General features: G+C 54.5%; 5 protein-coding genes across 6 annotated transcripts in view; 2 read left to right on the top strand and 3 right to left on the bottom strand.

Annotated features, from left to right (window-relative positions):
• Positions 1 to 24,966: 24,966 nt before the first annotated feature.
• CEBPB (CCAAT enhancer binding protein beta) lies at positions 24,967 to 26,824 on the bottom strand. The gene has a single exon (XM_033075337.1). The coding sequence runs from the start codon at positions 26,500 to 26,502 to the stop codon at positions 25,528 to 25,530; it is 975 nt and encodes a 324-aa protein (XP_032931228.1). The 5' UTR covers positions 26,503 to 26,824; the 3' UTR covers positions 24,967 to 25,527.
• A 6,500-nt stretch (positions 26,825 to 33,324) lies between these two features.
• Positions 33,325 to 47,673, top strand: LOC117004234 (plasmanylethanolamine desaturase-like). Its single transcript, XM_033074864.2, has 6 exons — positions 33,325 to 33,547; positions 36,591 to 36,710; positions 43,293 to 43,384; positions 44,754 to 44,898; positions 45,571 to 45,783; positions 46,515 to 47,673. The coding sequence occupies exons 1-6, from the start codon at positions 33,421 to 33,423 to the stop codon at positions 46,634 to 46,636; spliced, it is 819 nt and encodes a 272-aa protein (XP_032930755.1). The 5' UTR covers positions 33,325 to 33,420; the 3' UTR covers positions 46,637 to 47,673.
• Positions 47,674 to 51,170: 3,497 nt separating this feature from the next.
• On the top strand, positions 51,171 to 63,287 carry LOC117004235 (ubiquitin-conjugating enzyme E2 variant 1). 2 transcript variants are annotated; one of them, XM_033074866.1, is made up of 4 exons: positions 51,171 to 51,237; positions 58,927 to 59,075; positions 61,080 to 61,205; positions 61,494 to 63,287. In XM_033074866.1, exons 1-4 carry the CDS (start codon positions 51,216 to 51,218, stop codon positions 61,638 to 61,640), a joined length of 444 nt encoding a protein of 147 aa, XP_032930757.1. In that variant the 5' UTR covers positions 51,171 to 51,215; the 3' UTR covers positions 61,641 to 63,287. The 2 variants fall into 2 exon arrangements, with proteins under 2 accessions (XP_032930757.1, XP_032930756.1); XM_033074865.1 differs by lacking the exon at positions 51,171 to 51,237 and having other exon boundaries at positions 58,827 to 59,075.
• A 50,887-nt stretch (positions 63,288 to 114,174) lies between these two features.
• SNAI1 (snail family transcriptional repressor 1) lies at positions 114,175 to 117,713 on the bottom strand. The gene is made up of 3 exons (XM_033075022.1): positions 117,632 to 117,713; positions 116,675 to 117,178; positions 114,175 to 115,493 (listed from the first exon to the last, which is right to left on the bottom strand). The coding sequence occupies exons 1-3, from the start codon at positions 117,708 to 117,710 to the stop codon at positions 115,312 to 115,314; spliced, it is 765 nt and encodes a 254-aa protein (XP_032930913.1). The 5' UTR covers positions 117,711 to 117,713; the 3' UTR covers positions 114,175 to 115,311.
• A 3,442-nt stretch (positions 117,714 to 121,155) lies between these two features.
• RNF114 (ring finger protein 114) overlaps positions 121,156 to 121,896 on the bottom strand; it is a 5,281-nt gene continuing 4,540 nt past the window's right edge. Inside the window, exon 6 of the mRNA XM_033075253.1 lies at positions 121,156 to 121,896. This exon is cut by the window's right edge and continues 1,194 nt beyond it. The gene's annotated coding sequence lies outside the window, so the exon portion shown is untranslated.

Genomic DNA, 121,896 nt, shown 5'->3' with positions numbered 1-121,896 from the left:
TGTCACTGTCACTGTCTCTGGGGTGTACAGGTGTCACTGTCCCGATCACTGTCCCTGTCCCTGTCCCTGTCCCTGTCCCTGTCACTGTCACCGGGGTGAGCAGGTGGCACTGTTACAGTCACTGTCCCTGTCCCTGTCCCTGTCCCTGTCCCTGTCACTGTCTCTGGGGTGTGCAGGTGTCCCTGTCCCTGTCCCTGTCCCTGTCCCTGTCACTGTGAGGTGTGCAGGTGTCACTGTCCCTGTCCCTGTCCCTGTCCCTGTCCCTGTCCCTGTCCCTGCTGACCGGTGCTGCCGTGGCCGCCCTGCTCTCCGTTAATGACATGCACGCTTTGGGGAGACAGAGGCAGATCTGTACTTGCTGCTTCGTGCACCTGTTGGACTGAAAACACAGATGCTGATTTCCTCTTCTCTGTGCCCCTGGAAAATCTGGTATTTAACATTCACCTGACTAGGCAGAAAGCAGAGAAAAGGGATTTTTGATTAGGTTAATTGTTTTTAATGACAGCCTGCCACATTTGACAGATCCCTCTTGTGAAGCCTCGAGACAAGGAACGTTTTCTCTCAGATGCACTCTGTGTGTTCTGTACTTTGTAAGCTGAGCTGCAGTTTCATTTTCAGGTCTGGGCAGGGAGGTCACTTCTTTCCCAGTTGTCCCCGGGTTTCTCTGGGAATGCCAGACCCAAGCAAGGACGTGTGACCTGGGGCAGATGTCCAGGGGAACTAATGGCAGAACCTTGGTGACTGAAAATTGACAACTGATGACCAAATGTTGAACCAGATTCAAATGTTTCTATATGAGATTGAGGCAGAAACTGGACATTCTTCTGAGAGAGATGTGTAAAGTGCTTCAAAAACACATGTTAGTTATTAAATTATATACAGCACTAAAATTCATCATCTATATTGCTAGTTCTCTATGATCTAAAATTATACAGAAAAAGGACAGGTAAATAAACAGGCTGAGGCAGAGGGTGTCTGTCACTTCAGGAATTCTCACTGCTGGGCTGCTGAAGGGCTCCACAGCAGCAGGGGGATGTTCCAAGGGCAGGACACACATCAGACCTGCAGGGACAGCCAGTGGTTTACAGGCTCTGCAGTCTGAAGGGAGTTTTGTTTCACCTGGAAATAAAGATCCTGGAATGCCCCCTTGGTCTGTCCCTTATCATAAAGCCTGGCAGGTGGCTTGGGCAGGCTCTGGAACACCGGCCTCAGATCTTTGTGCCTCAGTTTGCCCATTGATGAGGATGATAGCCTTCCCAGAGTGTTGTGGGATTAATTATTGATGTTAGTACAGCGTTCTGAAGATGAGGAGTGCTACATGCTGGCTAAAGATCTTAATTACCTCAGCCTCATGATTAAATTTTTATATTTACATAATGAGCCAGTCACAGAAGAGGTGCAGAGATGGTCTCTCCTGGTGGACAGATCCTTATAGCTCAGTTATCTCTGCCATTATCACTGAGTCGAATCAAATCCCTTTTTTTCCAGGTGGAATCTGCTTTAGGAGTGAGCACAGCGCACACGCTCCATGTGAGACTCCCTGCATGGCAAAGAGCCACGGCACCTTGGCTAATTCCAGTCCCCTGCCCATGAAACTCACCTCACCCAGAACTTGTTTTCAACTTCTCCAGCTGTTCTTGGCATGTGTTGAGATTTCATAAAGTTGATGCCATCAACTCCCACACATATGGCAAGCCAGAGTGAGAGAGAAAACCCACACACAGTAACTAATATATAGGGAGAAGAGGTATTTGCATGGGAGAGCACAAACACGAGGCTCGCTGCTCCTGACTGCTCATGCCAGATGCAAAGGGATATGCAGATGGGCACGGTGACTCACACAGCCCTGCCGGTGCTCCTGGCACCTGATGCTCCCAGCAGGGCCCTGCCTTGGTTCTGGTGGCCAGCAGGGTCCTTGTCACTGCTGCCAGCCCGGGAGGGGAGCAGGGCACGGGGCACACACAGCAGCTGCTCAGACACTGCTGGGCAGTGCCCAGGGTGCCCAGGCCACTGCAGGAGCTCTGATTCACAGACCAATCCCCTTTTGGGGCATTTTGAGACATTCTGCCTGTGACACAGAAGTTTTGTTCTCCTTGTGTGTCCTTTTTCCTTTTCTTTTGGAGGCAAGTGCATAATTTCTCAAACTTTCAGTGAGACTCGTTTTCAACCCATAATTCATTATCAAGATGACACCTAATTATTGTCAATTTACAATCTCACCCTAGTTAGGAAAAATCTGGAAACTGCAGGCAAGGCAGAGTTTGGTTCCAAGCACAGAGTGCAGGCAATAACAGCCACTTCCATGTGCACTTCTACATCTGGGCAGATTTCCAGGGGAATCCGTGCTTGTCTCCTGGACACGACTTCAGGAGAGGCAGAGGGGGTTTTTCAGCACTGAGTTCTCACACCAAACTTTTTATTGGGGTTTTATCTGCCAGTTACAGGGCAGCAAATTGGGGTACTGGGATAGAGGTAGGCTGGGAATGATACCAGGGCTCAGTACAGCACGGTGGGATTGGCCCTGGGCTCGGTGGGATTAGCCCTGGGCTCGGTGGGATTGACCCTGGGCTGGGTGGGATTAGCCCTGGGCTCGGTGGGATTGATCTTGGGCTCGGTGGGATTGACCCTGGGCTCGGTGGGGATGGTCCTGGGCTCGGTGGGATTGACCCTGGCCCTCCCCTTCCAGTTCTCCCCCCGAGTTCAGAATCACTCCTGGCAGCTCCTCAGCCCTGTGCACCTGCACTGGGAGCTGGGCAGAGCAGGAACCAGCCCAGCACCTCAGTCACTTGGTTAGTCACTAATTCTGCACACTCAGAAAGCATTTAGATCTGTTTTATAGTGATTGGAAGGCTGCAAGGAGATTTTGCTGATTAGCTCATTGCAGACCCAGTGAGCCCTGCAAAAGCTCGGCCACATCGTGGGGTTCATTGGACACCAAGTATCAGACTTTCCATTTCCTCTTCTTATTTATATTTCTCTGTTTAAATGAAAACCACAAATCTTTCCAGGTGACCTGTTTATTAAGTGAATTTAGTGCACTTAACATTTGCATTTATTAATTTTCTAGAAAAACTGGTATTGCTAGTCACTGAGAGCTAACTGCTATCTCACATCTCACTGGATACAGCTGCAGATCCTGGTAATGGGACTTTGGTGATGATTAAGGCAATGAGGTGATTTTTCAGTGGTAGGACAATGAGGTGATTTTTCAGTGGCACCTGTGGCCAGCCCCAGCTTTGCAGTGACCTGGGAGGACTCAGCACCTCGGACAACACCTCCCCAGCCCTGGGCACAGCAGGGGAAATGCAGAGTCTGTGTGAGCAGGCTGCTCCAGCTGTGTGCACATCTGTCTGTGTGACCTGGCTGAGCATCAGCTCTGACCCCTGAGAGCTGAGGGAATGGCACCTTGGAATTATTTGGATGAACTGCATGTTCAAGCACAACCCCAGAGCCAAGTTCCTAAAGCTGCTCACGTTCCAGCACATGAACGTGATCTCATTGTGTTTTTTGTGAGATGTTTGGGTTTCTGAGCTCAGGCCCTGCATTCTGAGGTGCCCTTTCCTCCCAGGCCAGGGCTCACAGACCCCTCTGCACTCTGCAGTTTTCTCCTGCATTTCCTTGGCTGCACGATCAGAAATGCTCTTTCAGTAATTTCATCTCATTTCTCTCCAGTAATGACAGATCTTTTCTCTGGGCAAAACCACCTTTCTGTTCCTTTACTGGGTCACTGTTAACTCTTCTACGCTCTACATAATAGCACTGAGATTTTTTGTAGATAGGCTTCCTGCCAGTCTCCTTCATAAAAATGAATTACATCTGGAGCAGGTATGAACTTGGACCAATTCCTACCTCCCAGGTGAAATAACTCATCTGATGCACAGACACACCACGAATCCTGCACAGACTGAAGAGCCTGGGAAGGTGGAAGGAAATTTTTCTAATTCAGAGCTGAATTTCTTCTGATGAAGGACATGTACAACCAACTGGAAGAAAACAAATGATTGTTCTGATTATTTTTCACTGTAGGAATAATTGGTAACATTGTTCTTGTTGGCAAAGATGAATAGTTGGAACCAGACGATTTCAGAGAGACAAAATATCCACAGGGAGAGATTTTTGAGGCAGTCATAGGATGCACCCTACAGAGTGTGATTCTCATGACATTAAAGCTGTGCTCATGGTGAACTTCCAATGAAGGGAGAAATAACCTGATAAACACAGCCTAGATGTTCTATGGAAAGGACAATAAAAATATCACATTTTAGGCAAGGTCTGGCTCTCATTGGAGCCAAAAGGGTTGAATTCATTGAACTTATCCAAAACAGGAAAAAGAATTTATGAGTGTGGAGGACGAAGAAGCACTGCTGAGAGTCGGAGCCACTGAATAACTCCACACCACAGAAGAGATCCCCCAGAGTTTTGCAATAGTAACTGTTGTGTTACTTTGTGGAATTTTCTGATCCTTTGATAATGTTTCCTCCTTTTCACAGCAAAATCCACACTGCTTCTTGAAAGCTTTCAGAATATTTTTCCTTATGCTTTTATCCCAGGGAAGGCAGGACCACATTTGGTATTTAGGACAGGGAGCTGGCAATCTGGATTCTTTTCAGCTTTGTCACTAACCCGTGGTGTGGCTTTGATCTCCTCCTTGTGCAGCACCACTCGAGCAGCCCTGGGGAGTCTCCTGTGCCTCGGGAAGGCTCCACAGGCACCCCCTGAGCAACCTCAGCACTGCCGGCCCCTGGGCTAAGCCCAGTCCCAGCACAGAGGCTCAGGTTTATCCTTCCCAGCCTGGCTAAGCCCAGTCCCAGGGCAGAGCTCAGGTTTATCCTTTCCCAGCCTGGCTAAGCCCAGTCCCAGGCAGAGCTCAGGTTATCCTTTCCCCAGCCTGCTAAGCCCAGTCCCAGGGCAGAGCTCAGGTTTATCCTTTCCCCAGCCTGCCTAAGCCCAGTCCCAGGGCAGAGCTCAGGTTTATCCTTTCCCCAGCCTGGCTAAGCCCAGTCCCAGGGCAGAGCTCAGGTTTATCCTTTCCTAGCCTGGCTAAGCCCAGTCCCAGGGCAGAGCTCAGGTTTATCCTTCCCCAGCCTGGCTAAGCCCAGTCCCAGAGCAGAGCTCAGGGTGTTCCTTTCCCAGCCTGGCTAAGCCCAGTCCCAGGGCAGAGCTCAGGTTTATCCTTCCCCAGCCTGGCTAAGCCCAGTCCCAGGGCAGAGCTCAGGTTTATCCTTTCCCCAGCCTGGCTAAGCCCAGTCCCAGGGCAGAGCTCAGGGTTTTCCTTTCCCCAGCCTGGCTAAGCCCAGTCCCAGGGCAGAGCTCAGGGTTTTCCTTTTCTCCACGGGGCTGTAGCTCCTCAGCTTTGGCTTCGCTCACCTCTCCCCCAAGGCCAGGCAAAGCAAGTGTTTATTTAGAAACAATTAAAATTGAACATTTAGATACTAAACTGGGAGGAAGTAAACAAGCAAAATGTAAAGTAAACAAATATAAAATATTTCATTTCTGGCTTCAGTTTTGCAAGCAGAGGCTTTTAAACGCTGTCCCCTGGAATCTCAAAGAACACTCACATGCTCAGGACTGGCATCCATCGGTCCCAGGCTGAACAACACTCTGCTCCAGCCTTCTTTGGACAACCCTTTGAAGTTCTCCACTCTTTTATTTCCTAAAATTAGGCTTTATAATATAAATGGGTCTCTAATTGGCTTTTACCAAAGCCAGCAGCCATGGATATTTCAGCAGTGGTTCCTCTGGGTTCAGACCAGAAGGTGTGTGCCCTCCATAAACACACCTCTGGCCCTTCCTGGGAGCCAGGTGCTTTATTATTTCTGCCTTCCTCCCAGCCAGCCTGCTGGCTACTGCTTCCCACCCACTCTGAGCTGCTCCCTTTGCTTTTTATACGGTTATTAGTCTTATTCAAGACACTGCTTATACACAGATTCTAATACCTTATGGCTTGTGGTGTTGCCAGTTTCCTGCAGAGACCTGTATGTGCTGCTGTGTGATTATAGGTTATTGATTGGGAACAGTTCTGACAGGACTTGTCTATGAGTGCAGTAATTCCTCAGCTCCATCCTCTCTCCCAGTTTCAGATTAAAATTCCCAAAACACCCTCACTTTTACTGCCTGCCTTGGGAGGAGCCCTGAGCACCTCGAGGTTCTGCTGCCTGGGCTTGATTTTGGGAGCTTTGTTTGAAGTGGGGCAGCTGGCCCTGGGTACCCGAGATCCCCCTGAGTGCTGGGATGTGGGGTCTGCTCTGGGGGATGAACACGCTGGAAACAACAAGCTAAATAAAAACATGGGGTTTTGCAAATGCCTTTGACTTTAAAATGAGACTTTCAGTTTCTAAAGGCTGGCAGGGAGTTAGTTTTGAGTCAGTCTTTGTGTGGTCATTTTCATTCTGGAATGAGAGTGTTCTTGCACAGAATTACACTAAAATGTGTTGTCAAGAGACATTGTCTTTTGTTTCCATGAGTTTGCAAATATTCCCAAACAAGTTTGATGTAAGCCAGAATGCCCCAGCTTTTATCTTGCCGAATAAAAGCTTCTCCCTGAGCACCCCGAGCCCAGGGCTGGCTCGGCATGAGCACATTCCTGACCTGCAGTGCCGGCTCGGTGCCCCAGCCCTGCCGAGGTGTTCTGCCTGCTCCAGGGGCTCTCCCTGCAGTGCTGCAGCTCCGTGGTGTGATGAGGCTTTAATGAACTCTCCCAGCTGCCTGAATTCCTCTCGTGAAGGGCATTATATCTGTACAGTTTGTTTGTATTGTTGCCTAATTATGAACAGCAATTAAGACTTCACACCTACAATTTGTATTCACAATTTCTAAAATTCCCTCGCCCGGAGTTCTCCACCGCTGCTGCCAACGAGGCACGCAGCAAATTTCATTCTTCACCCCAGCCCATAGAACAAAGCTGCTCAGCAGCCTCCTGGCTCCAGCTGGCAGCACCAGGCCCAGAGCTGGAGCTGCTGACTCGGAGCCACCGTGGCTGACGTGTCCCTTAGCAGGGCTTGTCCTCACCTCGGCCAGGAGGATGGCAGTGACAGTGCCCAGGCTCCAGCACGCAGCACAGCCCCAGCCCTGCACATCCCAGCCCAGGAGAGGCTGTGCACAGGATGGACCAGCCTGGGCCCTGCCACTGCAGGAGAGATCTGCACAGGGTGATTGTTGGGGGAATTCTTGTGCTCGTTCCATCCTGCACTCCCAGGTACCAGCGGCTGTCAGTGACTTCCCCAGGAGCTGGCACTGCTCAGGGCTTCATCGTGCTCCAAGCACCAGCCCTAACCCACTTAACTGTGTCCGTGCATATCCTGAAATGATTTGTGGGATGGGGAACACACTGGGCACACGTGTACACATCCAGTCTGCAATTTAAAAACACACCTTTGGAAACAGCTCTCCCGAGGAAGGATACAGCCAATACTTTTTATTTTATTTTTTTTTTAAATTTTTTAAATTTTTTAAAATTTTTTTTAGCTTTTCTGCCGTGCTATTATTTTGGGTGGGGCTGGGCAGTGGTGAGCAGGAGGCAGCAGCAGGAAGGAGCAGTCAGTCCAGCTGTTAATGGCACTGCTTGGGCAGCTCAGAGCTCTGTGCCACAGCAGCCAGAGCACAAACCCTGCCCCAAGCTGGCACTGACTCGTGGCAGCGCTCACCCTGGAGCCACAGGCACCACCAGTGGCTCCCTGCTGTGTTATTAATTCTGTTGATGATTATTAGTTTTGTTGCTGATTCTGTACGTTGATCAGTCAGAGGCAAAGCAGAACATGGCAGCATTGTTTGGACAAACACAGCAGCACCAGTCCTTCCTTCAGGGATGGCTCTCCTGGAAAATGCTCATTTTCTGACTCTGCTGGGGAGTTTTGCAACAGAATCTAGGAAATATATTCCAATGGGAATGTGTCCAAATGGTGACTATAACACAAGTATAAAGTATTGCTAATAAATTAATTGACTTTGGGTTTTTTAGCTAGAAAAATAAACCCAGGCTCATGTTGTTTGAGTGAAACTCAATTCAGCACAGGCAACATCAAGAACACAGCTAGGAAAAAAACTACCAAGCAGTAAATCAAAACACAAGAAAAGTACAAGGCTATTAATGCTTTACTATAACATTCCTCACAGCCTCTCTGCACTGTGGATAACTGCAAGCCAACATTTTTCAACTGTCCTAAAGAATGTGAAATGTAAATGTTTAGAAGAATGTTTTGGTGCCAAGCTGAGAGTGATCATAAACATCAGCCTCTAACAGAAACATTTCCAGAAGATGCGCTCCGTGCTGCCAGCTTTTGAGAGCAACACCATGTAAATTAGGTCGGAGTCTCCTTGGATTCCTGACACTCCATTGCTGCCTTTTAATTGCCAAAAATTGTTGGATTGATGCTGTGTTTGAATTTAAAGTATGAACTGCAACTGTATTAAATATGCTGCTTAAATGTCGTGTGGCTGAACAATAAATCACCTGCCTGGGATTGTTCTGGGGACAGACCTCAAGAAAATCTTGAGGGAAAGGAAGCTCTGTTCTGATGATGACCCTTTATTTCTGTATTTATTTCTGTGGCATCACAGTGTGATGGTGTTCTGCTGCCAGGTTTATTGTTGGATGTAGCTCTGCCGTGCTGATGATGCACCAGGAGAGAAGAGTGACCTGTCCTGAGTGGAGCCACTCCACCCTGAGCTGGGACTGAAACCCTGAAACCCTGAAACCCTGCCCCTGACAGCACCCTGCTCCTTCACAGGAGCCTCCTCCACCAGCCAGCACCAGCCAATCTCAGTCAGAGTGTTCAAATCTTGGAATATTAAAAAGCCTTGGGAGCTACAACCAGCTGCAGTTGACTGGTTTGGTTATATCACCCTGAGATTCCAAACAAATTTACATTTTGTAAGTGAAACATTTTAGCTTTGGGATTTAGAGTTTCAATTCTAGTTTAGTGTTTAATTATATTTTAAAACCCCCTGAAGCAAAATTAAATATTTGGATCAAAGTATCAAATGTCTTTTTGTCACTGCTGCTAGTGAATCCAATTTGGTATGTTGTTGGAAAAGGAGCCATCTCTGATCACCACTCAGAGCATCTCCTGGTACAATCAGTGCTCAGATTCCCCCACTCCCATCATCCCTGACAGCAGATGGTCTTTGGTGACAGGTTAGACATGACATGGATGGTGCTTACAGATCTTTGCAGGGTTTGTTTTGATAAAAGCCTTGGAATAACTTCAGAAAAATCTGGCTTTAGATAAACTTTCCATGTTTTATGTACAGCCTGCCACTTGCCTGGAGCAATTTAAAAGGGAATTAGAGAGGGCACTGCAGGTACCAGCCCCAGGAGCTCAGAGCAGGGCTCCAAATCAGGGCTGCTTCAGACCCCACACTGCTGGGATAGCAGAGAAGTGCAGTCCTGGGATTTCCTCCTCAACAACAGCAACACACCTCTGGTTCATTCTTTCCCCAGTTTTGTATTTGTGCTCTGGGATGTTCACATGCTCCTTTTACAGAGTTTGTGAAGTGTGGCAGGCAGGACTGTGCAGGGCCCTGCTCTCCAAAACCCACCTGGGAGCAGCTGAGCCTGACTGCAAAGCTGCTGGGAAAGCCAGGAGAAAACACGAGTCACTGTGAGCAGGGGATGCCCTGGATGGGGGCAGAAGACACTGAATCAATTCCCCTTTTTACTGTTCTGATTGCTACAGAAACAAGTGTGATCTTTGGATGGAGTTAGCACTGTGGCAAAGAAACAGAGACCAGGAACAAGCAGGAGAGGGGAGGGCACCAGTCAAGCCTGGAAAGATGGGAAAGGGAATGAAGAGCAGAGAACAGGAGGATGTGAGCTGTGCTCACAATGAAGGCTCTGGGAATTCTGCCATGGGAGCAGAGCTGAGCTGTTCTCTCAGGTATGAGCAGCCCTGAGTGACAAACAGAACTCCCATGAAGAGGTTAGGACAGGAGGCTGCTTTCTTCCAGGATGAGCCAAGAAGCTGCAAGAGCTGAGTCCCTGAATTTGGGTGTTCCAGCCAAGCCTCGCTTCCAGCATCCCCTGAGGGTGGATTTTCATTCCCATTAGTATCTCCTGTAGTCCTTCCACCTCTGCCTTGGTTTCTACTGTTCTTCCTTCCCTTTCCATCTGATCAAGGACTGCACTGCAATCTAAAGCACACGGGAGCCTGAGGATGTCTTTGGATTGTCTTTAGTAGCCTCTGAATCAGAGGAGGGAGGTCACAGTTCTTAGGTTTATAATTTGTTTTGCACATAAATCAGGATGTTTTGCTATTGTTTTGATTTGAGTCTCAGAAAACCCTGGAAATAACAGAAGTAGCAAATAGATAAAACCAGGTTCTTGCCAATGGGACAACCAAAATTTATTATCCCAATACGAACAGGTCTTGGTGCAGAACTAGGAGTGAAGGCTAAGTCCTGACTTCCCTCCTTGTGCTTTTACCATTCCATCGTGCAAACTCCCCCAAATTGCCATAAGATTGTGCAGAGCAGCAGCCAGCAGAGACCAGCTCTGCCTGGCTCCTGTGAGCCTGCCAAGGCTGCTGGGATAGCAAGGGAAGGGACACACAATTCATTCTCTGAAGGTTTTTTTTCCCCCTTTTTGTCGTCTCCTTTGTGGTGGTTTGTGAAATGCTGGGAAGGAACAGCACAATGAAGAGAAAATGTTCCAAGGAGACCAGGCTGCTCCATGGCATTGCCCAACCAGCACCCAGTGTCCCAGCATGGGACACACATGGGGACTCTGCTGGCAGGAGTCCCTTCCCCTCTGCATGCACGGCAGGGGCAGAGCACAGAGCCTCTGCCAGCTGAGGCTCCACTCACCCCAGCACAAATGCAGGTGCAAAGTTAGCGAGTCCAGAATTTTTTTTTTTTTTGCACAATTTAGAGCCATAAAATGAGAGCTGCCTCTGAGCATTTGGCTCTTCCTCTCCTGCAAGTTTGGGCCAGATGCAAAAGAGGACTTAAGCACTTACAATTCCAGGGGTTACTCCCTGCTCAGGATAACATTTCTTCCAGTACCAGCAGCTTTGTGCCTGGACATGCCCAGCACCGCTGGGATCGGAGCAGCTCCGTGCAGAGCTCCCACCTGAACCCCACTGGGATGCTGGGAGGAGGAAAGGAGCGTCCCTTCCCTCCAGGACAGCAGCTCAGGAGCATTCCAGAGCTGATGCACGGCAGCAGGAGCAGCTGCTTCCCTCTGAAGCTGCAGGGGCAGGGGAGGCGTGCTGGGGCTGCAGGGTTTGGTTTGCAGGGGGAGCTCAGCAGAGGGACAGTGCTGGGCTCCTGCTGGGAGCTGGGATTGTCCAGCAGAACAAACATTCCCTCCAGGAGTGACACCTGAACGTGTCCAGCAGAACAAACATTCCCTCCAGGAGTGACACCTGAACGTGTCCAGCACAAAGAAGAACCCAAAACTCCAGGCCCTTTCAAGGAACACATAAATGTAGTGAATTAGAACAAAACCAAAACAAAACCAGAAAAACAACCAAGCAGAAAAACACACCACCAAAAAACTGAAGAAACCACAGCTATTCTGCTGGTTAATATCACGAAGACATGATGGTACTTGCAGCTTCCTGCTTGGATCTGGCTTGCTCCAAAGTTATTTTGTGTGTTAATCCTGTGGTTTAGATGATGAAGATTAGGTCTGAGTGAGCTGGTTCAGATAAAAGGGGAAAAAGCAGCAACTAAACCTTCACCCAAACTCCAACCTAAACTTTCCTAAGATTTGAATAAAATGAAAAAGTATTAACTTTTCTTTATTATTCCTTTGTTTTGCAATTAAGGTTTTATTTGTAGGTACTGTTATTCATCAGCTCCAGTTATTCATTCAAAGCTTTGGAAGTCACAGTGCTGTGAGGAGGAGAGCTCTCATCCCTGCAGACACAAAAACACACATCCCAGGTTCACAAAAATATCTTTCTGCTGCCTCTCCTGAACGGGGCTTTTTAATGGAACTGGGATTTTTAACCCCAGTTACTGCTTCCAGCAGAGCTGAAGCTGCCACCATACCCTGCAAGCTCCTGCCCAGTTTTGGTTTCTGTGCATCTTGGCCTGGAATGTTCAGTTACAGATTTCCTGATAAAGATCCCAGCTGACAGCCAGCAATTTGGCCAGGGCTCCTCAAAAAATAGGAATGTGAAATCATGTTCCAAAACCTAAGCAGAAATGTGTGAGTGACTGATTCTCAAAAAAAACCCAAACCCAAAACAAAACAAACAAGAGCTGCCTGCTGCTTGGCAATCTTGAAAATTAAATTAAAACAATGTTCTTTTACTTCACTGTGTAATACTGTTCAGTACCTATTTTTAAATGCTTACCTCAGCCAATAGCACACTTCAGTGCTTGATCAGCACATATTTGGCACGCAGACCACCAGGGAAAAGCACACCACTTGTATTTATTCTCAAGCTGGACCACTCTGCAGATGTCAAATACACACATGACAAAGGCAGTGCTTGCTCCTGTGCAAAGACCCTGGGCATCCTGGTCCATACTGGGCATCCTGGTCCATACTGGGCATACTGGTCCATACTGGGCATACTGGTCCAGCTCTTGTAGCTCCTGGCCTCCTCCTCGTGCTCGTGAGGCACAGGCAGAGCCTGGCAGCTGCTGGGTGCTCAGCATTCCCTGTCAGGGGTGGGTTTGACTGCCCTGTCAGGGATGTCCCCCATGGACCCCCCGGTTCAGAGAATCCACCTTCCCCTGCTCAGCCCACGGTGCCGAGTGCAGGAGCCCCACGGGTCCATCCCAAAGGGATGAGGGAGGAGCTCTGGGGGTCAGGTCACCAACATCAGCATCTCATCCCTGTGCCTCTGGGGAAGAACAAGGTGCTGCTGCCTCGGGAGGTGCTGGTGTGGTGACCTGGCCCCCAGAGCTCCCCTCATGGGACACAAATCCCTCTTGGGATGGACCCTGGGACCCACCTCCATCCTCCCAACTCCAGTGACATTTTCCATTGCAGTCTGGCTCCTTCCCTGTGCCCCTGGCAGGAGGCAAACACCTCCTAAAGGAGGCTGAGCTCCCCAGATGGTGAGGGGATGAGGACTCTGACAGGATTCGTGTGAGCCCCCTGCCCTGGAGCTGGGTGAAGTGCCACAGGAGGGTTCAGGAGTGCAGGGAGGGTTGGGGGACACTGTTGTCACACCTGCAGTCCCTGCTTCGGGCTGGGAGCTGCCCTCTGTTCGCTCAGGAAATATTAAAATGAGTGAGCCAGCTCCAGAGAGTGACTTCCATCACTGTAACCAAAGAGACTTCACTTAACATTTGAACTTTCTGAGTGCTCATTCTAATTCAACCACAGAACCTTCTGAGAGCTGAGCCATCACTAATTAAGACCTGCAAGGATTTATCTGTGGTTCATCCGTGCTCTTGGCAGCTTTTTCTTCAGAGGGACTGAGCCCTGCAGAGTGTCAGTGCTGGGGATGCCCTCAGAGGGACCAGCCAGCCCCACACCTCTGTGTTTCCTGCCCTGTCCCTTCCTTAGCTGGGAGTGCTTCTGTGTGGCCTCACATCCAGGGTGAAAACAAATAACCCACTTCAAAAATAAACTGCCCTAGGAAGTGTCTTTGAAGATTTTTAATGCCAAATTACAAAAACATAACATGCAAATGTAAATAATTTCCCCTGCAATGAATGCAGGAAATAAAGAAGTGGTATAAACAATAGGGAATTGGACAGGTCTGTTTTATTTCCCTTCCTTCTCCATCTCCCCCACGGTGTGATTTAATAAATATTAATGAAAAAGAGAAGGAATAACACTTATCTAATAATTTTTCTGCTTTTATTTTCTGATCATGCCTAATTTAAAAGTGTTTTGGGGTTACATTTAGTCATATATGTGGTTGTTGGAGCCTTATATTAGCCATGATTCATTCTGCATATCAGCACAGCGTGGAGCTCATGCCTGCAGTGTGTGTGTGCTCCCCAGGCTCAGTTATCTGCCTGCCCCAAGCCATCCAGAGCCGTGGATTTGCATGGACACTGCTCCCTGTGCAAGGGAATGCCAGGAATGACCGGTCTGGGACTACCTGGCCAGGTGAGCTTCCATTCAAATCATGCACATGCCACCAAAACAATTCAGATCAAAGGTCTGCCTTTCAACAGAATTCAAATGTAAGGACTTCTAAAGCAATTTTAGCAGTTGGCTTTACAAATGAACTTATGTCAGCTGCTCTGTATGATGAGTGACTAAATTACTTCTGTATCTAATCTTATCTCATATCTGTCTGTCTGTTTTTCAGCATTTCGGTGCCCATCACCACATTACCCAGGCGCCACCGTAAGATTAAGAAGCTCTGCAGTGACATTCTCAACATGGCCTGCCCAAAGGTCATTAGAGAGCCTTTGAGACTGGAAAAGCCTGGAGGAGAGCTCGGAAGTGAGCCACAGGAGGAGGAAAGGGGAGATGAGAAGGAGGCAGCAGCTGCTGGAGCCTTTCTGGCTGTTCACATCTGGAGCTGCTCGGGTGGTGCTGGAGCCCAGGGCCCCGTGGCCTTTGTGCTGCTGCAGGGACTGTCACACTCCTTTGTGCTCCTGTCACCTCGGACTTTGGCTCTGCTGTCCCTGTTCTCCCCAGATGCCATTCCCATGCTGGGTTTCTGGTTTCTGCATGCTCCAGCCTCAGAGCAGGATGTTTCTCTCAAGATCCCAGCAGAGAGCAGGCACTGCAGCTCAGGAACCGACTTCTCTGACAGTCTGTGTTCATCCTGAGAGTTAAATTTAATTTTCCTCCCAGGGGGCAAAGCCTCCCAATCCCTGTGTTTGAAGAAGCCAGGAAGGGTGGGTTCCAATGTACACAAAGGCACACAGGACCCACAGAACCAGGAGAGGACTTTGTGCTAGGAGTGCCAGCCCTGCTGCCACTGCAGCCGGGGTCTTTGGGGACAGCCGGGACCCCTGCCCACCCCGGGCTCTGCTCCAGGTAAGTGCAAATGTGCCAGAGCTGTTTTTTCCAGAGCTGCTGCTCAGAAGGCTGGCTCGGTGTGAGGGGCCAAGGGCCGTGAGCTGACATGGTGCTCAAACAAACCCTGCAGCCCTTGTGCCCCTCTCGGCAGCAGCACCGGGGATTTACGCTGGGGGATAAATAGGTGGTTCAGAGGGAGAGGGAAAGAGCCAAAGTTGGAAGCTAACCACAGAACGTGGGTGTAAACGATTACCAAAGGCTTCCAGTAACTCTGCTATCATCAGAGACTGGCTTTATGGGTATGGCCTCAAGAAGTTTCCCTCCACTTAATTAAAGAGGCAGATAAGTATCTAGGTGGAGTGTGCAGATAGGTTCTGAATGAGTTATCCACTAAGGCTGGTTCGCTGCACCTATTGTTAAAGCCAGAATATAATATCAGATTAATGCATTATATTTGCCTATTATAGCACTATGTCATCATTATATGACATGTTATAATTAAAGCCCTGCATTAGAAACAAAACTATTTGGCTTGGGATAAGTTGTCTTTATGACTTCTGTGGTTATGATTTCCTCCTTTTCTTAACCCCTTAAAACTGCATAATATAGCTATTTGTAGCTGTATAAAGAAAGTTTCTATTTTCAGATTCTAATCTCTGGTAATTCAATGTAAATAAAGTCAAAATCTGGCACATAGTCTTTTCCTGTGTCAGAATATTTGCTAGTAGAGGGAAATCCACGTTGTTTGGGTTGACAGAATCCCAAAGATGGGCAGATTAAAGAGGAGGGTGCCTGACTCTCCATCCTTCCCTGCCGTGCCTCAGCTGTCCCCAGCAGCTCCTGGGTCTGTCCCCATCAAGTTCCTGGGTCTGTCCCCATCATCTCTTGGGTCTGTCCCCATCATCTCCTGTCCCCATCATCTCCTGGGTCTGTCCCCATCATCTCCTGTCCCCATCATCTCCTGAGTCTGTCCCCATCATCTCCTGGGTCTGTCCCCATCAATCAGCTCCTGGGTCTGTCCCCAGCATCTCCTGGGTCTGTCCCCATCAATCAGCTCCTGGGTCTGTCCCCATCAATTCCTGGGTCTGTCCCCATCAATTCCTGTCCCCAGCAGCTCCTGGGTCTGTCCCCATCAAGTTCCTGGGTCTGTCCCCGTCATCTCTTGGGTCTGTCCCCATCATCTCTTGGGTCTGTCCCCAGCAGCTCCTGGGTCTGTTCCCATCAGTTCTTGGGTCTGTCCCCAACAATTCCTGTCCCCATCATCTCTTGGTTTTGTCCCCATCAATCAGCTCCTGGGTCTGTCCCCAGCATCTCCTGTCCCCAGCATCTCCTGGGTCTGTCCCCATCATCTCCTGAGTCTGTCCCCATCAAGTTCCTGGGTCTGTCCCCATCATCTCCTGGGTCTGTACCCATCATCTCCTGGGTCTGTACCATTCCCCAGCACTTTTCAGGAAGCCTCTTGGCAAACTCTCGCTCTTCCTTTTCCTTCCTGGAACTGCAGGAGGAAAGGTCTGTTCTGGGAGCATTTTGCGGCGGCCGCTGCCGGGAGCGCAGCGCTGGCGATGCAAACCTGGAGCAGGGGCGTGGGAGCGGCGGTGAGCGCAGCCTGGCTGGCTGCCCATGCTAATGCTTTAATCAGCATTTGCATATGCACGCTTTTCCATTTCGGGGCCGGTGACTCAGGCGGTGAGTGCCAGGCTGAGCCCGCTGCCAGGCTGAGCCCGGTGCCGGCACTGTCCCTGTCCCCAGCAGAGCAGGGGGCGAGTTGGCATGGCCAGAGCTCGCCAGGCTGGGGCTGCTGCCCTGGCAAAGCCGCCGGGGCACGGGCACTTCGGAGGCACCATTTATTATCCAATGTTTTGTAATGTGCTTATATAAATCTAATTGATGTATTTGGAGGTGACCACGTTAATGAGGGGACCCTGCCAGTGGCCAGGCTGACATCCCAGGAGCCCCACAATCCCACCCCCGAGAGTTTATTCTCTTGCTGCAGTGCTGGTAATTCAGTCATTTTCTTCCTGGTTCGTGATGACCTTTCCCCTGGACTTGCAGAGAGCTGGATTTGGCCTTGGAAATTGGCTCGTGCACCAGGAACTGTTTTGTCATTTCTGTTTCACGTGGAAATGTTCATTCTCCTCCCTGGGCAACTTGTCCCAAGCGGGAAGGTCCCCAGTGTGGGTGCCAGATGTGTCACATCGTCAGTCTGGGGCACACACAGCATGGAGCAACCTTCTGATGGAGCTGCTGGACACACGTTTTCAGCATTTCAGCTAGAATAATAAAATTCCTACACTGAGCAGTAGACAAGTAAAGATAAAACTATGCAAAAATTTGATTTTAACTTTTGCCTTGAACAGATATTTAGCTGGCTTTTGGCACCAGCCCCCTGTCTCAGCCACTCAGCCAGGCAGCACCGAGCCCATCCCACCGTGAGCAGGGGATGTGCTGGGCACGCTGGGGCATCCAGCAGAGCCCTGTCCAGTGCTTCTTCGTCTTCTGCCCTGCAGGATCCTAAACGCCTCCAAACGTTGCTCATTTCTTTGAACATTTCCATCAGCCTCTTAAAGGTGCTTTTAGAACCACCTTCAGTGCTCCCCCACCCTGACGGAGGGCTGGGTTGATTCATTGTCATTGTCATTGTCACTGTCATTGTCACTGTTATTGTCCCTGAGCCCCGTGTCGCTGCACACTCAGTGAGCTGGGACAGCGCCCAGCAGCACCAGGAGTCACAAATGGCTCAGAAAGGTCCTGGCAGGGCAGGGCTGAGGGCTCAGCCCCAGGAAGGCAGAGCTCGGTTTCAGGGCAGAAAAGGGAAGGTGCTCCCCAGTTCTGAGGGTGATCTCAAATACCTTGAGATGATGGGGCAGGATGAAAACACGGCCCCTGCAGAGGATTTCCTAATGAGGGACAGGCTGCTCAGTGGGGGAAAAAATTACTTTCTAATAGCATCTGCCTATTTTACATACATAATGAGCCAGACTCTGCGTGGTCAGATTATGTCTGGGAAGGGTTTGGAGCGAGGGACAGCTGAGCTTCTGGCCTTACAGTGACCTGCATCACCCTGACAGGGAGAGCAGAGTGGAAAAACAGAGCCATGGCTGCAGAAACCAAGCCACAAAGCCAAGAGGTCCATTTGCCTCTTCATCACAGGAATCTGTGATCAGGAGATGAGCAGGGCACTGACTGAGAGCACAGCCCTGATGAGCAGTTCCAGAGCCTTGTAAAAGAATCTTGTTTTGCTCTCCCAAGCAGGTGGCACTTTGTTGGAGCCCAGGAAAAGGTACCCGTGTGTTTCTTTCCCCACATCTGCTCTATGTTGAAGTAAGGTTTTGCCTCTTAAAAAAAAAAAAAAAAAAAAGAAAAAAAACCACACACAAAAAAAAGTAGAGAAATATTTTTGCTTTACTTGCCATAGTAAACTGGCTCTCATGCCAGTAAAGCATTCCTAATTGGCAGGATTTAGAGACTGATCATTTCAATTTATGCCCAGAACAGGTAGGGCAGCAATGAAAGCCTCTCCCACCCAACCCCACCCCTTCTCACCCGTGTGCCTCAACCCTGCCCTGGAGGGACCACCTGGAGGCTGAGCAGGGAGTTCCCTGCTGTGTGCAATAAAAAGGCCCCGGCCCGCAGTAAACACAGGATAAGCTCATTAATAGTCAGTGTCCCTCTGGTCATGAAGCTCCTGCAGAGGAGCAGGTGCTGCTGCAGTCCTGAGCCCTTTCCTAACTCTGCCTCTAAGCCTTGGCAGAAAACAGCGCAGTGAAACTTGCACTTCACGCTTCCCTGGGGTCAGTGGGAAAATCTTGGCTGCTGGAAATGGTTCCCATCAGTGCCACAGCTTGCAACAGCCTTCCCAGAACCGGGCTCGTGGGTGTCGCTTCCTCCTTGCCAGCCCCTTCACCACGTGCAGATTTGCCTCCTTGCCGTGTTTGCCAGTCCCTCTCGTGTCCCCCACAGCCAGGGACAGGTCTGGGTGAGGACTGAGTGCCTCATTCCACAGCCAGGGACAGTCTGGGTGAGGACTGAGTGCCTCATTCCACAGCCGGGGACAGGTCTGGATCAGGACTGAGTGCCTCATTCCACAGCCAGGGACAGTCTGGATCAGGACTGAGTGCCTCATTCCACAGCCAGGGACAGTCTGGGTGAGGACTGAGTGCCTCATTCCCATCTCTTGGGAGTGCCCATCCCTCACAAGCCAAGCTTGCAGGAGAGCTCCCCTCACTCTGGGGAAGGCACAATCAGCCCCTGCTTGTTACTGACAGAGGAAGAACTACCAAGGACTGTTAGATTCCCCCATGAAGTGGGACCATCTATTCCTCTAAATAAAATTCTTTGCAAAAATGAAAACCAAACCCAGGCACAGTACAAACTGGGAGCCATTAGCAAATCAGGCTTCTGCAATTGCAGAGCTAGAATCCAAATAACATTTTCCAGTAGCCATTAGTCTCACTGAGATTGCCCAATGCAGGCATCACTGCTTTTCTCAGCATCTGCTTTATCAGTTGTCTTCCAGCCCAGAGAAGTCCACGGCTCTTGGCAGCAGCTGCTGCTGATGTGCAGTGGGTTCTTGCTCAAGAGCCCTTTGATCAGCAGCCAGGCACTATCGCAGGCTCTGCAGCCCTGGCTGCCAGGCCTGGCCAGCACAAAAGCTGCATGGGCTCCCCAGTGCAGCAGGATTCCTCTGGGGCTGCTGGAGAGCATCTCATCCCCACCCCTGCACAGCCAGGTTTGCTGTGGTGCCTTCCATGGGGCCACAGCTGCACCCACAGGGTGACCCTGGGCTGGGCACTGCACAGAGCCCAGCACATCCCCACCCCAGAGCTCCTGGGCAGCTCTGCTGGCTGTGCTGGGGCTCAGCACTGCCTGGGAGTGGGGCTGGAACCCAGCAGCTGCCAGAGCCAGGCTGTGTCCCACTTGTCAGATGTTTTGGTGGTTGAGTTTTTTTCCCTGGGAAAGGCAGAAATGCCAAAGCCACTGTCATCTCCTGTTGCACAGCCAAACTGGAGAACTCGTGAAATGAAGGGCTCAGAATTTGCCGGGGCATGTGCTGCAAAACTGAGCAAGGCACAAAAATTTTCCCAGAGACACCGTGCTCTCAGATCCATGTATATACAGATCCATGTAAATACATCCCATGTAAATACAGATTTATGCATTTATCATTACTCATGCCAGTAATAATAGTTCCACTGAAATCACTACAGCTACATGTATAAAATAAAGCACATGTGTAAGATCAGGATCTAAATATGGAACAGGCAAATCCACCTGCAGCTATGGCAACTGCACCTGGAACTGCAGATGCACATACCTCTGTTAGTTTAGGGGCTAATTGATAATGTAAAGATATACTAAAAACTGGTGGGAAAGGCAGGACCAGAAACTGTCTCTTTTCTTCCAAAGCTCTGTATTTATCCCTTGTATCTCAATTTCTGTCAGTGTTCTGCAGATCTGTAATTTGCTTTAAAAGGGGTTGAGGACACTGTAGCTGCACTCAGACACCAAGGCCTTTTGCCATCTCTCCTACTGCTTCAGCTCTGGGGGCTCAGCCCAGCAATCAGCACTGTTCTTAACTTCAAGCCCAGAAATGTTTTGTGCCACCCTGAGTGGTCATCAATAACTCAGCAGCAGGAGAGCAGCCCTGTGCAGAGGTTGGGTTTCTTCAGAGCTGGCACCGAGGCTGGCTTGTGTGCTTAACTGAAGTGTTCTTGGCTGGGGTTCAGCTTGCATTCCTCTCAGCAACCAAACTCCTTGGTAATTACTCCTTTTTTTGTAATTCTCCTCATCTCGTTGTGCCAAGTTATCCCCCAGATATTCTGCTCCTTGTGCCCTGAAGTGTCAGACACGCTGAAGTGCCTCAGTAAGTCACATTCTTGGTTTGCTTTCTGGCCCTTTGCATTGCAAAAAGCAATAGAGACAGAGCTGGATTTCAGTGTTCCAGGACACCTGGGCTCAGAAACCCCCACCCCCGAGCTGTGTGGATGGCAGGGGCTGGGGAAAGGAGCAGAGCTCTGTTTGTGCCGGAGCCACCGCGCCCCTTGCGCTGCACAGCGACTCCAGGCACTTTCTCCACTTCTTGTGATTCCCTTCCTGAATTGCTGCAGCCAAGTAATTGTTTCATCATGTTGCTCTGAAATATTTTCCCATCGTGTCACCATCACGTACATTTCTCAAACCAAAGCTCCTCTGTTCACTCATAGAAAATCGATCCCAAAGCACCTGTGGGGAGGGAGCAGGGCAGGTGAGGCTCGGGGGGTTTGGTTGTTTGGAGGTTGTGATTCCTGTCTCTGCCTTTTCCAGGCACCACCAGCGAGCTGCTCACCGCTGCCTTAATGATCTGCTGTTGCAATACACTGGCAAAGGCTCGGTATTTATATTTATAGCAAACAAACAAGGCTGGGTCCGTGTGGGGCTGGGGACCGGAGCTCCCGCAGCCGCCCGGCCGAGCTCTGCTCCTGCAGAGGTGTCTGAGTGAGCCCAGCAAAGCCAGGGCTGAGCCAGGGCTGAGCCAGCCTCAGCTCAGGGGGGATTTATTCTGCAAATTGTGCAAAATTAGGAGACCTAACTAAAACCTCTGATTAAATACCCTGAACTCTGGGAAGGTGCTTTGATTGCTATGGGATGTGTGACACAGGAAGGGCCAACAGGACAGGGCAAGGTGAAAACCAGATGTAGATCACAGTCTTTCTTAATTTTTAATTAGCTAGAAATTATTTTTTAATTTATTGTGCATTATTATTATTATATTCTCAATTTCCATAGTAAATCTATTTTGGGGGAGAAATTTGTAATAAATGAGGGTTAAATTTGGCACTACTTTGTGAAATTGTGGGAGCCAGTTGCAAGGTGTGGAATTAAATATGTCCCTGTTGTAAATGCACATCAATTATCTTAAGCAAGAGTTAACCCACTTATCCTCATTTTGAATTCCAGCCCTATAGTTTCCCACATCCATCCACCAGCACTTCTAGGAGGGGAGAAAAGCCTTTTATTCAAAACCAAACATTTGAACCATTGAGCAGGTGGGGAAATGATCACAAAAGGCAAGTTGGCTTCCAGTGGAGTTTCCAATTTCCAGTAGATCAAATGCAGATTATTTAGGGAACGAGGGCCCTGCCAGCCCTGGGAGTGCAGTGCCCGAGCAGTGTGATTTTTATTTGACAGTGGAACAGGGTGATTTTTATTTGACAGAGGAACAACAATTAGTACAGGAAGATGCAGGAATTTTCCTGCATCTTCCAGGAGTCACCGAAGGAAGGCAGTGGGAAAAGTGGAAAAGCAACACTGCAGTGTCAGAACTGCACTGGGTTACACAGATAACAGAGTGATAATTGAAGAACTGCTTTCAAAACTATAATTGCATTTTTAAATGTATTTTTAAGTGCTACATATGATTCGTTTTGCAGAACTAAGCATTACTGAATTCAAACACCTTGTAAACCAGTGCTTTGGAAAGGGGAGGTCAGTGCCAAGGATTTACAGACTGACTTCTGCAGAGGAAAAACCTCTGGTATTTTAGCAGCAGTAAGAAAGACTTGTAGAAATTAACCAGTGTAATAGAGTATTTAAAAAGAAAGATAAAAGCAAAAAGCCCAAACGAAATGAATTTCCGTGGAACTGAGCACGGCTCTCCCAGTTCTCGGCGTGGTTTGCCCACCACGAGCTGTGCTGGGGGCTTTGCAAGAGCAGCTCGGGAAGCCCGAGGCCAGCTGAGACATTCCAAGTCCTGCCCTCAGCCAGCACAATCTTATTTGTCATGGGAAACTAAATCAATATTTGGAGCTGAGAGTGTTTGGACAGGGATTTTCCAATCCCCCCACTGCAATTAGAAAAGGTATTTGGAATCTTTTGTCTGCTTTAGTGCTTGGACTTTCCTCAGATTCATTTACAAGCTGTTTTTTCCAGACTATTATTTTCTAAGAAATGTTTTAATTACCGAGGCTTTTTCATACGCTGTTTTAGAGGGCAGAGTATTTGAAGACCTCCATGCATTTAATGGCACTACAAACCTCCTACAATGTAAGTTATGAGGGTAATACAAGATTAAGAAGGAAGGATTGGGGGACTCTCTTTCCAAGTCTTTCACTGCTTCCTTCTGAGACTACTGTAATATTGGTGCATTTATGGCTTAATTTTCCTGTCTGTACAAAAAATCATTGCTGGACAAGGTTCCTCCTGAGCTAGAAATCTGTCATCCTAATTAGGAGATACCTTGGAACACAGCAGTAATTTAAACATCATTCTTTAAATTGCAGCAAGGCTGCCCTGGCTCTCCTGCGCTGGGGCAGGCAGGGTTTAAGGATGGGGATTAGCTCCCTCATGCCTGCTAGGGCTCAATCTCCAAAACTGGACTATTATTTAAACAGATATAAATACCTCCAGTACATCTTATCTTTTAATCTCCCCTGCCTTCCAGCCCCCACAAACCGAACTCTTGTTGGAAACTTTGTTATTTGGAAAGAAAGAAACGTGTCTGAGGACATCTCCAGCATTCCACCTTGGGCAGCGCTGGGCTCTGCCTGGGACGCTGGGGTGGCACTGTGTGGCCTCCAGCACACAAAGAAAATAGGATCTAAGGATGTGGATGAGTTTCGTAATGATACCAATGGTAGAAGAAGCAGCCACGGGAGTTTGGAGTAATCACGGTCACGAGGGACAGCCAAGACAAGATCTAACGTCTGTCCTGCCTGCAACAACTTGAGTCATGCTGGAGCGAGCTCACCCAACAAATCTATTTTAGGGGCCCGTAAAAACAACCCAACTGCACTGTGCAAATGGAAAAGCAAAGGGGGGGATGTGTGTGGGGTAACCCTGCCCTGCTGCTGCTGCACAGCCCTGGGGCGGGCAGGGAACTCAGGGAATGCCAGGGAGGGCTCCAGCTGATGGACCTGCAGGAGGCTCTGATCTCCACAGTCAAGAAAAGCAAAGCAGCTCTTTCAGTAGAAAACATGTTTTGCTTAAAGGGACACCAGAAATAAGCAATAAATTTGGGATTTGTCCTGCAGCCCACGGCTGTTTGTGTGGAATCTATAGGAACAAATTCAAGGCCTTTGGACTGAAACCCCCTTTGTGCTCAGCTGTCGGAGCACAGGCAGTAAAGGAGTTTCTTTCCCCAGGCACTGGGAATCTGGATTTAAAAACTTCACACTTAAATTTGGCCTAGCAGGAAAGTGGAAAATGCTGACTAAGACCTGATCTTTTGCCCAGCTCCCTCCACGTAACCAGCCTGGGACTGTTCACTCCTCGCAGGGAATAACACAGCCAGGAGCAGAGCCAGCATCTCCCCAAAACAAACCCTGGCTGCTCCAAACCTCCTCCTCTCCCCCGCTTGTCTGACTGTGCCCCAGCAAACACCTCTCACCAGAGAATCTGCCTGCAGTTTTTAGGCAAATGTCCCAGGAGCAAAGGGAAGGGGGTGGTTCATGAGCCTCTCACCTGGTTGGGTCTCATGGGAGCTTCCTGAGCAAAGCCCGAAATGACCGAATCCAACAGAAATGCTACTTTCTCATGTTTATTCCTGTAAACTACAAACATAAGAAATGCTGAATCATAGAGAATAGAAACTCTGTGAAGTAGAAAAGAAAAAAAAACAGAAAAAGAAAATTAAAAAAACCCCAAACACAAACAAAACCTCATTTCAAGCTTCCTCCTTTACTTTTTGTTCTTCCCTCCCACTTCAGACTCGGCGTTATTTGCCAAGGATTGGTCATGGTTTGGATAGCACATCTTGCTCTACACGTTCAAAACAGCATGAAGTGCAGAAAAAAACCCAACACAAACACCTCCTCCCCAAACAACACCCAAGCAGCAGCTAAAGCAGGTGATTAGAGGAAATAAAATGAGGCAACACGAACTGGCTAAGGCTTCCAGCTCTGCTCTTTGCTGAGTTTCTCTTAGGGGTTTTGGGGTTTGGTTTTGGTTATCGGGTTGGTTTTTTTTTTTTCCCCTTTCTCTCAGAGAAAGCCAAAAGACTAACAAAAATCCCTATCCCTGATCACAGCATTGAGCCAGAGTCAGCTGAAATTTCAACCCTGTGTTTAATCTAACTTTAAACATGCCTTCAAAATAAAACAAACTACTTTTTTTTAACCTAGTCATAAAGTTTATTAAAATTGTTCATTAATGCTTCAAATGTAGCAAGAATGCATAGATCCCAAAATATACATATGTATTTTCTTATAGAAATAGATTATTCTTTATAATAAAAAAACTGTAGGAACATCTTTAACAGATTACTCAATCCATGACTGACAGTTACACGAGATTGCATCATGTACACAGCATTCCCAGCCATGCTTAAAGGATTGCATCACTTTGCCCTTGCTCTCCTCTCGCTCTTTTAAATAACCCAGCGCCCAGCAGAGCCCGCCCGGCCCGGGCCGGGGTCTCTCCGCGCCCCCTCCGCTCCGCCCCGGCCCCGCTCCGGCCCCGCGCGGCGGCGGAGCCTTCCGCCATCATGTCGGTAAAGACCAAAAAAAAAATTAAAAAAAAAAAAAAAATCCAACAACAACAACGACAACGCAAATTCAAACCAAACCCGCCCGCCCGCCGCGGGCTCTCGCCCCCCTCGCCCCGGCCCCAGGAGCGCGGAGCGGGGCCCGGAGCCCGCGGCTCCGCTCGCCCCGCAGCCCGGCCGGGGGTCAGCAGCGCGGCGAGGAGGCGAGCAGGGGCTCGGGCAGCTGTTTGAACAAGTTCCTGAGGGTGCTCAGCTCCCGGGAGAGCTGCTCCACCTTCTTCTGCAGCCGCTCGTTCTCGGCCGTCAGTTCCAAGACTTTGTGCTGCGTCTCCAGGTTGCGCATTTTGGCTTTGTCGCGGCTCTTGCGCACCGCGATGTTGTTCCTCTCCCGGCGGAGCTTGTACTCGTCGCTGTGCTTGTCCACGCACTTCTTGGGCTTGTTCTTGCCCGCCGGGGCGGTGGAGTAGCCCCCGCCGGCGGCGGCGGACTTGGAGGACTCGGAGGGGTTGGGGGTGCCGGGGGGGCTGGAGGAGGATGAGGTGGACAGGTTCCCGCTGCTGCCGCTCGGCACCGACTGGTAACCCAGGTAGGAGCGCACGGTGCTGCCGTAGGGCGAGGACATGCCCCCCGGTCCCGGCCCCGCGCCCCCTTCTTCCTTACGGGGCCCTTTGCAAGAGTCCAGGGTCTCGAAGACCGGCTCCACTTTGGTTTCCACGATCTGCGGCGGGAAGCAGCCCTGCAGCCCCCCCGGCTTGTGGCTCTGGCTGGCGCACGGGTGGCTGTGCCGGGCGAGGCTGATGTAGGTGTAGTCGGGCTTCTTGCTGCCGCCGCTGCCTTTATAGTCCTCGGCGAACAGATCGGAAAGGAAATCTTGGCCGGCGCCGCTGCTGCACGGAGGCTCAAAGTTGCCCCCTGCTGCTGCCGCGGGAGGCGGCGGCTGCGACGCCAAAGGCTCCAGGTACGGGCTGAAGTCGATGGCTCGCTCGTGGTCCCCGACGGTGAGCTCGGTCATGGAGCGGCCCCCGGCCGCCCGCGGGTGCAGCTTGTTGAGAGCAGCCAGACAGTCCGCCTCGTAATAGAAATTAGCCACTTCCATGGATTTAAAGGCGGGCGGCTGGATGGGGAGGCATGCTGCGTCCCAGGCCACCAGGCGTTGCATGAAAGCAAAGGGGGATGCGGGGAGGAGGAAACGGCGCAGGGGGCCCCCCCCGGCACAGGGTCAAGCTGCCGCCGTCGGGGTGGGGGGCTCCAGACCCTGCCGCAGTCTCTGGCCCGGGCACGGCCCCGCGGCGCTGCCCGGCCGGGCTGGCTCAGTCCCTGCGGCGCGCCGGGGCTTCACCGCTCCGGCAGCTGCGGCGGGGGCTGGCGCGTCTCCTCCGGACCATCTGGTTCTGGGTCCCGTGTCCTAAAGTCTCTGACTTAGGAAAGTTCCTTTCCTCAGTTATTTATAGGGGCGGTGGATCCCATAGCAACAGGCGCGTCACCGCCTGGCCGCCTGCCACTCCGCACGCTCGGCGGTGCCGGTCCCGGCCCCGGCCCCGGAGGAGGCTCCCGGGGCGGGTGCGCTGCGGTGCCCGCCGGGCCGCCCACAACAAACCCGGGCAGGGCCGAGGGAGGGGCCGGGCTGCGGGCCCGCAGGTGCGGGAGGCCGGGGCTGGCGGGGGCAGCGCTCGGGAGCCGCGGGTGCCCCGTGCCCGGCCGGGCTCCGCTCGGGCAGCGCCCGCGGCGGGGCACAGAGCCCCGGCCCGTTCCACCCCAGGGGAATCAGGGCAGGAGAGATGTTTCCAAGTTCTTTAGGCGAAGCAGGGGGGATGCTGCGAGCCAAAGACGGGTCCCGTTACTCTCCACGCCGGGCTCGCTTTGCACTGGCTGAAGGTGCCCGGGGCCGTGCCCGGGGCCGCGCTGCAGTGCCCAGCCCGGGATGGAGCAGGGCTCTGCCCCAGCCCCTCCTGCAGCCGAGTCCAGCCAGGCCAGCGCCGCCTCCCCAGCGCTCCCAGCGCCCGTGGGGGCCCGAAAGTTTGTCCTGGCTTATTTGCTTTGTGTGATATGGTGCAACTGTCAGGGCACACACGGGATAGGGAATTGGCGCTGGAGCCAAAGAGACAGAATGGGGGTCAGAGGAGAGGGAGGTTCGTGCATCAGAACACGGAATCCAAAAGGTTTTAGATTTGTGGGATAAGTTTGGGAAGGAAGACTGGATCCTGATGTCCGTTTTAATTAAAGACACCCACCTTGGGAATCAAACTTATATTTTCACTCTCTTACTCCCACATTTACCTGTCTACAAGCTGATGATTCATGCCCAGAATAAAGGACATTAATTTAAAACAAAACATATAATTAAAGGAAGTAGGAGTGTCCTCCCTCAGTAAAGAAGACCTAGCACTGCAGGGAAAATGACACTGCCTCTTAGAATAATGTGAAGCAATCCTGCGGTGTGGGAAATATTGTAACGTTAAGCCAGAGGAACAGGTATTGCATTATATGATTCAAACAGTCAACTGTTCTTAATGTTCAAACCTCAGAACTCTGAAAAGAGGAAGAATTCAAGAATCAGTCAGTGGATCATCAGACTTTTTCTTTCTTTATTTTTTAAATTTTATTTTTCTTTCTACGTTTTAATAGGATTTTTTTGTTTGTTTCCATAACAAAAGCTCCCCAACAGGTTTTCAGGCTTCAAATATTTCTAGTTCCATCTTTATCTACCAAGTTAATCTTTGGTGAATGCACTAAAGATTAAATTGGAGCTGGGCCTGGCCAGAGAGCTGGGTCTGGAGATTGTAGTTGGAGCCCATACCTTCATAAATACAAACATCTGTATTGGGTGCAAATACTGGCAAGTTGCAGTGAGCCAGGGCTTGTTCTTCTGGCTGTTTACTCCCTCATCCTGTGCCTTTATCCTGCATTCTGATCTGGCAGTTACATCCAGTGGCTGCCCTAACTGGCCCTTCCAACCGAACTCTTCAGAATCAGTCTCGTGTTTCCTACCCTGAACCGTCCGCGGGCCCCAGAGGCAGGAGCTCTCCTGGCTGCTGACCTGCTCCAGGCACAGCTGCTCTGCCTTGGCACTGCCCCAGCAGGTCTGCAGCTCGCCGTGGTCCTCGGCTCAAGTCAGTTGTTAAAGCTGCTCGGTGAAATTCCTGAACAGATTTCCGAGATGTTTTTGGAGATCCAAGTTCACCCACTTCAAATTTCTGCACTATTCTCTGCAGCAGAAAGTTGTATTCCTGCCTGGGGTTAATCTTCCCTAACAAAATAAAATGTCTGTGCAACTGTCATGTGAAGCAGATTCTATCAGGGCTGGCCCACACCTGCTCTGCCGGCCAGCGCTGAGTAATGCCGCAGTCACCCCGATCGCGTCAGCTGGGGTGGTAATTCAGGTTGGATGCCCAGCTTGTCCCCTCCTTCCCTTCTCCCCCTCACCTCCCTGCTCTACCTGGATCTCTTTCAACTTCCTCCAGCTCACCTCAAATCCCAGCATCCACTCTCATGGAGCCAACGTCCGTTCTCAGCTTCTCATGGGAACCTTGTTGGCGGGACTAACCACTTATCCAAAACCCCAGCGTTCGGCAAGCAGGTTTTCAGCTAACTCTGGTCTCTTTTCAATTATTTCTGCACTTGTCACAACAAATGCATGGCCAGAAGTGGGGGTTTTGAAATGGGAACAGGTGCAGAATGAGGCTCACACCACAGGATTGAGCAGAGGTCTGGGCACACAGAGCTCTGTCCCTGCGAGTGCCTGGCTTGGCCTTGCCAGACGTGCAGAGGCTGCTGAAAATTGGCCTGGAAAAGCTCCTCAGAGATGCAGACATTCCTGCTAAAGGGACCCAGACACTGGCAGCAGCTTGTCTTCTTCAGCTTGTCTCCCAACAGAGCAATTTTCATTAGAAAAGCAGCACTTCTGTGAAAAGCACCTTCCTCCTGGTGATTTCATAATTTCTTTTTTTCAGAACTCTTCAGCTGAGGGAGGAGACAGCAAAAGCCCCAAATTACTTAGTGAGAACATAACATTTTTGAGAAAAAATTTCTGGTGCAATAGCATCCAGGCTCCTCTACGTTCACGTGTGAAACAATCCAGGCACAGGGAGGGGAACAGGAGGAGACCAGCGTGGTGAAAAGGTGGAGGGCAGAATCTCATCCTCGCTGCTCATCTCTGTCATGAATTAAACTCTGCTTGCTCTTTGTACTGGAGAAGCCTCAGCTTTGCAGCTCTGGCCTCAGACCTACAGTAAAGCATTGTGGAGGAATTTTCTTCCTGGAAATTGTCTTCTTTTCCAGGATTTCTTGCAAGCTTTCCAGTTCACGCACTGCAGGTCTACAGCAGCTGTCTCTGGAATGATCCTGGCTTTGGGGAGATGCTGTTAGCCTAGTGGTGATGGCTCAGACACTGAAGTGCTTAACAGAAGGTCTCTGGACCAAGGGTCATACCCTAGAAGGAGCCTGGCTGACATTTCTGATGTTTCTTGATGCAGTTGTGTACCATTTGTGTCCCATTTGTTATTCCCCTGGCAGTTGTCAGTAAGATCAGAGCTGCATCGCTGCTTGCCCACAGCAGGGCAGAACAGGGGAGAGCAGGGGCAGAACAGGGCAGGGCAGGGGCAGAACAGGGGAGAACAGGGCAGAGCAGGGCAGAACAGGGCAGGGCAGGGCAGGGCAGAGCAGGGGCAGAACAGGGGAGAGCAGGGGAGAGCAGGGGAGAACAGGGCAGAACAGGGCAGAGCAGGGCAGAACAGGGCAGAGCAGGGCAGAGCAGGGCAGAACAGGGCAGAGGGGCAAGAGGCCGATGCCAGCAGCTGCAGCAGGGCCTGGGATGCTGTGGGCAGTGTGCTGGAGGTGAGCTGCAGGAGAATGTGAGGGATCCCAGAGCAGAGTCCTGCAAACAACACAGGAGGTCTCTGGGGGGTAGGAGGGGACCTTGCCTAAAAGGCCGATTTAAGTAGAGCAATGTTGCAATAAAGGCTGTAAAATAGAGAAGTAACATTGAAATTTATTTCTGAGCATGTTGAGCACTTTCTTTCCCTTCTCCCTAGCCCCAGGTCTCTTTATTCAGCCCCACACCACACGCCAGCAGCATCTCCCCAGCTGTACCTGGCAGAGCCCGGGTTTGAAACCATTGCTCTCCACTCGCTGTTCTCCGCTGTAAAACAACAGCACTTATAAATGTCAGACAGAGACAATGTCTCAACTCGGAGAGAGCTTGGCTCTCCTTCTGTCTGCCCCAGCTCTCAGACCAGGCTGGAGACTTGGCCTCATTTTAACGCCAGGGTGATTGCCACACGCTTTGCCCGTGCTGCCCCCGCAGCTGGCTGTGCTGGCAGTGCCGGGCTGGAGCTCCCCGGGCTGTGTCTCCTGGCCCCCTTGGCCTCTTTTGTCACAGAGCAGAGTCCTCCCCCCGGAGCGCTCCCTCACCCCGCTCCCGTGTGACACGGTGATGGGCTGTGACATGCTTTTTGTTGGTCTTGTGCTGATTTTCTGCTCACCTCTGACCCAGCAGGCTCGGCCTTTGCAGCGCCGCGTTGCTCAATCCCCCTTTATCTCCGCGCTGCTCTTTGCCCTACCGGGCGAGCGGAGACGACACCTGGAGACTGACACCGGTGGGACAACATCAGCCAAATTCCCTTCCTGACCAGACGGAAAATTTTCCAGAGCAAATCTGGGGTCAGAGCACCCACACTGTGGCTCTGAGAAACAAAGAAAGGAGGAAGAGCCCAAGCACACAAAGGCCCATGGAAGGGAACATGACAAAGAGTAAGACACAATCTCCATCGTGCCGGGCAGTCCCTGCTGGAGCTGCCTGGCTGGAAGGATGTGGGCTCTCAATCTGAGAGGTGACTCTGTATTTTACGAGTATCCATTTGCTTGTGCTCCGATAAAAACGGCAGAGAAGTTGCTGTCCGCTAACTTTCCAAAAGTTCTCTGTATTTGCCTGACATTTCCCGGGTAATTGCAGCCCCCTGCTTTGATGAATTTGTAACAGGTCATGTATTTATGACCTCTGGTGTATCCAAGCTTTCAAAAGATCCATCAAGGGAAGATGAATTCTATCCTTCCAGGGCACCCTGCAAAGTGTCAGAAGTTCCTAGTAACAGAACTTGGTAATTCATTTAGGAAATTTCTAAAAGAGGAGAACTCTTCCAAGGGTCTGAGGCTGTGGGACAGACAGCTTGAACTCCACGGGGTGTATGGCCAGGGGCAGCACAAAACAAGGGAAGTCTGAGAGGAGGTGACAGGAGAAGGGGCTCAAGCGAAGAAATAGATTTTTTTTCTTTATTAAAAGCATTGAAAGTCTGTGCTCTGGACTGTACAAATACTTGTTTTCCATCTGCTCTCATCCTGTCTCGAGCACCACGGGGAAAGCGGGGCTGCCAGGGAATCGGTTTGGACTTGTTCGTGAGCCCTGGCACTCGGAACGGCCCCGGGGCTGGTCCGTGTCACCTGGCAGTGAGGACGGGCTGCCAGGTGGGGTAACCACGCTGTTCTGTCCTGCACATGCCGCGCTCCTCGGTCCCTGTCAGCTCCCCACCTTCGCATTTACGGCTTTGGACGCGAGCCGTGGGAGTGGCAGCTCCGGCTCTGCCACCCACTGACACTTTCCCATGCCGGAGAAGTCCGGCGAGGAGCCGCAGCCGGTTCCTGCTGCCCCCGTGCCCCGGGGCTGGGGCGGACCGGGCGGCCCGGGGGAGCGGAGCGGGCCGTGCGGGGCCGAGCTCACCGGGGGGATGCGACAGGAGCGGGGACGGGGCCAGGTGGCACCGAGGGCACTGGGGCCAGCTCCCGCCGCTCCGGCGAGGGGTGAGGAGAGGAGCTCGGTGTGGAACGCGCTGAGCGCCGCTCTTCGGGGATGGCCTCGGGCAAACGCGCTCCGCCGCCGAGGTTCTCCCGTGCCCCGTCCGGGTCCGTCCGGTCGCGGCGGGGCTGAGGCGCAGCAGGGCCGTGTCGAGGGCGCGGGGACCGGGCCAGGCTGCCCCGGCAAAGAGACCCCTGAGCCCCGTCCCGGGCCAGATCCCGATCCCCATCCCCATCCCGGTCCCGATCCCGAGCCCGATCCCGGCCCGGCAGCAGGCTTGGAGCGCCACCTAGCGGGCGGGGCCGTGCCGTGCCGTGCCGTGCCGTGCCGGGCGCTCTCGGGGCCATACAGGGCGGGGCCAGGACCGTGCCCGTGCCCGTGCCCGTGCCGGTGTGTGCTCCTCCCGACAGCCCTTTGGCCCAGACAAACCAAAATCACCAACACAGCTTGGAGGTGACTTGGGAACCTCTCCCGGGATCGTGCCTCAACGAGAACCAGCTACATCTTCCTCTGACCTACACATTGTTACCGGGCACGTGTGGCCGCCTCTGGCAGAGCCGGGAGTGTCCCGGTACCCCCGTTAACAACGGCGGTGCGAGCAGCGCACTGCCATCATTCATACTTTCGGACTGCCATCATTCATCCTGCCCAGCACGGCGGGGACCGGGGCGGGCCGGGTCGCCAAAGGCACCGGCAGCGGCTCCACGGTCGCCGTTGTGGCGGGTCGCGGGCACGCGCCGGCAGAGGGCGCGCGAGGCACCGGGCGGAGGGGGCGGAGCGAACGGGAACACCCGGGACCGCCCGGCCCCGCTTCCGATCCCACCCCGGACCGGAGCGGATCGCGACCCCGCCCCACCCGGCCCCGCTCCACCCCGGAGCGGAGCGGATCGCGGCCCTGCCCCGCCCTGCCCCGCCCCGGCCGCGCTTCCGATCCCACCCTGGACCGGAGCGGATCGCGGCCCTGCCCCGCCCTGCCCCGCCCCGGCCCCGATTCCGCTCCCACCCCGGAGCGGAGCGGATCGCGGCTCTGCCCCGCCCGGCCCGGCCCTGCCCGGGACCGCCCGGCCCGGCCCCGCCCGCCCCGCGCTGCGCCGCCGGCCGTGCCGCCTCCCCATTGGCTGCTGCGCTCCGGCCGGCGCTGCCCATTGGCCCGGCGGGCGCGCGGCGGCGCCGGCGATTGGCGGGAGCGGCGGGGGCGGGGCCCGGCTGGCCCGCCCCCCGCCGCAGCGCGGCCCGTTCCCGTCGCTGCCGGGCGGGTCCGCGGGCCCTGCGCGCCCATCCCGGCCGGACATGGCCGAGAGCGGCCCGGGGGCGGCCGCGCCGCGGGACGGGGCCGCGGAGGAGCCCGAGGGCGGCGGGCGGCGCTGGGGCGCTCAGCACGCCGGGGCCCGCGAGCTGGCCGAGCTCTACTCGCCAGGTGAGGCGGCGCGGACGGGCGGGGCCCTCGGGCCGGGTGCTGGCGGTGGCTGCTCCGGGAGCCGTTCCCCTCGAGCCCGGTTCTCTCCGGGCCCGGTTCTGCTGTGGCCGGGTGCCCTCGGGCCCGGCTCTGCCCGGGCCGGCTCCTCGCGGCTGCGGGGCCCGGAAAGGCGGCAGGGGCTCGGAGCGGGGCCGGGGCCGGGGCTCGGAGCGGGGCCGGGGCCGGGGCTCGGAGCGGGGCCGGGGCCGGGGCTCGGAGCGGGGCCGGGGCTCGGAGCGGGGCCGGGGCCGGGGCTCGGAGCGGGGCCCGGCAGGGCGGGCAGGGGCCGGGGCTCGGAGCGGGGCCGGGGCTCGGAGCGGGGCCGGGGCCGGGGCTCGGAGCGGGGCCTTGTGCTCCCGAACGCCACCGGCACACAGCGAGCCCTCCCCTCCAGGTGGGCACAGGGCAGCAGCAGCAGCTTTGCCTGCAGAACATCTCCAGGCCCGGCACCTCCGAAGGGGGCACAGGGATGCTTGAATTCCTGACTCGTGATTCCTGAAGCTTGGAACTCGTCAAACGAGCTTCAGTTTGTCATTTGAGTGCGCAGTAAATGACTGTTTGTCTATGCTGTGGAAATAATTGCAAACTCCTTGTAAAAATAAAATAATTTGTTTTTAGCTCCCAGTGTGAGCAGTGCTGGGGATTCCTGCCATTCCCAGGGAATCCATTTTCTGGTGAGGAATTAGGGAAGATGTGTTTTCAGTATCTTGTGGTTTCCAGCAGGTCAGCTGAGCCCAGCTTGCACATCCAAGGCAGTTCCTTGGTGAGCCATGTGCTGATAAGAAATCCAAGGCCTTTGTTGGCTGGTTGGCCTTTGACTGGGGCAAGTCAGCCTGTTTCAGTTTCTTTTGCTCACCTTGAGGTCCTTTCAGCTGCTCTGGTCCATCCAGGACTCATTCCTGTGCTTTATGCAAAACCAATAACTGACTTTACCACTGCTCTGACTCATAAGGAAAAGATTTTCCTCCCCGAAGAGCGTGGTGCCCTTCTCCCTGGCTGTAGCACGTGTGCAGTGATATGTCAGGAGATGAGGGTGGATTAGATATGCAGGTTTCTTCTAGCATTACATAAATAATTTACATAAGCAATGCCAGAATATGTATTATGGTGGGAACGTATCATGTTCAAATTCTGAATTCATAAGAACGAGGATTACATTGAACTGTGCAGAGTGAACGTGACTGGAATATTTCCCTGATGTCTTTAAGCACGTACCTTGTGGCTGTGGCACTCCATTCCTTCACACAGGGCACACTCTGGGATCTCAGTGCCCTTTAAACACAAGTTATCAGCACTGACTCAGTTCCTTCACTGATTTGCCTCCCCAGTGAGGCTGCGTTTTTGAAGCTGGGTGTCTGGACAGTCCTCCTGATCCCGGTGTTCAGGGTGCACCACTGCACTCAGGGACTTGCCAGCCTCCTTTCCAGCACTCAGCTAATTGTTCCGTGAGGAACAATACCCAACAATACCCACTTAGCTCCTCTAATCGGGGTGTGGTTTTCTCATGCAGGAAGTGAGTGTTAATTAACTCTTACTTTCATTACTCCAGGGATCTCTTTATAGAATCACCCACGTTGTGACCTGATGCAGCTGTCAAATATGGCTCTTCTTGTGTCTTAATTTAATTTTACTGTTCTCTGCCACTGCAGAGGATGTTAATTTATATACCCATGGCCCTTCTAGAACTTCTGAAATGACCTGTCAAAGTCTTTCTTCACACTCTCCAATGCTGCCTTGTAGGCACATTGCAGCTGAGACTGATCCTCCATTTGTGTTCCTGCTTTGCCTGCTCATTGCACGGTGCAGTTGAGAAGGAGGACTTGATTTAACATTGAGGAGGGGAAATTTGATCAGACATTAGGTCAGCAGGCAGGAGGAGTAGGACAGAAGTTGAACAAGTGCCAGGCCTGAGTGTACCTCTGCTCCTGGCAGAGCCCATGCACCTCTGGAGCCTCCCTGAGCCTTCCTTGAGCTCTGCTTTGCCAGAGCAAGTGGGGAAGGGGCTGTGGGGGGCTCTGGGAGCCCTGGGCAAGAGGAGGCTGTGCTGGCTGACCCCTAAAGCAGGCAGGGACTGGCCTGGCAGCTCCTGAGGACACTAAGAGCTGCCTGCAGCCCTGGCCCTTCTGTGACAGCTCAGATCTTCTCGGCCTTGGGTATTAAAGGCCTGTTTCTGTGCCCTAATCCTGCAGGTCTCACCCTGAGTGTTCCCTGTGCTGTGCTTCATGGGGATCCAGCAGTGGAGATCAGGGAGCAGCTTTCTGTGCTAATCTGATACTCCAAGTGTTACCATACTCTGATGTGCCTGTTCCCTTTTTTTATAGAGGTACAAAGTGGTACAGCAAGGTGCAGGAGAGAATCTGTGCCAGTTCTTTCTGCTTGTTCTGTCCCTTGTCATCTCAGAGTGGCTGAGAGTTCCCAGCCTTTGCCTGGGAGCAGGAGGGCACAGACAAGACAACAGTGCAGGGAGAAGCTTCAGGGGAATACTTGTGATCTTAGACAAGCCAGTCCAGGGCCACCAAAATACAGAATGGTGCTTTCTCCTGTTAGTACAACAGCTTTATTTAAAATCTTAGAGCTTGTAAATATTACAGATCACAAGGTGATTTAAGTGTGTTTGAGGCCAGAAATTTGTTCCCAGATTCAGTCCTTCCAGCAGCACTGAATATTGGATGAAATGCAAATTGAGAAAAGATGTGACGTGGAGGAACTTTATGCCAGCAATCTCAGGCAGAGAGAAACTAGGACAGTGTGAGATGGTGTCTGATTTGGCCCTATTAGTTGGACAAGGGCAGAGGGAAGAGGTTAGTAGTGGCTTGGGGAAGAGGAATGTAATTTAACAAAATGTGTGCACCTCCCATGGATAAATAAGCTTCTGTTTCAGTTCCCTGTCAGACAAATGGAGCGAGTCATCCAGGCAGTAGAATGGTCTGTCTCTGTTATTTCAGGCTTCAAAATGTCCTCTCAGATAAAGTAAAACAGGCTTTTTCCCTTTTTCTTTCAACAGGAAAGAGACTACAAGAATGGATCTCTGTCATCTTATGCTTCTCTCTGATCTGCTTCAATTTTTACAATCTCCTCTTCTACTTGCGACTGGAGCACACGCCCTCGGTTCTCGTTGGGATTTGTAAGTAGGAGCTTTGCTGCCCTGCTCAAGGCAGGGCTCCTGTGATGTGGGAAGCAAACGTGGCATCCTTTAGGCTTGACTTATTGGAAAGGGAGGGGGACATTTGTGTGTGAGCCTCTGGAACTGAGATCATCTGCAAAATGTGTTACTGCTTTGTCTTTACATTTCAGTGGCTCCTCAGTGTCTCAGAGTTGTGGCTGTGTAAGTTTGGTGTTCTTGGGTAGACACTGCAAGTGTAAAGGCTATTGAGAAGGAAAAGAGCTTTAGAAAAAACAGCTTTCCTATGAACTGTGTGAGGTGTGTGATTTAGAAGAGAACGGTGCTTGTTCATAATCAGTGCTGTGCATTGCTAATGAGTTCAGACAAAACCCATCCAAAACACTGCACCAGGTTCAGGCAGTGGTACCCAACAGGAGCTCTGAACTGCTGGCACTGCCCAGGTTCAGGCAGTGGTACCCAACAGGAGCTCTGAACTGCTGGCACTGCCCAGGTTCAGGCAGTGGTACCTCACAGGAGCTCTGAACTTGTGTCACTGCACAGCTTCAAGCAGTGGTACCTCACAGGAGCTCTGAACTTCTGGCACTGCCCAGGTTCAAGCAGTGGTACCCAACAGGAGCTCTGAACTGCTGACACTGCCCAGGTTCAGGCAGTGGTACCTCACAGGAGCTCTGAACTGGTGGCACTGCCCAGGTTCAGGCAGTGGTACCTCACAGGAGCTCTGAACTTGTGGCACTGCCCAGGTTCAGGCAGTGGTACCTCACAGGAGCTCTGAACTGCTGGCACTGCACAGGTTCAGGCAGTGGTACCTCACAGGAGCTCTGAACTGCTGGCACTGCCCAGGTTCAGGCAGTGGTACGTCACAGGAGCTCTGAACTGCTGGCACTGCCCAGGTTCAGGCAGTGGTACCTCACAGGAGCTCTGAACTGCTGGCACTGCACAGGTTCAGGCAGTGGTACCCAACAGGAGCTCTGAACTTCTGTCACTGCCCAGGTTCAGGCAGTGGTACCTCACAGGAGCTCTGAACTTCTGTCACTGCCCAGGTTCAGGCAGTGGTACCTCACAGGAGCTCTGAACTTCTGTCACTGCCCAGGTTCAGGCAGTGGTACCCAACAGGAGCTCTGAACTTCTGTCACTGCCCAGGTTCAGGCAGTGGTACCCAACAGGAGCTCTGAACTGCTGGCACTGCCCAGGTTCAAGCAGTGGTACCCAACAGGAGCTCTGAACTTCTGTCACTGCCCAGGTTCAGGCAGTGGTACCTCACAGGAGCTCTGCATTGCTGCCCAGGCTGGGACGTGGTGATGGTGTCTGGGTAGGGGTTATTGGCTTTTTGGGGCCCCACTGTGAGTCACACCAGCTCTCTTGGCCTAAGTCAGTCCTGCCTGCTCTCAGCTGATGAGGTGGAGGTGTTGGGAGGAATGGAGAGAAGATGGCATGGGAGCTGCTCCTTAGGGATGAGGGCAGATCCAGACAAGAGAATCAGCAGTGATGGTTAACCTGTGGTGCAATCTGTTTGCAACTGGCTTTCATCTCAGAGTTAATATTGATAAAAGCTGGAGTTCTCTGATATTCTGGTTACCAGTTTAACTGATAAAGCAGCCAATTGACTGATAGTATTATTTAAGTAGTAGTGAATGATTAAAGTAGCAGAATCTGGATTCTGTGTAAATAAAGTGGTGTGGAAATAACTGATAGTGTGTACAAAAATTAGTGCCATAAAATAGTAAGTGCTTCAGGCTATCTTGTTTTGCTGTCTTCAATACATTATTTCTCCAGCTGAAGAGTGAAGATATCTGTAATTCACAGTGATTACTAGGTTTTATTGCATCTTGTGAAAGTCATATCCATAGAAGTCCTGATTCCTAAATACGTGAGCAGCTCCATGGCTCAGGATTTACTGCTGGGAACCCTGAGTCACCCACAGGGCGAGGTGTGTTCCACTGGCAGCTCCTCTCAGGCTTGGTTTGGAATATTGACCTTTGAGCTGAAGTCACAAAAGCAAACATTCTGCTAATAAAGATGGAGCTCTAGATCCAGTTCCTGCCAGATCTTGGGGAATCTGAGAGGGATCACTGTTCCAGTGGGCTGGGTCTGTTCTGCTGCACAGACCTGTTCAGTGCATGGCACTCTGTGTGCTCTTAGCTGAATACATATTCTCTTTTAGGAAATGAGGTAGTTTGGACATTTTGCATCATTCCACTGAGCCTAAACCCCGTGTCTGTGATGAAAGGCTGTGTCACAGCTTCTTTCTTTGTGCCTTTGAAGGCACAGGGGATTGTAACACAAGTAACACTGTAAATACCTTAACCTGGAGATTCCTGGGACAGAAAAGACCTGCTCTGTGTGCTGTGGCTGTGCTGACTCACTCAGTGTCTGCAGGGGAGCAGCACTGAGGGCACAGCTCCTTGGTTCAGGGCAGCTCTTGGGCTGGGTCCTGTCCTGCTGACTAGAGATGAGCTTGCTGGACAGGAAGAGCCACGGGACTCTCATGTCTTCCAGGCTGATTTAGCAGAGATGAGACAATTTCCTTCCCCTCCTCACCATAAAAACGAGTGGGCAGAGGATGGATTCCTGATTTCTGTTGTGGTTTGTGCTAACTCCAGTGCTGTTCTGGATCTCCTCAGCTGCTGGGCAGCCGTGGAGCTGTTCCTCTTTCAGCGTGCTGAGAGCTGTGCAGATCTGAGCTGGGTGTTTTATTTGATGCACACCAGCACCCAGCCAGCTGGGGCAGCCCTGGCTGGGATGGGGCTCTGAGGAGCCTGGACACCCCCATTCTTCCCACTGCAGCAGGACAAAATCCCAGCAGTGCCACAGAGCCAGGGCAGCCTCTGCCACTGTAATTGAAGGGTGGCAGTGCCAGGGACAAGGCTGGCAAAGGGATTATTGTGTGGGAAGCAGAAAAGCCTCACCAGATGTGTAATACCAGGTTTGAAAGCCCTCATACCTTCAGGTGAGCTTGTGGTGTCCAGCATATTCAACATGCTTGAGCTGACTATATGGTTCATATATTAATAACATCTAGATAAAAAGTTGGGCAAGTTACAGCATGAATCTTGGTTTTCACTTTCCTCTCCTTCCTCCAGTTTCTGTATAGAGTTTTAAATCCCTTCTTTCCAAGTTTCAGACATTTCAGACATTTCACTGTTATCTGCAGCCGTGTTTGTTTATGACAGACTCTTCATTGCAGTCTCACAAAAAAAGAAGGGTTAACTTTGTGTTGTAACCTGTTTATATTCCTAAGAACTGTCCCACATAGGGCAGATATCTTTAGGAACATCTTGTGACTTGATACAAGTTACAAGTAATTACTGCTCTCCTGAAAGATGGGCAACTGATTTTTTTAACCCATTTGAGGTACATGTTTCATTATAGCAGAGGTTGTGGGTTAGCCAGAGAGAGCACACAGGAAGAAATCACTTAGTGCAGTTTCAATATGGAAACTGGATCTCATCAAGGCCCAGACCCTCTTTGTTTCCAGCAGCTCTGCAGGGCTGCCCTTGCTCAGCTGCATTGCAGAGCCAGACACTGAGTGTGTAACACACAAAAGCTGTGGCACACATTGGAGAAAAAACACTCCAGAGGCTCAGTGCTGAGTGAGTGAGTGCTGGGCACGTGGCTCAGGTGTCCACATCCTGCTGCCTCACAGCTCCAGTGCATCTTGGATTTATTATGTGCATTAAAATGAGTTTCCACTCAAAATTTTGTTTTAAATCATTCCTGAAATTACACCAGAAACCTCAGGTAGCAAAGGAAAATGATCCTTTACTTCAGTGCTGGTCCAAGTCCGTGGGTTCTTTGTCCCCTGCAGTCTCCACCTGCAGCAGCATCAGTTCCTGTGGGGAATTTTGTGTTTCCCTTCTCAGCTGCATCATCTCTTAGAGGGAAACTCGGCAGGTTGTGATTAAAGAGAGGGAGCTTTGATTCTGTTCCCCTTTGCAGAGATCCCTTTGTGTGGTGTCTGTGTGGATCCCTTGGGCAGGACTGGGGTGGGTTCTGTGGAGCCTGGCTGCTCAGGGAGGAGGAGGTTGCTGTCCCAGCCTGTTTGTGCCCTCTCAGGTCCAGTTCTGACCTCAGTTTTATTAGCCAAAATTATGAACTCGTCTTTTTTTTTGCTTTCAAGCTGCTACAGCTTCATAGCTTGCCATAATATCAAACCCTTGCCTTCTCTGTACTGAAGGTCACTAAATGGGGACTGCAGGTGACTAAGGCATTTCATTTTCATTAGCATGTAAGTGACAAAGAAATGGTACTTTGGCATAATGATATTTAGACAACAAGATTTTTGTGTGTGTGGAGTCAGCCACACCAATCCTTTAGTGCTATTCAATCAGTTTATAGGGTCACTGATTAAACATGACTGTACTTCTCAGTGGTGTTACACAATAGCACCAAGTTATTTAATAACATCTTATCCTGGTTTCTTCCTCTCCAGAGACTCTATTTTCAGTGAGTGTGAAACTTTGTATACTATGATATAGGACTTCCAGGTTACAATTTGATCATTCTATCAATGCAAAGCCAAGCTTATGCTGGGCTCATAGAATTTTGGTGCAGTCCAGTTTTTAGTGGTAAATGTGCACAGCAGGCTTGTCTGTCAGAGCTCTGGTGCAGTCCAGTTTTTAGTGGTAAATGTGCACAGCAGGTTTGTCTGTCAGAGCCCTGGTGCAGTCCAGTTTTTAGTGGTAAATGTGCACAGCAGGTTTGTCTGTCAGAGCCCTGGTGCAGTCCAGTTTTTAGTGGTAAATGTGCACAGCAGGTTTGTCTGTCAGAGCCCTGGTGGGGCCTCCTCCTTCCGTGGAGCGTGGGAAGTGGTTTGAGATCACCCACAAGAGCTTCCAGGCTGTCTCAGTTTGACTGAAGCACTGAAGAGGGGGAGAGGGGCCTCTCCTGGGTCACAAAGCTCCCCAGTCCTGCTTTCTGAGCAGGATGCAGAGCTGCCCTGTGCCCGGGCTGTGTTTGGGGAGGTTCTTTGTCCAGCCCCATTCCTGCTCTGGGGAGAGGCCCCAGGGCCCTGCTGTGCCTGGGAGTGCCCACAGAGGATCCCCAGGGTGGGAAATGGGGCATTTCCAGCAGATGTGTGTGCCAGTTCCCTTGGGTGCTGCTGGCAGTCCATTGGTGCATCTTTGGGCTCCCTGTGTGCTGGGCTGCCTCCCTTCCTCCTGACAAAGCCAAACCCCAGTGTTCTGGGCAGCCTGCAGCTCGTGTCCTCCCTCCCCTGTGCTCTGAGCATCACCTGCTCCTCAGGATAACCCCTGGATGGGCTCATCCTCACCCCTCTCACTGAGCTGGAGGAGATGGGTGTGGATCAGGACTTCCCTGGTGCTGCACTGAGCTGGCTTCTGGTGAGTGTTGAGTCCACCTTTGACAATTCTGTGCCTGAGCTGGGGCTGTCTGGCTTTTTCTGGCTCTGGGTAACACCTCAGCCCTGCTCACTGGATCTCCTCTCGCCCTCCCAGCCTCGATGGCAGCATCAGGATCTTTTACCACCTGTGAGCAGCAGCTGAACTCCTGTGCCTGGTTCTTGCCATGTTCAGTGCTGGGTGTGAGGGTGCTGAGCCCAGCCCAGCAGTGGGATGTGCCCTCTGAGCCTGGGGACAGGACACACACCCCAATGTCACCGTGCTGGTCATGGGGAACCCCAGCTCAGCTCTTGCTCTTTTGTTGCAGCTCCTCCTCCCCGAGCACAGAGACAGCACACCCTGCTGCAGTACAGCTGGAACAAGATTGCTGGTACTTAGGTTTTCCCCCGATTGCTTTAGTATAATGCACTGCTCCAGGCACCCTCCATTCTTCCCTTTGCCAGCTGACATCAGAGCAGCAGAGGAGCATCCATTGAGTGTCAGTATTCTGCCTCAGTTCCTGCTGCTGCTCCTGCAGTTATTTCAGTGGGTGATGCTGGAGGCAGGCAGCCTAATGGGGGCATTACCTCAGTGACAATGGCATTTGAGTTGTTGCAAAGAGAAGTGTTGTTTGGATATCTTCCCCTGAACCCAGGCTGCTTGCCCTTTCAGCTGCTAGCAGCAGATCTAAACACTGTTGTGTGCCACCCTTGCTGCAGGCTGCATGTGTGGTCTGAAACAACAACAAATGTACAGAATTTACTGCTTATAAAATAAGCTGTCTTCACTGTAATGAGGGGGTAGATAAAGAATGAAGTGTCTCCTGCTGCATTTAAGGGTTTGGGCCAACTGGATAATGGATTCAACAGTGGAGGCTGATTTATAATATGAAAAGAGCTTTTTTATTTCTTCTCCCTTTTTGAAAATGAAAGGTGAGGGGAAGGACTGCAGAGGTGAAGGGTCAGCCAAGCAAGAGATATCTACTAGGGAGGTATTTCTGTTCTGTAGGAGATGGGCTAAACACAAATACAGATTTAATGAAGATTGCTGCTGTCCAAATGGTTTCTTGCTAACCTCTTTTCCCTAATGCCTGACCATATGAATATTCAGACTGGGTAGATCTCATGTGGTTGTAAATACCTAAGTTAGAGGCAGATAAAGAAGTAAATTTGTAAAACAAGGATGAGCTGTGACTGAGTCAGTAAAAATGCTGTTTGCCTGACTGTCTGTCTCTCTCTCATTCAAGTTGCAGGAGTTATTACAGCTGACTTCCTCTCAGGATTGTTCCACTGGGGAGCAGACACCTGGGGCTCTGTGGAGCTGCCCATCGTTGGAAAGGTTTGACATTGTCATTGCTAAGCTGGGAAAGGTCCTGGAGTCCCTTCCTGCAGCAGTGCCAGTGCTGCCAGCTGAGCTGGCTCTGTCCCTGCCAGCCCAGGGAGCAGCCTGGGCACTGCTGGGGCAGGGCAGTGTGTGCAGGGTGGCACTGCCCCACTTTGTCACTGCCTGCAGGTTGGCAGTGCTGCCATGCCAGTGTTTTCAGGCTCAGGCTCTGGGGGAACAGCCTGTGACACACTGGGGATGCTCAGCAGGTCAGAACTCAGATTTGGAGAGTTGTCCCTGCAGCTGAGCTCCTAAACATTTGTGAAACATGAGGCTGCTCCAGGAAGAATCTTCCCAGTTCCCTCTTCCATGGGCCCCTGTTGTAACCCAGTAATATTAGAATGGTGGTGACTGAAGATTTAATTTGAGATGTATTACACACCTGCAGCTACAAATGCCAGTTGCTTAATGGAAGGTGCACTGGCTTCTGTAGTAAGCAACAATCTGTTTTCCTAATTAAATTTCTTAATAGCTACCATTAATTACTACTCACAGTGCAATATTTGAGTTATTCCTTGTTATTATTCAGAGTTACACAAACTACACCAGCAGAATGAAAACTGCTGAGTTTGGTTTTCACCTTCAATAGACTTTGTAGTCTTGAACCCCTGAATCTCTATCACAGTTTAAATAATTTTTTAAAACCCTATGCTAGAGACTCTGCACTAAATAACCATGAGCTGAGGCTGCTCAGGAAAACTTTGCACAGGCTGGACATGCTGGGAGTGTTAAAGGCAAATCAGTGACTGCTTTAACTGTCCCACACAGTAAAACAATGGCTCTGTGTGTTCAGATGTGATTTCTGCTCCTGGAGGTGACTTCTGTACAGTCTGTTTGTCTGCCACTGCTTTGTCCAGTCACTAAATTTGCATTTGGTCTCTTGGTGCTGGCATATGTAGCCCATAAATATGGTAGGCTGAATCCTAATTTTTTTAGTGTTTTTTTTTCCTTGGTTGATTCTGCTTAGCAAGTGAATTTCACGGGCTTGTTTTGCCTGTGCTGATGCTCTGTTTTCAAGATTACAAACTGAAGGTCCTAAGTACAAATTTAGAAGACGAAAACAGAAAAGCAAAGAAAATCTGGATTTGGGTGTGGGAGCTGAGTTGCTTTGCAAATGTAAATCCAAATATCCAAAGTGTCCTAGTGACAAAAGTTTGAATCCTGCTTACATGCTTTGTACTGTGCAATTCTCTTCAACTCAATTAGCAGATTTGAGTGTACGAGAGGATTTTGGGGTTTGTTTGGGTTATTTTTTTTTGTAATATTTTTCTTTTCCAAGACCATTATTGAGTGTGGTATTGTGTTTTTTCAATTATTTTCCCAGGCCTTCATCAGACCCTTTAGGGAACACCACATTGACCCCACAGCAATCACCAGGCACGATTTCATAGAGACCAACGGAGACAACTGCTTCATGACTCTGGTCCCCTTGGCAAACATGGCATACAAATTTGTTTCTTTTTCCCCAGGTAAGCTGTAACTTGTGTCTGCTGTGGATTTAGTGTTCTTGTTGCTGCTGAATGAAGCTGTCTGTGTGAAGTTTGGAGAAATCCATGGGTGTGATATGACAAGGGGTAGCTGTGTGAAGTTTGGAGAAATCCATGGATGTGATATGACAAGGAGTAGCTGTTGGAAGCATGGGGCTCCTGGCAGGAGGGAGGGGAACTTTTTTTCCTTTGATGTGTGGTGGCAGAAGGTGGCACAGTGAGGTTGTCTAGCTCAGCAGAGGACCTGGGGCTGGAGTTGTGCAAGGAAGATTAGAAGTTATGCTAAACACTCTTTTTATAAGAGGGACCAAGCTGTGAACATCTGGGGAAGCTCATTGCTCCAAAGTGTGTAGCACAAAACAATTCTTCATCTCTGTGCACAGGTGCTTTATGTGCACACCAGAAGTCAAGAACTAAAGGATCAAATTAGTTTTTTTATGGTAAACTTAGTTTGACTTCCTGTTTCTGGTGTTTTGACAAACTGGCACTTCCCAGCCTGTCTTGTGACATTTGGGAATTGCTTCTGGCTGGCTCTTGTGACACTTGTGGCCAAGCAGCTTTGGTGAGTGCCTGCAGCTGAGGCTGGCCAGGAGGCTGTGCTGTGGGAATGTGCCTTTGCACAGCTGCCTCACAGCTGCCCGTGGTGTTTTGCAGAGGCACTGTGTGAGTCCTGTCCCTGGGACTGTTACGTCTTTGCCCTCATCATCTTCATCACCATGACCAACCAGATCCACAAGTGGTCCCACACCTACTTTGGCCTCCCTCGCTGGGTCGTCTTCCTGCAGGACTGGCACATCATCCTGCCCAGGAAGCACCACAGGATCCACCACGTGTCCCCCCACGAGACCTACTTCTGCATCACCACAGGTACTGCCCCAGCCTGCCCTGGGGCACTGCAGAGCCCTGGGCTGAGCTCCCACAGCCCCTTGGCACAGCTGCAGCTGGGGTTTGCATGTGGAGTGTGGGGGGAGGTTTGTGCTCAGCTGCAGGGAGCTCAGAGCTGAGGGAGCATCAGTGCTGCTCACATCCCATTGCCTGGGGTCTTGGTGAGCTCAGGCCACTAATGGGGTTTGTTCATAAAGCTGCTGTCCCTCAAAAGGGCAGAATGTCTGCAGCTGCTCTGGAATGCTCATTTCTAAAGCCACTCATTCTGACTCAGGACTGGACAGGTTTGCAGAAATCTTTAGCTTCCTTTTGTACCTGTATGGATGGGAATGCTCAGCCACCAGTGTTGCACGATCCTAAATAAGTTATCAAGTTAATTAGACAGCTGGAAATAAACCACTCTGGTTCTTCATTCTGTCATTGGCTTCCACAAACGGTTCATGTGGGTTTTGAAACCTCTGCCAAGAAAAAAATCTAATTCTCATTAGCAGAATGTCATGTAGAGACATGGTACAATTAAGAAGCCTGACTTGACAGATGGTGGCAAAATCTTGCCACCCAAAGAGCTATTTTTAAGTCCTGCTGTGTCCTGAGGGTTTAAGCCTGACCATTATTAGCAGTATTGGGCTGGTTGCTTTTTTTTTCTCATTAAAAAAACGTTGAACTTTGGATGCTATGACAAACTAATCCTCTTTTTCTTTGCAATCCCTTAGGTTGGCTGAATTATCCCTTAGAGAAGATAAGATTTTGGAGATGTTTGGAGAACATCATCCAAGGACTTACTGGGGAGAAGCCGAGAGCAGATGACATGAAATGGGCTCAGAAAATCAAATAACTTTTGCCAGCCTTCTGCAATCCTTAACTTGTTGCCAATGTTGTTTTTAAAAGAAAAAAAAAAAAATAAAGCCATCAGCCAAATTCAAGACCTGCAAAGAAATAACAGACTCTAAAGCACAAACTAAAAAGTGCTAACACAGACTGCAATGAAATGAACTAATTCTTAAAACAATACTTGAAATGAAGATGATTACTCTCACTGAGCACCTTTCTGTGTAGCCATGTCTGCTTACACCCTAGAACTCGCTTCGTCGCTGTGTCGTGAGGTACCGGGCACGCCAGAGCAGCACAGGCACTCCGGGGGGACGTGGGGCGTAGCAAACGTGTGTTGTATCAACATTACTGAACACTTCCTAAACAGCCTGTTGCCTGAGAGCTGCAGGGAGCAGGGTGACAGGTTTGTCACTCGGTGTTGAGTCGAGGGCACTGCGTGGAGCAGTGGGGGAGCGGTGGAAGCTGTAGAATCGTGACTGTCCAATGCTCTCGGGGACTGGCCGGCGCTCAGCTCTGTCTTCACTATCATGTTCAGCCTGATTGTGTCATTGTGTGGAACTGACTTGGAGAATCCTGCTCCTCCAGGGGCTACCAATCCTCAAGTGTCTTCAGTTTCCCTTAAAACAAAATTGTTCTACTCTCCACGTGGAATTGAGCAAAGAGTTTCTGCATTAGCCTTCAACTTCAGGAGCCTCTGAGGAGGGGAGGGCACCCTGCAACACATGTGTCTGATCGTGTGGAGTGCTCACTGCTGAGTCTTCTATTAAGTGTTTCCTACCCTGACAATAAATGTTTGAAATAGTTCTAGCATTGGGCACACTGCAAATAGCTGTATTCAAGAGCTCAAGGTATCAAACTCGTAATGTTAGAAGGGAAATGTCAATGACTGGTGTTTTGTTCTTTTTATTTTTTTTTAAGGTGCTTGCTTGTTTCTGTAAATAATATAAGGCCTTAATCTCTTCTGGTGTAATGGAATAATATTTTAATGTGATGTTTGAATGTATATAATATATTTATAACAAAGCAGTTGGATAATACTAATCATGTTCAAGTCTTGTTGCTGTTTTTCATTGCTGCCCTGGCAGCACTTAGTGCAGGAGCTGGATCAGTGCTTGCACAACTCCTCATGCAGTCCCACACCTGAGACACCTGGCAGCCTGTCACAGCTTGTTTGGCTTGGAGTGATCATTGCCAGAGTTCTAGGAGCCTGGCACTGTTATACCAGGCTTCTACACCTTTCCTGAAGTGTAATTCATTCATTCTGCTCTGGATGCAAAGGAGCAATCCCCTAAGCTGAATTGGGGTGAGGAAGTTTCTCTAAAAACATCCAACAGGCATTTTATTAAGTTAATGTGATTTGGACCTTGTTTAATTCTTGCCTGAAAGCTTTCTGATGGTATGTAAGGTATGTTCCCTCCTCTAGCTGTAAACTGTGCTAAATTCAATCTGCCCCTTCCTGAAGAGCAGGGTAAGATGGTTTTGAGTCTCAGGTTTAGACTGACCTTGATCTCCACGTGTTCAGCTGTGGTGGATGGATTCTGGCTGAGTTGGGACCTGGCAACTCTCCTTCAGTGGGAAGTGCTGAATGCAGCTCTGGGCTGGGTTCTGCAGATTAAAATCACAGCTGGTACCTTGGTCACCAAATATTTCATGTAAGTGCTCAGACCCTTGGAGAGCTTTATGCCATTACATGAAACTGCACAGTCAATACCAGGTCTGTGCAGCTTTGACATTAAAGAATTCTTCCTCTTCAGTAGGAGCCCCAGAACGGTTTCAGTTGTTGGTGGAGAGCTCTGGACAGAACTGGGTGGATGTTCAGGGCTCCTGTGTAAATCAGCCCGAAGCACTGGATGCTCTCAGAGCTCTATTCAGTGCAGGTTTAAAAAATGCCAAGTGAACAGCAGTGGTGCAGTGGATGGAACAAATGGATCTGGAGACAGAAATCACTGGAATTTGTCCTTCCAAAGGGCTGTTTAAGGCACTGCTGCTGCCCAAACCTCTCCTGGTCGTTGTTGCCTTGCTGGAAACAAATCTGAGCTACGCACACTGGTGGCTGCTGGGACTATTTATCTGTTAATCTTGCTTAATTATGAGAAACTGGGACAGAGTTAATCTCCAGATGCACTTTCCACGTGGATGCTGTGCCGGGCTCCAGGGCAGCCCTGGCTCTGGGACTCCCCACACCCGACGTGCCCGTGGCTCCGGGTCCCTGCACTCCCCATTCAAAGACATGGATGCTCCCACAAAATCAATGTGGCAATTCTGGAGCAAAAGGCTGCCTGGATCCTTCTTAACAGCTGTAAATCTGGCTTAAGAAAATTTATCTTAAGTCGATTAGGAGCAGATTAGAGCTGAAGCAGAATAAGGCACTCCTGTTAAACTCCTCAGGGATGGATGGCCTGCATTTCAGTTCAGTGCTTTAAAATGCTTTTAAAAGCTCTGTGATCTCAGTCTCACCTCCACAAAGAACTCTGGACCCTCAGAAGGACTCTCAGGCCTCCAACTTTTGCCAGGGCTGCAGCTGCCCTCTGTGAGTGGATCTTGTGGTCAGGAGGGCTTGGAGGAGCGGCTGTGACCCCTTGTGAGCATCCCAGGAGCGGGGGTGTTCCCTTATGAGCATCCCAAGAACAGGAGTGATCCCTTGTGAGCATCCCAGCAGCGATCTGACCCCTTGTGAGCATCCCAGGAGCAGGAGTGATCCCTTAATGAGCATCCCAGGAGCAGGAGTGATCCCTTATGAGCATCCCAGGAGCAGGAGTGATCCCTTAATGAGCATCCCAGGAGCAGGAGTGATCCCTTATGAGCATCCCAGGAGCAGGAGTGATCCCTTATGAGCATCCCAGGAGCAGGGGTGATCCCTTGTGAGCATCCCAGGAGTGATCTGATCCCTTATGAGCATCCCAGGAGCAGGGGTGATCCCTTGTGAGCATCCCAGGAGTGATCTGATCCCTTGTGAGCATCCCAGGAGCAGGGGTGATCCCTTGTGAGCATCCCAGGAGTGGTCTGACCCCTTGTGAGCATCCCAGGAGCAGGGGTGACCCCTTGTGAGCATCCCAGGAGTGATCTGGTCCCTTGTGAGCATCCCAGGAGTGGTCTGACCCCTTGTGAGCATCCCAGGAGCAGGGGTGACCCCTTGTGAGCATCCCAGGAGTGATCTGGTCCCTTGTGAGCATCCCAGGAGTGATCTGACCCCTTGTGAGCATCCCAGGAGCAGGGGTGATCCCTTATGAGCATCCCAGGAGCGATCTGACCCCTTGTGAGCATCCCAGGAGCAGGGGTGTTCCCTTGTGAGCATCCCAAGAACAGGAGTGATCCCTTGTGAGCATCCCAGGAGTGATCTGATCCCTTATGAGCATCCCAGGAGCGATCTGACCCCTTGTGAGCATCGCAGGAGCAGGGGTGATCCCTTGTGAGCATCCCAGGAGCAGGGGTGATCCCTTACGTGCAGCTGTAGCACTGCAGAAACCCCCAGAGCTGCACAGGGAAGCGTTGCACTGTAGTAAACTGAGGAAAATTACTGCAAAGTGCTTCAAAATCCCACTTGGACCATTTGGCTCGGGTGTGCTGCCTGTCTCTGTGATCCTCCCAGGACCTGACTGAGCAGCCAGAAAGGTAGAGGGGAATGCTGGATGGCAGAGACGGCAGGGTGTGCAGAGAGTCCCCGTGCACAGAACCATCCTGGGCACGGGGTGTGCACAGAACCATCCTGGGCAGGGGGTGTGCACAGAACCATCCTGGGCACGGGGGCTGCTCCTGCCGGGCACCAGCCCCGGCTCTGCTGCGGTGCTGCCCAGCTGGGCCCGGCCCAGCCGCCTGAGCTGGGCTCTCATGCCATCTAGCTGCCTGCTCCTGCTGCCTGCTCCTGCTGCCTTGTCCTCTCTCCTCCCTGCTGCCTTTCCCTGCCTGTTCCTGCTGCCTTTTTCTTTCCTCCCCGCTGCCTCCGGGCAGCCCGTGCCCGGCCGTGGCTGAGCCGAGCCGAGCTGAGCTGAGCTGAGCTGAGCTGAGCCGAGCCGAGCCGGGCTCACTAAAGCCCGGCTTTACCAGCAGCGCTGCTGTTCTAAAGCAGCTCCCCAGAACCAGGGCTGGCTCCGTCGCTGCTCAGAGCCCAGCCTGGGAGAGCTCGCTGTACAATGGGGCTTAAGCTGTCCTGGGTGTCCAAAACGCTTCGCTTCGTAATTGTTTCTGATATTTTCATAGGATGTTCCGGGGCTCGGTTTTTGCAGCGTGTGTTGTGAAGCGAAGCAAAACTCGTTTCCTTCCTATTTCTTTTAACTTTTTTTGGTATTACGCACGAAGCGGAGCGGGCTGGGGGAGGCAGTGCCGGAGTGGGAGGGGTGTCACCCGCCCGGCACGGCGCTGCTGTCCCGGTGTCCCGGTGCCCCGGGGCCGGGCCGGTGTCGGGGCTGCACCGAGCCGCGATCCCGCCCGCCCGCGCCGCGGAGCTGCGGGAGCGCCGCGCGTGAACCACAGAGCTCCCCGCTCGCTTAGCGCCGCTTAGCGCGCCCGCCCGCGCCGCGCCCCGGCCGCAGTTCCCGCGTTGCGGTGACGTCAGGCGGGGGCGGGGCCGGCGGCGGCGGCGCAAGATGGCGGCGACCACGGGCGCGGGTGAGCGGGGCCGGGCCGGGCCGGGCGGCGGGGCCGCGCCGGGGCCGCCTCGCCCCGGGGCACCCGCGGGGCCGCGCCCGGGCACGGCGGGGCGGGAGGCGCCCGGCGGAGGGGTGGCCGCGGCCGGGGGGACGGGGCGGCGGCGCGGCCCGAGCGGGGCCCGGTGGGGCGGGGGTGGAGCCGGAGCCGTCCCCGCTGCCGCCCGCGGGTCCCGGCGGGCCCGTCCGCGCCTCCCCGGGGCTGCCGAGGCCTCGCGCGGGGAGCGGCCCCGGAGCGGGGCCGGGGGCGAGCGGGGCCGCTCGGGTGCTGCGGGAGCGTGTCCCACCGGGACCGGGCCGGACCGGGCCAGGACCGGGCGGGCCCCCGAGCCCGGGCCGCCCTTGGGGCTCTTTGCTGCCCTGCTCCTCTCCTGGGCAGTGCCGTGTGCCTGGGCTGGCCCGTGCTCTCCTCTGGCAGTGCCCAGGCTGTGGCTGGAGCTCCGTGAGTGAACTCAGCCGCTTTAAAGCGTTCTAAGCAAATTGCCTCTCTCGGTTCCGTGAGACGTGTGTGCTCCAGGAAAGCACTGCATTTTTTATTCCCTTCTAACGTGCTTCACACCAGCTTTAAACAGTTACACATACTCTCCCTTTGCATTTATCACTACACATTAAACAAAAATACTGCAACTAGATTTGGAGTGAGGTTTTTTTCTGTTGACATCCTCTAATGAACTTCAGCAGATGGAGTAAATCAGAGTCACTTCTGTTGAGGCAGTTTCATTTTCCTGTTTTCCTCAGTCCATGGAGGGTTTCACACGTGCCCCTGTAGTGCTTGTTTCCAAATTGCACCCTCTGAAGTTTGTGTTCTCACTAGGACGTGACTGCTGGGGATAGAACAGATACAACTTTTTTTACATATAGTTCTCTGCCAATGACCACTCCGATTTTAAGGATAACCATCACAATGCACATAATTCATTATCCATTTAATACAAACACTTTTGAAGTGCAGGTTGCTGTGTCACAGGTGTGTGTTCGGACCTGTCGGGTGTTGACACAAAAGCTGTAGCCCGGGAGAGGGGACCCTTCTTGCCCTGTTGGGTCACGTCCTCCTGCCTGCTCTCGTTCTCAGCGATCCTTTCAGGCTGCTGACTTTGCGCTTTGTGTTTGGCAGGAAGAACGAGGCACATCCTTTCCTTTGCAAGCCAGGGCAGCTGTGAGAGTGAGCGCTGAGGTGTGGAAGGGCTGGGCTGCAGGGGCTGCCCCAGCACGGCCCTCGGGACAGGCTGCTGTTATCCCACAGCTGCTGGCCACCCTGTCATTGTCCCCTGGGTCTGTGACAGCTGCCTGGTGTCCCCAGGCTGGGAGCAGCCCTGTGTGCAGTGACAGCTGTGCTGCAGGAGCACTGTGTGTCTGCATTAACCCAGCATCCAGAGAGGCTCCGTGCTCAGCTGTCCCCCATGGCTGCCCTCCCAGCTCTCTGTAGCATTGTAAAGGACAGATTTTGTGTGCTGGGGGCGAGGGCAGCCCGGTGCCCAGGTGCAGTGCAGGCTGTGTGGGGCCCTGCTGCCCTGCACTGAGGGCAGGGGGCTGCAGGTGCCCCCTCCTCACTTTCCACTGCTGAGGAAAGTGCCTCAGGACTGCCTGCACTCACCTGGGAAGCACAGTTTGCTAAAACTTGTTTGGTGGGATCCTAATGTGCTCAAATTTGTCTGTAGCACAGTGGAGTGTGTGGATGTCTGAGTGTGTGGTGGTTTAGCAATGCAGCCTAAACACATATTGAAGATGAAAAATGCTCATCTGTCTTCAGCAGCAGCTACTGACCCAGAGGCAGAAGTGGTAACAAATATCCCTGTAACCTAAAAAAGTCATAGGGCTGGTCCTGGCAATTAGACAGGTAGATAGATTAGATATTTGTATCTATTAAGCAGGTAAAAATTATCAGCAAGGGGAAAAACCCAATCCTGGGCCTGGAAGGAATGTTATGAGTTACAGTTACTGTTGTGATACACTTCCATCTGTGCAGCTGAGAGGAGAATCCTGTGTTGCTGATGATGGGTTTCCCACACAGCCCATCACTATATGAATAAAAAGAAAGGGTTGACTTTAATGATTTTAATAAGGCTGTTCCTAGGAGGCTGCTCTGCGTGTGTCCATCCTTCAGACTCAGGTGTCCTGCAGGAGTGCTCAGCTGCCACAGGTGATCTAGCAGGAATCCAGGGGTTCCTCAGAGGCTCCTGCACTTGCTGGGCTGCAGATACACTACAGACCTTGCACCACGTGCTGTCCTGCACATTCAGCTTTAATAATGAATCAAAACCCAGCCATGCTGGCCTGGGGAATTGAGTTTCTCTAACTTTCACCCTGGGAAAGGTTTATGACCTCACTTCACCCACTTTTCTCTTACAGTTCAGTTTCCTGGGTCTGCAGGGCTGTGAGGCACTGTGTGTACCAGGAGCCTGCAAGTGCTGAGTAAATGATAAAATGATAAAATGGGTTGCCCAGATTTAAGTTTTTCCAATCTGAGGAAGGGGAAGAACTGGAGAAGAGGCAGTCATTGTGTGTGTGTTTGTGACAGTGCTGGGACATGTGGCTTAATGCTCACACATTGGGGTTGGTACAGTGTGTGTAACTTAAAAGTGTTGTTTCTAACTGCTGGGGCCCTGTAACATCCCTGCAGACTCCAGGGGAGCCTGTGAAAAGCACAGGAGAGCTGCAGTGTGTTGTACAACACAGGTGCACCTGCCTGGCAAGTGCCCCACGGTGGAGGGACAGCATCATTTTTATCTCAGAGGAAACATTGGGGCTCTCTGGGGCTGTAAGTGAAACCTCAGGGGTAGGGGAAAGTAATGGAAGAGAAATACGAGGTAAATTCTGCATTCTTAAATAAAATGGACTGTAAGAAATAGTGCCAGAGGAGCTGATTGCAGAGCTCTTCTCAGTGCCACTGCTCACTGCTGCATCAGAGTGGAAATTGTGACTGTAAAGGCACTGCAAGAAATCCAAAGTTCCTGTCTCCTGAAAGCTTTTGTGACAATTGCTGAAAGCCTTTTATTTGGTTTTAAGCATTCCACCACTTCAGAAACTTTATGTACCATTGTGACAAGGAATGGCTTGTGTATTTTTTACAGTCCCAGTGCTGCAAGGATAAGCTGTCCAATTAATTATCTGCAGTCAATGCAAAGACATGAAACACAGACTGGAAAGGATGTAATTAAGGCTGAGTATCAAATACACAGAAACAAGCAACAGAAAGCACTTTAATGTACTGAGCATCAGAGCTGTTTAAAGCTGTTGAGTTTCAGCTCATTTGAGTTCCTGTAAATCAGGAACTAGTATAGGAAGCAGGGTTTAAATTGTCCAGTTTGATAAGTTGCTTGTTGCCAGTGAAGATGTGGAAAAACCTCCAGTAAAAGACAGTTCCTCTCCTCAGAGCCCCATTCTCTGAGGGATTGCTGAGGTGTGCCCTGTGCCTGTGCTTCAGTCCTGAAGAGAAATGCTTGTAATTCTGCCTCACTTTGGAAAGGAGAGAGAAGCATGATGTTGAAGTTTTTGGGAGGTGTATTTTTTGTTCTACTGCCACTGATCAGAAGATTGGAGGAGAGGATCCATCCCCAAAGGCACTGCCTGCTTTCACAGTGCTGTTCTCAGCTTCACAAGGTGTCTGGATGTGAGATTGCTTTGGCTATGGAACTGAGGAAGATGGAGATGGAAAAGTGTAATCTGTGAATAAGATGAGAAAAATCTCAGCCTGATAAGATCTCTCAAAGTTGTTGCAAGACACATCCAGTTGTATATCTGTGTCTTTAGTAGTGCTGCATTAAGAGATAAATCTGAGAGTGCTTAAAGATCTTTAAAAGTCCAAGCTGGTGCCAGGGAAACTTCTGGCAAGGAAAAAAGAAGGTCCTGATTTGGTTGAAGGCTGCAGAAGGTGTCCTGAGATCACCCAGCTTTTTAACTGCAGCTCTGAGCTCCATCAAGTGCAGGTTCAGTTCTCTCTGGTTGCCATAAAATTATTTCCTTAACGTTTTGTAGCTTGTGAACTCGTGTGTGGGGTTGAGGCTGTGCACATGCACGTTGCTGAAAGGTGTTCTTTGGGAAGGATTGCTCAGATCTGTCACTGCAGAGCTTGTCTAGCCAGTACAGTCGTGATTTAGCTTTCACTGGTCTGCCTTTGTGATTAAAAGTGAGTATCTCCTTTTGCTCTGAAATGTGTTTTCAGTTCCATTTCTGGGAGTATCTCTGTGAGGTTAGGCAAGCTGCATGAAGCAGTTACTGAGATATTACTGCATTTATGTTTCAAATGAAGCTGCTGTTTGAGAGTCATCTTGAACCATAGTGAAGGCCAAATTAAAATGCATAACTGAAAGTACTTTAGACAGGCTGATTACTTTTTAATTGCCTCTCACTTTATTTAGGCTTTCTTGTGTTAAATGAAGGGCTCTTAGAAAAACAGGTTGGTTTGATGAGTGCCATGGAAGTCTCCATTGCTGCACTGAGAGGGTTCTGCAGGGCATTTATTGGGGGTGGCAGAGGAAACGCTGGGGACTCCTGGTGCTGTCAGGGGACATCTCCTGGCCCTGCAGCTGCCACCCTCTGCATGGGCATTATTGGGCAATACTGTGTGTGCCCAGGACAGATCTGGCTGCTTTCTAGGAATCCTGGCCAGCAAACAGGGCGGTGATGTGTTGTGTGTGATCACAAGTGATAAAGGTCCCAGCAGGATGTGGTAGCAGCCCAAGAGTGCTCCAGGCCCTTGCAGATGAGGAGCAGATGGGGTTGGCTTAATGGCCTTGAGCATCTTTCCAGACTGACCAGAAGGATGAACCTGGGCTCTGTTCTGCCTTGCTTACGGGAATTTTATTTATATAAAAATATTTATTTATATTCTTTTATATTAATAGGTGTGATTCTCTTTCTGTTGAATGAATTTCTTGAGAATGTGTCAGGGAGGGAGTTGGATTGCCAGTTGTGGTATCTGATCCTTCACATTACACCCTGAGCTTTAGAATAGGAGTAAAACATGTTTAGAAAGCACCAATGCTGTAGGACAGGCTCACCTCTTGTAAAATTAGCTGTTATCTCCCATGATCATTTTATTTTCTGTGAAGTGAATGAAACTCAGATCGGTGTCCTTGCCTTTGGGCAGCCCCTTGCCAGGCTGCCCTGCAGTGCTCACCAGGAGCAGTTCCTGTGAATGAACACTCATTCCTGTGAACGATTTCCATGTAAAGCAGTCAGTGCACACCATGACTCGCCAGCTCTCTGGAGCCCTCACACTTGCCAAGGAGCTCAGAAATCCTCTGTGACTCTTTTATGGCTCTGATTCATGCTGGATTCATGCTGAATCAGAGCAGCTGTATCTAGGGAGAGCTCAGCAATTAAGTTGCCTTCTCTTCCCCAGAGGTTGTAAAACCAAGCCCAGTTCTGGGTAACAGTGTCAGAACTAAGGCTGCCTTTCAGTCTGCGTTGTAGGAATATGTAGGTGGTGATGTCACTTTTAATTACACTCTCATTTAAAGATTCCTGCTTAGCTCAGTGGACAGGGTGTGATGCTCAGAGGGATCACTCAGAGTTGATGCTCACAGGAAGGGTGGATGGGCAATATTTTTGTCTGCCATAAAGCTGATTCCTCCTGGGCTATTTAGTTTGGTCTTAGTAAATACCAGTGAACTGTTTTTGCACCACTGGTAACTATGAGGTGATCTTATTAAGGAGCAAGGCACAGGCTCAGGGATGATGCTTGTTAAGCATTGTGATGTTGTGGTGTGGAAGTGAGAGCATTTTTTGGCATTCCTGTGACTCATTCCAGCAGCTGGTGCTGGGGCTGGGGTTCTGATAAGAGCCCCAGGGTTTGCTCTGTGACATCCCCTGCCCTGGGGAAGAGCTGCTGGGCCCCTCCAGAAGGACCTTGTGTTTGCCCTTGCACCCTGGCCCTTTCTGGAGTCTGGAGCCCAGACAGCATTTTGGCTGTGAGTCATCCCCCAGCAGCTCTGCTGTGCATCCACCGCAGCAAAAACAGGGAAATAGGTGGGGGGTGTGCAAGCAGAGGTTTGCACCTTTTCCTTCAGCTCGTGCTCCATGTCTCGTGTCCCCAGCTCTCTTGTCCCAGATGTTGGAGCTGGGCTGCTCTGCCTCCCCAAACCACAGCATGGAGAGGGAACAGGACTGAAAACAGGGGGGCTCGTCTGTCATGGCTCAGGTGTGACTTGCACACACCTGTCTGAGGCACACAGGATACACACTTCATCATTTAAAGATTCTGTGGGACAGTAAATGCTGGGGTCTGTCATGCAGGGGACATGACAGTGGTGCCCAGGAGGTCCCATTCACCCAGGCCTGGGGCTGTGCAGTCTCATGGCAATGGCTTTAGCAGCCCCAACTGACTCATTTCCTTTCACAGCCATGCTTTGTGTTGCTCAGCAGCCATGGAAACAGCACGGTGTGGCTGGGAGGGGATTTGGCAGGGAGCTGTGCTCAGCACCCCCACATGGGAGGTTTGGTTCTGCCAGGACAGCTCTGGTGTCTGCTGGCACCCCTCTGCTGGCCCTGGTTCCTGCAGCCATGGCTGGGTCCTGCTGCCCAGGATGTTCTTGGATGTGATCCTGTTAGATGTGTGTCCAGCTGGCAAACAAACCACTTTCTTTAGCCATTTAATGGTTTGGTTTCTTTGATGCATGCTTTGTAGTGAATGAAATTTGGACACCTCTGATTGTGCAGCAAAATCAGCTCTGCCATTTAGTTTCCTTGGGTCATTAATATATTTAAAGGAGAGTTTAGAACTCCCAGATCCTCTGTGTATTGCCCATGTCAAGGAGTGCTCCATGGGCTGCAGGTGGATCTCTGCCTCCACAGGGACATCTCTGCCCATCCTCTGGCACTGCTGTTCCTCTGGCACGTCCTCTGTGCTCTCTGCAGCTGCTGCTGTGCAGTGATTTGTCCCTCCCCAGCCCTGGATCCCAGCAGTGCTGCTCACTTGGCTCAGGGCAGTTCTGCTCTGGCTCCTGGGTGCAGGTTCCTGCAGAGCACTGGAACCCACTGAGGTCAGGACCCTCCTGGCTGTGTCACCTAAGCTCTCTGTGCCATTGTTTTCCATTCATGAGGTGGGAAGAGGGAATCTCCCTGTTCTGCTGTTTGTTTTGAGGAGAAATGTGCCAGCAGTTACAAAGTGCTGGAATTCCTTGGTGGTGAAGGTCACAAGTACAAAGGATGCTATTGCTGCTGACAAAGCCCACTTCAATTAACTTCAGATTAACCTACTAATGTTATGAAAGAGTTTTATTTGCTTTGAAAGGTATTTTTAAAGCTCTGAGTCAACTGCTGTCAAGCCTCTCATGGTGTCATTTTGTACAAACTCCTAAATTTTTATACTATAAATCATATAGACAAGTGCTAATTAGAGCTCCATAATACTATGTGTACCTTTGAGGGAACAGAGATTTCCTTTTATTTCACTGCCTGCCATAACATGGGGCCTGTCAGCCTTCTAGAATGGTTATTTGGGGATACCTTGATTTTGCTTGTAAAATCCAAGCTAAACATGGGAATAGCTTTTTTTTTAATGTTGAAATACTGTCATTCAAAAAGTGGTATTTTCATGCTTTTGCTCAAAAGATGATCTGTAGAATGACCAAAAGTATCAGGGAAATTATTCTAACTTTTTTTTCTTTACAAGATTTTTCAACTGAAAATATTTTTCTGACTGTTTCAGGAGTAAAAGTTCCTCGTAATTTTCGTCTTTTGGAAGAACTTGAAGAAGGTCAGAAGGGAGTAGGGGATGGAACAGTTAGCTGGGGCCTTGAAGATGATGAAGATATGACACTCACAAGATGGACAGGAATGATTATTGGGCCTCCAAGAGTAAGTATCCACTTAAACATTGAAATAGTACTGTTGCCTTTTTTTCCCCCTTCTCCTAACCTAACCACTGAAGCAGAAAATAAGCAAAACCCAAATGAGTGAAAAAACACTTTAGGGAGTGATTTATGTTGAACTTCTTTATAATAATGGGTTTCATGTATCTATATGGCTTTTTGCTTATAATTGGAAACATTTTGGTGCCTTTCTGTGGTTAGTTCTGTTACTTGTCTGCTTTATATTTGCAGATTCAGTCAGACATAACTCTGGAGACCCCAGAATTCCAACATCCTGTACCCTTGAATCCAGCAAGGTTTAAAACCCCTCAGCTGGTGGGGTACAAATGGAGCTGCTGCCAGGGGATGCCCTGTGCTGGATTTTCTGGGTCCTGCTCAGTTTATGGGCTGCTGTTATTGCAGCAGTGCTGACCAGCTCATGTAGAGCTTCAGCTGACTGAGGAAACTGAAATTTCAGTGATTTTGGTCTCCTCTGAATGTCCTCTCCCAAAGCAGCATCTTCCAATGAGCTGCTCTTTGTGGGAGCATTGCTGTGTTCTGTTTCCCCCCAGCCCTACTAAACTGTGGGTTTGCACTCTGGTAGTGAAGTTGGGGACTTAATTATGTGTTGAATGTGTGCATGTGTTCTAAAACCAGAACTTGTGTGCTGTCTCCAGTTTCACTGTTCTGTTTCCTTAATATCCTTTGATGGAGTGCAAGTAGCCAGTTCTCCTTCCTGCAACAGCAGATGTCTCCTACATCTGGCCTCAGTATGACTTCACAGCAATTCCAGGGGTCATTATATGAAACTTTTTACAGACCTTTAATCATGTTCCTGCTCTGTTCCCATTCTGTCAGCTGCCTTTTTGACAGGCACTGAGGCTGTACAAGGATGTGCATTATGAAGGCATTATAGATGCAGTGTTTTCTGTCTCACCCAGAAGTGTTGTTTACTTGTTGTCTGCCTTTGCTAATCTCTCCCCAGTCACGAGCATTTCATTTGTTTATGGTGTACCCAAATTGTTTTCCAGAACAGCATTTGATTTTAGAGCATTAGGGGAGTGCTAATGAGCCTGCATTAAGGCTGTGGAGAAAACTCACTGTGTGTATAGGCTTTATGGAAAATTTAAACAACCTTGAAATCTAATTTTGAAAATTAAATAGGAATTGAAATGTGCAAACAGGAGCATGCAGCCTTGCCAGCAGTGATGGAAGTTTGCAGTTCTTGCCTTGCTGCAAACCAGGGCTGTAGGAACACCACAGCAGAGGAGTCAGAGCCTCTCCTGTTTTTCTGACACACTCAGCAGTAGAGATCTTCTTGCCAGAAGTGTCCTGACTCCTTCTGAGCTCCCTGCCTGAAGGCAGCAGAGTATTGAGAGAGATCCTGGGGACTTGCAGCCATCCTTGTGTGCTCTCCTCCTCTGCCACTGCTCATGTTCAGTTATTGCCATTGTGGTTCTTAGCAGCATGTGGAAATGCTGGCTGGGGACAGAAAGTGCAGTTTGCCTCTGGGTGGGAAGCAGTCAGGGGGAGGATGTGCTGGACTGCAGTGGGGAAAACGAGCAGCTGTGCAGAGCTGGAGTTGCTGTGCTGCTGCCCCGAGCTGTGCTGCTGCCCTTCACGTTGTGTGATGTCCCAGAGCAGGGGCTCACCTTGACACAGGCTGCTGAAAATCAGAGAAACAGGGGCTGTGTGTGCAGCTGTGTGTGCAGCTGTGTGTGCAGCTCTGGACTGGCTGTGCCCCCCGTGTGGGTGCCTGTTCAGGGACCCCAGAGCCCTGCATGCAGCTCAGGGCTGCTCCCTGCACAAACACCAGCAGAATTCTTACCCTGCAGAAGCATTTGATACCATGAATGTTATAAAGTGAATTGAAAACAGGTAGCCAGCATGGTGTCTACATGACTGCCCACACTTTTGGTAGTTCCCATGTTGCTGAAGTAGCCACTGCTTTCTAAACAAATGCTTTTTGAACTGCCTGATGTAATTGTTTCCCCCTTTCTTTTCTCCTCAGACAATTTATGAAAACAGAATATACAGCCTTAAAATAGAATGTGGGCCTAAGTATCCAGAAGCACCTCCATTTGTAAGATTTGTAACAAAAATTAATATGAATGGAGTAAATAGTTCTAATGGAGTGGTAAGTTTTTTGCTTTTATTCATTTTAATGTTGTTTTTTTGTGCAGCTTCACTGCTTGTTTTACACTTGCAGCTTGCTTATGTACTCATTGCTTGGGATGCTGTTAGTTGGAGAAGAAAGGGGGCACAAGGGAAGTGGACCAGTGGAGATTTATTATGCTTTTAGTAAAACACTTGCTTTTGATTTCTCCCACTCAGATTTAATGTGAGATCTTTAGTTGGGGGTGGGGGGAGTTAAGTGTAACCAGTGCACCAATTCTGACAGGAATGGTCTTTTTGTCTGTTTTAGGTGGACCCCAGAGCCATATCAGTCCTAGCAAAATGGCAGAATTCTTATAGTATCAAAGTTGTTCTGCAAGAGCTTCGGCGTCTAATGATGTCTAAAGAAAATATGAAACTTCCTCAGCCACCTGAAGGACAATGTTACAGCAATTAATTAAAAAAAAAACAAACCAACATGTCCCCCTTATTCAATTTAAGCTGTCTTCATTTTCCACAGTAGTAAATTTTCTAGATGCATCTTGTAGACCTCAAAATACTGGAAAGGAAGTTCCCATTCAAAGGAAGTTTTTCTTGAGATACTGTAAATGATACTAATTTTTTTTTTTTTTTCATTTGAAATATAAGTTGTGCTATAACAAATAATCCTGTCGTGTAACCACTGTCCACATAGCTGAACTTCTGGTATCAGGAAAAGTCTATTTAAATTTATTACTGTCAAGACCAGTGTGGCACATCCAACTTAACTGTGAAAGGATCCATCCCACAATCACCTTGCTGTGTGTCTGGCCTGGGTTTTTTTTTTTTTTTTTCTTTTTCTGTCTTTTGCAATAGAGTCGAAGCTCAGGGCTATTTATTAGAGTAGACACAAAGGTTTTTGCTTCCAGTGCTACACTGGGCTGTATGGACTACTACTGGGGATGTGTGCTAACCTCAGTCATCCCTCCCTTTGTGCTCGCTCTAGTAAAGGCTGAATGTGACTGTGGTCGTTTTTGGGTTTTTATTATTTTTTTTTAATGCCCTGATAATCTGGGGCAAGCTTTCCTTCTTTCCTTTGGCCAAGGCATAGATTGTATTTCTCTTCCTGGTCCCCCTCACCAGTGCAGTGAGCTTTGGGTGAGGGGTTCAGGGTTCTTTTAATCTCTTCCCTCTTCCCCTCTTTTTAGTGGGGGTGCTGCTTTCTTTTTGCCCCTCTTGGTGACTCTTCTCACCCCTGCCCCAGGGGTGAGCCTCGGGGCAATGACTTGACCTGTTCCCTCCTGCTTATCAGTTTGGTTTTGCAACAGATTTAGTCTTCACCAGCCTGGGAAACAAGAGTCTCTGTTCTGCTGGCAAACGTGGGTTTTCCCTTCCCTGAGCACTGCTGCCACACGCCAGGCTGGCCAGGCCTGCTCCTAGATAGGCTTTGACTGGGGAAAAGAGCAGTCATTTTCCAGGATTGCCCAAACCTTCTGCTGCCAAAGTGGGGGAGACTCTGCAGGTGGAGATGGTGAGCACCCAGGTACCCTCCAATCGCTGTTTGGTGCTTTGGATTGACCCGAGAATGTTCAGTAACAAAATGTTACTCTTGCATTTGCCCCTCCTGAAGTGGTGACAGGCACAGACAAATCACATCCCGTGGTAGGTTTTACTGGGCTCTGTGGGTCTCAGAAATCTCTTCAGTGAAGGTTTGGGGAAGCAGTGGCACGGCAGATTAAGGACCTTGATTGGCTTTGCATCCTGGCAAATCACTGCCTTTTCTGGTTTACTGTTCTGGACCACTAACTGCTGCAATGTGGATGCAAGCTTACAGGAAACCAACCTAGTGTGTCCTAAGTTTTATGAAAAATTCAGTGTTTGTGTAAAAAAAAAAAAAAAAAAAAAGGAAAAAAAGAAAAGAGTGAAAATAAACACATTTTAAAGCAGCAGCTGTCAAGTCAATGAACAATTGATGTTTCCATTAACTTCTGAGGAAAATATTAGTTGTAAGGATTTAACATCCTCTGTACTGAAAGTTTAACATAACAGTATTCCATAAGCAGCCTTTTTATTGTATCAGACCATTGCCTGATTTTAATATAATAAAAAGTGTGCATTAATATTAGAAGGCTTTAATTGTATTTATGTCAAGAATTTTGATCCCTTGTGGAGTTCTTGATTTGTTGGAAGTATCTTCCTACAGATCACGTTTAGCTGACAGAATGTAAACTGGTGGTGAAAGGCAATTGTCTCTGTCCAGCTGCTGCTGCTGTGCCAAGGAGCATCTCTAGTTGTGGTTTAAGCCTCAGGCTGCCCCAGGCTTGGCCTTTGTAGCATCAGGTGAGGCCCAGGAGCTGCCAGGGGTTCCTGGATCCCTGTGCTGCCGGGCCATGGCCCTGCTGTGCTGGAGCCCCCAGCAAATGGAATCCTCTTACCCTGTCTGTCAAGGTCAAGGAGTCCTTCACACCCTGAAATTGTGTTTGCCTCAGATGGTGAGGAGTGTCTGCCTGCAGCATGCCCTGCAGCAAGCTGAGCTTCTCCCCCTCTGGGTAAAAACAGGGCTGTGAAATGTTGGCCCTTCCCAGTGTGAGGTGTCAGAGCATTGCTGGGAGGTTCTGATGCATTCACTGCAGAGATGAGCAAGGTTCTGGGTTGGGAATGACCTTGTGAAGCTTTGTGAAACTTGCTGCTGTTTTCTGGGCTGGAATGAACTCTGCTCGCTGCTGGGACAGCCCCGGGCTGTCTGTGCACACAGTGGGGCTGTGTGTGTGTTTATTTAAAAGAGCTTAGCGTCAGAGGTGCTAAACGGGCATTGGAACAACTGATAATTACACTGGGCTCCTTGACTGTCTCTTTTTCAGAGTGCCCTGGCCCTCTTTGGGAGGTTGTGCTTGGTGCACGTTTGGGACCTCCCTGAACGTTTCTCCTTCAAGTAATGATTTTAAACCCGTGAGATCTGGTTTGCTTTGCGAGTTGTGCAGGTGAGAGCGTCCCACCCTGGCTGGGAGCGCCTGTTCCCAGCATCTGCCACCCAAAGTCGGATGCTGCTTTAAAAAAAGGCTTCACTGTGACTGTTCTCCCCCAGGAGTTCTCTCTGAACACCTCAGAGCTCCTCTGCTGTTCCCACAAAAAAGTAAGAGCAGTGTGGAAAAATAACTCCTGGGAGTCAGCTGCATTGGAGCTGCATTGGAGCTGCATGGGGCTGTGTCAGCGTTGTCACCTGTGCAGGGCAGGGACCGTTCACCCCGGCAGGTGCTGCAGAAATGAGGTGTGGGAGCAAAGCTGTGTCACCTCTGTGCTCATCCAAACCCTGGCAGTGCCCAGCAGAGTGCTCAGGTGATCTCTGCCAGCTTCAGTCTGCGTCCCAAAGCACTGTTCAGGGCAAGCTGTGAAGGATAATAAATGAAATAATTGGCCATGAAATAAATGTGCTGGAGGGGGCTGAGCAGGGCTTGGAGGAGGCTGCTCTGAGCTGGAGCCACCCTGCCCTGTGCCCACAGTGCAGGTCCTTGAGCCAGCCCTGAGTCCCCAGAGAGTCCCTGTGTCCCCAGAGGGTCCCTGTGTCCCCAGAGGGTCCCTGAGCCAGCCCTGAGCCCCCAGAGGGTCCCTGAGCCCTCAGAGGGTCCCTGAGCCAGCCCTGAGCCCCCAGAGGATCCCTGTGCCTACAGTGCAGGTCCTTGAGCCAGCCCTGAGCCCCCAGAGGGTCCCTGAGCCCCTGTGCAGAGGGTCCCAGTGCCCCCAGAGGGTCCTTGAGACCCCAGAGGGTCCCTGAGCCAGCTCTGAGCCCCTGTGCAGAGGGTCCCTGTGCCCCCCGAGGGTCCCTGAGCCAGCCCTGAGCCCCCAGAGGATCCCTGTGCCTACAGTGCAGGTCCTTGAGCCAGCCCTGAGCCCTCAGAGGGTCCCTGAGCCAGCCCTGAGCCCCCAGAGGGTCCCTGTGTCCCCAGAGGGTCCCTGAGCCAGCCCTGAGCCCTCAGAGGGTCCCTGAGCCAGCTCTGAGCCCCTGTGCAGAGGGTCCCAGTGCCCCGCGAGGGTCCCAGTGCCCTGTGCCAGCACAGCCCCCTGCCCTGGTTCCAGGGATGGGAGCAGGCTCAGCCTCGCCCCGGCAGGGACGGCAGAGGGAGCCAGAAACCTTCCCAGGGCTGGGTGCGGTGGTGCCTCCTCTCCTGTGCGGGAGCCACTGCTCGTGTTCACCCAGGATGGGTTTCAGTTTGAGGAGCCTGTGTATCCTGCCTGTCCCACTGCACAGCATTGACCTGCTGGGGGGCACCAGCACCACAGAGAGACCTTAACTGTTAATAAATGTAAATAACCCTAATAAATACTAATGGTTGGTTGCTTCTTGGCGTGTTGGGATTAAGCTCTGTGTGTGGACATAGGGAGTGTGTGCTTAAATGTGCCCTTTCTGCTCTCTTACAACCCCACACAGTGCTTTGCATTTAAAATTTAAATTTCTCCCACTATCATTATAATAACAGTTTTGAAGCCAGGGTGTGTCATCAACCTGTGAGACACCAGTGGTGCCTGTGGCTCAACCCAGGGCACTGCAGGAGGGACAAGGACAGGGAGCAGGAGGGACAATGACACAGAGCAGGGGGGACAAGGACACAGAGCAGGAGGGACAAGGACAGGGAGCAGGAGGGACAAGGACACAGAGCAGGAGGAGCACCCGTGCCTCTTGGCATGTCTGCATCAGGCTCTACCTACCCTGAGCTGGAAGAAGCTGAAGAGAAATTGATACTGATAATCCTAATGTCTAAACTTTTTTACTTTTTATGTTTAAGAAGGTTTTTCTGGTGGCTGAGGGTTTTCCTGTCGGTGGAATTGCCGTGTTGCATTAATCCTGGCTGATGTGCTCTCCCAGTGCTCACTAACCTGGCTGCTGCCTGAGATTCAGGTCCCTTAACAGCTCCTCGTTTTCCCTGGTCGTGCTGTAGCAGATTGCTGGAGAATGTGCTGAAGCCTGGGAAGAGCCCCAGTAAAGGCAAATTTAATTTAAGCACATGCTTAAGTGCTTTGTTGGACCAGAGCCAGCGTGCTCAGCCTCTGCTAGGAAAGGGCTTTTTTAGCCCTTGCTGAGCATCTTCTTCCTTGTCCTCCCTTCTTGGTGCTACATCCCTGGTGCTTGTGCCTTTACATTTTCCCTGATGTCTCCCACATTTTGTCACACAGAAGTAAAGAGCAGAAGATGATGTTGAGGATAGGGAGATAAGCTGGATGCTCATCATTTTATATCTGTCAAGTATCATCGCCTTCTTTCATCCTTATCTCCTTCTAATAAAGCCTCTAATAAAGGGTTTTCAGAGATGTGGGTCCTGTCTGTTTTTGTGCCTCTTGAGCCAGGCTGTTGGTGGCTTTGCCCTGACATGTCTGGAAAGCCCTGCAGAGCCCTGGTGGGTGACCAGAGGGGAGGAAATGTCAAATGGGCTGAAAGTCTCTTCCCCCTCTCTATTGCATGGTGTCTTACTTTTTACCTTTCCACTTGCTAAAGGATGTTTCAGGATAGCCAAAGCTGGAGATTCATTGGGAGGAAAAACCAGCCAAGCAGAATTTTGGAAAGAAAAGTGATGCAAACTTTTGAGCCATCTTCAGCAGAATCAACGGGGCCATTTCCCCTCCTGCTTGCTCTGCTCTAAATCCACGTGTCCCTGCTGCCTTGATCGTGGTCTGCAGATCTATAGAGAAGAGAATTTTTGTTTTCCTGCTGCTGGAGGCTTTCTGGGACTGATTTGCTGTGAGTGAGGCAGAGGGGGAGGCTGGAGGGCTCCCCAGTCCTGTGCACATGGGCTGGGACAGAGAGGTGGAGAAGTGCCAGGTTTGGTGAGCTGGCAGCGAGCTGCTGGGTGTCCCCATGAGACAGGGGAGCACCCAGTCCCACAGAACTCCTGCAGGTCGGTGGCAGTGCCCCAGTGCAGCTCTGTGCTCATTCTGGGTGCTGCAGGGGGGTCTGTACGTGTCAGAGCGAGGAGCAGCAGTGAGGAACAGCCACAGCAGGACAGAGATCTCAGCAAGGATCTGCCAAACTTCTGTCCCTCTGAGGAGACCTCTTAAATCCCTGGGCTACCAGATTAGATGCTGTCCAAGGTTAGCAGCCAGATGTTTCTCAGCTGTTTGGACTGGTTTCCAGCTGAGACCAAGTGAGTGGCTGTCCAGCATGTATGTATTAATATAAACATTTCAGAGGCCTTGCCTTGAGTGAGCCATTAAAAACTTCCCACGATCCTGTGAGTGATGCTGCTTCCTCAGAGAGCATCAGAGTTTTGTGCCTTGCACTTGAGTGTCCCGAGCAGCCCGGGCTGGGCTCCACCTGCTCGGTGCTGGGCCAGGCCTCCCCCTTGTTTCAGTGGCGCCAGAGCAGTGTGGTCCCTGGAATTTGATTATTTGTGTTAGCAGATAATTTAGGCCAGAAGGCTGAGAGTGTTCCCTTCCTTCCCTGGATGTTGTCATGCTTCCCAGCAGAACAGTCCCAGCTCCTGTGTCCCTTCCCCAGCCCTTGCCCCAAAAGTACAACAAAAACCTTTTCAGCGTCTCTCCTCGTGCAGGGTCACTGTCCCCTCGTTTTGAAGCTTGGTTTTGGTCTGTGCAGGCCTACAGAAGGAGAGGATTTCATTAACTCCACCATGCAGAGCTGTGTTTTAAATTATTGCATGTGTTAAAAAAAGGGTTGGTTTTTGATGTGTGGTTCTTCCAAAATATTCCCAGTGCCACCCATGAGCTTTGGTGTTCAAACAAGAGAGACAAGAAATGACCTCTGTGATCTGCCATGAAACAAGACCCTGCTAACACTTTCCATCATTTCCATCAGATTTTAGTGCCTTGGTGCCCCAGGCCTGGCTGTGGGAACTGCCTGGGGTGTGCAGCAGGAAATGTGCAGTGATGTTTTTAATGGGATTATGGGCTCAGCTGGGCCAGCAGCCGTGCTGACATGTGCCTTGGCTCGTGCCATTCCTTGCCTGAGTCTCAGCTGTCCCCCCAGCAGCAGGGCTCAGGCTGGCACCTGGCTGCTCTCCAGAGCCAGAGGAGCTGTGGGGAGCAATTGTGGTTCCAGATTCCAGATTTCAGTGACACTGCAGTTCCTGGTGTGAGCTGGGGTGACCCAGAGCAGGGTGCAGCCTCTCTGATTGCTTGTCAGTTATTTTTGAGAGTGTCAGGTGGCTGAGGTGCTCTGAAGGGAGGGGTGTGATGAAGTTTTTTTTTTTTAAAGGGCTTTTCCCAGCCCTTCAGCCCCGGGGTGCCCCTGGCTGGGCCCAGCTCCCACAGCTCAGTCAGAGCTCACATCCCTCAGTGGGATCCCAGTCAGGCTCCAGGAGCCACCAAACCTGGGCTGGGGGTTGGATCTCTTCCTCCCAATTCCCCACATTTTGGCATCCCCAGCTGAGAAAGGGATGCAGTTTTTTGAAAAGAAAAATGAGAAGTTATTTTCCCCTCTCTCTCCTGCTCCTGTGAGCAGGAATTGTCAGCCCTGGATGATGGGATGGGTGTTTTCAATCATTCCATTTCCTTGTATTTCTTGCTCATTTTTTACCCATTTTGATTTATTTTTAATGGCCCTGACACCCTTGTTTATAATAATAAACAGCAAACGTGTGGACACAATGAGTCTGTTTCAGGTTCAAGTGTTTTTAATAACCTTGCAGCGAGAAATAGACCCGAGCCCAGATCTGGAGAAACCCGATGAAGACTCCGAGCTGCTGCAGTGAAATCCGATTTCGGAGTGGCTGCTGTGCAAACAGCCCGGACAGCGCCGCTCTGACTCCCAGCCAGCCCTGCCAGACAACACTGCCCTTTGTAGCACTCCAAACCTGACTCCCAGGCCGTGTTTTTGTCTTCCAGACATGACCTGATTTAAGCAAAGCAAAGACCAGGGGATAGGTATAGATATTTTTTATTATCATTATTTATCAGTGCTCTGCAGCCCTGCTGAGCCAGAGCTGGGTGATCCCATCTGGGATGTGGCAGCAGCACAAGGCAAAAGGGAAAAAGTCATCATCAGCACTGTGAGGCCTCATGCTGCTTAATTAAAAAACCTTATTAGCTGTTTTCAATGGTGTAGCAACTTAGAGGGATTTGTTGTCTGCCAAGAAAAACACCCGGGTGGGTCTGGTGGGGCTCTGAGTGCCCCCAGTGCCCAGCAGAAGTCAGGGGCTGGAGGTGGGGATCAGCCTTTTGGGAAAAGAAGGGTTTGATTCTGGAGAGCACAGGATGGTAACACTGCCCCAGGGTGGGTAACAGAGCCCCAGCAGGGCTCTGGGGTCGGGGTTTGAGGGTCCCCAGGAGCCCTGGGGGCTGGGACAGGCCCCCCTGTGTCCCCCAGCCCATCCCCAGGTGTCCCCTGTCCCTCTCCCATGTGCACAGGCTGTGCTTCACTGTCCATCAGTGATCCTGGTCCTGGTTAGCACAGGACACCCAGAGCCCTGTGCTGAGCAGGGTCGGGCTGGGACAGCCCAGCAGTGAGCACTGAGCTGTGCCCACCCCAGCCAGGGCTGGGAATGCTCTCCTGCCCCTCTGCAGCCCTGCCCCAGCCCTGCTCAGCCCTTTGTCTTTGCAGGGTCTTCTGCCCTATTTATCTTCCCCAAATGTCATCTCCCCTCCCCACCCCATGCAACACCCCCCAAAAAATAATAAACGGCAGCAGGCTCTGTAAACAGAGCCTATCTGCAGAGCTGTTTGAAATGTAGACAGGCTCAAGTGATTAGTTCAGCGAGGACTTAATTGCTGTCCTGTCTGTCAGCGTGCAGCGCTGAGGGCCAGCAGGGGAGGCCTGGCAGGAGATGGATGGAGGGGTCCTGCGGGGGTGGCAGCCGGGGTCACTGCTCCAGGAACCACGTCCCGGCGTGACCCCACGGAGCAGCGGCTCTGCACCGTCCCCACGCTGCATCCTGCTGCTCTGACCCTCCCTGGCCTTCCCAAACCCAGCCTGCAGGAGCCCAGGGCCAGCAGGGCCTGGCTTGGCTAAAAGGACCTGCTGTGCTGGCCTCTGCCAGCCCTTCTGGGGCTCAGGGCTGCTGCTCTGCGATTGTGAGGCTGCTGGTGGCAGTGCCATGTGTCCCCAAAGCATGAGGCACTGCGGGGATGGCTCCATCCCAGGCAGCAGAAATTCCTTCAGTCGTGGGTGAGAGGAGCAAGCCATGCATTGCCTGTGCCCTCCTGGGCAGCAGCAGAGCTGTAACCCTGTCCCTGTCTGTGTCCCCATCCCTGTGTCCCCTGTCCCTGTGTCCCCTGTCCCTGTCTGTGTCCCCATCCCTGTGAGTGTCCCCATCCCTGTGAGTGTCCCCATCCCTGTGAGTGTCCCCATCCCTTGTTGTGTCCCCATCCCTGTGAGTGTCCCCATCCCTGTGAGTGTCCCCATCCCTTGTTGTGTCCCCATCCCTGTCCGTGTCCCCATCCCTGTCCGTGTCCCCTGTCCCTGTGAGTGTCCCTACCCCTGTCTGTGTCCCCATCCCTGTCCATGTCCCCATCCCTGTCTGTGTCCCCATCCCTGGCTGTGTCCCCATCCCTGTCTGTGTCCCCATCCCTGTGAGTGTCCCCATCCCTGTGAGTGTCCCCATCCCTGTCCATGTCCCCATCCCTGCCTGTGTCCCTACCCCTGTCCGTGTCCCCATCCCTGTGTCCCCATCCCTGTCCATGTCCCCCTGCCTTGCCGATCCCTCCCGACCCCCCAGGCACCCCCAGCCCAGCCGGAGCCACTCCATCCCTGTCACACACAGCTGGATTCAGCCCAGCACAGCTGGAGGGCAGAGACCCTGCGGAGGGGAGGTGGAACCGCGGCTGTGGCACCCCGGGATTGGGGTTGGGATGCAGGAGATGCCTCAGGGTGGGACCCCCAGCACCCCGGGGTGCAGTGCAGCCCCGCTGTGGGTGCAGGAGTGGGGTGGGGGCCGCGTCTGACCGGGCTCTTCCCCCCCTCCCCATAATTAAACAGCAGCCTCTGATGCATGTGGAAAAGGAAGGAGAGAAAGAAAACAGGATCAGCAAACCCAAGCCCTCAGATTACTGTTTACCCCCTCGAGGAGCACAGAAGTATATTGTCCATTTAATAGAAGCCTATAAATCACTGAAAAACATTTATAAAATAATTGAAGGTAATGGGAACCATTTGTTTAAATAACATCACGTTCATGCCCCAGAGGTGCAATAAAAGTTAGATTAATTGATAGGATTTTATATCTCACTGTGAAAAACTGAGTCACATTCTAGACACCGACAGTTTGGGAAAGTTGCAAATTCATCAGGCACCCAGCTACTATCAAAATAGTCTCTTCCATGTGAAGAGGCACATTTATATGACCCTGAAGGGTTTTGGGATGAGAACTATTTACTTAAACTGTGAAGTGAACTAGCCAGTGTGAGATCCTGACCCAGATTGGGTTTTTTTCCTTCCTCTTCTATCTGCTGTTGCATTTTTTTCCCATTATGATAAAAAGCAAATAAATATCTCTAAACCGGAGGCTCATTCCTAATCCAGGGCTCTGGTGTCCTGTCCATCTGTGCCCATGGGAATGGCACCTCAGAGGCACCAGGGCAGGGGCTGGAGCAGGGGTGCAGGGCTGGGGCCAGCCCCCATCCCGGGCTGCTCCCCCAGAGCTCACCCAGGGTCTGTCAGCCCCAGCCCAGGGCAGGGCTGGCTCTGCTGGGGCTCTGTGCCTCCAGCCCTGGCCAGCAGGTTGTGAACAGCCTGACCCTCCCCTTTTCCCTGTACCTGCACTTTGTGGTTTATCTCCTGGAAGGTGGAGCAGAGCAGGGGTCTCAGAGGGGCCCTTGGTGGGTGCTGGGAGCTGAGGGCAGGGACCCCCAGCTCTGCCACTGCTCTGCTTTCCCAGGGCTCCCTCACTGCCCACACTCTGCTCTGCTCTTCCCTGCTGTTCCCCAAGCTCCATTTTCACTCCTTTTCTCTCCTTCCATCAGCTCTGGTTTGCCTGAGAGTGAGGCCAAGGTGAGCCTGGGTTCTGCCAGCAGTGACTGTGGCACTGTCACCCCCAGGTCACCCCACGGTCCTGGGGCTGCAGCAGGGACACTGCACAGCTCAAAACATTTTGGGGCTGGTCTGTTCAAGGGCTCCATGAACCCAGGGTGGAGGTGCACCCGCAGCAAGGTCCCCAAGTGCAGCCCCTGAGGGTGGGTGGCACTCTGGGGCAGCTCTGTGGGATCCCAGCAGAATCCCATCCCTGGGGAAGGAGCAGCTCCAGGACCCTCGGCAGCGCCGCCGAGCCCGGGCTCCGCATCGGCTTTTGATAAAGGCTCCCTGTCAAACAAGGGCTGAATAAATCATGATGTGTTACCAAGACGCATTACAGCTTTTAAAACAACCACCATGGCATTCTACCCCACGGACTGATGAGTCTGGGGATGCCAGATCCCTGGCGCTGCGCAGCCTTGCTGGAGCCAGCTCACATCTGGAGTGCAGTAAACGTACCCAGAAGCAAGAAAGCAGCTCTGTAAGGGTCAGGAGTACAGAGAGCGGCTGCTGACTCCAGGCGCCACCCCAAAACCCACATGCATTTCCTTGTGTAAACACATGTGGCCAAAAGGCAGCCATGGTCACCTTTCTCCAACGTGAGCCCTATAAAACCGCCAGCAAAGTGAGGAACAATGTCACTATTATTGTTTTAGAGGAATTCCTCCGAAGCAGAAAAGCATAGCCGGGCTGCCGACAAGGGTGTCTTTAAAAGCAGGGCTGACAATTGACTCCAGAGCCGAGGGGAGGAGAAAAATTCCCCCGGGGTTGATCATTTGCAGTTGTTGGGGGCTTCCAGAGCTGCCTGATAACCTGCTGGGTCCTGCTGCCAGAGGCACAGCTGGGCACAGCTGGGCACACAGAGCCCTGACACACTCATCACCCCCCTGGGGCTGGTGCCAAGCTGCCCACCCCAGGGATGGGGTGCTGTGGGGCCAGCCCAGGGGAAAACCAGGGTGTTGGATTTGGGTTTGGATGCTGCTGGAAAGCCCCATGGAGCCCCTTGCACCTTAGAGCAGGGAATGGACTCACTGAGAGCCAAGCAACTGCTCCCAGAGCTGGGCTGGGTTTGTGGCCCCAGAAGAGGATTTCTCCCCCCAGCCAGTATCAGCTGCAGCCTGCTGATGCAATCAGAAGTGGCATCTTTTGGCCTGAGAGTTCACTGTACTTAGAGAAGAAAACCACAGGTGCCTGACCAGGGCAAACATTGGGGTCTGGGCCTGATTTCTCTCAGGGGGTCCCTGGATGGAGACCTTGTGGCTGCTTCTCCGTGGGGATTTATTGCCTGTCTGTAAAACCAGACACGGGCTGCAGCAGCAGCAGGAGCGATAACCTGGAGCCAGACCCTGCTGGTGCTGGGGGCTTGGAGCTGCCCCAGCACTGAGCACAGAGCCCAGCACTGCCAGGACGGAGCTGACAGCGGGCACAGCTCTCCTGCCACCCTCTGTCCCCAGCCCCAGTGAGCAGGGCTCCAGCACCAGGGGTCTCTGAGCCCCTGTGGGAGCGCAGGGCAAGCAGGGTTTGGGGACAGGACAGAGAAAGGGCTGTGAATATGTAGGGAGGTGCAGATAGGATGACTCTCCAGGCTTAACACCTGATTGGGATGGCCTTGCTCCTGGATCAGAGCTGTCCTCCAGTGACCATAGATGAACATTTGAATTTCGCTGATAAGCCCATCAAATAGTTGAGTGTGTTAGGGGCTGTATGAATGCGCTGCAGAAAGTTTCTCCAGTGAGTCAGGGTCCCAAAACCTTTCTTTGGGAGCTTATCTTATCAGGCAGGGATGCCTCGCTCCCCAGGAACAGGGCCAGCTCAGCCTGAGTAATGAGGCTCTGAGCAAGAGCATTGCAAAACTGAAGGTGCACTCTGAAGCCTGACAGGGCACAGAGAAGGGCGAGCAGAGAGGAAGAGGAGCCTTAGTCACGTTGGCCATAACCCAACCCCTGGTGCTTCTCCAGGGCAGGGTCTTTAATGTCCTTCCGAGGAGCGAGCCGTACATCTGCCTCCCCTTCCCTGTGAGAGAACCTGCGGGCTGTTCCCAGCCAAATCCGCTCCTTAATTCCCTCCAGCAGGGCTGGGGCCAGCGAGAGGGATCCTGCCGGCGTCCCGAGCAGCCGGGAGCCCCGTTCCCCCCCGGGTCCCTCCTGTCCTCCGCGGGTCCCTCCTGTCCCCCCTGGATCTCTCCTGTCCCACCCAGGGTCCCTCCTGTCCCCCCCGGGTCCCTCCTGTCCCCCCCGGGTCCCTCCTGTCCCACCCAGGGTCCCTCCTGTCCCCGCCGGGTCCCTCCCGGAGGTGGCCGTGGGAGGATGAGCAGTCGGGAGCCACCAAGACAAGCAGCGAGTTCGCTGCTGAGTGAAAACAAACCATCTGGCCAGAGCTCCTTCCCTCCCGAGCTGAGCCCGAGCCTGAGCCCAAGCCCAAGCCTGAGCCGAGCCTGAGCCTGAGCCGAGCCTGAAAAGCCCCTGCGGTCCTTCGGGTCCCCTCAGCCGGGCGGGTGGGGAGCCAAGGGCTGCTGTAAATAACTGCAAATACTGCCTGAGGTTTAAAACCAGCTAGGATTCCTGGGAAAGAGGAATATCAGTGTCTGGGGAATAGACATCCAGAACTGAGCCCAAAAGGAGGGATAGCGGTGCACGAGGATGATGCTTCCCTGCTCCTCCTTCCTCCCCGGTGGAGATCATGAATTTCCACCTACTTGGGAAATTCTTCCCAGGGTAAGCGGCAGCATTAAATTAAAACCTCCTTGGAGCCCTCCCCTGAAGGCAGCGTGTCCCGGGCTCCCTGTGAGCGTGGCCGGCGCGGAGGGAGCCCCTGGTGAATGGTGCCTTTAACTCCTGCTGGGCACAATTCCTGCGGCTGGCGGCTCGGGAAGCCTCCCAAGTGCGGGAACCTTCGGCTTGTGCCCGCTGTAAATCCTGACACCTCCACACTGGGGACGGGGAGGGACAGAGGGACGGCTGTGCCCGAGCAGCCTGGGCACGCTGTGCCCCCGGGATGGTGACCAGGACACACCGACAGTGACACACCGACAGTGACACACCGACAGTGACACACCGACAGTGACACCGAGCCTGGAGCTGCTGCGGGGCTCTGCGCCCTCCCTGTGCCCCCAGGGTGGTGACCAGGACACACCGACAGTGACACACCGACAGTGACACACCGACAGTGACACACCGACAGTGACACCGAGCCGGGAGCTGGTGCGGGGCTCTGCGCCCTCGCTGTGCCCCGGGGATGGTGACCAGGACACACCGACAGTGGCACACCGACAGTGACACACCGACAGTGACACCGAGCCGGGAGCTGCTGCAGGGCTCTGCGCCCTCCCTGTGCCCCCGGGATGGTGACCAGGGCACACCGACAGTGGCACACCGACAGTGACACCGAGCCGGGAGCTGGTGCGGGGCTCTGCGCCCTCCCTGTGCCCCCGGGATGGTGACCAGGACACACCGACAGTGGCACACCAACAGTGACACACCGACAGTGACACACCGACAGTGACACCGAGCCTGGAGCTGCTGCAGGGCTCTGAGCCCTCCCTGTGCGAGGGTTGCACCTCCAGAGGTTTGCAGCACGCAGCTACAGGACACGTGGGATTATTATCACCATTACCTTCCTTTTTGTGTTTCAGAAAAGCAAATCCCCCTTAGGACGGGGATCTCGAGGTGGCTGTGGAGGAGCTGGCAGTGTTTGCTGCTGGGCTCTGTGCAGGTGGAAGAAAAGGAACTTTTCAGAGTGGATTTTCAGAGCTGATAAAGAAATAAGAAGAGGGGTCTCTTCTGCCATGGCAGAAGGAAGTGTCACTAGTGATTAATGGCCTTGTGAGCTCCTTGTTGAAATAGGGTCAAAGCCATTGTGCAGGAGACATTTGGGGCAGTTCTGCCACCTGCCCAGTGCTTGCTGGGGACTGGGGGTCACAGCCCCACCTCCAGGTGTCCTCCCAGATTTCTCCCTCTTCCATCAGCTCAGCACAGGGAGTTTGCAGGGCCCGGTGGTGTCTGTGTGGCTCAAGGCAGCCGTGAGCTCCAGGGCTGTGCCCCTGAAGTGCCCAGTGCCCAGCCCCAGCTCAGGCTGCCCTGCAGGGACGCGATTTTGGGAAGGGTCCAAGAGCAGGTCACAGGGAAGCTTGTGGAGGGCACCGCCTTGTGCACCAGCCTGTCTCTTCTTCAGCATCCTGGGCAGCCCCAGACCCTCACCAGGGTGGGAGACGAGTGCAGAGGAGCTGAGGAGCAGCTGTGGGGCACAGAGCTGGGACACAGCCCCACGGTGTCACCCCTCTGCACCGCCAGCATCCCGGCCCGCCTCTCTTTGTAGTGCTATTTTTAAAACTCCAAAGGAGAACTCCCACCTCTGTCTGCTGGAAACGTGGTGTGTCCCCCGCAGCCAAGAGCTCTGCTCATTCTCAAACCTGCCGGAGTTAGCCTCAGATATAAAACCAAACAAGCAAACTGAAAGGGGCTTGTTGTGTAAAAAAGTTCCTCCGAATTAGTTATATCTGCCTTGTGATCCCTTTTTGATTGAATGCTTAATAGCAGCCAGGTGCAGGCAGCGCTCACGCTGCCACGGCACAGCCTGGGAACGCCGGGCAGCCCACGGGTGGCTCGGTGTGTGGGCTGCTCCTGCCCTTCCTCTGCCTCCTGCCTATCCACAGGGATCCCGGCCTTTGTTTCCTTCCCTCGGCGCTGAACCAGCTCGGGAGATGCACACACGTGCAGGAGTGTGTGAGAGTGTGTGTGTGTCTGTGTGTGTGCATCTCTGTATGTGAGTGTGTGTGTGTTTATCTGCGTGTCTGTGTGTATGAGAGTGTTTGTGTGTGTTTGTCTGTGTCCTTGTGTGTTTATCTGTCTGTCTGTCTGTGTGTCTGTGTGTCTGTGTGTGCAGCTCTGTGACAGTTCTGGCTGTCAGGTGTGCAGGAGTGTGGGCACAGACACAGGCACAGACATGGGGATGGACACAGGCATGGACACGGGCACAGATAGGGACATGGACATAAGCATGGACATAGGGACAGCTGGGCCTGAACTGGGCAGGTTCCTGTGTGCAGCACATGAGTGTGCAGGGTGTGATGGACACAGCAGTGCAGGGTGTGATGGACACAGCAGTGCAGGGTGAGATGGACACAGCAGTGCAGGGTGAGATGGACACAGCAGTGCAGGGTGGGATGGACACAGCAGTGCAGGGTGAGATGGACACAGCAGTGCAGGGTGTGATGGACAGGAGTGAGCAGGGTGAGATGGACAGAGCTGTGCAGAGTGTGATGGACACAGCAGTGCAGGGTGTGATGGACAGGAATGTGCAGGGTGTGTGCCCACGTTCTGTGGGCAGCTGACCCCTCTGTGCCACCCCAGCACAGCCCAGGGGCAGGAGCCCTCCCTGCTCCCATTGCTCCTTCACGTGGCATCCGAGACATTTTTCCCTCCTGGCACTTCCAAACACGTCTGCTGGTGTCTGAGCCCCGTGCCCCAGTACGTGTGTGAGCAGTTTTAGTGCATTAATTTTAGAAACAAACTGCCTGCGTAGACGATAATAAAAAGTGGATGCCAGGGAGAGAGGCTGTCCAGAAACTGCCAAGTTAAAGACATTGCTCTTCTGGAGTGACGTGTCCCTGGGAGCACAGGGCCCAGGCCAGAGTGCTCCTGAGTTTTAACCTGAGCAGTTCTGGGTCAGGCACAGCAGAGCCGTGGTGCTCGCTGGCCCTGGTCCCTGTCCCCGTGCCAGGCTGTGGGGTCAGCACTGCCAGGCAGCTGAAGAAGCCTGAGCTGCTCCTGGCTTCATGGGGCCTTGGAGTGCTTCTCTATCCACTGTCCCTATTGCCAATACAATTTTTTCCTTCCCTATCTCCCCATTTCTTTTTCCCAAGTGATGAATTCCCAGCACTGTCCTAGAGAAGGATCTGCAGCAGGTCCCTCCCAGCTGGGGCTCCTGCAGTGCTGGCTGTAGCCTGGTTACTGAACATCCAAATGCTCCAAAGAAACCCAGGCATTTTATACAAACAATTTCCTTGTGCCTGAAAATACAGGATTTGCCAGAGCTCTCTCTGGGTGTCCAGGAGGATGCCAGTGCCAGCAGGAGAAGGAATTGTTGGGGCAAACACGCTGTGCCCTGCAGAGGCACAGCCCAAGGTGGGCTGGAGCCACACTTCCCTGGGCTCCAGGGCTCTGGGCTGAGGGGTTCTGGGGGGATTTGCCACCCTCTGCAGGCAGTGCAGGCCAGGCAAGACTGGGCTGGCACCAGAGGGTGAGGTATCCACTGGCAAAAAAAACATCTGGACAAAATTAACCTGCCAAAACATTCTGAGTGCACACGATCGTGCCCTGGCACTGGATCTGGGCTTGGCATCAAGCAGTGACAGTGCTCAGATGCTTCCTCCATCGCTGAGACACAGCTCCAGTTTCCCACCTGCAAGCAGGGCTGATAACACCTCCCAGCTCTGGAGAGGAGGGTGAGATCCAAGGGGAGGAGGTGCCGTGCCAGAGCCACCTCATTCATTCATTCATTCATTATTGTCCCAAGGTTTCAGGTGTGCACAAATGGCTGCAGAGAAAAATCAGCCTAAGGCCTGTTCCTTCTCCTGAGGGGAACTGTTTGTAGGATTAGGGCATATTTAGACATGGCAGAAAAGGGATTCCTAAACAAAGGGCTGGGGGAGGTGAGTCCCTGCTCTGCTGCCACCGCTCCCACCACAGAGGGTTTCCAGATTCGCTGCCTACCTGCCTGCAGGAGTAAAACTGTCCAGACCCGCTGCCCAGAGCTCCAAATTTCCATTTTAGGAGCTGGTGGAAACAGGGTGAAGCCTTCCTAATCCCCTGCCTTCTTACCAGAGCAGGGAGGCTGGGAACAGGCTGCTGCCTGCTGTGGGCAGGGCTGCCCCATTCCCCTGGGCACACACCCAGTGCCAGAGCCGTGATCCCAGCCCTGATCCTGCTCTGGGCAGGGCTGCCCCATTCCCCTGGGCACACACCCAGTGATCCCAGCCCTGATCCTGCTGCAGGACCCTCCTGCTCTGGGCAGGGCTGTCCCATTCCCCTGGGCACACACCCAGTGCCACAGCCCTGATCCTGCTGCAGGACCCTCTCCCGAGCACTGCTCCCTGCCCACCCTGGCCAAACCTCCAGCTGGTTCCTGTGCCTGGCTGCATTTCAGCCAGGGTTCTCCACCTGCCAGTGCTTTGTGTTGGTCATGGGATGGAGCCTCTGCTCCATTAACAGCCATGGAATAAATGAAATGCTAAATTGCAGCACGGCAGGCCTTTAATGCAGCTTTTCTTTGGGACTGTGCAATTAGCAGAGGGGAATGCAATCCTTGGAGTTGGTGTGCAGGAGAAAATTCCTTCCTATGGAAGGAATCAGGGCAGGCTGAAGGAAGGTGTCAGAGCCAGCTGTCACACAGTGACAGGGCTGGGCCAGTTCAGGTTTGGCCTGAGTTTAGGAAATAAAGATGTGATGCCAGACTGGTGCTATGCAGTGAGGGAGGGATGCTGCTGAGGTTTTTGGATGCTGGAGGTGGAGACAGAGCTGCACCACAGGCACAGAGGGAGGGTGGGCAGTGCCCCCCTGGCTGTGTGAAGCCTCCCTCTGAGCAGAGCCCTTGGCAATGTCCCTCCTCCTCCTCCCCAGGTCCGGGTGGGCTCAGCTCTGCCCTGTGTCCGTGCAGGGCTGTGCTGTGTGCGTGGGGTGAGGCACAGAGCAGGGAGGGTCCTGTGCTGGGCTTGGCTCACAGGGCTGCGCTTTTATTTACACCCACAATCAGTTTACAACCTCTGGCCAAAGCTTCATCCCCTGCATGGGAAGGTTTGGCCTGCAGAGAGACACCAGCACGAGGGAGAGTGGGGAATGTGAAAGGGCTCTCTGTGTGAGAGCAGCTCTGCTCACTGCCAGTGCACAGCCCTGGCTTTTCCATCCTTTGGGCTTGGAGAGGTTCTGTGCCACGGGCTCTGCTCTGAGTGCTGGGGCTGGGCAGCTGTGCCCAGTGAGCCAGGGCTGCTCCTGTGGCTGCAGGGGTGGAGGTGAGGGAGGGATGGGGGCCCTGGAGCTGCCACAGCCGTGGTGCTGTGCACAGTCAGAGATGGGATCTGTGCAGGGATCAAAGCTGGGATCTGTGCTCAGACCAAAGCTGGGATCTGTGCATGGATCAAAGCTGGGATCTGTGCATGGATCAAAGCTGGGATCTGTGCAGGGATCAAAGCTGGAATCTGTGCTCAGACCAAAGCTGGGATCTGTGCTCAGTCAGAGCTGGGATCTGTGCTCAGACCAAAGCTGGGATCTGTGCAGGGATCAAACCTGGGATCTGTGTAGGGATCAAAGCTGGGATCTGTGCTCAGTCAGAGCTGGGATCTGTGCTCAGTCAGAGCTGGGGTCTGTGCAGGGATCAAAGCTGGGATCTGTGCACAGTCAGAGCTGGGATCTGTGCAGGGATCAAAGCTGGGATCTGTGCACAGACCAAAGCTGGGATCTGTGCAGGGATCAAAGCTGGAATCTGTGCTCAGTCAGAGATGGGATCTGTGCAGGGATCAAAGCTGGGATCTGTGCACAGACCAAAGCTGGGATCTGTGCAGGGATCAAAGCTGGGATCTGTGCAGGGATCAAAGCTGGGATCTGTGCTCAGTCAGAGCTGGGATCTGTGCTCAGTCAGAACTGGGATCTGTGCACAGACCAAAGCTGGGATCTGTGCTCGGTCAGAGCTGGGATCTGTGCACAGTCAGAGCTGGGATCTGTGCTCAGTCAGAGCTGGGATCTGTGCTCAGACCAAAGCTGGGATCTGTGCAGGGATCAAAGCTGGGATCTGTGCACAGTCAGAGCTGGGATCTGTGCTCAGTCAGAGTTGGGATCTGTGCAGGGATCAAAGCTGGGATCTGTGCAGGGATCAAAGTTGGGATCTGTGCTCAGTCAGAGCTAGGATCTGTGCAGGGATCAAAGCTGGGATCTGTGCTCAGTCAGAGCTGGGATCTGTGCACAGACCAAAGCTGGGATCTGTGCACAGTCAGAGCTGGGATCTGTGCAGGGATCAAAGCTGGGATCTGTGCTCAGTCAGAGCTGGGATCTGTGCAGGGATCAAAGCTGGGATCTGTGCAAAGCCAAAGCTGGGATCTGTGCTATTTGGCTTTCCAGCCCTGGGGCTCTGAGCACCCATTTGGAAGCGCTGCCACGTTCCTCAGCCAGAGGGAATGGAGCTGGCCCTGCTCTGAGTGCTCCTGCTGGGCTGACAATGATGGGAAAGCACCAGGTCCAGCAGCCTCAGCTGGACCCTGGCCACCCATGGAGCACCTGGGATGCAGGGCTCCCTCTTGGCCCTGGAAATGAGAGGTGCAGGCAGCACGATGCCACAATGCCCATTTGGCACTAAATTTCCTTGGGAGTTAATGGAAAAGATTTTTTTAAAAAAATCACCTTGCTGTAAAACGCAGAATAAAAAAGGGGGAGCGGGGAGAATGAAAGAGCCTGCTGGTGTGCAACTGATGTGCTGACTCAGGCAGCCCTGGGGAGGATGGAGGAAAATCCTCCTGCAGCTGAGGAGCCGAGTGTCTGTGCCGGCCCCGAGCAGGGATCCCGAGCTGGCCCTGCCCGGCCCCGGCAGCCCAGGCAGATGCTGCTCCCACACGTGCACTGAAGGTGTGGGGCCTCAGCCCAGCACCGCTCCCGCCCCTGCCCCTGCACAACTTAATTGTTTTCTGCAAAGAAAAAATCATTTGGGGAATAGATGGAAAAAGGAGATAGCGTCAGGCAGTCATGGCCTGTTCTCCACCTGTTGTTATTTTGGTCTGGCCCAATCAACCTGCTAGCCAGGCTGGAGCCAGAGACCATCTGGAAAAACTGCCGTGTTTATAAAACTGACATGGAGCAGCACCCCAGGGCCCTGACCTCCCACACAAATCTGGAAATGATTAAAATGGCTCTGGCTGCCTTCGCGGTGCAGAGCTGCCTGTGGAGCAGCCCACCGACCGCATTTGGAGTTCTCATCAGCGGGGCTGGGAGCGCGGCCCCGGCGCCCTGCCCGAGCCTGGAGCTGGGGATGCTCTGGGGGAAGTGCCAGGGTACTCATCTTCCTGCACCCTCCTTATACAGAGCAGGGCACTCATCTTCCTACACCCTCCTTATCCACAGCAGGGCACTCATCCTCCTGCAGCCTCCTTATCCACAGCAGGGCACTCATCCTCCTACACCCTCCCCACCCCGAGCACTGCAGTTCATCCTCCTGCCCCCTCCTTATCCAGAGCAGGGCACTCATCCTCCTGCACCTTCCCCATCCACAGCACTGCAGGGCACTCATCTTTCTACACTCTTCTTATCCAGAGCACTGCAGTTCATCCTCCTACCCCATCCTCACTTGAGCAGGGCACTCATCCTCCTGCCCCCTCCTCATCCAGAGCACTGCAGTTCATCCTCCTGCCCCTCCTTATCCAGAGCAGGGCACTCATTCTCCTGCCCTCTCCCCACCACTCCCTCCCCTGCACTGCTGCTCTGCCCTCACAGCCAGCTGCAATCACCACAGGCAGTGGCACCCCTGATTTCAGCAGGACCAGCCTAAGGCAGCCAGTGTGAGCCCCGTGAGCTGGCTGTGAGCTTCAGCACCTCCTTCTGCGGGCAATGAACGCCTGCACAGCTCCAGGTCACAGCTGCAGGGCTGGTGCCACGTCCAGCCCTTCCCCAGGAGCAGAAAGGCTCTGGCAGGACTTTGAGCTGGGCTCCAGGTTTGGAGGAGCACTCCCAAAAGGCTGCTGCCCTTCCCTCTGCGCTGCTCCCAGACCTCCCAGCTCTGGGATCCTGCTTATCAAAGCAGCCCTGTGTCCCCTGTGCGGGGAAGGGTGAGTGACACCACTGCCCAAATTCAAGCCACATTGGACCCTGCTGACCTGCCCTGGCCTGGGGACATGTGGCTGCTCTCAGCCCTGCCTCGCCTGCTGGGCAGCAGCTTAATTAGAGAGGTGTGAATAATGAATTATCCGTGACTCCGAGCCATCCATGGAAAATTCAAATCAACCTGCTTTGCGGTTACAAGACGTCAGCAAACTATCTGCCAAGAGAGCAGGGGGAGAGCACAGAGCCAGCCTGTTTCTCGGTGGGGATGAGGGGTGGCTGGAGGTGCTGGGCTGTGCAGGACAGGGATGCTCAGCCCTCGGAGTGTGAGCTGTGTGAGGGATGCTCCCCACTGCCAGCTCAGTCCCCACCAGCGGGCAAGGGGCTGGGTGGGCACTGGGGAGTGCAGCCATGGCCAGCACTGGAGGGGGGCAAGTTCTCCTTCATGGGGAGCCACCCTGGGCTCCCACCAGAGCAGGTGAAGCCCTATCCTGGCACAGGAGCAAAGCCAGGTCCTGCTGGGGGGGGAGCAGGGCAGGAGGGGCCCCATCCACAGCCCCATGGCACAGCTGGGGTGGGCACAGCTCCCTCCTGCACACAGCCCTGAGAGTGAGGGCTTTGGCAAACCCTTGTGTCACCCCAGCACGAGGGGACTGACCCCTGCAGGGCCCTGCCCTTGGGCCTGTGGCTCCTTTGGCCGTGTTTGTCTTCACCCCCTGATCCCCTGTTCAGCCCCCTGAGCCCTGGCCCTGTTTGCTGCCACTGCTGTTGTTCCCCCTGACATCAGGGGAGGATGATGGGGACAGGGGCAGGAGCAGGAGGAGCTGCTGAGGCTGCAGAGCGTGGCTGGGGACAGCAGGAGCCTGAACTTGGCACAGGCACTGCCAGGCACAGCTGGGCAGGATGCTCTGGGCACTTTGTCCTTCCCTCAGGTGCAGCCCTGACCTGGCTGTGAGGGCAGCAGCTCCTTCCCTCCTCTCCAACCTGCCCACGGAGCTGCTCATCCTGTGCAGGGATGCTGGGACAGGCACAGCCTCAGCTCCTCCTCCCAAAACAGGCAGGGGTTCCGTGGAAAAATGTGCGAAAATGTTCAGCCTGAATTTCAGATGCTTTAATGGGCTGCTGGTAACCAGGGGCAGCCTCACGCTGCTGCCAGGATGAAGGCTTTGAAACAGGCAGAAAATAGAAATATAGACCTATCACATCTCTGTCCAGGGCCAGCTCTGCCCAGTGATCTCTCTATTAGAGAAGTAAACCCGTATATATTAACCCAGAGCCAAAGCAAACGCGTTCAGAGTGCTGAAGGAGCTCAGGTAAGTCCTTTTCTCCCCCTAGGAAGATGCAGCTGAAGCCCTGGTTGGGGGCAGTGTGAGATCCCAGCCCAGCCCCTGGCACAGACGTGTGGCTGTGCGTGCCTCAGTTTCCCTGCCCGCACAGTGAATTCATCCAGAGCCCTCTGGTGCCAATGCTCCCCTGCCCCAGGGGACGCGTGCTGGGCACCCTCAGCCCCCTCTGCCCGCAGAGATCATTAAATCCCCCCGGCTGATTGCCCTGGAGAAAGGAGGGTGATAACAGCTGGGAGATAAACCCTCCCGCCAGCCCGCACACACCCACCTGCCGGACCACGAGGGACCATCAGCCCCTATTTACTGTAATCTGTTACAAAATTACAATTAAAACCCATGACACAAATGGATTTTGTGAGTCAATTGCCCTCCAGGGAAGTTCAATACTTGGAGACACAAGAAAAACCTGCGCTGATTCAATCACTGGCCAGGGATGATAAGGGGGTCTGACCCGGGTTTCTCCTCCCTTGGCACTGATGGCATCACCTGGGATTTGAGGGGAAATTCTGGGTGCTGGGACCCACCTGCCTGGCCAGCCAGAGGTGAAACACTTCCCCAGGACAGGAACATTTCGGTGCTTTTCCCCTGGGGGAGAGTTTAAATGACTCACACTAATGGGGCTTTTGGCACCATGAGCTCTGTGCCTCATTGTTTTAATAAGCTCCAAAGTTTCATTTCCACATGATTGTTTTGGTAAATTTTGCTTCAGTTTTTATACTTCTGCTTCACATTTTCCTTTCAGTGATGTGCTAAACACGTTGTGAATGCAGCACATAACACAGACCTGGTCATTTGGATAGTACAAAATCCAATTTGTCACAAATGGCAGCCTAGGAATGAGGAGCAGAGAGCATCCCTGCGGTGCCACATGGAGACCTCATCCCCTCCGTCATTCCCACATTTGCCAGCCCGGCCCCGCTCCCCCCACCGTGGGAGCCGAGGGGGAACGGGAGCGGTGCTTGAGGAGCTTCAGAGGGAAAGAGAAGGGAAGTGACTCGTGTCTGTCACCGCAGGGCTGTGCCACCGCAGGGCTGTGTCACCGGGGCCACCCGCGTCCTGCCCGGCAGCTGTGCCTGCCCAGCACCCGGGAGAAACAGCCAGACACGGCTGGGATCTCTGGGGGGCACCGGGACCCTCTCGGAGAGGGTTGGGGGTGCCCGGTTTGGGGTTCTGGGTTTGGGGTGCCGGGTTTGGGGTTCTGGGTTTGGGGTGCCGGGTTTAGGTGCCAGGTTTGGGGTGTCGGGTTTGGGGTGCCGGGTTTAGGTGCCAGGTTTGGGGTGTCGGGTTTGGGTGCCGGGTTTAGGTGCCAGGTTTGGGGTTCCAGGTTTGGGTGCCGGGTTTGGGGTGCCCTGTTTGGGGTGCCGGGTTTGGGTGCCTGGTTTGAGTGCCTGGTTTGGGGTTCCAGGTTTGGGTTCCAGGTTTGGGTGCCAGGTTTGGGGTGCCGGGTTTGGGGTGCCGGGTTTGGGGTTCCAGTTTTGAGGTGCCCGGTTTGGGGTGCCAGGTTTGGGTTCCAGGTTTGGGTGCCCTGTTTGGGGTGCCGGGTTTGGGGTGCCAGGTTTGGGTTCCAGGTTTGGGTTCCAGGTTTGGGGTGCCAGGTTTGGGTGCCAGGTTTGGGTGCCCTGTTTGGGGTGCCGGGTTTGGGGTGCCAGGTTTGGGTTCCAGGTTTGGGGTGCCAGGTTTGGGTGCCGGGTTTGTGTGCCAGGTTTGGGTGCCAGGTTTGGGTGCCAGGTTTGGGTTCCAGGTTTGGGTTCCAGGTTTGGGGTGCCAGGTTTGGGTTCCAGGTTTGGGGTGCCCGGTTTGGGTGCCAGGTTTGGGGTGCCGGGTTTGTGTGCCAGGTTTGGGGTGCCAGGTTTGGGGTGCCAGGTTTGGGTTCCAGGTTTGGGGTGCCAGGTTTGGGTGCCGGGTTTTGGGTGCACCTTGCACAGCCCGGGCAGCAGCCAGAGGAAGTCGCCGCAGCTGCGGCCGCGCTGGGAGCGCAGCGGAAACCGGGACAGCCCCAGCGCCGAGACCTTTCCTCCCTCTGGGAATGTGCTGCCTCAGCAGGAAGCGCTCGGGGCTCTGCAGCCTCTCCCGGGGCTGCTGCTCCCCAGCACGGCTGCCAGCGGCTGGGCTGCCCTGGGACGGGGCTCGGAGCAGCCCTGACCAGGAGCATCCTCGGCAGGGTTGGGAGAGCAGGGCTGGCTCTGTGTGACACCCACGGCACCACAGGCACTGCATTTCTCACGTGGGTGAGAGAAAAGGAACCTGGAGAGAGAAAAGGGACCTGGAGCGAGCCTGGTGCAGGACAGCCACCCTGGGCCAGGCTGCTCTCCCAGCGCTCCGTGGGCATTTCTGCTGTCAGTCTCATTCAGGACTTTTTAAGTGATAAATAAATTGCTTAGGGAATCAGGGCAAAGGATGGGAAAAGCTGACTCCTGATCTCTGTTCTGCATCCACGCTGTGATGTGATTCTGGGAAAAGCAGCATCCTGCTGAGGGTGCAGAGCTGCTGGCCCTGCCACAAGCACCTCAGCTTTCCCCCCCTGGCTGCTCCTGAGGCAGCCCTGTGGATTACAGGTGACAAAAGGACAGAGCCTGCACTGCCAGGGCCCATTTGGGCAGTGGTTGGCCCTGGGCGTGAGGAGCAAAGCTCAGCCCCAGATGTGGGGATGCACACTGAAAACCTCTGTGCTCCCCTCCAACTGAAAATCCAAACATTTTCCCAAGGGACAGCCAGTCTCACTCAGAACTCAGCCCAGTAAATCTCGAATGGCATCCAGGTTTCTGCTGAGCGTGGCTGGAGGCCACCAGAACACCAATCCGGGCTGGGGTTCGGGTTTGTGATCAAACCCTTGGGTCTGGGGGCTGCTCACAGTGCCTGGGCCACCCTGCATTTCTCCATCCAGGACAAATTTGGGAAGGGCTTTTGCTGGCACAGCCCTGGCGCCAGAGCAGCTCCACGGCAGCAGGGTCAGTCCCTGTAGGTGAAACACCCCGAGAGCACCGGCGTAGGAAACAGGGCCCGTTCCGGTGAGGAAACGGTGCGAATGCTATTTATTTGCGGAGTTTTGTTTTCATTAACTCCAGCATGAGTCAAACCCTTCCTGCCAGCATTCCCCCGGCACGGTGCCTGCGGCTGGCACGGCTCCGCAGGGTGGAAGCTGCGATGGCGTGGGCGCAGGAAGGTGACGATGCACCGGGGCAGGTGCTGGCCGGCCCGCCGGCCGCAGTGTCGCCTCGCACATGTGTCCCCGAGCCGCTCCTGGGGCTTTCCAGGGAGCTGTGTGCGTGAATCATGGGCTGGCCGGGAAGGGAGGAACGCGGCGGTGATGGGGCCGGGGAGGAGGGGAGCGGGGCTGGGCTGGGGGCAGCCCCAGGGCGCTCGGTGCTCACTGAGGGATGCTCGGTGCTCATTGAGGGATGCTCGGTGCCCATTGAGGGATGCTCGGTGCTCACTGAGGGATGCTCGGTGCTCATTGCGGGATGCTCGGTGCTCATTGAGGGATGCTCGGTGCTCACTGAGGGATGCTCGGTGCCCATTGAGGGATGCTCGGTGCTCATTGAGGGATGCTCGGTGCCCATTGAGGGATGCTCGGTGCTAACTGAGGGATGCTCGGTGCTAACTGAGGGATGGTGCTCATTGAGGGATGCTCGGTGCCCATTGAGGGATGCTCGGTGCTAACTGAGGGATGCTCGGTGCTCACTGAGGGATGCTCGGTGCCCTTTGAGGGATGCTCGGTGCTCACTGAGGGATGCTCGGTGCCCTTTGAGGGATGCTCGGTGCCCATTGAGGGATGCTCGGTGCCCTTTGAGGGATGCTCGGTGCTCATTGAGGGATGCTCGGTGCTCACTGAGGGATGCTCGGTGCCCATTGAGGGATGCTCGGTGCCCATTGAGGGATGCTCGGTGCTCATTGAGGGATGCTCGGTGCCCATTGAGGGATGCTCGGTGCCCATTGAGGGATGCTCGGTGCTCACTGAGGGATGCTCGGTGCTCACTGAGGGATGCTCGGTGCTCATTGAGGGATGCTCGGTGCCCATTGAGGGATGCTCGGTGCTCATTGAGGGATGCTCGGTGCTCACTGAGGGATGCTCGGTGCTCATTGAGGGATGCTCGGTGCTCACTGAGGGATGCTCGGTGCTCACTGAGGGATGCTCGGTGCTCATTGCGGGATGCTCGGTGCTCATTGCGGGATGCTCGGTGCTCACTGAGGGATGCTCGGTGCTCATTGAGGGATGCTCGGTGCTCATTGCGGGATGCTCGGTGCTCATTGAGGGATGCTCGGTGCTAACTGAGGGATGCTCGGTTGCTCGGTGCTCATTGAGGGATGCTCGGTGCTCACTGAGGGATGCTCGGTGCTCATTGCGGGATACTCGGTGCCCATTGATGGATGCTCGGTGCTAATTGAGGGATGCTCGGTGCTCACTGAGGGATGCTCGGTGCTCACTGAGGGATGCTCGGTGCTCATTGAGGGATGCTCGGTGCCCATTGAGGGATGCTCGGTGCTCATTGAGGGATGCTCGGTGCTCACTGAGGGATGCTCGGTGCTCATTGAGGGATGCTCGGTGCTCACTGAGGGATGCTCGGTGCTCATTGAGGGATGCTCGGTGCTCACTGAGGGATGCTCGGTGCTCACTAAGGGATGGGGCTGGGCGGACACGCGGAGCCGGCTCCCCACGCGCGGCCGGAGCCGTCAGCCCATCCTGTCTCCCGCAGGCAGCCGGGAGGGACGCGAGGGGCCGGGTAAGAATAGCACGGCCGTGCTTCCCGGCGCCCGGCTCCGTGGCCAGGGATTTCCTGCGCAGGGCGGTGCCCGCGGTGCCGGGGATGCGGCGCCTGCCCGAGCACCGGCGGCTCCGGGTGCCCGAGCCGTCCCCTGCAGCTCTGGAACAGGGAATTGCATCTCCTCTGTCCCATCCAAAGCGGGGCTGGCCGTGAGCAGCTGCAGGTGTCAGTGCCAGCCATGTCCGCAGCAGGCAGAGCGCACGGTGGGGTGGGGAGGGCATCCTGTGACCAGTGCAGCTCCGAGCCACTTCAGCTCGGGGAAGGGCCCCTTCAAGGCAAAGAAACGGGCATTCAAAGCAGGCTGGTTCAGCCATCAGGAGCACACCGTGCTTCCCCAGCCTGTGCACCTTTCCCAGAGATGCTCCAGCGGGGGTGAAAGCAAGCCAAAGACAAGCTGGGGGGATTGTACTTCTGCAGCACCCCCTGCCCTCGCCCTGCTCTTCCCCTGCAGATATCCCATCCCATGCCGTGCCAGGAGGAGCAGCGGGGGCAGAGCACAGCCCTGCAGAGCAAAGGTCTCTGTGAGCACAGCCGGGTCCCTGGCGCTTCCTCTCCCTGCTCCTGTGACCCACCGCGTCCTCCGGGCCGCAGCCGGCCGGGCAGGAAACAGGTGGGATAAATATTTGTGCAAAGCAGAGTGAAATTTCCCTTGAAGGCCGTGCAATGTGTTTCCCTCGCTGTGCTGTGAATGGGAAGGTGAGGGCCAGCACAGCAGCAGGTGCTGGGGGCTGCTGTGGGACCAGGGCTGCCCCTTCCCAGGGAAAGTGAGCCCAGTGCTCTTCCTTCACCCTGCACACAGGCGCAGGAAGCTGCTGGGGGCTGCAGGAAAAGCAGTCCTGGAAAAATCCAGGCATTTAGCTGCTGTGGCTTAAACACAAGGCCCATGGGAGGGAGCCCTGCAAGGTAGGAAGGAGCCAGCACATCCCACCCCAGGAGAGCCAGAGGGGTTTGGGATCAGCACCACAGCTCCCGTGCTGCTGGGATGCAGCAAAGCCTGTGGCAGGCCCAGTGTGAGGTTCCCAAAGAGCTGTGCCTGTCCTTGGCAAGGCTGGTTAGGCAAACCCCAAGGGCCACGTGTCCCTGCAGTGCTATAGGCACAGCCCAGCACAGCCAGTGCCCACCACGGGGCCAGAGCAGAGGGACCAGGCTGGGCAGCACAGGAGGAGCTGGCAGTGTGGGAGCTGATGCTCCCCAGTTCCTGATGTGGGCTGCTCCCCAGGATGTGCCCTGCCTGCTCCCAGGGTGTGGGAGCACAGGGGAGCACTCTGGGGCCTCCTGACACCAAAGTGATGCTGGACACAGTGTGCTGCTGGGCCTGGAGCAGACCCAGAAGCTCCTGCTGTCCCCTTGGAGAGCGGTGGTCAGGCTCTGATCTGCTGAGCCCCCCAGCAGCAGAGTGAATGAGGGTAAGAGCACTGCAAACCCTCCGTGGTGGGAGCCTGAGCTGCAGTGCCCAGCTGCTCTGGGGGATGAGATCCAGAGGACTTTATCTAGAACCCAAACTGAACAAGTCTGAGGTCTCAAACTTCATCTGGTTCATTTTAGAGCTGGTCAGTGAGAAAGGAGTGGGAATTTTCTGTCTGAATCAGTGGGCGAGGTGAGCCTGGGCAGCACAGGATGCAGACGCCTCTGAGCTAACACACACTCCTCACAGCCCCAACATCTGCTCTCTGACCTCCTGAGCTCCGATTGCTGCCTTCCCCCTCTTGGATTTCCTCCTCCTGCTGCCTGCAGAGACCACGAGCTCCCTGCCCGAGGAGCAGGTGGGAACTCGCTTCCCCCACAGCGCTGCAGTGGCTGAGCCCTGTGATTTGGGGGCTGGAGGGTGGGGACACACTCTGCAAACCAACAACGTTTCACAATAGTTTGCTTAAGGGCTTGTGACTGAGGCTCAGGTGCTGCAGGCAGCCGGGAGCAGCCCTGTCCTGGGGGACAGTGGGGCACAGGGACACTGCTGAGCCACCACCGTGCCCTCGGCACCAGCTGCTCAAGCCAGCGAGCCTGCTGGGATCAGCCAGCATCCCCAGGGCAGCCCTGACCCTGCCGAGAGTGAGATCCACCCAGCACAAATCAGCACGGCCAACTCCATCCCTGCCCCTCCTCAACTCTCCCCCTTTTTCCTCCCTCTCCTTCCCCCCTTCCCCCAAAAGCTCTTTGTCTCCAGGCTCTGTGGAGGAAGCAGACCTTCTGAAAATAAACTCTTTCTGCTTTGATCTGGTTTATGGGCACGCACTGTTTATAGCTCCGTGTGTACGACTTGACACCTTCCCACCTGCGGCCCCAGCAACTGCTTCTTATCACAGCCACTTTGGATATTAACAGGGCGGCAGGAGGGTGATCTGGAGGTCCCCAAGCCCCCCCAAACCCCACTGCCCCCCGGGCAGCGCCGCTCCCCCTCCCCAGGCAGGAGGGAGACAGGCTGGTGTCTCTCCCTGCATGTGATAATTGCATCAGCCCCTGTTTATTGGGATGTTTATCTGCACCGGCAAAGGTGGGAGGGTTCTCACAGGTTGGATCCATCCCTTCCCCACAGGAATTCGCTCCTTTTGACCTGTCCCTCTGCACAGGGACAGCACTGGGTTCCCATGCCTGTGTTCTGACCTGGTGGATACACACTTGTGGGCAGCGGGGGCAGGAAAGGCCTGGAAAGCCCCAGATCTCTGTTCTGGCTGCTGAAGTGAGTGTTGGAGCAGGTGTCACCCACCTGGCCATGGCACTGGGGCCCGTGAGGGCACCACAGCCTGGCCATGGTCAGCACTGGAGCCCCCAGTGGGGCTGTCACCCTCTCAGGGGCTCTGGGGGGACACGCTCGAGGCACTGGGGCTTTGCTTGGGACTAACCTGGGGATTGTCAGGAGCTGTGCTGTGCAGGGCCAGCACCACCAGGGCCACCAGGGACACCAGGGCCAGCACCAGGGACACCAGGGACACCAGGGACACCAGGGACACACCAGGGACACCAGGGACACCAGGGCCAGCACCAGCAGGGACACCAGGGCCACCAGGGACACCAGGGACACACCAGGGACACCAGGGCCACCAGGGACACCAGGGACACACCAGGGACACCAGGGACACCAGGGACACCAGGGACACACCAGGGACACCAGGGACACCAGGGACACACCAGGGACACCAGGGCCAGCACCAGCAGGGACACCAGGGCCAGCACCAGGGACACCAGGGCCAGCACCAGCAGGGCCACCAGGGACACCAGGGACACACCAGGGACACCAGGGACACCAGGGCCAGCCCTGCCCCTGCTCTGCAGCCCCACAGGGAGGGCAGAGCTCTCCCGTTCCACCGAGCTTCCTGCTGCACCACAACTGCCTGGAAAGGGCCCAAGATGTTGCAATAAAATGTCTGTTAATAAACAATGTCAAGTCTGGGCTGCACTCACAACCATGTTTCACCCAGGCTGGCCCTCAAAACATCCGCCAGCAGGGCATCTGTGCTGGTGACACAGCGAGCCAACGAGGAGGGATCTCAGCTGGTCACACAACGAGCCAAAGTGCCCAGCACGGGGGTCAGCAGGTCCCTGGGATCCCCACACTGCTCTGTTCCCTCACCTGCACTGCCTGGGCACCCCACTGTCCCAAGGGACCCCAGTGTCCCTCTGTGTCCCCCCACTTCCTCCTGCACCCCAGGCAGCTGCTGTCCCAACCCAGCACTGCACAGGTGGCCCCAGTGCCACATCTTGGCCCTGACCCTGACACCTCTGTCCCTGTCACCCCATCTGTGCATCCCACAGGTCTCTGGCTGTGCCCACCCTGGGGCCTTCAGAGCAGAACAAGTGACACCAAATATCCTCTGAAACACCTCGGGCAGCTACACACAAGATCAGCAGAGGTTTTGAAAATTTTCCCTTCAAAAGGTGGAGGAAAATGAAATTTCAAAGCTCATTCCCAAGTCTTGGATTAGATCAGCCTTGGTCAGTTCTTCCACCCTCATTCAGACACTTCTGAAGTATTTTGTTTTCACTTTGAACATATAGAATGTTTTAAAGTGCATTTAATTAGCTAATATTTCATGGGAAAAAAAAAAGAGATCATTTGGGCTTGGAAAAAATTCGATTTTTTTACAGACCTCTGATTGGGGGCATATTTTCATGTAGAGAAATGAATCAAAACCCACTTTTCCCCACCATATTGATTGCAGCTCTCTGTCTAAAGAAACACCCTTTCTGTGGAACATTCCTGCTGGCTCTGGCAGCAGCACTCACTCCAAAGCTGCTGCTGGGAGGGGAACACTCAAAAGTGCCACTTGAGGCTGGTACAGAGGGCACTCCTCACCCTGAGCTGTTCCTGAGGCCAGGCAGGAGCGCAGGGGGTGCTCGGGGCTGGGACCCTCGGGGACACCGGTGCCCAAAGGCTGGCAGAGCCCGTGGGCACCTGCTCCAGGGTTAGCCAGCCTGGCTCCTGCCCACGGGCTGCCATCAGCACAGCCCGGGCTGGGCAGGGACAGACAGACGGACGGGATTGCTGCTGGCCGGGAGCGCTGGGGCTGCAGCCAGGCGCCGGGCTGGGAACAGCCCGAGCTGCCCCGCCGGGAGCCGCCAGCTCCTGCAGGAAACGCGTGGAAAAGAGCCCAGAAATCCCCAGGCTTGGCCTGGCCCGGCAGTGACTGTGCCTTGGCATCCTCCCCCGGCACATCACCGCCTTCCCCGCGGGCTGCAGGGGCAGGGGATCCCCCCACCCCGCGAACACGGCGGGAGCTGCGGCCGGAGCTGCCAGCGGGGCTGGGAATTGCTCTGTGAAACACCCGGGGCGGCTCTGACCTGCCACACGCGGGGGCTCTGCACTGTGCATTCCTCACCTTTGCTTCCCACCTCTCCTGGCGGTGATGCAAGCCCAGGTGAGAGCCCGGGCTGAGCAGGGGTGGCTGCCACCTCCCTGGGAGCACATTAACCACATCCCTGTCCAGCCCAGCCCTGCCTCAGCGGGAAACCCCACCACCCCTTCGGGCAGGCTGCATCGCACAGCAAGGGTCTGGTTTTCTTTCCACAGAGCCAGCCCAGCCCTGCTTGTCAAACGCAGACACCACGGTGGGGCCTGGCCGTGAGCAAGGCAGGGGCAGTTTGTGAGCACCAAACAGCTACAGCAGGAGAGGAAGGTGAGGCAGCCCTGGCTGTGGAGCCTCCTGAGGACACACACCACAGGCAGTGGAGGATTATTGTATGCAGCTCTTGGGGCAGCTCCTGGGCTCTGGGGTACATGGAGCAGCACTGGCCACCCACGTCCCACGAGGTGTGCAGTGCCAGGTGTCCACAACCACCTCTGTTTGACATGGAGCCACCTCTGCCTTCCCCTCCCAACCCTGCATTTGAGCTGTGAGGGCCCCAGGAGCATTTTGGTGGCCACATGGCCAGCTGTGCCCCAGAGCCCCCAGAGCCCCCATCCCCTGCCCCGCAGCCCCCAGCAGTGCCACAGGCAGCAGCGCCCGGCCAGCAGTCACAGCACACTATCAATCACTGCAGCCACGCCGTGCCTCCCACCCCGAGAGCTTCTTGAAAGAAACTCCTAATTTTCAACACCTACTTAAGGCACTTGAGGCTGTGTCGCTGCCGGCAGACGTGAGCTCATGCCGGGCTCGCAGGCATGTGCCACCCTGCTCCAAGGCTGACGCCCTCAGCAAAACATCTCCCCCAGCTCCTGGCTGCACCAGCGGGCGCCAGACGGGCACCAGCACAAGGTGGGGCCACGGGAGGGCCCCCCCGTCTGTGGGGCTCGTGGTTTTAAATGTGAAAGTCTCAGAATAATTAACCAGGTGGACACAGGAGACATCCCGTGTTTGCCTGCCCTGGTGACAAAGGGACAGTCCTGCCACATTCTCACCAGCACAGGGGTTTCACACAGCATCTCCCCAGCAAGGTCCTGCTCTGCTGCAGCACCCCTGCCTCAGAGATGGAGTGCAGTTCTTGCTTCTGTCCTGCCTTGTCTGGTTTGGTTTGTCTTGCCCTGGTGGCAGCCAAGACCTTCCCTGCCCAGCTGATGGCTGAGTCGGGCAGGGAAAGAGGAAGGTCCCATCTCAGGGGGAAGCTCAAAGGCAAAGAGCTTTCAGTTGCTGCTGTGCCAGGGTGTGAGCAATCCGGTGCTGGAGCTCCTGCCGCAGTGTCATTGTCACCCACAGTGTCAGTGTCACCCACAGGCGCTGTCACCCACAGGCAGGGAGGCACCGGGGTGTGTGTGGCCCTGAGGAGGCAGGAATGGAGTGGGTGGGACCCGAGGGGGCAGCTCTGCCCTGTCACTGCCCCCAGCCCACAGGCAGATGGGCTCGGTTTCTCACAGCCCTGCAGCTCTGTGCACAGCTGGGCTGTCCCTGCCCCGGGCAGCAGCCTGGGATGGATGGGACAGACAGAAGTGGACAGTTCTCTTGGTTTCTCACCAGCCCTTGGCTACCACAAATGTTTTCTTCTGGCTAACCACAGCCCGCTGCTTGTGCAGGTCCCAGGCCCCAGGGGATGAAAGCCTTTGGTGATTTCCCCTGCTTCATGCAAACGAGGCTCCTGTGAACACCACATGAAAGAGATGGGGGCGGGCAGGGCACAGGAAGGGTTCCCAAGAAGAAAAACCTTTGTGCCCTGGAAATGGGCCGTGTTGAGAAGCCAGAATAACACTGAGATACCAAACTGTCCTAAACCAGCTGGGCAAGAGAAGCCCCACCTGCAGGGCCACCAAGCAGCCTTGGTGCATGGATTTCCAAGGCATTTATGGTCTGTGAAACAGGAGAGGTGCCTGATACCCAACACATCTGGAGTGATGTCTCTCATGGGGCAGCACCCTACAGAGTCCCCGTGTGACCCAGACAAAAGGCTGGAGCTGGGAGGGGCTGCCCAGAATCCCAGGGCAGACTGAGGCTGGGTGGGGATAAAGGGGTTAAAAATGCAGGAAAAAGCTGCAAATGGATTTCACAGATGGCCTTTTACCACAATTGCAAAGCTCCCCAGGTTGTGCGTGCCCTGTGGGTGCTGGGGCAAGGGGCAGGACAGCACTTGCAGACCCCCTCCCACCCCAGGACGCGGCGTGGGGCAGGGCAGGGACACAGAACGTGGCCTTGGTTCCAGCAGGAGGCATGGAAAATAAGAAAGATGAGGTCACTGCAAAGCGGCCGTGTAGGATGTGATACAGGAGAGGAGTGGGGCGCACAGAGGAACAAGGAGCTATTGTAACCTTGCAGAGCAAGGAAAAACCAGCTGTGGGGATGGCAGGTCACCTCCTGCTCACGCCAGGCGTTTGGGATTTAGCTTGTCTGAGGTCACATAAAGCAGGAGCAGAGGAGGAGAGGGTGGAAGGAGGTGGTGGAGGCCAGGTGGGATCCTGTGGCAGAAACGTGGACGTGGCTTTTCCCTGCACTGCACCAGCCCTGCTGGGGGAAAGCACAGCAGGTATTGGTGCACCTACACAGGCACACAGGAACAGCTGGAAAGCACCTGGCACAGGGCTGGGAATGCCCTGTGCACGGATCTGCCCTGTGTGTGGATCTCCCCTGTTCATGGATCTGCTCTGTGTGTGTGGATCTGCCCTGTGCACAGATCTGCCCTGTGCAGGGATCTGCTCTGTGTGTGTGCATCTGTCATGTGTGTGTGGATCTGCTCTGTGTGTGTGGATCTGCCCTGTGTGAGTGGATCTGCTCTGTGTGTGGATCTGCCCTGTGTGTGGATCTGCCCTGTGTGCATGGATCTGTCATGTGTGTGTGTGGATCTGTTCTGTGCATGGATCTGCCCTGTGTGTGGATCTGCTCTGTGTGTGGATCTGCCCTGTGCACAGATCTGCCCTGTGTACGGATCTCCCCGGTTCATGGATCTGCCCTGTGTGTGGATCTGCCCTGTGTGAGTGGATCTGCTCTGTGTGTGTGGATCTGCCCTGTGCAGGGATCTGCCCTGTGTGTGTGGATCTGCCCTGTGTGGGGATCTGCCCTGTCAGGGATCTGCCCTGTTCATGGATCTGCCCTGTCAGGGATCTGCCCTGTGTATGTGGATCTGCTCTGTATGTGTGGATCTGCCCTGTGTGAGTGGATCTGCCCTGTGTGAGTGGATCTGCTCTGTGTGTGTGGATCTGCCCTGTGTATGTGGATCTGCTCTGTACATGTGGATCTGCCCTGTGTGAGTGGATCTGCCCTGTGTGTGGATCTGCCCTGTTTGGGGATCTGCCCTGTGTGGGGATCTGCCCTGTCAGGGATCTGCCCTGTGTGTGGATCTCCCTGGTTCATGGATCTGCCCTCTGTGTGTGGATCTGCCCTGTGTGAGTGGATCTGCTCTGTGTGTGTGGATCTCCCCGGTTCATGGATCTGCCCTGTGCAGGGATCTGCCCTGTGTGTGTGGATCTGCCCTGTGTGTGTGTATCTGCCCTGTGTGCATGGATCTCCCCAGTTCATGGATCTGCCCTGTGCAGGGATCTGCCCTGTGTGTGGATCTCCCTGTGCTCAGCCCGGCCCCAGGGCATTCACTGGGACAGGCCATGGTTTAGGGGTGCTCAGAACCATCCCTCATCCCTCCACCCTTCGATCTCCCAGATTTTCAGCAGCTGGCAGAGGGTGACTCCATCCTCCGTGCCGCGGGGAGCCCCCGCACTATCCCAGGATGTGCAGGAGAGGCCAGCGCTGTCCTGCGGCTCCAGCCCGGCTCCAGCCCCTTCCCCCGGTCTGCCCGGCGGGGCTGCAGCCCCCGAGCCCCCTCCGGGCCGCGCTGGCCCCGCGGTGGCCGCGGCCGTGACGGAGGAGCCCCAGACTTTGTGTCTGCACGGGGACTTCCCGTCCCCGCTCGGCGCTGCCGCCGCCAAAGCAAAGAGCGGCTTGTTCGGCCCCGGAGCCGCCTCCGCGCTCACTGCCCCGCTCTGTTCCCGCTAGCAATAATACACCCACAGCTCCGCGCATAAATTGAGTTTCGCAGAGCCAGCCTGGTGGGGAGACTTTAATGGGAAGGAAAATAAACTGTGTACTCGGCACGCGGGGAGGTGTGCTGCTGGCACAGGGCGCCGCAGAACGCTCCTCTTGGCTGGTTTTTTTTTCCCCCCGACTTGTTTGGTGAGGGAGCACACGTATGCACGGTGTGTTTGCTTCCCAGGGTGCCAAGGAAAAGAGAGGCATGCTGAAGTGGCTGGTTGAGAGCTCTGAGGTCTCTGCCCAGCCTGGCCCTCTGCTCCAGGGGAAATGCTGGATCCTTTCCTCCCGGATCGCTCCCCTCGGGCTCGGGGCAGGCTGCGCTGTGCGGGCACCCGGGAGCGGTGTCGCTGTGCCGGGCCCGTGCCAGCGTGTTTGTGATTTCTCAGCACAATGCTGCGATTCAGAGCCTGGGGAAGTGCATGAGTCACGCTGAACTTCCCCGGCCAGTCACCGCTGGGAAACGCTCGCATCTGCTCAGCCACCCTCGCAGCGCCTCCTGCTCAGGGCTAATTCCATCGCTTCTCCCTTCCCGTCTGCTCCAGGAATATCAGCAGCTCAGGGACGATGCTGTAGGGGAAGCAGTGAGACAATCCAAGACGGGGGGAAACAACAGAATTTGGACGCCGGAGAAGAAAAGTGCCTTGTTTAATTTTAATTGCTTGTCCGTGCGCGGTGGACAGCAGCCAGGACAGCCCGGCTTTCGGGGGCTGGGACCCGCACCGCCCATGCCCGTCCCCCCGGCACAGGAGGCTCTGTTGACTTAACTCTGGGGCTGCAGCTATTCCTGTTTGCGAAGCCTTTGAAACCCTGGGGGAGAAGAGCGGGGCCTTGGGATGTGCCCGTGACTCAGGGGAATCCGCCCCTCTGTGACCGATAATTCTCCCGAGCCGGAGGAGGACGCTGGGGGCGGTGGGCATCCCCCACCTCGGGCAGGAGGGGCACGGACGGGCTTCCCCGCGGCTGGGAAAAGTCCGCAGCTTCGGGAAATAGTGTTTCCCTTTGAAAATGCTGTCAGTTTTCAGCAAACGTCAGAAATACAAATGGGAAGTGAAATCCCGCTTTTATAAAAATATTTGCTTTGAGCCGAACGAGGCTTATTAAGGGAACGGGCGGGTTTGGGTTTCTCTTCGGTGTGACTCTGCTCTCATCCTGCGGGCAGGGAAGGCAGCCTCCCCTCGCCCTGGGGCATCCCCGGGGCCACGTGCGGGTGGTCACGTCCCTGCGGTGTCCCCTGGCTGCTGTCCCCTGGCTCGGCGGGCCGGGGGGATCCCGGCAGCGATCCCGGCACAGCCCAGGCAGGTGAGCGGAGCTGCCGTGCCCCAGAGGCGGCTCGGGCTCGGGAGGGGCCGGTCCGGGTGCCTCGGTCTGTGCCGCATCCTGCTGAGTAACCCCGGGCACATCCATACATGGGGAAGAGCCGCTCTCGCTGTCAGACTCGGCCTCGCTCAGTAAATAACATTCCTGCTAGCGCTGGTATGTCGGGAACTTTCCAGCCTGCCTGGCAGGGGCTGCGGGCAGGGGCTGCAGCCTGGCCGGGCCCCGGGGTGCAGAGGGGTCCCTGCTCCCCCAGCTCCACCCACACGGGCAGCGATTCACTTCGGGGAAATGTGAAACCTCTCCGATGACCTGGGGTTCCCTGTTTCCCCTCGGGGGTGCCTGTGAAACCCTGAGTTCTCTGGGTGACCAGCACACCAGCAAAAGTCCCCAGTTTGTGTCAGCCCCAGCATCCCAGACCTCCCAGCGAACCCCCGCTGCTCTGCTCCTGCCCGTGGCTGGGAGCCAGCAGGGGAATTTCTGCTTTTGTTCCCCAGCAGCCAGGCCCTCCCCTGAGAGGTCCTGGGGTGCTGAACACCTCCTCACTTCCTGGGCTGCTGACCCACACCTTCCAGGGAAATCACCGCCGCATCCCAAAGTGGTGCAGTCAGGCTCCCAGCTCGTTTTACGGCCTCAGAGGGAATTCCAGGGCTGGGGATGAGCCCACATGGCTGTAGCACAGCCTGGCAGCCTTGGAAGAGGGGCCTCTCTGGCTATCCCTGCTGCAGATCCTGGTGGATATGGAAAAAAGGCTGCTTGAAGCCCTGGGTAGCTTCATGCACCATCACATGTCAAAGTGGGGTCCCTGCTGGAAAACAGGAACAGGAGCCAGAGCTGCAGGACTCAGCATGATGGCCCCACTGTCCACTGAGCCCTTCCTGGCCACTGGGCAGAGGAAATGTGTCCTGAGGCTGCTGGGGATGTGCCATTTCCTCCCCCGGGCTTTTCCTTCTCTTCTTTGGCCTGTTTAGGTACGGAAGGATCCTTCCTTTCCTCAGTGGAGGAAAGCTTGGCTGGCCTGGGGCAGGGGCTGTGCAGAGCTGTGGGTGCTGCTGGAGCCCCTGGGTGCTGCCAGGACCTGCTGTGGCCCTGTCCCTGTCCCTGTCCCTGTCCCTGTCCCTGTCCGTGTGGGTTGGCCGTGGCTGGGAAGTGAATTTGTGCTGAGCCGTACTTAACCACCAGAGGAAATGAAAATAAAAGTATGGAGCTCCCAGCTGTCTCATACCATGCCCCAAAAGAGGTGGGATGGCTGTCTCAGTGCTGCTGCAGCCCAGCCAGCAGGATGGGGATGGGGGGAAGACGTGGCTGGGGCCTGGCTGCAATCCCTGCAGGAGCCCAGGATGCCAGAGAGATAATGAGAGGGGATGTTAAACATTACTGCAGTCACAGGGCTATTTATCTGACACGAACAGAGGCAGCCAGCAATCCTCCAGGGTGCACAGCTCAACTTAGACCCCATTAAAGTTCCTTTTCCTCCCTGTGTTTTGGCTGATGCTGAGGCAGTGCCTGAACTGCTCCTGAGGGAGGTGAATTCCCTGCCTGGTGTCCGGAGCTGCCTCTGCCCCTCTGTCCCTGCACCCCAGCACTCAGCTCCAGCCTGGGGCAGGCAGGCACAGCCAGCCCCAAGGGACAGGGACAGCCAGCCCCAAAGGACAGGGACAGGGAGCCCCAAAGGACAGGGACATCCAGCCCCAAAGGACAGACACAGCCAGCCCCAAAGGACAGCCAACCCCAAAGGACAGGGACAGCCAGCCCCAAAGGACAGGGACAGCCAGCCCCAAGGGACAGACACAGCCAGCCCCAAGGGACAGGGGTGCAGGGGCAGAGAGTGCAGGGAGGAGCTGAGCGTCCCCCGGGGCCATCCCGAGCTCTGTGGGATGGTGACAACAGGGACATGTGAAGGGGCCGTTTCTGTAGGGCCAGGCTCGGGCTGCCTGCTGCAGCTCCCCAGCACCCGTGCTGCCAGGACAGTATCTCCCTTTGCTCTGACATTTCTGGGGATTTTTTCTATCCAGAAATAGGAAAAAACCTCAACGAGCTTGGGGATTTTTCTGTACCTGAGCAGCAGAGCTGCCACTAAAGAGCTGGCACTTCCAAGCCAAGCCTGCTGTGAACTAGAAACATGTTCAGTTTTGAGGGGGAAATGCACTGAAATGAGACAATTTGGAAACTTCCCAAATATTTTTTGGACCCCTGAGTTCCTGCCCTGCACTTCCCCACCAGCCAATCCTGAATATGGATTTGGGGCTACAAAAGGGCCATGGAGCTGCTTTTTCCAGCCAGGCTTGCAGTGGTCAAGCTGAGGGATGTCCAGCAGTGCCAAGAGGGTGCCCTGGAGAGCTGAAGGGATGCCCAGCAGTGCCAAAGGGATGCCCAGCAGTGATGAAGGGATGCCCTGGAGCACTGAAGGGATGCCCTGGAGCACTGAAGGGATGCCCAGGAGCATGAAGGGATGTCCAGGAGCACCGAGAGGATGCCCAGCAGTGATGAAGGGATGCCCTGGAGCATGAAAGGATGCCCAGGAGCACTGAAGGGATGCCCAGGAGCACTGAGGGATGCCCAGGAGCACTGAGGGATGCCCAGCAGTGCTGAAGGGATGCCCAGGAGCACTGAGGGATGCCCAGCAGTGATGAAGGGATGTCCAGCAGTGTCAAAGGAATGTCCAGCAGTGCCAAAGGGATGCCCAGGAGCACTGAAGGGATGCCCAGGAGCACTGAAGGGATGCCCAGGAGCACTGAAGGGATGCCCAGCAGTGCCAAGAGGATGCCCAGAAGCACTGAGGGGATGCCCAGCAGTGCCAAAGGGATGTCCAGGAGCACTGAGGGATGCCCTGGAGCACTGAAGGGATGGCCAGCAGTGCCAAAGGGATGCCCAGGAGCACTGAAGGGATGCCCAGGTGCACTGAAGGGATGCTCTGGAGCATGAAGGGATGCCCAGGAGCACTGAAGGGATGCCCAGGAGCACTGAAAGGATGCCCAGGAGCACTGAAGGGATGCCCAGCAGTGCCAAAGGGATGCCCTGGAGCACTGAGGGGATGCCCTGGAGCACTGAAGGGATGCCCAGCAGTGATGAAGGGATGCCCAGGAGCACTGAGGGATGCCCAGCAGCACTGAGGGGATGCCCAGCAGCACTGAAGGGATGCCCAGGAGCACTGAGGGATGCCCTGGAGCACTGAGGGGATGCCCTGGAGCACTGAGGGGATGCCCAGCAGCACTGAGGGGATACCCTGGAGCACTGAAGGGATGCCCAGGAGCACTGAAGGGATACCCTGGAGCACTGAAGGGATGCCCAGGAGCACTGAAGGGATGCCCAGGAGCACTGAGGGATGCCCAGCAGTGATGAAGGCATGCCCAGGAGCACTGAGGGGATGCCCAGCAGCACTGAAGGGATGCCCAGGAGCACTGAAGGGATGCCCTGGAGCACTGAGGGATGCCCAGCAGTGATGAAGGGATGCCCAGCAGTGATGAAGGGATGCCCAGGAGCACTGAGGGATGCCCAGCAGCACTGAAGGGATGCCCTGGAGCACTGAGGGATGCCCAGGAGCACTGAGGGATGCCCAGGAGCACTCAGGGATGCCCAGGAGCACTGAAGGGATGCCCAGGAGCACTGAGGGGATGCCCAGGAGCACTCAGGGATGCCCAGGAGCACTGAAGGGATGCCCAGGAGCACTGAAGGGATGCCCAGGAGCACTGAAGGGATGCCCAGCAGTGCCAAAGGGATGCCCAGGAGCACTGAGGGGATGCCCTGGACCACTGAGGGATGCCCAGGAGCACTGAGGGATGCCCAGGAGCACTGAAGGGATGCCCAGGAGCACTGAAGGGATGCCCTGGAGCACTGAAGGGATGCCCAGCAGTACAGGTGCCACCACACCATCACCCCCCTGCCCACTGCCCACGAGGGTGAGCTGGGTGCTGCTCCCTGGGGCAGGGAAGGCAGGAGGGCATGGCCAGAGGCCGGGGAGTTGGGATCCAGAAGCGGAACAGACAATTTCCAAGCCGTCGTGACGGTGTGCAGTGATGAGCAGGGGCTGCTTCAAAGGGAACCAGCTTTAACTGGATCAAACCCCGAGCCAAAAGCATAAACACTAGGAGGAAGTTTGGCTAAAGTTAAATCATGTTTTATTTAAAAATCTCCCTCTCCCTGTTGTAAGATGGAAACTCTACATCTGAAAAGTGAAACTAAGATTGGAAACAGTCTGCAGTCATTAAGTTTATGCTACTTTTTTTTTTTTCTCCAGCTTCTCAAGTAAAATATCAACTGGCTCCACTGTCAGGGACAGGAAACATTAGTAATAAGTTCATAGATTTACATTTTCCCCAGGGAAATACAGGAATATCAGAGATCAAAAGTTGGAGAAAGGAGTTATTTTTATACAGTGATTTGCAACCAGCATTCGTTGAGGGGAGTAAATAAATTACAGGCCCTTCACTTTGGGGTTGTTTAAGTTCTTTTTCTTTAATGCTGTCCCTTTCAACTACTGTAGAGAGTCTGTCAGCCTTGCACAGAGCAGGAAACCCGAGGCTGTTTTCCAGTTGGTCACTGCAGGTTGTTGTCACAGGAGATTGTCACGTACGGCAGGAGGACATTGGAGTGGCTATGGGTAGGACGTGGGACACAGGGACAGGATGGGGAGATGGCTCTGCTGGCCAGAAGGCTCAGCTGGGGGTGTCAGAGCGAGGGGCAGCCGTGGAGGCAGCTCTGTGTGCCTGAGCTCCTGTCCCAGCCCAGGTTCCCCCTGTGCCCCGTGCCAGCCCTGCTGCTGCAGCCCCTGCTCCCCTGGGCTGCACCAGAGCTCCTGGTGGCCGTGTCCCCCTGTCCTCCAGGTCACTGACAGGGCCTGAGCTGCTCTGGCAGGGGCTGGGGTGGCAGGGAGCCAGCCCCACTTGCGGTGGAGACGCTGGAAAGTTTGACCAGGCATTTTGTCTGGTGTCATCAATTAAAGGTGAGGCACTCACTGGCTGGGCAGGATAATGAATGATGGGTTTAAGTACAACTGGAAAAACAATAAAATACTCTATTAGGGTGACACAGCTGTGAACAATGAACATTAAACAACTTCACACGAGCAAGCTGCCGCAGCCACACTTAGCCCTGGCGCTTGATGGATTCCTGTTTGGAGCGCGCCTCACAAACCACTCTGCATCCACCCCGGGCTGGGAACCCCTCTCCTCCTCCTGCTTCAAAATACATCCACATAAAACGTGCTTTAAGAATCCCTAAAGGTTCATTAATGTCACAAGCAGGGGAGGAGAAAAGAGTTGGAAGGTCTTGAAGTACATGTCGGAAACACTCCAGAGAAAACTGTAAATGCTGCTGGGATGAACTGCAGGCTCTGGAGGATCAGTCGTGCTGGAAGACTATTTATTTTCCAGTCTATTTTAAACACTGGACTGTTTCAGATAAGAGTTGCCTGTGGTGGCAGACAGGATCGTGGGACTGGTGTGCAGGAACTCATGCCAGATTCATTTCTGGGGAGTATTTCCTCCCTGCCTTGATAAATCTGCCTTGTCTGCTGTACCAGGTTACTTCCTTTGGAGTTCTCTCTCCTTATTATTACTTATTAAAGTTGCCTGCAAATAGCACTTGGGCTTCATGCAACATCCTGTACGACAATTCATCCTTCTCGTTATCTCAAAGCTGACAATTCCCACCAGGGCCAGAGAGGGTGGGTGGAAAAATGCCTTGAGAAGAAACAGAAATGGCCATCCCTTCTTGCAAGGCTGGAGAAACCACGCTGGGGAGGCTGCAAAGGGCAGGAGATAAGTGGGGACTTCCCCCCTTGGGGGACAAAACCATGAAAGGGAAGAAAAGAAGAAGAAGAAAGAAATCTGGCAGCACCAATGAATGTCCCCCCTGGCCTGCTGGTGCCAGGGTCCTGGGCTGGTGTTCAGAGGGGTCAGCGAGCCCCCTGCGACCTGACCTTGCAGAGTGCCCCCTTTGCCTCGCTGTTATCTGGGGAAGGTGCTCGGGTTACTGAGCTGTGTCTCCGTGGGGGCTGTCCCTGCACACCGAGCCCACCCCGGCTCTGCGCCCCCAGCACGGCCAGGCAGGGTCTCCAGCCCTGGGTTTGGAGCTGTGCTGCTCCCCTGGCTGCAGGGAGGAGAGGCAGTGTCTCTGCACAGTGCTGGGGACTCCAGAGCTGCGAGAGGCAAACGGCATTAGCTGAGGATGCCGTGCTGGAGCTGCTCTGGGGATGGCCCTTCTTGCCCTCCTGGCCTGCAGGGTTTCATCCCCTGCAGCATGAGCCATGGGGCTGCAGCTCCAGCCCTCATCTCACCCAGCTCTCTGAGCCTGAGGGAGCTGGAAGCTCCAGCTTGGCTCCCATGAGTGTGGGGAGCTGCCCGAGGGGAGCTGTGCTGGTGCATGAGCCCCTTTCCCCCTGAGCATCACTCGTGGGCACACAGCAGGAGCTGCCATCCTGCCAGCCCTCCCGTCCTGCCAGCCCTCCTGGCCCTGCCATCCTGCCAGCCCTCCCATCCTGCCAGCCCTCCTAGCCCTGCCACCAGTCCTGCACTGACTCCCATCCTGCCAGCCCTCCTAACCCTGCCATCCTGCCAGCCCTGACTTTCATCCTGCCAGCCCTCCCAGCTCTGCCTGCCCTCGTAGCCCTGCCAGCCCTCGTAGCTCTGCCAGCCTTCCCATCCTGCCATCCTGCCAGCCCTCCTAGCCCTGCCATCCTGCCAGCCCTGACTCCCATCCTGCCAGCCCTGCCAGCCTTCCCAGCCCTGCCATCAATCCTGCACTGACTCCCATCCTGCCAGCCCTCCTAGCCCTGCCAGCCCTCCTAGCCCTCCCCTCCTGCCAGCCCTCCTAGCCCTGACTCCCACCCTGCCAGCCCTGCCACCATCCCACCAGCACTGACTCCCACCCTGCCAGCCCTGACTCCCATCCTGCCAGCTCTGACTCCCCTCCTGCCAGCCCTCCCCAGGGCAGCCCTTACCCGGGCACTGGCCCTGCTCGGGGGCAGCCCTGCCCTGCCCTGCCCTGCCCATGTGGGCTCAATCACGGAGCATCTGCTTCCCATTGCAGCCGCCCAGGGCAGCTTTCCCTGGCAGCCTCCTGCAAGGGCGCTAATTTTATGTACACGGGAGAGCTGGGCAGCAGCAGCAGGGGAGGGGAGTGGGGCAGAGGGGCCAGGGCTCCTCCTCGCACTGGGGAAGCTGGAGCAGGGCTCAGAGACGCTTGGCCCGGCGCAGCAGCGTGGAGGGGTGCCAGGGGCTATTTTGGGAAGCCTGGCTCGTGGTAGCATCCCCAGCCGGGGTAACACTAACCCGGTGTCGCTGGCACAGCCCGAGCGTCCCGGAGCTGCAGGGCTTGTGACAGCTCCTCGTGTGCGGGACGGGCAGCCCAGCGCCAGGCAGGAATCTAAACTATCACTTCCCAGCCACAGCTCCTAGAAATGGCAAATTCTGCTGGTGCCAGACGACGGATGACTCCTCCAGACGTCTTGGAGAAGCCTCTGGAAAACTGTCTCTTCAAGGGAGCTCAATTTTGGCTTTCTAAATTGAGGCTCCCCAAATTACTTTTGGAAGGATTAGCCATTATTATTTTCCTTCTGTTTAATCACAGTGTTTTCCCTGGTCCCCAGTGATAACAGCCGAGCTCTCCGTGCTCTCCCAGAGAGGCCTTGCACTGTCACCCCTCAGCTCCACGCTGTGACTGTCCCCCCACTGCCACCACCCTGTCCCCAGGCAGGGAGAGTGACCAGGAGGTGGCTGTGATGGTGGGGACAAGCCCATCCCCAGGGCCAGGGGCTGCTGACAGCAGCACGATCCCCTCCGAGGGTGCCCCAGCTGCTCCAGGAAAACCTCGAGTGCTTTGATCTGCGAGGGGTCCGTGATGAAAAGCAGGCACTGGGTGAGGGATGAGCCCTTCAGCTGCAGGCTGTGCCTCGTGGGAGCTGCAGGGCTGCCCTGCTGGCACCGAGCACAGCGAGGGACACCTGGAATGCACAGCCAGGGCTGCACAGGGATCAAAGGTCGTGGAGTTCTCTGCTTTCACCTCTGCCCTGCCTTGCAGAGCCACCAAAGCCATCCCAGCCCTCCATGGTGAGGCTGGGCTCAGATCCTGCTGGCAGAGCATCCCAGCCCCAGCCCCAGGAGCCTGGCTGTGGCTGACAGACCCTGCAGCATCCAACTCCTCTAATGGGGAAAAACGGGGCACAGGAAGCAAAAAGCCAAACTCAGAGCAGCTGGGAAAGCTCGAGTCTCTGCCTCAGAACAAGATCGTGCTGGCAAGATCCCACACAGCCCAACAGCAGCCAGGCCCTGGTGAAGAGTCCATCGTGGGGCAGCTGAAATCCTCCCTGCAGCCTGGCTCCACTCGAAACACCCACTGGAGGCACTTCCCTGGCTGGGCACCAGCTCAGCTCCATCCTGCACCAAGCCCTGACCCACAGGCACTGTAGGTCCCCACGGGGCTGCTGGAGAGTTTCCCTGATCTCTGGCTCGTGTGCTGTGACCAGCTCCCAGCTGGGGCTGCCCCAGGAGTGGCCACGTCCCGTGGGGTTCACTGGCACACCTTGTACCCACGATGTGCCAGGGACCATCTCTGCCCTGGTGCTCCCCAGCCCTGAGCTGCAGCACGCAGGGAAAAGCTTCCTGCATCCGAAACAGCCTCCCCCACGCTCCCTCCCACCACCCCTTATTTATGGGACAGCTATTTCCTTTCAGAGAGAAGTAGCCAGCAGTATGAAATGGCAAAAGGGTTTGAATGAAAACAAGGTGTTTGCTAAAACTGTGGAGGATTTGAAGTTTCCGCTGGGTGATGGTGTGTGACATCCCAGCCCTCCCCTTCTCCCCAGCAGGGACGGTCCCACAGGCAAGTGCCAGTTGCTGTTCTGGCTCCTGGGATGCTCTGAAGACCATCTGAAGGAAACCATTTGCCATCCACCACAGTGTCTGCATTCAGGCCCTCATCTGAGTCACAACTACCAATAAATATGAATTTTCCAGCAAGTGTGGGCCCCACGTCGCTGCCCTCCAGCTCTGTGGAAGCGATGATGGAAGCTTATTGCTGTAAAGTGAGGTTTAGGGGGAAATTTCAGATTATATTGATCACAGACAGCAGCTGCTGTAACCAGGGCAGCAAACTTTCCTACCCCAGGACTTCTTTTGACATAAAGTAACTTCTGTCTTAAGCTGAATCTTTGGGAAGCCTGAGCAAAGGTTATTTTTTTATGGGATAGGGAAGCCCAGCTCCTCTGAGGGACGCCCTGGGAAGGTGGATGTGTGTGGACGAGGCTGTGCTGGCCGGAGGCCCCAGGCCATGTGGCCACACTCGAGGATGCTCTGGCCACTGTGCTGGGGGGACTTGGGGCACCAGGTCCCTGCAGGACCCCCCAGGGTTTGAATCCAGCTGGATGTCTGGGGCACAGGGGACATTTGCAGTGCTGCACCTCGGGTTTGCTCTGTCCCCAGCCGGGCAGGGCTGCACAGCCGCAGGAAGGGTCTGTCTGAGCGCTTCCTGCCCCGCTCAGCCGGCGGGCAGGGCAGGCAGGGCAGGCAGGGCAGCTCCAGCTGCTGTCCCTCGGTCCCTGACATCCTTTCCTGACACACATCGGCTTCCTGCCCGCGCCTCTCGCGCCACTTCCTACTGCGCCTCGGTTTCCAGCAAGCCCTGCATGTCACAGAGTGTGTGTGGGAGGAAAAAAAGAGAAATAACACGAGCAGCTTTTCCTTCTGTCCCCCCAGAGCAAAGCCAGGCTCAGGCAGTGCCCATCCCCACGGGCAGTCCCACGGAGCATCCCCGGCCTGGGCTCTCATCCCGCTGGGTGGGGACACGCAGGGCAGGACAGCAGAGCTCACTCAGTCCCTGATCCACGGGCTGGATGCTGAGCAGGGCAGGTGCTCTGCCCTCCCTGGGCTGCCAGGGCTCAGGCTGGGCCAGTGGGCAGCAGGACCAGTGCCCCCTCTGCCCGGCCACTCTCCAAAACCTCACTGTGCCTCACCAGGAAAGCGGGAAAAGCGATCAGTGGCTGCAGCCCTGGCTTTAGAAAGCGGATTAAGGCCAGTGAATAGGAGCTGTCTCTCTAATGAAGTGCTATTACCAACAGGCTAATTGAGTAATGACATAATGCAGGCCCTTGAAGCTCTTTATAACGGGCCGTGACTCCGTGCCACAACACGGCCGCGCTCCCTCCCCTGCCCTCTCTGCTCCAGCACCGCGGCTCCATGGGCAGCACCGTCCCCAGAGCAGCCACAGACACAGCGTCGCCAGCATAACCCTGCGTGGAAAATGCGGAGGTGGAGGGAAACCCGCGCTAATTAGCTCGGGAGCCGCCAATCTCCTCCATGTGAAACGTGAGCCTTTTTATTGGGGAAAGTCAAACAGGCCTCACATTGCTTTCAGGGAGCCCAGTAAAACACAAGGTGACCCATACGTGTGCATATTATGCTAGATTTAAATACTTTCTGATGATTTTCTAGGCAGATCTCCAGTAAGTTACAGCACAGCGTTGCTATTGTAGAGCGGGCAGTGCGGGCTGGGGGTTCCCTCTGGCCCCTCCTGCTGTGGAGGGGACAGTGGTCACTGTGCCAGGGCCCGTCCTCAGGTGAAGGAATTCATCACACCAGCCTCAGGGCAGGTGGCTGAAGCTCTGCTGGGCTGCAGTGCAGGCCTGTGGTGTGCTGGGCATCACCCTGTGCTCCTATCACCTGTGGCCCTGTCCCATCACCCTGTGTCCCCTGTGTCCCTGTGGTCCTGTCCCATCACCCTGTGGTCCTGTCCCCTGTGTCCCTGTCCCATCACCTGTGTCCCTGTCCCCTGTGTCCCTGTCCCATCACCCTGTGGCCCTGTCCCCTGTGTCCCTGTCCCATCACCCTGTGCTCCTATAACCCGTGTCACTGTCCCATCACCCTGTGGCCCTGTCCCCTGTAGCCCTGTCCCATCACCCTGTGTCCCTGTCCCCTGTGACCCTGTCCCATCACCCTGTGTCCCTGTCCCCTGTGACCCTGTCCCATCACCCTGTGCTCCTATAACCCGTGTCACTGTCCCATCACCCTGTGGCCCTATCACCTGTGTCCCTGTCCCATCACCCCATGGCCCTGTGCCCCTGTGTCCCTGTCCCATCACCCTGTGGCCCTGTCCCATCACCCTGTGGCCCCATCACCCCGTGTCCCTGTCCCATCACCCTGTGTCCCTGTCCCCTGTGGCCCTGTCCCATCACCCTGTGTCCCTGTCCCCTGTGGCCCTGTCCCATCACCCCGTGTCCCATCACCCTGTGGCCCTGTCCCCTGTGGCCCTGTCCCATCACCCCGTGTCCCATCACCCTGTGCCCCTATCACCTATGCCCCTGTCCCCTGTGTCCCTGTCCCCTGCTCTGGGCTCAGGCAGGGTCACTCTCTGGGACAGGTGAGTGCAGACAGTGTAAGAGCACAGCAGCGCTGCCACCCAGACCACCTGCACCCCAGGGAGACCCCAGCTTTATTTCAGCCCTCTCAGCCCTTCTGCAGGGCTGCCTGGCCCTTCCCTTCTGCGTTGGCTGTGCTGTGTCTGCATGGGAAGACTCGCACCTCCCCAGCCCCACGCTATCAGTTCATCATCTGATTAAAGATTAATTTGGGATTATTGCTCACGTCAATGGCCCAGAGGCAGAGAAACAATAGCTACACCTGCAGTTTGTTTGTGAGCCCGCTCCTTGTGGAGCTGTTAATGGACAGGGGCTTTCACCAGGACTGCCTGCTGACAGCCTGAGCCCTGCACTGCACCTGCTGCCCCTGTCCACACTGGGAAAACCTCGCCTGCATCCCACCATGGCAAGTGGGACACCCATGCTGTCCCTGCTGGTCACTGCCACAAAGCCCTGATCACTCCCTGCCCCAAATCAGGAATGCCCCAGCAACTGCCCCAGGCCTTTCCCTGGATTCTGCCCCATTCCTGTTTGTGTGTTCAGCTTCTTCTAGCTATGGTAAGAGCCAGAAGAAGAATTTGGCTGCTACACTTTGTAAGGGCTGAGCTTTGGCTGCCTTCTCTGGGGGCTGCAGGCTCAGATGCTGAAGTGCTCCAGCAGAGGATGTGGGGGATGCAGGAGATCACAGAATCATGAGAACATTTCCATCAGATAGGTTTGCAGTGACGGGAGAAGAAAGTGGGAATTTTTTTGCTTTATACTGCTCTGGAGGTGAGAGGAGACATTCTGAGGGGGCCCAGAGCTCCTCCTCACACTCACAGCACGAGGACCAGGGGTGCCTTGTGCCTGTCCTTGGGAGTGATGGGGACACAAAAAGGTGAAAAAGGAAATTTTGGGAACTGCGGCCCCCAAATAACTGAGGAGATGAAGCTTAGCCTCTGCAAAGGCGGCTGTAATCCTCCTGCTTTCCTTCTCACCGCCTCTGGGATGCTCCAGATGCTTGCAGAGACAGGACAGGATGAGTTCAAATGGGAGTCTTAAAGCCCTTTTCAACCCGGCATCTCCACATGGCTCTGCCCCAGGCAGAGTGGGTTTCCCAGTGCTCTTAATTCTACTTCGGGTCGGGGAGGGGGAAAACACGAGTCCTCTCAGGGAAGAAAAGGCACTTTGTGGTTTCCCTGGAGCCTTTGAAAGGGCTCCAGGAGCGGAGGGGCCGTACGTGCTCGTCTCGAGGCTCCGTGGAGATGAAGAGCGCGGTTCAAACGCCGCAGCCCCGGAGCGGAGCCGGAGCCGGCAGCGGCCGCACCCCGGGGCCCCGCTACCTGCCGGGCGCTCGATTGAACCGCGGCTTTTACGAGGCTGACACCGTAATCGGTTACAGATGGTCACACAAGGTGGCCACCAAATGGCTCCTGCGCTGATCGCCGCCGCTCCCACCCCGGAGCGCAGCCTGTGTTCCCCGGCCGAGCCCGCCGGCCTTAGAGGGGAATTTGGGGTGATAAACTGGGAGGGGAAATTGCTGAGCTCTGCCCCGGACCCCCAGGCTTCCCTGGGCAGCGCTGGTTAGCCCGGTGAGCACAGGGGAGCGAGGGCAGGGCACTGCTGCCAGGGATGCTGCCCTGCGGCTTTCCTTCAGAACGTGGAATGGAAAAGGAATTGCCACTCATGCTCAGCTCCCGGGTGCATTTCTCCATCCCAGAGCCCCAAAGGTCTGCAGGAGCAGAGACAGGCCAGATGGGATGACCACTGTGTGGAGATGGCTTGAGCAGGACCTAAAGGTGTCCTGGCCACGGTCCCCGACCCTCTGCTCACCCCAACATCCCTCAGGTAGGAAAAACAATACTTTTGTGGTAGTAAACTGAGCAGCTGGTCAGAAAAGGAGAGATCTGGACCGCATTCATCACCCGGCCATGGGACAGCAGCTGATGCAGACCTGGGCAGCACCTGGGGAGGTCTGAGGCGCTGGGACATCACCTGAGCAGCCGTGTCCCCAGGGCACAGGAGCAAGGCAGGGCAGGGCACCAAGCAGATGCAGCAGCAGCCCAAGTGCCAGTGGGCTGTGCTTTTGTGATTCAGAACAGGCAGCATTTCTTTTTTCCAGTGTTTTAAGGCTGCATTTGTGTTTGAATGCCAGCGGGATTTGTCAGCAGAGCCTAGGCTGCTCTCCACCCGGTTTATACCTTCCCTCTGAAAGCCTGGCGTCCCAGCCAGGCGCTGGACAAAGCCAGAGCACAACTGAGAGCAGCAAAGCTTGCTGAGGAGGAGGTTTCTCACAGCTCTCACCGCCGGCCTGACCAATATCAGCTGGAGCCCATTGAGAGGGAGCTGGCAGGGATCCCCGGTGGGTGCCAGAGCGAGAGCCTGAATGGCAGGGAAGGGCCGGGTCCCCGCGTGGTGACAGCGCTGGCACAGGGCGGGGGCAAGGCACCAAGGCACAGCCGGTGCAGGGCCCTGATTCCATCAGAGCTGAAAAGCCGACCCTGCCCGGGGTGCCAGGGCTGCTGCACCCACTCCTGACCCTCCTTTCCAGCTCCTGCAGGTGGTCCCTTCTCAAAATTGCTCTGGTTTTTCCCTTTTTTTTTTTTTCTTTTTTTTTTTTTTTTAACTATTTAGCTGCTTTTGCGGCTCCAGGAGTTTATGGATGGAAAGCTGAAAGTAATTAGTGCCCCTCCCCCGCTTCCTGTTGGGAAAAGGAAGAAAAGCACACACAAGAGCAAACCCAAAACTTCCTGCCCTGCTTAATAATCGAGTAATGAGTCCAACTCGGCTGGGAAAGTCAGTTTATACCGGGTGAGCTCTTAATTAAAGAGGGGCCGAGCAGCAGCTCTGCTGGCTTTTACAGCCACACACATCTTCCTGCTCCGGGAGAGGCGCAGGGAGCCGGGCACCCGCGGGCTGCAGGGGATGAGAGCCTGAGCACGATTTGTGTCCTTTCATTCCCTGCCTGAGAGCAATGTCCGGGAGATGGCTCTGAGGAAATGCGGAGAGAACAAAATTCCAGTCCCTGGGGGAGGCAGGGAGTGCCTGGCCGCAGTCTCTGAAGCACCCCGGATTCGGAGGAGGCCGTGAAGGTGCATGCAGGTGTTTTGGGGCCCTGGGGACTGCATTATGGAAATCCTCGAGGCAGAGCCCGGGATACTCCCAGCAGAGCCCCCCGGTGCCCCCAGGCTGGGGACAGCCCCTCCTGTGCTGCAGTGACAGCAGAGGTGGCTGCAGCACCTCGGGTCACCCACCCTGGGCTGGGGGCAGCTCTGAGGAGGCTCAGGAGGCTGTGAGAGCCAGAGACAGCTCAGCCACCCCCGAGGGACAGTGCCCTGAGCTGTGACACGGACCTGCTCCCCAGGGAGTGCCACAGGTGCTCCAGCAGCTCCAAAAAACGCCAGCACCCCCCCGAGCAGGCTGGGAGGGACAGGGCAAGCTCTGGGGGAAATCCATGGCACCCCCAGCCCGCCAGCAGGAACTGAGCCTGACTTTTCCTGTCCTGAGGGGCAACTGCTCCACACATTCCCTCCGGGAAATGGCACCTCCCAGTCACCTGCAGGTAGACAGCACCAGGTGGGGAGAGCTGAGCCCAGCACTCCCCCCTCGCAGCTGCATATTCACCCACAAAACCCTATTATAAATTAACGATTTTATTGAATATCAATAAATTGTATATCATTATATAAAAAGTTTCATCAGTACAAAATTGTGGCACAAAAATATAAATACCAGTGTACCTTTGAAATGTAAACATCCTCTTTGTAATGATTCCATGAAAACAATGTCCAAAGAAAGATGCATTCAGGAGGCACCTGTCAATACCCATAAATAGGGCTTTTGGCACACACCTGTCGATGGACAGCCCTGGGACAGGCCACCATTGTATCAGCTGACAAGTGCCTGCTATTAGTCACAGTTCTCTTGAAAAGCAGTTGTTAAGAGTCATATTAACAGGTGCTTGAGTGCATAGCTGCTCTGTAAACAGGGCTGGGGTTTGAAATGGCTACCCCTGCCTTTCATGGACACTGTTAATCTCGCAGGCATTGCAAATTGTCATTGTGCTGGGGAGAAGCAGCTGCTTCACAACTACTGGGATACTGTATTATTGCATAGTTACACCTTCTACAGGCGGGTTATATACACTGGGGTACGGGGGAGGGGGGAAGTGTCTTGTCCTTCATTTAAAAAAGTACTGGTTCTTAAAAGTTACCAAGTGGTTATGGTGTTAAAAAAAAACCCAAAAAAAACAACAACAACAAAATAAAGAAATCCAACCCCAAACCCCCAAGCTACATGGTCGCAGTGTTCAATACCGGCGGGGCCGAGGGTGCAGGTCCAGCCCTGCAAGGTGCCGAGTGCCTCTGGCAAGGGGGGCACTGCTGAGGGGCTGGGGCAGGACTGTGACCCCCGAGCTCCCCACACTCGGCCCTGAGCCCAGGCTGCACCCCAGACGCCAGGATGGGAGAAGAGGTCGCAGCACCGAGCCCGTGTGAGTTGTTTGGACAATGCTCTCAGGCTCGTGGTGGGGTTCTTGGGGCGTCCTGCACAGGACCAGCAACCAGACTCGATGATCCTGAGCGGTCCCTTCCAACTCAGCATGCTCTGGTCAGGCTCTTGCATTGCACGGGAGGCACCAAGTGAGGAGTGTGAGGGTCTCAGGGGCCGGAGCAGCAGCGTCCAGCCCGGCACACGCTGCAGTGGCGATGGAGGAAGCTAACTCCTACAGAAACTAGGGCTAGGTGTTTGTGAGAGAGGCCCGGGAGCAGAGTCCTCAGCGAGAGCCAGAGCAGCCTGTCTCCTCGTGCTTGTGGAGCAGCGACATGCGGGAGAAAGTCCGGGAGCAGGTTTTGCACTGGTACTTCTTTACATCTGAATGGGTCTGCAGGTGGGCACGGAGATTAGAGCGGTCAGCAAAGGCCCGGTTGCAGTGTGTACAGGAAAAGGGCTTTTCACCTATGGGACAAAGAGAAACGCTCCCAATTAACCGGTGCATCAACACATGGGGAATATCAAAGAAGGAGCCATTCATTAGGCAAAGTTTGTGCAGAGCACAGTGAAAAGAAGTGCTGGCTGTCATTGTTCAGGGCAAAGCCGGGTATGTACAGCATTGCTTGGGGGAGAACTGCCAGCTTGGGAATTGTCTGATCCCACAAAAACCTTCCCTATGAACCACGGAAAGTTGAGGCTGGAAACATCTGCAAGTAGCAGGGCAGTCGCTCACACAAACCAGGACATGAGCCGGGCGAGGAGCTCGCAGCAAGGCAGGAAAGCCGAGCGCTGTGTGTTAATTATATCATAGCAGGCAGCGGCTGCGAGGCGCCAGCCCAGGGTGAGTGGAGCTATTTCCTCTGCCGAGCCCTGCGCTCCCCCTTCTCCTGCCCGGCTCGCATTGAAAAGCCTGGCCAGGGCGAATTCCTCCCAGAAAGACTCTTTTGGAGGAAACAAATGTGTATGCTCAATTTGGAAAGCACAATTAAGTCTACCCGGCTTCCTTCAGCCATCATCTTTAGTACGCTAAGAGGGTGTGAAATCAGTGCCAAGTCACAATTACACCGTCCCGCAGCCCCACAAAGGATGCTCGGGAGATGCTTTGTCGGGGCGGCCGCGGCAGCGGGGTGGGCTGCAGCTGCGCACCGGCCCCGCGCCAACAGGTGCCTGCAGCACCTGCCCAGGCCGAGCCGAGCCGAGCCGAGCCGGGCTCATCCCGGCAGGGCCGTGCCTGGAGCCGGGCTCATTGCTGCCCTGGGGACGGAGCGCTGGGTGCGCAGCGGCGGCCGAGGTTCTGCCCTGGCTGGGAGCCCTAGCTGCGGGCAGGGAGGGGTGTTTGGGCACGGCAGGGCGCAGGAGGGGGCTCCAGCAGTCGCACAGCCCCACTTTATGACATTTTGGTGAAGCCTGTGCCGCGGCCGGCGGGCCGGCCCTGCAGTCAGCACAGATTTACAGCTGGGCCTTGACCCTGCGCTCCGTTCCAGCCAGGAGGATATTTAAAGGACATTTTAGAGAGATGTGCCAAGGGGGTCTGGGAAGCCCTTATCTTCCCAGATAAGGGCCGGCCCGCCGATTCGCTGGGGCAGTGGAGCAGGGAAGCGGGAGGTGATAAGGGAGGGAGGCAGAGGGACAAGAGGGGACGTTACCAGTGTGCGTCCGGATGTGGCCCTGCAGCAGCCAGGGTCGGGAGAAAGCCTTCCCGCACATCTTGCAGACGCAGGGCAGCGTGTGGCTCCGGATGTGCATCTTGAGAGCCCCCAGGCTCACGTACTCCTTCTCACAGTACTTGCAGCTGAAGGATTTCCTGGCCTGGGCGTCGCAGTGCAATTGCTTGTGCTTGGAGAGCCCGGCGAAGGTGGAGTACGCCTTGGCACACTGGGCACAGCGGAAGCGCTCGGCGGCGGCGGGGGCCGAGGCCGGGCTGGGGGGCCCCGAGCTCTTGCCTTCATCCTCCTCGCTGGAGAGCGCCGTCAGGTCCAGGGCGGGGGCCGCGCCGGCCGCAGCCTCGCTGCCCGGGCCGCCCGGGAACAGGCTGGAGAGCAGCCCCGCGTCCCACACCAGCGGAGGGTAGTAGGCTCCGGGGCCGAGCACCTCGGGCGGGGGGATGACGGGCAGCGGACACGTCTCGTACAGCAGCGGGGCGGCCAGCACTGCGGGAGGTGGCAGCGGTCAGCGGGGCCCGACCCACCCCCGCGGGACCCACCCCAGCCATCCCTCGGCACCCCTGAGTAGGGGGAGCAAAGGGACCCCAGCCCGCCCGGGGCAAAAGGGACCGAGCTCACACCACGGGGACCCCGCCCGCCCTGCCACGGGGATGGGGGGAAGAGATCCCCGCGCTCCCGCTCGCTGCCGGCACGGGGAGCCCCCCACGCGGGAGCCACCGGTGCCACCGACATCCCCGGGGTACCGGGGGGCGGCTCAGCATCCCGGGACACGGGATCGCGCCCGCGAGACGCACAAAACCGGCAAACAACTCCTCAACCCTACGAAAAGTCGGTCCGTCCCCACCCGCTCCCATGCGGATCCTCGGGGGGATCCCGCAGCGGAGCCCCCTCCCCACCCCGCGCAGCGCCCCACGTGCGCGGCCCGTCCTGCCCACGCACCGGCCTGGCTCTCCAGCTCGCTGTAATTGGGTTTCTTGCTGGCCGAGAAGTGTTTCTTCACCAGGAAGGAGCGCGGCATCTTGCAGCCCCGGTGACTCCCGCGGTGCCGCGGCCGCGCTGATATGGGCGCGGGGCCGGGGGCGGGCGCGGGGCCGCAGCCAATGGGCCGGGCTGGCGGGCCGGGACGGGGCGGGCACGGCCAGGTGTCGGCCCCGCCGCGGGGACGGAGCCCGGGGGCCGCTCCCACGGTGCTGCCCGCCCGGTGCCGCAGCACGAACCGCTGATGCTGCACCAGCCGCTCCTGGCCTCTCTCCCGCGTGTTAAACATCCTCGGCCGTGCTCCCGCGGTCCGGCCGGTGGGAGCGGAGCCCTGCGCTGAGCCACAGCCCGTGCCCGAGGCGGGCAGAGCGGCCGTGCGGGCTGGGGCAAGGCGCTGTGCCTGCCGGTGATCCCCACAGCCCCGGTGATCCCCACAGCCCCGGTGATCCCCACAGCCCCTGCTGCCTGTCCGTGGTCCCCACAGCCCCTGCTGCCTGTCCTGCCCCTTCCCCACGGCTGTGGGCTGCGGTGCAGGGTGGGACAAGCCTCTGCCCGGCTGGAACACAGCCCTGCGGTGAGACACACTTCACCACACGTTGATAATCCTCTGGGAAGGGGCAGTGACTTTTGGAGCGCCAGGACAGCCCTCGGTGACTGCCACCCGCTGCCACGGGTCAGGAGCACCTGCCCAGACACATTTTCTGCTCTGCTGGGAAGGTTTTGGGCATGGCAGCCGTCCCCCCAGCAAGCTCCCCTGTGTTCTCTTCCCTCCTGCCTTCCCCTGACTCTTTTCCACGGGCAGGGCGGGTCGCACAGCCCCAGCTATGTGCCCATGGGAAGATGCCCAGGCATGTTTAGGGGGTGCCAGGGCAGCGGTGAGCAGAGATACACCAGTCCTGCGGGCTGGCAGCCAGACAGTGCAGCCTGGGCCCCCAGCTCGTCCCGGCTCACGTGGGGTTTCCCCGTTGGAAGGGCCAGGCACGGCTCCAGGCACCTGCTGCAGGAGCCGCGCTGCGCTCCGGGCCAAGGCAGCTGCGGGCTGCTGGAGGAGGAACAGGTCCTGCTGGGAATGCTCCCTCCCCGGCCCTGCCACTCGGAAAAGGGCCATGTGCTCTCCTGGGCCACTCGTGACTCAGCCGTCACACATCACACACCGCTGCGCCAGCCCCTGCTGACCGCATCTTACTGTTTAGCCACAACCACATGAAATGCAGAAGTGGGAGCAAAGCTTTCCACTGGCAGGGCTGCAGCGCAGGGCTGAGCCCGCTGTCAGCCTGTCCTCAGGGCAGGAACAGCTTGGAGAGCCTGTCCTGCCAGCCACCAACATCCTGCCCAGACCAGACACATTTGCAAACTCTTCCCCTGCAGCCATGTGCTCTGTACCGGATCATCCCTCCTCTGCTGCGGAATTGCCCGTGGCTTTCAGCAGGTGTTTGTCTGCAAAACTCATCCCTCATCCCTGGATCAGCCCGAAGTTCAGGGGAAAAGGCCTTGGGGGGATACAAATCACAAAGGCCGGGTGCTCCCGTTCCTCTGGGTGGTGCAGAGGTGCCGCTCCGGCGGGGCAGGTGTCCCCTCTCCTCCACCTGCCGCGGATGTGGTTACAGCGGGGACACTTGCACGAGGAACACAGCGACGTGGTTTTCTTTCAAGAAGCAAAGCCGACTCCTGTGTTCTTTCTGAACTGGTAATAATCAGATCTGTTCCAACCACAGCACGTGGAATAAACTCGCCTGAGCTAGGGGAAAAAACGAGATCAAGGGAGAAAGCCTGACCTGACCTACCTGTGCCTGTGAGCGGGCATGACAGACAGGACAGAGAGCAGGACGCAGGGGAGGGGAAGCTCTGCCGTGGTTCTTGGGCTGGAAGTGGCATTGAGTGTTTCAGCTGTCCTACCCTCACCCTCAGAGGGCATCAGCTGAGCCCCAGGTGGCCAGAGCAGACCTGCCACCAGCCCGTGGCACAGCTCCAGTCCCAGACACACAAGGACCGGCCTAAGGAGCTCACACTTCAACCACCTCCAGAGCAACAAGTCTGTCGAAAATTCTTTTTACTTCCCGGGCCCCACATCTCCATGAAGCATCTTGAACATCTGGCTGCAGAGCAGAGCTCCTCCAGCCAAGGGAGGCTGTGGTGGGAAAAAGAGAAGCTCAGGCCGCGGGTCAGGGGGTGAACCCTCACTGTAAGGCTGGAGAAGGGCCCTGACAGCCACGGCAGCCCCCTGAGCCCGGCGGAGGGGCGAGCAGGGCGCCGGGAGCAGCGAGCCCCGCTCTCTCCGAGATGCAAGACCTCCCTCTGCCGTCAGCACAGCCCGAGCAGCCTCGGCCGCTGCTCCGGGGCTCGTCCCCGGGGACAAGGGACCCTCACTCCCTGCACGGGGCACTCCAGCAGCTCCCACAAACTCCACGGAATTGTATTTTTTAAACCCCAGCATCTGTAAAGACAGAATAAATGTGAGAAGAACTAAACGAGAGATCTAAGCCAGTAGCAATGACACCTATTTTTCACCAAGTGCTGAGTGTTTTCTGGAGCTTTGGGGATGGAGTAAGGAAGGAAAAGCAAGTTTTCATAGTGGTTTCGCCAGTCCTCATTTGTACCACTCAGAATATAATGTAATTTGCCCATAAAAATGAGCTGGCTGTGATGAAGCACAGACCAATGCAACTGTATCACAAATCTGTATGCCAGAAAAACAAACAAAACCCCAACCCCAGAACAGGCAAATGTTCCACTGTAATTTTTAGTATATTTAAAGCAAAGGGAAGCTTTAGGACTGCAAGCACATCCCTCATTTGCTTTTCCATGACTTAGCACAGCCTTGGTTGGTCAATCCTGTTTGAGGTGGGCTCAGCAGTGAGTGTCCAGTACAGCTGGGCAGAGGTCTTGGAGAAAAGGGGCTGTTGTCACCTCAGTCAGGTGACACAAGGAATACAGCACTCGTGCTTTGGCAAGATCTCATCCCCCAGCCTGAGGAGACCACGGGGATTTACCGCTGCAATCCCAGATAAAGCAACGCCTGTCCATTAAGAAATTAACGCTGACAACAATTTATCAGACCTATTAAGAGCAGCCGTTGTCTGGAGACGAATTCATTTGATAGATGAGCTCAGCTGCAGCCCGGCCCCTCCCCTGGTGTCTCCGCGCTGATTGTCCTCCTCAGGCTGACTCCTTGTGCCAGACATGGGGAATGTCACAGCTCCGGGCTGGCCCGATTGCATTATCCCCAGGATCGGCTGCTGACGAGGCGAGAGCAGCTCCGGCCGAGCACCGCACCCTTCCAGGGACACTCCGGGCTGGCTCGCTCCACGCCAAGGCTTTTTTTCACCGCCCAAAGCAGAGGAGATGCGCAGCACACAGGTGCTTCTCACCGGAGTGGCCGTAAATCAATCAGTCTCAGTCGGGTGCACCCCGGCGAGTGCAAACTCTGTGTGCTCAAAGGAAACACCTGGACCGCGAGGAAGGAATGGCAGGAGCTGACACAAAGGTAGGATTTTATAAATTAAATGGCCTTTATTTGTAACTTGTCTCCAAAAGTCAAAAACATGACAAAGTAATTGCTTGGAAGCTTCTAACTGCTCCTTAAACATTTTGTTAGAATTGCATGGAAGTGCACTTAGAACAGAAGCAGGAATCTGGATTCCTGGCAATGAGCATCACCAAACTGCACTGTAGCCAGATCCCAGAGATCCCCATCCAATCCCCAACACACCAACACCTCTCTGCAGCTCAGGCATTCAAAAACCACCCCCAAACCCAGCACTTTCCCCAAGAACCAGGAGGTTCCACATCTCCCACCCTCACAGCTGCTCAGGGATGAGTCCACCAGCCTTCACCGTGGGGAAGAAACACAAACCCCAAGGTCAGAGGCCTGGCTGGACACAAGGTTCAATCACGAGGTTTTAGCTGGAGTTTCATTATTTTCAGGGTAAGGCTATGCTGCTGTCTGCAGAGCACAACGGGAGGTCCCTGCTCAAATCAATGACTCAGTTCTCAGTTCTGGGGTGGTGCAGGCCCACTGCTCCAGCTACGCTGCTTGCACTGACATCTCAACACTCCGTGATTTGCAGGCTCTGCTCAGGTGCCTCAGATCTCAGCAGCTCGACTGTGAACTTAATGAAAGCATCAAATTAACATTAATCAATCTCCATGGTAAAAGTGGAGGCTTGAACACACAGAATCCGCTTACTAAGGGCTAGAACTGTCCTGCTTCCAGGGCTGTGTTTTAC

The sequence above is a fragment of the Catharus ustulatus genome, chromosome 17 (assembly GCF_009819885.2).
Source record: "Catharus ustulatus isolate bCatUst1 chromosome 17, bCatUst1.pri.v2, whole genome shotgun sequence".
Classification (NCBI taxonomy): Eukaryota; Metazoa; Chordata; class Aves; order Passeriformes; family Turdidae; genus Catharus; species Catharus ustulatus.
Note: the sequence above shows the minus strand (reverse complement) of the source record. Positions and strands in the feature narration are given on the sequence as shown.

Bases quoted from the DNA above. Each gene is read 5' to 3' on its own strand.
- CEBPB (XM_033075337.1), bottom strand. From the start codon at position 26,502: ATGCAACGCCTGGTGGCCTGGGACGCAGCATGCCTCCCCATCCAGCCG.
- LOC117004234 (XM_033074864.2), top strand. From the start codon at position 33,421: ATGGCCGAGAGCGGCCCGGGGGCGGCCGCGCCGCGGGACGGGGCCGCG. The intron at 33,548-36,590 runs GTGAGGCGGCGC...TTCTTTCAACAG, and splicing joins GGCCGAGCTCTACTCGCCAG to GAAAGAGACTACAAGAATGG. The intron at 44,899-45,570 runs GTAAGCTGTAAC...GGTGTTTTGCAG, and splicing joins ATTTGTTTCTTTTTCCCCAG to AGGCACTGTGTGAGTCCTGT.
- LOC117004235 (XM_033074865.1), top strand. From the start codon at position 58,830: ATGATCTGTAGAATGACCAAAAGTATCAGGGAAATTATTCTAACTTTT. The intron at 59,076-61,079 runs GTAAGTATCCAC...TTTTCTCCTCAG, and splicing joins TGATTATTGGGCCTCCAAGA to ACAATTTATGAAAACAGAAT. The intron at 61,206-61,493 runs GTAAGTTTTTTG...TGTCTGTTTTAG, and splicing joins TAAATAGTTCTAATGGAGTG to GTGGACCCCAGAGCCATATC.
- SNAI1 (XM_033075022.1), bottom strand. From the start codon at position 117,710: ATGCCGCGCTCCTTCCTGGTGAAGAAACACTTCTCGGCCAGCAAGAAA. The intron at 117,179-117,631 runs GTGCGTGGGCAG...CACCTCCCGCAG, and splicing joins CGAGCTGGAGAGCCAGGCCG to TGCTGGCCGCCCCGCTGCTG. The intron at 115,494-116,674 runs GTAACGTCCCCT...TTTGTCCCATAG, and splicing joins CCACATCCGGACGCACACTG to GTGAAAAGCCCTTTTCCTGT.